We start from the raw sequence: 144,179 nt of genomic DNA, 5'->3' as shown, positions 1-144,179 counted from the left end.
TCTATCGGCCATCAAGGTTTGTAAGAGTTACATCATTAAGTGAAACCCTATCTTCAACATCATGACTCATTAGTGGTGCTTCAATGAAAGCAGGTTGTTTTGGAGTGCTAAGATCTGAAATTTCACTATTAAGCATTGAAACAACTGTAGGTAGGGGTGAGCATTCGATCGAATCGAATCGAATCGAATCAAAAATTTTCGAGTTAATCGAGTTTTCGAATCTCATTTTATCATCCTAACTTTATTTGAAGTTTTCTCGAATCGAGTCGAGTGAGATGGAATTCGAATCGAATCGAATCGAATATATTTGTTCGAGTTAAATTTTAAAAAATAATTTTGGGTCCTTGTAACCATTGTCACCCATCGTAATAAAATTTGTCCACCTTAATCAAATTTTTTATTAACTTTCATCACCTCATAATTTATTTATTAATTTTTTATATACTGGTTAGCTTATTTGTTTGCTTAGTTGTTTCAATTATCTTCGGATTCTTGTCACTATGTATTTTGGAATTAAAAATATATTAAATATAAAAATATGATTTTTTAATAAAATTTATTTTAAAAATAAAATTTGAAATTGATACCAATATAAAATTTTAACACGAATATTTTATGGCATAATTAAGAATTCAATTTTAATATAAATATTCAATATGACTAAACAATTCAATAATATAAATAATATAAAATGTAAAATTTAATTTAATAATATAAATAGTATATATAAATAAAATTATTACTATTTATGTTTAGTGATTTTTTGGATAATTTTGATTTTTATTTGAGAGTAAAGGGTTAGAAGTAAAAGTTTAGGGGAAAATAAAAGTTTTGGGGAATAAAAGTTTGAGGAAAGTAAATAGGGGAGTAAAATTTTGGAGGAAAATATTAAAAAAATTGGAGGGGGAGGGTTTGGGGTAGATGGGAGGTGGGATGGGAAGAGAATAAAAGTTTTAGGGAAAAGTGGGAGGAGTAAAATTTTGGGGAAAATAAAAAGTTTTGAGGGTTTTGAGAGTAAAATTTTGAAAAAAAATGAATGGAAGAGTAAAATTTTGGTGGAAAATGGATTTTGGGTAGATTGGGGGTTGGGAGGAGGGAGTAAAAGTTTTGGGGAAAAGTGGGAAGGAGTAAAAGTTTTGAGGAAAAGTAAAAAGTTTGGGAGTTTAGGTAAAACTATAAAATATTATAGTTTGATATTCAATTATTCAATTATTCGAGTTATTCAATTGAAAACTCAACTCGATTCGAACTCGAAATTGAAAAAAATTGAGTTGATTCAATAACTCGATTAACTCGAATAACTCGATTCGCTTAACTCGAAATTCAAATTTTTTTCGATTTTTCGAGTCGAATCAATTTTGCTCACCCCTAACTGTAGGCATAGTGGGCCTATCTTTAGCAAATTCTTGAACACATACCAAACCAACATGTATGCATCTCCATATTTCTTTTTCATTTCCATTCTTTGAATATGTTTCTGACTCTAAAATCACTTTGTCTACAATGCCACAAATATCGCCTTCCCTCCACAATTTCCATGCCTGAGAATAGAAAAGAAAATTTGTCTAAATTAATACTTAAACTTTTCAGCCTAAATCAACTCAAAATTATAAACACAAAGTCTAAATAAATTTTGATTAGCTCAATTCAACATAAATAAAGATCCAACTGCTCAAAATTTATTGCTTAAGCTTGTTTACCTATGTCTAAATTGAGCTTCATTCTTAGGTGGTTGTAATTAGTTTAACAGATCATGTATATATATCATATATAGCTTGTTATCCAGTTCAATATATGAAAAATTGATCGTTTTATGATCATTATAGATTACATTCGTGTATCTCATTATGGCATCTTACACTACACATTAATAATGAATTAGATTTTGGATAAAGTCTCAAAGACGAAAAAAGTTTTTTATTTGTATAACCAATTTTGTGTCCATCTCTATCAATTGAATTTGTAATTTCAAAAAAGAGGAGAGATTAAAAATACCGAATTATTTGAAAGGACTAAACTCTAAACCTTGATTTATTCCCTAAACTTACCTTAAACCCTAAACTTAAATTATTTTAACAAAATCCTAACCTTAAACCATAAAATCCCTAAACCAAAAAACCCTAATGACTAAACAAGGAAAAAAGCCCTAACCCTAGAAAAACACAGGCTAAAACGTGTCCCTAGGGGAGCGATTTTTCCACGTTAGCAAAGTGTGTATTCATTAGCGTGTTTTGTGCTGACATGGCAGAATCGTTCCCCTAGGGACGCGTTTTACTAAAATTTCACCCCAAAAATACTCCTACGTGGACGCGTTTTGCATGTTTCGACCATTTCCGGTAAATAATGAAAAAATTATCCCATTTTTGTAAATAAAGTTGAAAATGGGCCTTTATTGGTAAAATGATCCTTTAGAATGGAACAAATAAAATGACAAAAACACATCAAAACAAAATATAAAAATAAATTTCAATGCTCGAACTTTAATTGTAAACAATACAAAATAACTAATTACATTTTTATCGACCATCAAGGTTTGTAAGAGTTACATCATTAAGTGAACCTCTATCTTCAACATCATGGCTCATTTGTGGCGCTTGAGTGAAAGCAGGTTGCTTTGGAGTGTTAAGATCTGAAATCTCACTATTAAGCATTGAAATAACAGTAGATATAGTGGGCCTATCTTTAGTATATTCTTGAACGCAGAGCAATCCAACATGTATACATCTCCATATTTCTTTTTCATTATTTGAATATGATTTCGACTCTAAAATCACCTTGTCTACTAAGCCCCAAATATTGCCTTCCCTCCATAATTTCCATGCCTGAAAACAAAAAACAACTTTTGACTTAATTAATGCCAAAATAATTCAGCTTAGCTTGACTCAAAATTTTAATCTTAAAGTTTAAATGGAGTTTGATCAGCTCTATTCAAGATAAAGATTGATATGTTCTAACTCTCTTAGGCTTGTTTTACCTAAGTTTACAATGAGCTTCACTCTTTTGCTTAACTTTAAACTTGATTATTTGTAATCAAGTTCGAGTTTGAACTAAAAATTTTCAATATTGATTAAGATTGAAAAGCCTTGCAAGCTACTCGTTTCAAGTATTAGAGTTCTTGAAGTTAGCTTGCGAGCTACTCGATTCAAGCATTAAGATTCTCAAATTCAACTCAAATGATTGCTCGACTCAATAATTGCTGAGCCAAATTTAAGTTTTCTCAAATCGAACCCGAATAACTCGCAAATACAACATCTTACACCCTAATTCCATCCACCAATATCTCTAACTACCTTATGAACTTACATATCCCAAGAGGCTGAGGTCATCCTTATTGTTGTAAAAGCTTGTGTTTCTTCTTCCACTAACAATCTCTAGTAGTAGAACTCCATAGCTGAACACATCTGATTTCTCTGAAAATTGCCCTTGCATTGCATACTCAGGAGACATATAACCACTGTATTTTAACATAAAAAAATAACACCAATTACAACTCTAATTTAAACTTGTCCACGAGTCAACCCGAATTAAGAATAAATAATAAATTATTTAAAATTAAAAACAAAAACTTGAGTCCACAAATTGAACAAAATTAAACTTGATACGGGTATGGACATGTATTTTCTTTAAGCACCGAATCCAACCATAGACATATTTATATCATATTTTATCAAAAAATGAATAAAAATAAATTGTAGGGAGAAAGTTCCAACTTACTAAGTTCCAACAACCCTTTTAGTATTGGCTTGATTTTCATCACCTCCGAAGATCCTGGCCATCCCAAAATCTGAAATTTTTGGATTTAAATCTTGGTCAAGTAAAACATTACTTGCTTTTAGATCTCTATGTATAATCCTTAATCTTGAATCTCTATGAAGATAAAGCAATCCTCGACTGATCCCTTCAATAATATTGAAGCGTTTTCTCCAATCCAAGAGTCTTTGTTTAACAGGATCTATAACAAAATTTACCACCAAGATTAATAATTAATTCCTATAATTGAGGATCTAAACTAAAACCAACGTTCTTATTTCTATCATACTATATTCATTATGATTGTAGCATAATTGAAGTTATGTGAATCAATTGAAATAAATATTAAAATGAGAGAGAGTCAAAACTTACTGTTGCCACTACTTTTAAATCCTAGAGTATAGACCAACTCCTATTAAAAATATATAATCTTCCTTATAAAATAGATAATAAAAAAAGAAGAGAAATTCAAAGGAAAAGTGAAAATTCAGAAAAAAAATGTAGACAACACAAAATTGAGTATATATAGTAATTTTAGTTAATAACCTTGAATGTTCGTCTATTTTCTTTTGAAATTTCCTTTTTGAATAAATATAAAAATTAGAAAATTTATAATAAAAAAGAAAAATAAGTTAGAAAAATAGTTTATGGTGATGCAAACATTTTCTTTTACTTATATATATAACATATTATATATGTATACATATATACAATTCATATATTGTAAGACACTTCATTTTAACAATAAATATAATATATAATTAGATTTAAGTTGGATTGGGCCACTTAAAAGTCAAAATTATATCCCAAATTTAACTTACATGGATTGAATACATCTAGTCAAACTTATCAAATTAGGCAGATAAGGCAATCAGGATAATGAATTGAAATGCCTCTAAACCAAAGTTTTAAATTTAAATTTTGTTTAATCTTTTTAGAATTCGACTTGATTTGATTCTAAATTTGATAGGAGTTTAATATGATTATTAAACACTAAAAAAAATTAATAAGTTACTAACCAAAGAGAAAAGCATCCAAACTTTTATTGGGCATGAACTCATAGACGAGTATCTTCTCTTCTGCTTCAACACAACACCCAAATAATCTAACCAGGTTTCGATGTTGGAGCTTTGAAATAACCACCACTTCGTTCATAAATTCTTCCAATCCTTGCCCCGAAGCTTTTGACAATCTCTTCACTGCTATTTCTTTTCCATCATCTAATGTTCCCTGCGCTCAGAATTCTGATCACAATCCTTGATTGAAAAAAAGAAGTCATTTCATTGACTCTGAATTCACCGGAAATCGCCGTTATTTATTACCTTGTAAACCGGACCAAAACCACCCTGCCCTAGCTTTTTTTCGGGATGGAAGTTGTTGGTCGCGGTGGCAAGTTCTTCGAAATTGAATAGTGGCAGCTGCTGGAGTTTAACTCCAACTGGATTTTCTCCAATATTTTCACTAGAAAACTGGTGTTTGATTTGTTTTCGTTTTTTATTTCTTCCTGAGATAGGATCAAAGTAGTTAGTAACGTATTGACAGACATACTGTTGTTGTCTTGGCATTAATATGTAACTATGGACAAATAACACCATGTTTCAATATATCGTTTTAGATTTATCAATATTTTTCACATATATATTTTTAGTTTAATTTGTAATTTCTTAATAAATTATTTATACATATAAATATTTTTCATATGTATTACCTTTATATTTAGCTATTCTACACCATAAGAAGAGTGTAGAAATTGTAATAACGACTATGCCCGCAGTTACTGTTGTAATAATAATAACCCTAAACCCTTTATCTGCAAATAGAAAAACTTGGTTAATAACTTCAACCCAAAAAGGCAGATATTGACGCAATTTATCAAACACATGGTCGACACTAAGAAACTTCACCCAGTTCCGAAGATGGCAGACGAATGTAAAGATCGACTCCGCGAGTGGGGAATTTCTGGACATCAATCAAATCTCCACTCCAAAACATGCAACCAATGCCAGCATCATACGCATAAGCCACACACGAACAATTCTTCATGCATTGATCTTTGCATTCGCCGTTAATTATTGATGACCGGTCTGGAAAAGCCGGTGCTTTCATCGTCTTCAGCTTCAAAAACCCATCATCACTTTGGCCTGCTCCTCCACTGCCATTGTTGTTATCTCTTTGGCACTGCAAAGGGGTAGTCCTAAAACACCCACTACTCCAATTACCTCTACTCCATTCCTCTGCATTTCTAGGCTTAAATCCCTTTGAGCAACGGCAAATGGGTTGTTTCTTTGGATCGCAGATTCCGAATGCCCCACACTTCCCATAAAAATCACAATCAGTTTTAAGAATTAGGTAATTGTTTATCCAGTCCCCTTTCCCCGCATCCCATTTTCGTTGAACGAATCTTCCATCATAATCTAATTCATAGTATATCAACATAGACTTATTAGAATATTCGTAAGTTTCATAATAACTTTTTCCTTCATCATCTGCAACCACATAAAACCCATCAAGATAAACGTTATTCATTTCTATTAAACCAATATAGATATGGCCATTCCATGGGCCAGTCCGAAAATATATCTGGTTATTGTTCCGAAGGACACTCTCTGGGATGTTGAAAGGTTCAAGGCCTTCAGAAAAGTTGCCATCAGATGGATCATCAGGGCCTTTCCATGATCTCGTACGCACCTTACGACCCGTTTTTACATCAACGCCCATCTTCATAGTTTGAAGGAATGCATTAGAAGGGTGTTGAAAACTCTCCCATAAGCTGCTGCTTCCTCCATTGTCGCCATTATTGAGGACAAGATTTCCAGAGTCTAAAAGCTGTGCAGTTGTTGCATTAGGAACCAGATTCGTAACATTTGTTGACCAAAGAAGCTCAGCTTTTCCATTGGAAACAACAAGGTTGCCATCATCTGATATGGTGAGAACCCCAGAAGAGTCTTTGAGAGGCCTGTTTCTATTTGCCACCCATACAACAGTTTGTACGGGGATTTGGTTGTACAATATCCCTACATAACGATTGGTGGAATTAGCAAAGCTGAAGAATCCCAATCGGAAAACTCCACCCTGTGAGATTATAAATTCAGGGTCTTTGATGGATTCTGATGCTCTTATGGTGTCTGAAGCAGTGCCAAACTGCAGCTGCAAGTAAAAACAAGATATTAAAGCTGGTAAAAGGCAGCTACTAATAGTTTTACCCATGAAGTTCTTGAAGTGCAGACCCCGGAGGTGAGGCTATGATTTATAAATGATTTTTGAGGAATCAAATTCATGAATGATCTGTGAGTCAACTCGCATGTATATTTGTAAAATTATAATTATTGAGCAAAGACTTTTTTGTCTTTGCCAATGTTTTTCCGTTTTTGTACTATGATATGACAAGTTGGAACCATTGGCTATTCCAATCTTACAAGTAGACCTGTCCAGTTAGACCTGGCTAAAGTAAACAATCAATCTAAGTTTAAATAGTTCCCTAGTTTTTCTTTTTATAAGATCTGTATTTGTTTAATATCATGTTATATGTAAATTACATCAAAATCAACCATTAAATTAAAATTCAATTTGTTAAATAAATTTGTATAAATATATAAAATTAATACAACATTATAATGTATTAAACCTGTTATTTGAAATATTACAAATTTAACTTCAAAGCAAAATTTAAGTAGTCATGTAAATTAGTTTTATTTTGTTTTTACTGACCGACATAATTCAATGCATTGATGGAAATTGGTTAGAAATGGAAGAGCGTTTTCGATGTGTATATGAGTTAATATCTGTTCCATTTTTTTCATTTATTAATATCTAATATAATGATTATCGCTATTTAAAGTTATATCTATTAAATGTGAACATTTTAAAAGTGATTAAACATGTATTAGAAAACCCAAACGAGGGGAGGAATGCTTCCTTTTTAGGTGCTTGGCTGGGTCCAACGGGATATATTATATAAAAATTAAACATGGAGACCTCCAAGATTAACGGAAATTCCTATAATAGTGGATCTAAACTACAATTATTGTTGTGTTTTATACCTTACCATATTCATTGTGATTGTAGATATAACTGATGTTATGTCGATTAATTGAAATAAATATTCAACAATGAAAAGAGTCAAAATATTACATTGCTATTACTATTTAAATCTTGGAATATAGTTATATTAGACATGTTCGTGGATCAAGTTATGACTTATTTTTTGTATCCTCTTAAAGGTGACCAAAATTCAATTCGATTGAAAAACATCAATTTTTTTAATTTCGAGTTATTTGAATTATTCGAGTCAACTCGAATAACTCAATTTGAATTTGGAGTTTAAGTCGAGTTGAATTTCACAATTCGTATAACTCGAATAATTCAAATAACAGATTGGTATAAACATCATTTTGGTTCCTGTCAACTTTGAAAATAAGCAAATTGGTCTCTCTCCCTCAACAAAAATTATAAATAGAATTCAAAATAATTTTTAAAATTCAAAATATTTATAAAAATTTCCAAAATTATATATTTTAAAAATTATAAAAATTCTAAAAATATATAAAAGAGTTAATATTTTAAAATTTTTCTAAAACAATAATCTTGGAGACTTAAGTAATGATTCAAATTTATCATACTCAAGTTCTTTTTTTTGCTTGAAAAAATTTAAATTTATGTGCCCTAATATGGAATTAGTTATCTTGTAATAATATTTTTATTTGAAATGTTTAATTTTTAAAAAAATCTAACTTGAACAATTTCACTTGATTCTATTTGACTTGACTCGAATTTCATTTCACTCGACTCAATTAAAAAAAATTCAAATTCAGTAAGGATGATAAAATAGGACTCATAAACTCATTTTTTTTTCACTTGATTCAGTCAAATGCTCACCCCTAAATCAAAATTGAGTTAGGATGTTTAATGTTAGTTAAATCTATAATGTGAAAATGGAGAAAATGTGTTAAGAGATATTAATTCAAGCTTGGATAAGTTCGAGTAAATATATGTTGGTAGTAGAGGTGCTTATGGGCTAGGCCGGAAGGAGTCTGGGTCAAGTCAAAAAAATAGGCCCGGGCTCGGCCTAAAAAATGGGTCTAAAATTTTATCCAGACCCGATTCAGATAAAAATACTAAAACTCGGGTCTAACCCACCTATACTAATTTTTTTATATTATTTGTATATAATTTTTAAATATATAATATATCAAAATACTAAAACTTTAAAAAATATGAATATATACTTAAATAACACTAAGATTGTTAAGTATGACTCCTATTTTTATTCAAATTTGAGAAATAATCTTTTAGTTAAACTCTGTTTATTTATTTCAGTCAAACACTGATTAGTTTAGATTATTTTATTATTATTTGACATATGAATTTAGCCTATAAATAGGCTCTTTTACAACCTTAGTATAGACACCCATTAGATATTAGAACTCAGAACACCTTTAGAGAATTTTGTGTTTATGTTTTGAGGGTTCTTTGTTTTCGGGTTTTTGGGGTTTAGTTTTATCTCCATCTTTTGTACTCTTCGTTCTTTTGCCATTATAGTAAAATTATCTTTGCCTGTGGTTTTTTATCCTCTTTGGAGGGGTTTTTCCACGTTAAATTTGTGTATTCAATTTCTCAATTTATTCCGCTATTTTTGTTACTTGTTGCTTAATCAGGTCGATCCCCAACAAGTGATATCAGAGCTAGTTCAATTTTCATAGATCAGCCCATTCAGATATGGCAATAACAAGGTTTGAAATTGAGAAGTTCGATGGTGAGACAAATTTCAATCTGTGGCAAGTTCGAATGATGGAAATTCTAGTTCAATCCGGTTTGAAAAAGGTTGTTACCAGGAAAAAGCCTGAGAATCTAAATAAAACAGAATGGGAAGAACTTGATGAAAAGGCCTTGTCTGCAATCCAGTTGTGCCTCGCGAATACGTTATTGCAAGAGGTATTGATGGAGAAGACCTCATCCGCCTTGTGGAAAAGGTTAGAAACTCTTTATGCGACTAAGTCTTTGGCTAACCGTTTAGTGTTGAAACAACGTCTATTTACGTTTCGCATGAACGAAGGTGAGCTTCTTAGAGATCACATCAGTCAATTCATTACTCTTTTAAATGATTTAAAGAACGTTGAGGTTCATATTGATGATGAAGATCAAGCTATGCTATTATTGTGCTCTTTACCCCTTCATACAAGTCTTTCGGGAGACCACGATTTATGGCGAGACAAAATCTCGTTCGAAGATGTGAAGGGTCATTTGCTGAGTAGAGACAAACTCGACAATGAGCTTCATTTGGATAGCAAGGCAGATAGGCAAGCTTCTGTTTTAGTAGCATCAAAGAAACGAGACAAAATGTGTCGCTATTGTAAAAAGTTAGGTCACGTCAAAGCAGATTGTTATAAACTGCGAAATAAAAGAGTTGCTGAGAGTAACGAGGAAGATGTAGCTGGTGCTAATTTGGCCGATGAAAGCAGTGATGATTTCTTGTTAGTGTCAACGAGTGATAACTCCAAACTCACGTCCAAGTGGATCCTAGATTTGGGATGTTCTTTCCACATGTGTCCCAATAGAAAATGGTTCTCTACATACAATTCGGTTGAAGGTGGAGTTGTGCGCATGGGAAACGATTCATCTAGTAAGGTAGTTGGTATTTGAACTGTTAAAATCAGGACACACGACGGGACAATTAGGACACTCTCAGATGTCTGGTATGTACCTGATTTACGAAAGAATCTCATCTCCTTGAGTATTTTAGACTTGAAAGGATGCAGAATCAACATCGAGTCAAGCGACATTAAAGTATCTCGTGGAGCTCTCGTTTTGTTAAAAGGTAAAAGAACTGGCAGTCTTTATATTCTGGAAGGTTCTACAGTGACCGGTGAAATCGGACGTCCCTCATCCGTTACAGAGTCGAAGTCAACTCATTTGGAACGGAGGCAACTTGGTCATAAGAGGGAAAAATGTATGACCGTTTCGTTGAAGAGAGGTTCTCTTTTGGATGCAGGTTTTAAAAAGTTAGGGCACTGTGTTCGTGAAAATCAAACCTGGGTTAGTTTTGATTTGGCAGTGTACAAGTCGAAGGCTAGAATCCAGTTTCTAAGCACAGATTCGACTCAGTTAATTCCTTGCATAGTTCAAGATAGGCTCGTGCAGGCTTTGGCAAAGATGGTGTTGTGGAAATATGAGTCAAGGTGGAGATTTGTTAAGTATGACTCCTATTTTCAGTCAAATTTGAGAAATAATCTTTTAGTTAAACTCTGTTTATTTATTTCAGTCAAACATTGATTAGTTTAGATTATTTTATTATTATTTGACATATGAATTTAGCCTATAAATATGCTCTTTTACAACCTTAGTATAGACACCCATTAGATATTAGAACTCAGAACACATTTAGAGAATTTTGTGTTTATGTTTTGAGGGTTCTTTGTTTTCGGGTTTTTGGGGTTTAGTTTTATCTCCATCTTTTGTACTCTTCGTTCTTTTGCCATTATAGTAAAATTATCTTTGCCCGTGGTTTTTTATCCTCTTTGGAGGGGTTTTTCCACGTTAAATTTGTGTGTTCAATTTCTCAATTTATTCCGCTATTTTTGTTACTTGTTGCTTAATCGGGTCGATCCCTAACAAAGATAAATGCAACTTAACAAGCAAATGCCTCTAAAATAATAACAAAAGTAATAATAAATCAAGTGTTATACAATATCAAAACAATAACAACAAAATTTATGTAACATAATAGTGAAATGGTAGCAAAATAGGGAGAAAATAACAAGAAAATAACATTAAAACAACAAAAATTAGTAGATTTTTTGTCCTTTTGTGAATTCGGGCCGGGCCAGACCTGGGCAAAAAATGCTTTACTCAAAGCCCAACCCGATTTTTTAGACGGGCTTTATATTTTTTCCCAAACCCATTTTTTGGGCATATATTTTGCCCAAACCCTCCCACTTTTCGGGCTAGGCTGAGTGGCTCGACCCATGAACAGGTCTAGTTGTTAGGGATCTAATTGTAAAAGATAAAAAACTTTGAGGTCTAATGTTGAAAGATAGGAATGTTTAATCTTTGTACTATATTTATTTTCTTATTATTTATTTTATATTTCAATTTAATCCCCTTTTTGTTTCATACATATTGGCATGAGTTGTGGAAATGAAAACTGCATACAACACATTCTAGTTATAATTAAATCCGGATTCAATTAGATCAATCTCTATGGGATTGACCTTACTTCCTATATTTAAATTTAATTTCAATTTTAAGCGTAAATATTTTATTTTTGGTGGATGATACCCATCAAAATTTGGTGTTTTCTTTATGGTTAGGTTTGGATGTACCGATCGCTCGTGCTTGCGACTTGGAAGAAAACAAATGCTTTGACAACTATCATTAAGTTTAATTAATAATATCTTTAAATTTATTCTCCAATTCCCATGTCATTACGTTGACACTTTATCTACTACTTTGGACTGACTTGAAAGAAAATGAATGATTTAACAATTATTTAACTACCATATCAGCAACTTTTAACAAAATTAACGATCAAGGATGGATTTCATTGATTAAAGAGCTTGATGCAATTTTCAAATTTAAAAGTATAATTGAATGCATTTTTTGTCGAATGACTTCAATATTTTTTTTAAAAACTTCATGAGCTTTTTTACCCCGCAAAATTCAATAAACAAAAGTGATAATCACCACAAATAGTGACATAAAGTATAACAGAATCTATTTTGGACTGGTTTTGAATGAACTAAATTCGAATTTTAAATTTTTTGAATAATTTTGAATTTGAATTAGTTTAAGGTTGAAGCTATTTTGGGTTCAAGTGGATTTGTAAGTTGGGTTTTCAAGTTAGGTCATATTAGGTTCAGAACATTTCGAGTTATGTATTTAAGAAATTTTGAATTTGGTCACTTTAAATTCAAATCATTTTAGGTTTTAGATCATTTTTAAGTTTAAGGTACACGGGTTTAAATTGTCGATCTTTTATATTCAACTCAAGTTATGTCAAGTTTAAGTTTGGATTTGATAAAATCAAGTTTTCAAGTTTGGGACAAAGCTAGAGGTGATCATGGGTTGAGCGGCCCGGCCCGGCCCGGCCCGATAGCCCGTCCGAAATATGGGAGGGTTCAGGTAAAAATATAAGTTCGAAATATGGATTTGGGCAAAAAAATGAGACCCGTTTAGAAAAGCGGCAGACCTCGGGCAAAACTTTTTGGCCCGTCGTCCCAAATTGCCCGCCCAAATATATAATAAATATATATTTTTTTATTTTTAAAATACATTTCTCATTTCCCCATTTCCCATTAGACATTCAGATATTTAGTATTTATATAATTTATTTTTTTATTTTTTATTTTAAAGTATTTTTAAAATACTTTTTTTTATTTTTTTAATTTTAAAATACATTTCCGAATATAATAAATTGGTTGCAAAAAGGACGATGAGGACAATGAGGATGATGTTTCTTCGGTTACGTTTTAGGATACTTCATTTCTATTTGTTGAAAATTTAATTTAGCTTACAATTTATATTTTGTTATAAAATTAAATATGTTGATTGGTTAATGTATGGAAAAAAAAAGGTCGGGCTGGGCCGGGCTCGGGCTTAGGAATTTTTGTCGGGCTGGGTCTGGACAAAATTTTAGGCCCATATTTCGGGCCGGGCTGGGCACGGGCCTAGGACGCGGGCCAAAAAACTTTTCTGGGCCCGACCCGAACCTAGCCCAGCCATGCCCATGATCACCTCTAGACAATGCTACCGTGTTTAAATATAATGGTAAATTCACTATAGAATGGAACAAATAAAATGAAAAATTATGATCAAAATAAAATAATAAAAACATATCAAAACATAATATAAAAAATACATTTTACTACTTGACCTTTAATTGTAAACACTACAAATAATTAATTTGTATCTTTATCGACCATCAAAGCCCGTCAGAGTTACATCATTAAATGAAACACAATCTTCAAAATCATCGCTAATTAATAGTGTTTGAGTGAAAGCAGGTTGTTTTGGAATGTTAAGATCTGAAATCTCACTGTTAAGCATTGAAGCAATAGTAGACATAGTTGGCCTATCTTTAGCATATTCTTGAACACATAGCAATTCAACATGTATGCATCTCCATATTTCTTTCTTATTCTTTAAATCTGATTCCGACTTTGAAATCACCTTGTCTACTAAGTCCCAAATGTTGCCTTCGTTCCATAATTTCCAGACTTGAAACAGTAAATAATTTTATCTAAATTAATGCCTAAATCATTTGGCTTAACTTGACTCAAATTCTTAATCTTAAAGCTTTAATAGAGTTAATGGAAGTGTTCTAACTCTCTTGATTAGGTTTGTTTTACCTAAGTCTACAATGAGCTTCACTCCTATGCATAACTTCAAACTTGATTATTTGTAATTAAGCTCGAGTTTGAACTGAAAATTTTCAATATTGATTAAGATTGAAAAGCCTTGCAAGCTACTCAATTCAAGTATTAAGGTTCTTGAAATTCACTTGTGAGCTACTCGATCCAAGTATTAAGATTCTCAAATTCAACTCACATGATTGCTTGACTCAATAATTATTGAGCCAAATTCAAGTTTTCTCAAACCAAACCCGAATAGCTCGCATATACAAAATCTTACACCCTAATTCCATCCACCAACATCTCTAACTATCTTATAAACTTACAAATCCCAAGAGGCTAAGGTCATCCTTGTTGTAAAAGCTTGTGTTTCTTCTTCCACTAACAATCTCTAGTAGTAGAACTCCATAACTGAACACATCAGATTTCTCTGAAAATCGCCTATGCATTGCATACTCAGGAGACATATAACCACTGTATTTTAACATAAAAAAACAACACCAATTACAGCTCTTATTTAAACTTGTCCACGAGCCAACCTGAATTAAGAATAAATAATAAATAATTTAAAGTTAACTATAAAAATATAAAAATATATTTTTAATATTTTATTTATAAAATTAAAAACAATAAATTGAGTCCACAAATTGAACAAAATTAAACTCGATACAAGTATAGACATGTATCATCTTTAAGCACCAAATCCGACCATAGACATATTTATACCATATTTTATTAAAAAGAGCATAAAAAGAAATGGTAGGAAGGAAGTTCCAACTTACTAAGTTCCAACAACCCTTTTAGTGTTGGCTTGATTTTCATCACCTCCAAAGATCCTGGCTATCCCAAAATTTGAAATTTTTGGGTTTAGCTCTTGGTCAAGTAAAACATTACTTGCTTTTAGATCTCTGTGTATAATTTTCAATCTTGAATCTCTATGAAGATAAAGCAATCCTCGAATGATCTCTTCAATAATATTAAAGCGTTTTCTCTAATCCAAGAGTTTTTGTTTAACGGGATCTATAACAAAATTTAAACATAAAAACCTACTAAATTAATAATGAAATCCTATAATTGAGGATCTAAACTACAACCATCATTGTATTTCTACCATGATTGTAGACATAATTGAAGTTATGTCAATAAATTGAAATAAATATTAAACGGTGAAGAGAATCAAAATATCACTACACCTAAGTTTAAATTTTGTGAATGGAAAAAACATTTATGGGAGAACATTATTTTTTTAAGGGATCCTATAAAATTTGAATAAATTACTAACCGAATAGAAAAGCGTCCAAACTTTTGTTGGGCATAAACTCGTAGACGAGCATCTTCTCTTCTGCTTCAACACAACACCCAAAAAATTTTACCAGATTTCGATGTTGGAGCTTAGAAATAACCACCACTTCGTTCATAAATTCTTCCAAACCTTGCCCCGAAGGTTTCGACAATCTCTTCACTGCTATTTCCTTTCCATCATCTAATGTTCCCTGCACTCAAAATTCAGACTACAATACTTGATTGAAAAAAAAATGTCATTTCATTGACTCTGGATTCACCGGTTTTAGGATAATTATCATCAGCTCAAAATCCAAATGGGTTTAGATCAGATTGTAGTGAGCTCGCAAGTTAAACTTGCTTTCCTACAAAGTTCTCGACTAACGAGCCTGGCCTACGAGCTCATTACAATCCGGCTTTGGGCCGGTGATCATTATCCTAACAACCGGAAATCGCTATTATATATTACCTTGTAAACCGGACCAAAACCACCCTGCCCTAGCTTTTTTGGGGGATGGAAGTTGTTGGTCGCGGTGGCAAGTTCTTGGAAATTGAATAGTGGAGGCTGCTGGAGTTTAACACCGATTGAACTTTCTCCTATATTTTCACTATGAAATTTGTCTTTGATATGTGTCCGTTTTTTATTCCTTCCTGTGATGGAAATCAAAGAAGCAATGAGTTGAAGGCTACACAATTGCCCACAGTTACTTTTCCCTTTATCTGCAAATCCAGAAAATTTGTTTATGAGACTTCGACCCAAAAGAATTGCAAATTAATTCACCCAATTTATCTAACACATGGGCCACATTATTTAAATATAAAAATATATCTCAGTGCGAATTCAACCTTGAATATATATATATATATATATATATATATATAAAATCAAATACGAATATAACTTACATAAACCAACTTAATTGAGCAAAACTGAATAATTTAATTTCACTTGAATTCGATCTTTAACTTTTATAATAATACTCAATCAAGTTTAGAGCATTTCTCCGTATTCGACTTCGACTCAATTCTATTCTAATTTTATTTTATTTTATCTAAAATTTAAATTTAAATCAACTAAAAATACCTTTAAATTCAATTTTAGCCGAAGAGAACTCTTAAAGAATTTACATATTTCTTAATTAACTACAAGGATTAAATAAATAAAGATGGACATTTTATCTCTTTGTTGACCCATTCTACGCAATAAGAAGAGTGCAGAAATTATTATACTCACGACCATGCCTGAATTTACTGTTGTAATAACAATTATCTCACTATTCCCTTTATCTGCAAATCCAGAAACATGGTTAATAAAACATCTAAACCAAAAATGAAGATTAATTGATGCAATTCGTCACACACATGGTCGATATGGAAGACAAGTTTACCAAGTTCCGAAGATGGCAGACGAATGTAAAGATCGACTCCCCGATTAGAGAAATATTTCTGGACACAATCAAATCTCCACTCCATAACATGCAACCAATGCCAGCATCATACGCATAAGCCACGCACGAACAATTCTTCATTCATTGATCTTTGCATTCGCCGTTAGTTATTGATGACTGGTCTGGAAATGCCGGTACTTTCATCTTCTTCAGCTTTAAAAACCCATCATCTCCTTGGCCTGCTTCATTTCCATTGTTGTTCTCTCTTTGGCAGTGCAAAGGGGTAGTCCTAAAGCACCCACTACTCCATTTACCTCTACTCCATTCCTCTATATTCCTAGGCTTAAATCCTTTCAAACAACTGCAAATGGGTCGTTTCGTTGAATCGCAGATTCCAAATGCCCCACACTTTCCATAAACATCACAATCTGTTAGATAACTAGAGTACCCGTTTATCCAGTCCCCTTTCCCCGCATCCCATATTCGTTCAAGGTATCTTCCATCAGACTCTAATTCAAAGTATATCAACCTAGAGTCAGTAGAATATTCGTAAGTTTCGTAATAAATTTTTTCTACATCATCTGCAACCACATAAAACCCATCAAAATAAATTCTATTAACATTTATTAAACCAATATAGATACGACCATTCCAAATGACACCCTCCGGGATGATGAAAATGTTCTCAATATTAAAATTGTTCTCTCTCATAAAATCAAAAGCTTACAAAATATTTATAGACTATAGTCTACCCTTTAAAACAACAAAAAACTGAAAATATTATAATCTAATAATAACCATAAACCAATGACTCTTGACCTTTCATTTTCCTAAACAAAAAACTACTAATTTAAACCCATTAAAAAACAACATAACTTTTGACCTTTCAACTCTTGACCTTTCACTTACATAACTCTTAACTTTCATTTAAGTTTATTTAACAAAACTCCCCTGTAAACTTAAATGCTTCTGCCATCCTTCATGCCGATTAATTTCTTGTAGTTGTCGAAGAGTACCATCGGTAGTGGTTTTGTAAAGATATCCGCGACTTGGTCCCGAATTGGTCCCGACTTGCCACGTGCACTAATTTCACACTTCCTTCCTTTACATGATCTCGGATGAATTGAAAACGAATGTCAATGTGTTTGCTTCTCTCATGATTCACTAGGTTCTTTGCCAACTCAATCGCTGATTTATTGTCAACTCGTATCTCAGTTGCACCAAGTTGTTGTTGCTCCAACTCGCCCAACAAGTTTCTGAGCCATATAGCATGACACACACACCAAGATGCTGCCACATATTCAGCTTCACATGTCGATAGTGTCACAATTGGTTGCTTTTTTGAAAGCCAAGCAAATGCTGTGTTACCCATAAAGAACACATATCCCGATGTACTTTTCCGATCATCTAAGTCTCCGCACCAATCACTGTCGGAATACCCAATCAACTTGTAATCTTCCATATTTGAATAAAATAACCCGAGTAACACCGTTCCTTGAATGTACCGTAGGATTCGCTTCAATGCCTTACAATGTGAACAAACCGGCTCTTCCATGAACCGACTTACAATGCCAACACTTAGCGAAATTTCAGGCCTTGTGCAAGTGAGATAGCGAAGGCTTCCCACCAAACTTCGGTATTTACTTGCGTCGACTCGTTCTCCTCCATCGAATTTCGAGAGTTTTACACTTGGTTCCATTGGTGTTGATACCGGGTTGCAATGTGCCATCTTGTACTTCTTCAAAATTTCCTTTGCATATGCCTCTTGTGACACAAAAATACCTATCCTTTCTTGTCGAACCTCCAAACCAAGGAAAAATTTCATTAAACCCAAATCTGTCATCTCGAATTCTTGTGTCATTTTGCTCTTAAAATCCAGTATCATCTCACCATTGTTCCCCATAAAAATAAGGTCATCGACATAAAGAGCAACAAATAACATATTACCTCCATTCTTCTTCATGTAGAGGGCATGTTCATAAGGACATTGTTTGAACCCATTCTCCTTGAAGTATGTATCGATACGAGTATTCCATGCCCGCGGTGCTTGCTTCAACCTGTAAAGTGCCTTCTTCAATTTCAGCACCTTCTTCTCCTCTCTATTTTCATATATCCCTTTGCAACAAGTCGCGCCTTGTACCGTTCTAACTCGCCTTGAGCATTCATCTTTCTTTTGAACACCCACTTCACACCAATGGGTTGACTTCCTTTCGGCAATTCTGTTAACTCCCATGTGTTGTTGCGGTCAATTGCTTTAATCTCCTCATCCATAGCAGTTTGCCACTTCTTGTCTCGCACCGCCTCTTCAAAACTTATAATCTCTGAATCTGCCAAAAGACATACAATATGTACCTCATTTGTTGAATCATACAAATCTTGCAAACTTCGCATTTTTGGTTGTTGCGGTTCATTTTCATCATCAGTAGTTTCGGGATTTGTCGGTATGGTTGTTGGTGTAGCGATTGATGATCCTTCATCTTTGATGATAACCTCCGTTGAGTTATTCCAATTCCACTCGCTTGCTTCATTAAATTGTACATCACGACTTACCACAACCTTCTTACTTATCGGGTCGAGTAGCTTGTATCCTTTTGTTTTCTCATCATACCCAATAAAAATAAACATTTTACTTTTGTCTTCGAGCTTCGTTCTTCGCTGATCCGGCACATGTGCATAGGCCTCACTACCGAATACTTTAAGATGAGAAACTGGTGGTTTTTGTCTGCTCCAAGCCTCTTGTGGTGTTTGATCATCCAACTTCGCATGTGGACATCGATTTTGCACATAGATGGCACATTGCACAACTTCCGCCCAAAATTCCTTCTGCATTTTCTTGCTCTTGAGCATTGATCGAACCATGTCGAGAATAGTCTGATTCTTCCTCTCGGCCACACCATTTTGTTGAGGAGAGTACGGTGCAGTTAGGAATCGTCTTATGCCTTGCTCCTTACAATACTCTATGAAAGCCGTCGAAGTATACTCGCCACCTCTATCAGATCGTACATATTTGATGTGTCTACCAGTTGCTTTTTCAACCATCACTTTGAACTTCTTGAACACCTCAAATGCCTCGAATTTTTCTTTAAGAAAATAAACCCAAGTTTTTCGTGAGAAATCATCGATAAAAGAAATGAAATACCTTTTACCGCTAAAAGATTCGGGGGTGATTGGTCCACATATGTCGGTATGAATCAATTCGAGAAGTTGCTTAGCCTGATATTCTGCCTTCTTTTGAAACAAAGTTCTCACATGCTTACCGAGCACACATTCTTCACAAAATTTTCCCTCATAGTCCATGTCTGGTAGCCCATGCACCAAATTCTTCTTCGCCAACTCGTTTAGACCACCATAATGTAGATGGCCAAAACGGAGATGCCACAGTGACGCCTTGTCTTCAACATCAACTCGCAAACATTTTCCTCGAACACTTCTCAGATTCAACCTGAACATGCGATTTCTCTCCATTTCAACTTGAGCGACCAAACACCCTTCCTTATCTTTCAAGTGTAACACCCGATCTTTCATAAGTACCGAATAACCTTTTTCCATGAGTTGCCCCATACTCAAAATGTTGCTCTTGAGGTCTGGTACGTAATACACATCATGGATTGACCCAACTAACCCATCATTTTGTAAATAACAAATGGTACCTTGGCCTTTTACCTCAACCTTCGACGCATCTCCAAATGACACATGTCCCGTTTCAACCTTTTGCATCTCTTTGAATAGGTGCTTAAGCCCACACATATGGTTGCTTGCACCTGTGTCAAGGTACCACACATGTTGTTGTTGGTGTTGACTTTGTTGTGTGCCATCAAGAGAAAACCTTCTTTTGCCCCCTCATTTTCTGTGGTTAGGTTAGTTGTCTCTTCCATCTTTTTTGAGACGCGACATTCTTTCGCGAAATGTCCCGCCTTACCACAATTGTAACACTTATCAGAGTTACAATCCTTCGCATAGTGACCATATTTGCCACACTTGTAGCACTCGACATTGGAATAATTCGACCTCTTCTACGACCACGTCTTCTTCCACGCCAATTTTGTTGGTTTGAATGCTCCTTCTCCTCATAATTCCCTTCTTGACCACGACCTTTTCCACCACGACCATTTCCTCGATCTCCATGACCACGACCTTTACCTCGAAGGCTTTGAGAATTAAGAACCTTCTCGTCTTTGATTGATGCCTTGGTTTGAAGTGCTTGCTCGAGTGTCTCCTCTTTCTTCTTCTTCTTACGTTGTTCATGTGCCTCGAGAGAACCGGCGAGTTCATCGACTATGAGCATTGCTAGATCTTTTGACTCTTCTATGGCATATACAACATTCTCGAAACTGTTAGTTAATGATCTCAAAATCTTCTCCACAACTCGTGCATCGGTTAACGCTTCTCCGTTTCGGTTGAGTTGGTTCACCACGGTTTGAACACGTGTGATATAGTCGGAGACACTTTCCGATTCCTTCATCTTCATGCCTTCCAGCTCGCCACAAAGAGTTTGAAGGCGGACTTGTTTAACTCGGTCGGCTCCTTTGTACACCTTTGCTAAAATGTCCCACGCTTCTTTTGAAGTTGTCGCACTTGCAATCTTCTCAAAGCCCGAGTCATCAACGGCTCGAAATAACATGTACAATGCCGCCTTATCTTTCGACCGTATTTCTTTCAACGCCTTGTTTTGAGCCGCCGTAAATCCCGCAATAGTTGTCGGTTCTACGAAACCTTCTTGGACCACCTCCCAACCATCTTGAGACCCGAGAAGAGCTTTCATTTGGATGCTACAATTCTCATAGTTCACCTTTGTTAGTTGAGGCAATGGCACATTACTAGTCACACTCTCCATAGCTCTGATACCAAATTGATGAAAATGTTCTCAATATTAAAATTGTTCTCTCTCATAAAATCAAAAGCTTACAAACTATTTATAGGCTATAGTCTACCCTTTAAAGCAACAAAAAACTGAAAATATTAAAATCTAATAATAACCATAAACCAATGACTCTTGACCTTTCATTTTCCTAAACAAAAAACTACTAATTTAAACCCATTAAAAAACAACATAACTCTTGACCTTTCAACTCTTGACCTTTCACTTACATAACTCTTAACTTTCATTTAAGTTTATTTAACACGGGATGCTGAAAGGTTCAATGCCTTGAACAAAGTTGCCATCAGATGGGTCATCAGGGCTTTTCCATGATCTCGTCTGCACCTTACGACCCGTTTTTACATCAGTGCTGATCTTCATAGTTTGAAGGAATACATTAGAAGGATGTTGAAAACTCTCCCATAAGATGCTGCTTCCTCCATTCTCACCGTTATTGAGGACAAGGTTTCTAGAGTCTAAAAGCTGTGCAGTTGTTGCATTAGGAACCAAATTCGTTACATTTGTTGACTAAAGAATCTCAACTTTTCCATTGGAAACAACAAGGTTGCCATCATCTGATATGGTTAGAATCCCAGAAAAGTCTTTTAGAGGCCTGTTTCTATTTGCCACCCATACAACAGTTTGTAGGGGGATTTGATGGTACAATATCCCTACATAACGATTGCTGGAGTTAGCCAAGCTGAAAAATGTTGAGAATAATTCAAAATAACATATTAGTGGGTTGAAAATGGGCCTTTATTGGTAAAATAATCTTTTAGAATGGAACAAATAAAATGACAAAAACACATCAAAACAAAATATAAAAATAAATTTCAATGCTCGAACTTTAATTGTAAACAATATAAATAATTAATTTACATTTTTATCGACCATCAAGGTTTGTAAGAGTTACACCATTAAGTGAACCTCTATCTTCAACATCATGGCTCATTAGTGGCGCTTGAGTGAAAGCAGGTTGCTTTGGAGTGTTAAGATCTGAAATCTCACTATTAAGCATTGAAATAACAGTAGATATAGTGGGTCTATCTTTAGTATATTCTTGAACGCATAGCAATCCAACATGTATGCATCTCCATATTTCTTTTTCATTATTTGAATATGATTTCGACTCTAAAATCACCTTGTCTACTAAGCCCCAAATATTGCCTTCCCTCCATAATTTCCATGCCTGAAAACAAAAACAACTTTTGACTTAATTAATGCCAAAATTATTCAGCTTTGCTTGACTCAAAATTTTAATCTTAAAGTTTAAATAGAGTTTAATCAACTCTATTCAAGATAAAGATTGAAATTTTCTAACTCTCCTAGGCTTGTTTTACCTAAGTTTACAATGAGCTTCACTATTCTGCTTAACTTCAAACTTGATTATTTGTAATCAAGTTCGAGTTTGAACTAAAAATTTTCAGTATTGATTAAGATTGAAAAGCCTTGCAAGCTACTAGTTTCAAGTGTTAGGGTTCTTGACGTTAGCTTGCGAGCTACTCGATTCAAGCATTAAGATTCTCAAATTCAACTCAAATGATTGCTCGACTATATTAATTGCTGAGCCAAATTTAAGTTTTCTCAAATCGAACCCGAATAACTCACAAAGACAACATCTTACACCCTAATTCCTCCACCAATATCTCTAACTATCTTAACTATCTTATGAACTTACATATCCCAAGAGACTGAGGTCATCCTTATTGTTGTAAAAGCTTGTGTTTCTTCTTCCACTAACAATCTCTAGTAGTAGAACTCCATAGCTGAACACATCTGATTTCTCTGAAAATTGCCCTTGCATTGCATACTCAGGAGACATATAACCACTGTATTTTAACATAAAAAATAACACCAATTGCAACTCTAATTTAAACTTGTCCACGAGTCAACCCGAATTAAGAATAAATAATAAATCATTTAAAATTAAAAACAAAAACTTGAGTCCACAAATTGAACAAAATTAAACTTGATAGGGGTATGGACATATATTTTCTTTAAGCACCGAATCCATCCATAGACATATTTATATAATATTTTATCAAAAAATGAATAAAAATAAATTGTAGGGAGAAAGTTCCAACTTACTAAGTTCCAACAACCCTTTTAGTATTGGCTTGATTTTCGTCACCTCCGAAGATCCTGGCCATCCCAAAATCAGAAATTTTTGGATTTAAATCTTGGTCAAGTAAAACATTACTTGCTTTTAGATCTCTATGTATAATCTTTAATCTTGAATCTCTATGAAGATAAAGCAATCCTCGACTAATCCCTTCAATAATGTTGAAGCGTTTTCTCCAATCCAAAAGTCTTTGTCTAATAGGATCTGTAACAAAATTTACCACCAAGATTAATAATTAATTCCTATAATTGAGGATCTAAACTAAAGCCAGCATTTTTATTTCTATCATACTGTATTCATTATGATCGTAGCATAATTGAAGTTACGTGAATCAACTGAAATAAATATTAAAATGTGGAGAGAGTCAAAACCTACTGCTGCCAGTACTATTTAAATCCTAGAGTATAGACCAACTCCTATTAAAAATATATATAATCTTCCTTATAAAATAGATAAAAAAAATAAATAAATAAAAAGAAGAGAAAATTCAAAGGAAAAAGTGAAAATTCAAAAAAAATGTAGACAACACAAAATTAATAAGTTACTAACCAAATAGAAAAGCATCCAAACTTTTATTGGGCATGAACTCATAGACGAGTATCTTCTCTTCTGCTTCAACACAACACCCAAGTAATCTAACCAGATTTCGATGTTGGAGCTTTGAAATAACCACCACTTCGTTCATAAATTCTTCCAATCCTTGCCCCGAAGCTTTTGACAATCTCTTCACTGCTATTTCTTTTCCATCATCTAATGTTCCCTGCACTCAGAATTCAGATCACAATACTTGATTAAAAAAAAAAGTCATTTCATTGACTCTGAATTCACCGGAAATCGCTATTATTTATTACCTTGTAAACCGGACCAAAACCACCCTGCCCTAGCCTTTTTTCGGGATGGAAGTTGTTGGTCGCGGTGGCAAGTTCTTCGAAATTGAATAGTGGAAGCTGCTGGAGTTTAACACCAATTAAACTTTCTCGTACATTTTCACTATAAGATTTGTGTTTGATCTGTTTGTGTCTTTTATTCGTTCCTGAGATAGAAATCAAAGAAGCAATGAGTTGAAGGCTACATAATTGTAATTAGTGCTATGCCCACAATTACTGTTGTAATAACAATGGCGATATTGTTGTCAATTAAGAAGACATGAGTTCGTAGAAATACATTATTTTTTAATTGATTTTAGGTATTGTTCCAAATTTATCAGATGTACCCTAAGAGTTCTCTTAAAGTGATTGCATATTTCTTATTAAAAAAAAAGCGACTACATAAATTAAATAAATAGAGACGACAATTTACCTCTTTGTTTAGCCATCCCACACCATAGGAAGAGTGCAGAAATTGTAATAACGACTATGCCCGCAGTTACTGTTGTAATAACAATGACCTTACTGCTTTTCTCTTTATCTGCAAATAGAAAAACTTGGTTAATAACTTCAACCCAAAAAGACAGATATTGACGCAATTTATCAAACACATGGTCGACACTAAGAAACTTCACCCAGTTCCGAAGATGGCAGACGAATGTAAAGATCGACGCCGCTAGCGGAGAATTTCTGGACATCAATCAAATCTCCACTCCACAACATGCAACCAATGCCATCATCATACGCATAAGCCACGCACGAACAATTCTTCATGTTCATGCATTGGTCTTTGCACTGGCCGTTACTTATTGATGACAGATGCGGAAATGCTGGCACTTTCATCATCTTCATCTCCAAAAACCCATCATCACCTTGGCTTGCTCCACTGCCATTGTTATCTCTTTGGCAATGCAAAAGGGTAGTCCTAGAACATCCACTACTCCAATTACCTCTACTCCATTCCTCTATATTCCTAGGCTTAAACCCCTTTAAGCAACTGCAAATGGTTCGTTTCGATGAATCGCATATTCCAAATGCCCCACAGTATCCATAAACATCACAATTTGTTTGATAACTAGAGTACTTGTTTATCCAGTTCCCTTTCCCCTCATCCCATTTCCATTCAATGAATTTTCCTTGAGAATCTAATTCACTGTATATCAACATAGAGTCATTAGAAAATTCGTAAGTCATATAGTACGGTTGTTGTGGATTATCTGCAACATAAAACCCTTCAAGATAAGCAGCGTACTTATCTATTAAGCCAATAAAGGTATTCCCATTCCATGGACCGGTCCGATAATAGAGCTGGTTATTCTTCCTAATGATGCCCTCTGGACTGTTGAAAGGTTCAAGGCTAAGAGAAAAGTTACCATCAGATGGGTCATCAATGCTTTTCCATGATTTCAGCTCCACTTTACGACCCGTTTTAACATCAGTGCTGATCTTCATAGTTTCAATGAAGGCATTAGAAGGATCTTCGAAACTCTCCCATAAGCTGCTTGCTCCATCCTCACCATTACTAAGGACAAGGTTTCCGGAGTCTAAAAGCTGGGCAGTTGTTGCATTAGGAGCTGTATTGTTAACATTTGTTGACCAAAGAATCTCAGCTTTTCCATTGGAAACAACAAGGTTGCCATCATCTGATATGGTGAGAATCCCAGAAGAGTCTTTGAGAGGCCTGTTTCTATTTGCCACCCATACAACAGTTTGTATGGGGATTTGATGGTACAATATCCCTACATAACGATTGCTGGAGTTAACCAAGCTGAAGAATCCCAATCGGAAAAGACCTTTCTGGGAGATTATAACATCAGGGTCTTTGATGGATTTTGATGGTGTTATTGTGTCTAAAGCAGTGGCAAATAGTAAGTAAAAGCAAGATATTAAAGCTAGTAAAACAGAGCAGCTAATAGTTTTTCCCATAATCTCTTCCCAGAACTTGGAAGAGACGCTATGATTTATGGATGATATTTAACTCAACTCAATTTTTTTTTCAGTTAAAAAAACAGTCTGATTTTGATATTTCAAGGCAGCTGCAAATGTTTACATCAAGATTTGAATTTTCTTCAAGCACTAATCACTACTATTTTGTATTAGAATATTGTATTCAACTATCATGTCACCCTGTTCATGGAAATTAATACTTCTAGCTTGTCATGCGGGTTTAATTTGGTTGACTTGAGGACTCATTTATCTTCCACCCAAAATGCAAGTTTAATTTGCTTTCCACTGTTTTCTTCTTAAAAATTACATTGTTGGTTTAAGACATAAAAAAAAAAGTCTCTTTACGGAATGTTAAGGAATAAAACTGTTATTACAGTTAGTAGTTAACAGTTAGCAGTTAACAGTAGCAGTTAAGGTGGTTGTAATTAGTTTGACAGATCGTGTATATATATCATAGCTTGTTATCCAGTTCAGTATATGAAAAATTGATCGTTTTATGATCATAGATTACATTCGTGTAAAATCTCATTATGGTATTTGAGCCTTAGTCACATCTTACATTGCATATTGATAATAAATTAGATATTGAATAAACTCTGAAAGACGGAAAAAAGTTTTTTGATTTGTATAATCAATTTTTGTGTTTATCTCTACCAATTGAATTTGTAATTTCCAAAAGGAGGAGAGATTAAAAGTACCAAATTATATGAAAGGACTAAATTCACAAAATATATATATATATATATAGGGTAGGGACCTTCTACCGAAATTGACTCTTTCTTAGGGTCTGTTTTGATATGGTGGAATGATGTTTCATGGCAGCCTCAAATGTCTACATCTAGTGATCTACATCTCAATTTCCTTTGTATATACGTAATCTCATTTTGACTTATGGAAATTTTCTGGAAGTGTCAAATACTCTTGATTTTCTATATTTTTGTTGGCTCTTTCTTCCATTGGAGTACCAAAAAATCAACTCCTGTGGCACAATGTTCACACAAATACAATCAGGGTATAGGATGTCCAAAACATTGAATTATGGACCTAAGACTTCATTTTAATATAAATTTTTTATCATAACAACGATACTATATTTTGATTTATAAAATAATTAAATTCTTTAAATTATGTGTAACTCAAATGATAGCAGTTAGATTTATTATTTTAAAATATTATACAACAATTATATTAACTCAAATAATGTGATATTATATTTAAAATTTATAGGAGTTACCAATTTATAATTTTCTAACATTTTTTACAGTATTTATATCCAAGAAGAAGAAGAAGCCAAGTTATATTTAAGGTATTTTGTAACCTTAATTTTTATCTACATTATAGTCGATGTATTTTTAAATTTTTGTATTTAAAGGAAATAGAAAAGGATATATATGCAACATAAATCCCTTCACATTTATATTTTTTAAGGTATTTCACTTTTGATATTACATAATTAGTCCTCTATATTTTATTTGTACATTCATTAAATTTAAGTATTTTTCCTTCTACATTATTATATTAGTTCCTTTGATTTTTATTTTTATTATCAGTGTATTTTAATTATTTACTTACAAAGTAATACTAAATATTTCTTTTTTTAAAAGACGTTAAATTTTTCTTTCATGTTACTTCCTATATATGCTATAAACAATACATCATATTGAAATTATTTAAATTGATTATGATTTGAAACATTGATACCTAAAATAAAGAACCATGCAATATGATGAATTTTCCACCTATCAGTCTTTGTAACGTTATATACAAAATTGCCTCGAAAGCTTTGGTTAATAGGTTTCAAGAAGTGCTCCATTTCTGTATAGATGAAGCTCAGAGTTCCATTGTACCGGGGCATCTTATTTCTGACAATATTGTGGCTGCTTATGAAATTCTGCATACACTGAAAAATAGGCGTTTTGGTAGGCATGGGACGTTTGCGCTTAAGCTTGACATGAGCAAAGCTTACGATCGTGTAGAATGGTGGTTTATTAAGGTAATGCTCCTCAAAATGAGTTTTTCAAATGTTTGGGTTGATCGAATAATGCGATTTGTTACCTCGTTCAATTATTCTGTGGTGACGAATGGTGTGGTGGGTGAACAACTTTTTCTAACTCGAGGGATCAAGCAAGGGGAAGGTCTTGACGGTTACTAAACTAACTATAATTACGACAAAGACAAGCGCACCTATCGAACAATAGTATAGCTATGGTGAGTAGGGAATATCGTATCCACGAGGAGTAAAAGTACTAGTAATTACCGTTTTTCTATTATTTAGCCGATAAATTAGAGTGATTGTTTTAAATCTAAATTTACTAATCTAATTTAACTAAAAATGCAACAAAGAATGAAATAGGAAAATAACTGAAAATAACCAATGAGAAAGACAATTCCCAAGAAAGAATCCACCTAGACTTCATATATTATTCTGAATCTGAATTAAATGATTTATTCACTCGTGTCTTGATCCGTATAAATCCTTAAATTATGTTAATATCTCTTATGAGAGTAAGAACAACTAACTCTAAGTTTATTAATTGAAGTATCTTTCTAATTAAAACCCCTATCGTCGCATTAACTCGATCTATGTATTCCCCTATTAGATTTGACTCTAATCCAGTAGATTTATGTCGTCCTATTTCTAGGATTGCATGAAACTCCACTCAATTATGCTAGATCTACTCTTAAACAGAGACTTTTGCTCCACTGAAATAAGCACATTAAACATGAATTAATACCCCCAAAATATTAAAACACAAAATAAATATAAATAATTGAGAACAAGAATCAGTTATGTATCGCGTAAAAACATAAATTAAATAATAAGATTTATCATAGGTTTCATCCTCCCTTGGTATCTAGGGAATTTAGTTCATAATCCTAAATAGGAACATCTCGAAGTTAGGATATCCACAAGACAAAAAGAAACTCAATAAAACTTCGAATGAAATTAAATGGAGATATTCGATCTTGAGGGAGATCCGCTTCTGAGTTGATTCCAATGGCGTTCTTCGAGTGTTTTCTCTGATCTTCTCTAATTGCCCCATTATTTCTTCTTCTAATTGGTACTTATAGACTTTAAAATGCTTAAAAAGTCTAAAAATTAAGCTTTTCTACGTAAAAGAGAAGCAGGGTGCGAAATCAACACATGCTGGCACATAGGCGTGTGGCCAACCCGTGTGTCTCACACGAGCATATGCCTAACCCGTACGAAAATGCCCAGGCCATATGGATCTTGAAAATAGCTCTTTTTATCCGATTTTGGCTTTTTTTTTGCTCCTTTCACTCCCCTATGCTCACCTAAGTATAGAAACATGAATTTAAAGGATTAGGAGTATCAAATTCACTAATTTACATAATAAATCATCCAAAAACGCATCAAGAGTAGGATTAAAAATATGTTACTTTTATGGCTTATCAGGTCTCTCGGCATTATTATGTCTGGCGGATCTTAACGGGAAGGTGGTCAGTGCGAGGATTACCGAGGGTGCTCCTCGGATTATTTGGTTTGGGTGGGGAACGTTTCAGTATCTTTACTATCCATAGCGCATGCAATTTATCGAGGGATCTCTTCGGATTATTTGGTTTAGGGTTTAGGGTTTAGGGTTTTATCATGGATACAATTTATCGAGGATTATCGAGGGTGTTCCTCAAATTATTAGGGTTTCATTGTTTCCAATTTATCGAACAATCGGAGAACAGAACAGCGCATGCAATGGCTAAAGATGGGTTGTCACGCGATGAAGATCGATTTTGGGTGGAGGAATCCCAGGCTGTCGTTACTGCTACGACTACAGAGAATCATCGACTACTGGATCCGCCATAAGTCCTGCTCGAATATATGGCTTTTGTGGGGTTTTTTATAATCTGTTCCCCACTGTTTGGTTCTGTTGATCACTGGCTTGATTATCGAAGTATCTAGCTTGTGAGATGTGAGCAACCGCCGGTCAAAGTTTCTCCCATGGGGGGGTTTGTTTTGTGTTTTTTGAACCGTTTATTTTGAGGACTTTTGGTTTACATTGACAATTATTTTTCTCCTTTTTAATAATACATTTTTCGCTCTTATCAAGTGTTTAAAATTTTATACAATAATTTAAATATATATATATATTAATAAATACAAAAGACCAACTTGTGCATCGCACGAAAAAAATAATAGATAGATAAATTTCAATACTTAAAATTTATTTCTAAAAACTAATAAAAATAAATAATTTGCATCTTTATCTACCATCAAAGTCTGTAAGAGCTACATCATTAACTGAAACCTTATTCTCAACAACATGGCTAATTAGTGGTGCTTGAGTAAAAGCAGGTTGTTTTGAAGGGTGAAGATTTGAAATCTCATTATTAAGCATTGAAACAATAGTAGCCATAGTGGCTTATCTTTAGCATATTCCTGGACACATAGCAATCCAACATGTATGCATTTCCATATTTCTTTCTCATTCTTTAATTTAATTTTGACTTTGAAATAATCTTGTCTACTAAGCTCCAAATGTTGCCTTCGTTCCATTGTCTCCCCGCTTGTAAACAAAAAACAACTTTGCTTAAATTATCCAACCTAACTTGGCCCAAAATTTTGAACTCAAAGCTTCTAAAAAGTTCAATTGGCTCAATTCGATATAAATAACAAGCTACAGAAATTCTCTTGATTAGGCTCAACTTCAAGCTTAATTATTTGTATTCAAGCTCGAGTTAAACTGCAAGCTACTCAATTCAAGTATTAATTTTCTCAAACTCAGCTTGCAAGAAAAATAATTCAAGTATTAATATTCTTAAATTTAGCTCACATGGTTGTTGGACTCAACTATTACTGAGCTGAAATCAAGTTTTCTTGAACCAAACCCATCTTGCAAATACAGCTTCTTACACCCTGGGTTTTAGTTCTCTCAATTGGCATAATTGTTGTTACAACTTACACAAAAACGTGGGTTTGAGTGCACTTAAATGTGCATTATTCTCCAAATTAAAAGTTCAAAGGAATTACGAATGGTAGTAGAAATTATATATGTAATCATTGAATTTTGTCCTGGAATAATTTTGTGTTTAAAAAAATTACATTTTGACCCATAAATTTTTTAAAATTACATTTTGACCCCTAAAATTTTTCAAAATTACATTTCAACCCCTAAACATTTTGAAATTACATTTTGATCCCTAAACTTTCTCAAAATTATGTTTCAACCCCAAAAGTTTTGCTGCCATTACATTTTGGTCCCTCTGGTAGCCATCAACGCAAGTTGCGCCTGCAACAGGCTGCGGCCGACCTAGGCCCTCCCTAGCCCACTTGCTACCTGCAAAAAGGAAGAAAAAACATCAAATTTAAAAGGGGATTTCAAACCCTCAAAAGAAAGAAAGAGGAGAAAAAGAGAAAGAAAAAAAACAACAAGACAAAAAAAATCAGCAGCAAAAATGAAGAAAAAACGGTGAAGAAACTTCAAAAAAAGTTTTCATTTCTTTCTCACAACCACCGGAGGCGGACGAGAGCGACGAAGCGCGAGTGGAGGACCGGAGCAACGCCTTGGGTCTTCGGATTTTCGAAAAAAAAAGAAAAATAAGAGAAGGAAAAAGAAAATGGGAAGAGGAGAGCGAGAAGTATGCCGGCAATCACCGTCGGCCAAGAGGACAGCGGCGGCGTTGAAGAGGGCTAGGAGAACTGGAAGAGGAAGAAGGAAGAAGAAGAGAGAAGAAAAAGAGAAAAGAAAAAAAGAGAAAAAAATCAAAAAATAATAAAGCAGCCGGGTCTAATTGATCCGACCCGTCCGACCCGTGACCTGACCTGGCACTACCAAGCAGCAGGCCATTCCAGCGCAGGCCCAGGCCTAGGAAGCAGCCCAAAAAAAAAGCAGAAAAAGAAGACCTAGTAGCACAGGCTTGACCCAATCCAGCAGGCCCAACAACAGGCCCAATCCAGTAGGCAGCCCAACAGCAGCCAGCAGGTGTGCAGGCCCAGCAGGCCGACCCAACAAAAAAAAGAAAGAAAAGGAAAAAAAGGAAAAAAGAAAAAAAAGTTTCAATTTGCGTAACCCGTTCGACCAAGCTCGTGTTTCGGATCTTTTCGGTAATTTTGTTTATTTCACTTTTAATTTAATGTTCGTATTTTTATGCTATTTCATTTTAATGTTATTAGTAATTTAAGCATTTTTATATTTTTTGTATTTATATTTTTTAATTTAATTTAATTTAATTTAATTTTAATTCAATTTAATTTTATTTTTAATATTTTTAATAAATGAGGCAACGAATCGATTTAACATTAAATCGTCGATTTCATCGCTATGTTGGGTGAATATTACCGGTTTATGTTAAATACGATACCCCCTTTTAAAAATTGGAAATATTCAAAAAATTCATGTTTTCAAAAAAAAAAAATCTCGCGCTTCAAAATTTTCGTGTCTTCAAAAAAAATTCTCGTGTTTCAAAAAATATTCGCGTTTTCAAAAAAAGAATAATAAGGCAACGAATCGATTTGACACTAATTTGTTGATTTCATTGGTATGTTGAGTGAATATCATCGGTCCGTGTTAAATACGATACATGCTTAATAAAAAATCGAAAAATTTGTGTTTAAAAAAATTCGATGTTTCAAAAATTTTCACGTTTTCAAAAAATTCCCGTGTTTTCAAAAATTTTCGTGTTTCAAAAATTTTCGTGTTTTCAAAAATTCTGATGATCAAAAATTTTTTTTCATGTTTCCTAAAAAAGTTCGTGTTTCAAAAATTTTCGTGTTTTCAAAAATTTGTGTGTTTTCAACAATTCTCGTGTTTCACAAATTTTCGCGTTTCAAAAAAAATCGGGTTTTCAAAAAAAATTTGCGTGTTTCAAAATTGTCGTGTTTTCAAAAATTTTCGTGTTTTTAAGAATTTTTGTGTCTCTAAAGTTCTCGTGTTTTAAAATTTTTTCGTGTTTTTCCAAGAAAATAATTGTTTTAAAAATCTTCGTGTTTTTTTAAAAAAATTCGTATTTTGATTGGATCACAATTAACTATTAAATTGAACTTATATTTTGAAAATTAAGACAACGCGCGTTTAACGAGATACCAATTTTGGGCGTCGCGAGGGTGCAAATACCTTCCTCGCGCGTAACCGACTCCCGAACTCTAATTTTCTCTGGATTTTCACGTAGACCTAAAATTACCTCTTTTTTAGAAAAATTTTAAAAAAATAATTTTTTCTTCTAAAATGAGAATTTATTATGTGTCCGATCACACCTAGGAAAAAAATCGGTGGCGACTCCCTTTTTTTTAAATAAATTAAAACTTTGCTTTCAAATTTTCAATAATCACCTCGACTAGCACCCGCGTAATTTTTTTTAGGTCGCTACAGCTGGCAACTCCGCTGGGGACTTTTTTTTTTTTGAGAGTGGAGTCTAATGTGTAACACCCCCTAACCCCAAACTGTCACCGGAACAGGGTTACGAGACATTACCGGACATATTAAACAATTTACAAATAAACAAATCATAAATGACCAACATATTAAAATAAATCATAAATTCTTATGTTTGTTTACCAATTGACTTTTTTTTATAATTTTTTTTACAAAAAATTTCGACAGCATTTCTGCTTATTTTACCTAAAACCCCCTGTAATTTAAAACCATTTCATTTTCAAATAAAATCAAATCAACCAATTCATGTCACATTCTCATTTTCTATTCTAAATACTTCTAATCAAACTCAATCTATATAATATCAATTTAAAATTTAACAATGTACTAATTAGATAAAAATAGATAAACTTCTTTCATTAAAATTCATAAACTTTAATACTAACATTTTTTAACCATTTATATTAAAACATAATAACATTTATACACAACCTATGTACATGCCACCTTTACCAAATGAAAAATACATCACCAAGTTTTGCTGAAGCCGGGATTAATCTGGATGTTGAACCGGGACCTTTGACTTCTATTGACCTGTGCACGGAAACAACCGTACGCTGAGTATTTTATACTCAGTGGTGTTACCATAATTCAAATTATAACAATAATAAACATATAATCCATAATTCGTATATACAAATTTAGATTTAAATTCCATATTTCAACAATAGCAATTCATCAATTGATATCAAATATCCACAATTTGATTTTGGACACATCATGAACTTTGGTTTATTTCTCAATCTCTTATCACATTTCAATTCACAATTCAACTTTTTCATTTCATTTCAATAGCTCATTTGATTAACTCGTTCGGTTTATCATTTCATCATTTACCCTATTAACAAAACTCAGACTTTGGCGGATACACGGATCCAACCAAACACACCAGAATGGCACCCACTGCCTCATCGGATAGTTCGAAGCAATAGTTGACACCCAGTGTCTCATCGGCCAAGCCGAAGTGAGTTGGTACCCAGTACCTCATTGAATCTATCCGAAGAAATATAGTGACACCCAGTGTCTCATCGACTTGAGGTCAAAATATCCCTAAACTCTTCCAATCCTATGGCATGCCAACTATATCCGACTCAGCCCGACTAGTTAATAGGGTATTTAAATCACAAATAACCTCTATTCAATCACAATTTCTCACATTTTCAATTCAATCATTTCTCCATCTTTCAATCAATAATTAATCCACAAATTCACACATTTTCACAACTCAATACATTTCCAAACAATTTAATATCATTCATAATTCGATTCAAATTCATTTCCCAATTTCAATCAACAAACAATTCAATTATTAATTCAAATCAACTATTCAATTTAATTCCCACTCATCTTAATAATAATAATAATAATAATAATAATAATAATAATAATAATAATAATAATAATAATAATACTTACCTCACATTTCATTTACTAAACACATAAATTAAAATTTAACATTTAATAATAAATAACTTGAATTATAGTAATACAAACCGTGATTTTCTCGAGTTTACTCCTCGATAATCTTCTCTTTTCCCTTCCGTGCCGATGCTTCTGGTTCTTTGTTAGCTATGAAAATAATAATAATTTATACTATTAATTACAACACTAATTATAATAAATAATTGAATTTCTATTCAATTTCTTCCTTATTCTCAATTTAATCCTAACTAAATTCACTTACTTTCCTAATTCAATTCACACTCTATTTCTATTCAAATTTCATCCAAACTCAAATTTAACGATCAAAATTTCAGCATATTTTTCTAATTTCGAATTTCCCTCAATTTAGTCCCTAAAACATAAAATTTATAGTTTCTTTTACAATTTAATCCCTTTATCAATTCTAACTTAAAATTCATTCAATTAAATCCCTAATTCAACAATTTATTCAACATAAACCCTACTCAAAAATCTATTAACTTTCAAATTTTCAACTTAAATCCAAGAGTATTTCACTCTAGGATTCCAAAAACGTCAAATTTATGAGAAAATGACTTGATTTAACTTACCAATTAAACTTCAAGCTTCAAATCCCTAGTTTTCCCTTTTATTTTTCTTTCCCTTTTCTTTCTCCCCTGTTTCGAATGGTCTATGTTTCTATTATGTTATTCTTTTGTTCTTTTCCTTTTTATTTTAACTTACTTTACTTTGTTTCCTTTATTTTATTTCTTTTATGTTTAATTAATTATTATTTATAAAATATCTATTTTAATAACAAATATAATTAATACATTTGTACCATATCATAACCTTACATTTGTCTTAATCTAACTACTTCATCAAAAAAATCTTTTAATATAATAATTTAATTAATAAATATCTTTTACTTAAATTTTAAGTAAATAAATAAATGTAATACACTTGTATTTTATTTTTACCACACACTTGACAAAATCATAATTTATTATTACCCAAAATCTTATACTAATTATTTAATTATTAAATATCTTTTAATTTAATAATAACTAATAACTAATAATAAATAATAAATATCTTATACTAATTAATAAGCAAATTAATTTTACAAACTACAAATATATACATATTTTAATTTCACATGTATTATTTTATCACCATCCATTTGTCTACTATTTACTTTATTTATTAATAATAATAATAATAATATAAAACCTTAACAATGGTTAATAATTATAATTATAATATATATAATATTTATGTATAACTCAAATAAAATCTTAGATTTTAATGCTTGTATGCCGCCTCATTTCATATAAATGGCTTAATTCCATTTTAGCCCTTTTACTTTCTTTTAATCTATAATTAAACTTTCACTTCTATTGCAATTTAATCCTTTTTGCTAATTACTCCTAATTAAGCTAAATTCACTAAATAAAAATCTAATTAAACACACAACTAGCCTCGTAAATATTTCTAATAATTATTTTCAAACTCAATTTACTAAGACAAAGGCCCGATATTATACTTTTCCGATGCCCGTGAATTTTGGGTCATTACATGATGTTAAACGCGTGTTGTCAAAATTTTCAAAATTTCTTGTTCAAATTAATTTTTAATCGTGATCCTTGAATTTTATTTTTGAAAAGTCATGCATCTGTATCCGGTTTTTAAATTAATATTTTTCTAACTTATTTTATTTTTCATTTTTTTTTCCGCTCTAAGTTTTACGTTTTTTTAGTTTGTTTTTTTCAGTAAAAATAAAAAATAAAAAAGGTTTGTGAGTTTCTCCCCACACACTGTGCACTTGCATTCTTGCATAACATGAGCTCTCTACCCGGGCTCCGTCCGTTTAAGTGGAAGTAAACACTACGCCTTCGTGAGTTAACTCGTCCCTCCGCACAGGCTAGAAAATTACTTTCGGGTTACATATGACTTATGCTTTCGTGAGTTAACTTGTCCCTCTACATAGGCATAAGTAAATGTAATCCCTTGAATTGAGCTCGCAAGCCCATGACGGGTGATAACCGAGGCTCCATACTAACCTTAGTAGGTAACAGTATGGACAATTCGAGTACCTTTTTAAAACTGAAACCACATATAGTGAACCGTACGAGCCACCCAATTAGAGCTATGTCGAACCTCCATCCGTTGGATAGCTACCGAATAAGTACATAGGAGAAACGATTCTTACCTTGTATTTCTTTTACATTTATAGTTATTTGCAAAAGAATCGGGTCTATTTAATAAATTGGATCGGGTAGATTGATGAGCATGTGGGGTAAGTTTATTTTGTAAAGCATTATGGGGTAAAAACAAAAAAATAAAAAAAGTAGGTCAGTTTGTTAGATTTTCCATAGTTTTTCTTTGTTTTTATTTGTCGTGATTACTAACTAAGTTTATTTGTCTTTATTTTATTTCTCATCATGCATCATAGGCATTTTATTGGTAAGGTGTTGGTTAAAGATTGGTTGCCAAAAACGGGTTTTTGATGGAAGAGTTAATTACACAAGTAACCGTGAAAAATGACATAGTCCAAGATTGGTCTTCGAGGACCCAGAAAGCAAAATGGACAGTTTAAAGGAAAGATATATCTCTGATCTTTCCGGGAAGGCGACTTCGAATGCTCGTCAGAATAACTCCGAAGATTTGACTAGGATCTGGAAACAATGAGACTCAGGCACTAGGGGCATCTTCATTGGCAAAATATTTTGTAATGGACTCTTTTGATAAATGAAACGCCAAAATATGGGGCTATCTTGAAATCAACAGCAAATTCTTGTATATTTATTCATGACTAACATTCACTTGTCATTCATTCATTCATGCATGTATTGCATATACATATCACCCTAGCCATTCATTAAGGCTAGGACCGCAAAATCCGCAGTTGTGACACTACAATTCTGGAATCACGTCATTCTTATAGAACGCATCTAAGAGCTAGAGCTATGGATGCTGAGCTCAACGAGAGTGATACAATTAAGGATGTTTCAATGATACACCCCTGTCCTCCTGAATATGTTTTGAACAATTGGACTGTTGTGGACCTTCTTGTAGTTTCTAAGTTCTCTCTCGAGTAATACCCAATGTTACTTCTCCATTATTTTGTGTGTTCCTAAGTGATGGGATTCCTTTTATAAGAGTTTATGTTTGCTCTTTATCATTTCAATGAACATTAATGAAGATGCATTTTGTCATGGTCTTTTTGTTTCTATTAGTGTCATAATTATTCCCGCTTCTCATAGCTTTTTCCTACACATATATTATATCATTCCATAACATTGTGTGTGTTGATTCCAATACTTTGATGCTCCTCTATAGTATTCTTTCCCATTCACCTTTCTGTGCTTAGATATCTATAGTATGAACAATCCCGTTACAAGTCCTAAAATCAATTTCGAGAAGGCTATTTGTTTAGGAGAATTCGAAGCCGAGAAAGATGCTAAAAATTGTGTCCCGCCTCTGACTTATTGAGAATGGTTGAACAAGAAGAGAAACAGATTCTACCCCATCAAGAATCTGTTGAGGCAGTGAACTTGGGGAATGAAGAAAAGAAACAAGAAGTGAAGATTGGGACTTCCATTTCAGAAAACACCAGGCAGGATTTAATCGCCTTGCTCCATGAGTACAAGGATGTGTTTGTCTGGTCTTATCAGGATATGCCAGGGTTGAGCACAGATATTGTGGTCCATAAGCTCCCACTGAAACCAGAATGCAAACCTGTTCAACAGAAGCTAAGAAGGATGAGACCCGAAATGTTGTTGAAGATAAAAGAAGAAGTCAATAAACAATTTGATGCTGGCTTCCTACAAGTCTCCAAGTATCCAGAATGGGTAGCTAACATAGTCCCGATACCGAAGAAAGATTGCAAGGTACAAATGTACGTGGATTATCGTGATTTGAACTGAGCAAGCCCTAAAGATAATTTTCCTTTGCCACACATCGATACGTTAGTGGATAACACGGTAAAACATTCTTTATTTTTGTTCATGGATGGTTTCTCGGGTTATAATCAGATAAAGATGGCTCTCGAAGACATGGAGAAAACCACATTCGTGACAATGTGAGGAACATTCTGCTACAAAGTGATGCCATTCGGATTGAAGAATCCTGGGGCAACATATCAGAGAGCCATGGTGATGTTGTTCCATGACATGATGCACAAAGAAATAGAAGTTTATGTCGATGATATGATTCCCAAGTCCCGAGGAGAAGAGGAGCATGTCGGGAACCTCAGGAAATTGTTTGAAAGATTAAGAAAGTTTCAGTTGAAGCTTAACCCAGCAAAGTGTACATTCGGGGCTACCTCGGGAAAATTGCTAGGTTTCATTATCAGCGAGAGAGGTATTGAGGTTGATCCAGACAATATAAAGGCCATATAAGAACTGCCACCTCCGCGTACACAAAAAGAAGTCAGAGGATTTTTAGGAAGGTTGAATTACATTGGTAGATTTATTTCTCAACTTACCAACTAATGTGATCCAATTTTTTGACTCCTTCGAAAACATAATTCAGGAGAGTGGAATGAGGAGTGCCAAGTGGCCTTCGACAAGATAAAATAATATCTGTCTAATCCTCCGGTGCTAGTACCGTCGACCCTTGGAAAACCCTTAATATTGTACCTGACCATGTTTGAAAACTCAATGGGTTGCGTACTGGCGCAGTGTGATGAGTCAGGGAAAAAAGAAAAAGTGATTTACTACCTCAGCAAAAAGTTCATAGAATATGAGGCAAAGTACCTGTCAATTGAAAAATTCTGCTGTGCATTGGTCTGGGTAGTTCGAAAGCTCAGACAATACATGTTGTATCGTACAACGCGGTTAATTTCAAAGCTAGATCTATTAAAGTATTTGATGGAATCACCCGCACTCTCAGGGAGAATGGAACGATGGCAGATCTTATTGTTTGAATATGACATTGAGTATGTGAGCCAAAAGTCGATAAAAGGAAGCGCGATAGCTGACTTCTTGGCAAGTCGAGCAATGGAGGAATATGAGCCGTTGAGATTTGACTTCCCGGATGAAGACTTGATGTGTATTTTCGAAGGTGAATCATTAAAAGATCAATCATGGAAGATGAGTTTTGATGGTGCATCGAACGCGTTGGGGCACGGGATAGGAGCAGTCTTAGTGTCACCGGAAGGAAACCATTACCCGCTCACTGCCAGATTAAATTTTTTCTGTACTAATAACATAACAGAATATGAAGCTTGCATCATGGGACTTCATGCAACTATTGAACGGAAAATAGAAATCTTAGAGGTGTATGGGGGCTCAACGTTAGTGATTTATCAAATTCACGGAGATTAGGAAGTGAGAGATTCAAAATTAGTCAAGTATCGCGATTTCGTGGCGGAATTGGTCAAAGAATTCAAAGAAGTGACTTTTCAATACTTCCTACGAGAGGAAATCCAATTGGCTGACGCCTTGGCCACATTGGCTTCAATGTTCACAGCAAACAGAGAAACTGAAATAATGCCTTTCCAAATGAGCATATATGAGGTCCCCGTACACTATTTTAGCATTGAGAATGAGTCAAATAGACGACCGTGGTTTCATGACATCTTAGAGTACGTTAAGAATCAAAGGTATCTCGAGCAAGCAAACGAGAATGACAAAAGAACAATCAGAAGAATGGCGACTGGTTTTGTTCTTGATGGGGATATCCTATACAAAAGAGGAAAGGATTAAATGCTCCTGAGATGCGTGGACAATGTTGAAGCCAGAAGAATACTTGAAGATGTCCACGAAGGAATTTGTGAAACGCTTGCTAATGGGTTTACTACGGCTAGGCAGATTATGAGACTTGGTTATTTTTGGCTGACGATGGAAAGAGATTGCATTGGATACGCACGAAAGTGTCATAAGTGTCAAATTTACGGCGATAAAATTTATGCAGCTCCCTCGCCCCTTCATGTCATGACTTTTCCATGGCCTTTTTCTATGTGGGGCATGGATGTCATAGAGCCAATTTCCCCGAAGGCTTCTAATGGACACCGGCTCATCTTAGTGGTTATAGATTACTTTACAAAATGGGTAGAAGTCAGTTCGTTTGCTAATGTGATGAAGATCACAGTCTGCAGGTTCCTAAAAAAGGAGATCATATGTCGATATGGTTTGCCTGAGAGAATCATTTCAGATAATGCTTTGAATTTGAACAACAAGATAATGAAAGAAGTGTGTGAGCAATTCCAGAAAAAGCATCATAATTCCTCACCCTATCACCCAAAAATGAACGGAGCTGTCGAAGCGGCCAACAAAAACATTAAGAGGATTATCGGGAAGATGACTGAGACATATAAAGATTGGTACGAGAAGCTACCGTTTGCTTTGTACCCATATCGCACCTCTGTACAGACGTCTACGGGGGCAACTCCTTTTTCTCTAGTCTACGGGATGGAGGCCGTTCTGCCTATCAAAGTAGAGATCTCATCCCTGCGCGTCTTGATAGAGACAAAGTTAGAAGAATCAGAGTGGGTTCGAGCTCGATATGATCAACTAAACCTTATTGACGGGAAACGCTTGAAGGCAATTTGTCACGGATAGATGTATCAGAAAAGAATGATCACGGCCCATGATAAAAAGGTGCGGCCAAGAGAATTCCGCGAAGGGGAACTGGTACTAAAAAAATCCTCCCGATACAAAGAGACTTTCAAGGAAAATGGTCACCAAATTGGGAGGGGCCATACGTTGTAAAAAAGACATTCTTAGGAGGGGCTCTGATTCTCACTGAGATGGATGGGAAAGAATTACCTAATCCAGTGAACTCAGATGCTGTGAAGAAATATTATGCCTAAAAAAACAAAAAAAGAAAAAAAAGAAAAAGATAAATCAAGATGAAAACCCGAAAAGAGGGTCTTGATAAACAAAGGATTAGGATGAAAACCCGAAAGGGTGTCCTAATGGAGCAGATTCAGACTTAAGGAGCAAGACGACTTAAACAGGGAGTCAACTGGCAAGGTTGTAATATTTGAAGCATTCTCAGAAGCTCGAAATCTTTTACATGAGAAGCTGTGCTCAGAAAAGATCCAGGACGAAGAAACGTGGAGAAGTTCATGCGTTGGATATCTAAAGCATTTTGTAGCTACTAGATTCAGTTTCCTTTCTTTGTGATGCTTTCTTTATTAAACTATTCCTTGTCAATTTTCTTTGTTGCTTTTGAAATAATTTGAATATGAGGTATTTCTTTCATGCCTACTTTGCCATTTTTCATGCATCTCGTGTTTGATTCATTTAACTGATAAATGGTACGATGACATACTCTAAACGAAAGGAATGTTGGGCATTACCTAGATGAGAATTTGACATGTACAAGGGCCCCAAAACAAGAAACAAGTTCAACAATGAGGCAAGAAGGGGAAATATGAAAATGTGGGTCACCCGACAAATTCAAAGATGAGTACAAAATCGGAGAGAAAAATTGATGATTGAGGCGATGAATGCAGTCCCTTACGAAGAAGGGGCATGTGACAAATAGTTCAAAGTGCATGGCATGATCATGTAGGCATAAAAGCATTTAGGACAAACACGTGCATGTCATGATAACATCATACATGACATATACATGCATCCCAACAGAGCAGGGAATTTTGGGAGAAGTCTACACTGAATCAATGAAAATGAGGCTTTTAGTTTTACTCGATGTTTTTTGAAACCCTGTTTCTTTCAAAAATTATTTTTTCAATTTCTGTTTTTTCAAAAAAAAATCAACTCATATTGTGAGAGGTGAGTTGAGCCTCGGGTCACATGCGGAGGTATTTCTTGTAAATTTATGTTTTTCAAAAATCAACTCATATTGCGAGAGGTGAGTTGAGCCTCGAGCACACGCCGAGGTATTTTTTAATTTTTGTTTTAAAAAGAATCAACTCATATTGTGAGAGGTGAGTTGAGCCTCGGGTCACGCTGAGGTATTTTTCAATTTCTATTTTTCAAAAATCAACTCATATTGCGAGAGGTGAGTTGAGCCTCGGGCACATGCCGAGGTATTTCTTTTAAATTTTTGCTTTTCAAAAAATAAAAATAAAAATCAACTCATATTGCGAGAGGTGAGTTGAGCCTCGGGCACACGCCGAGGTATTTTTCAATTTTTGTTTTTAAAAAATCAACTCATATTGCGAGAGGTGAGTTGAGCATCGGGCACACGCCGAGGTATTCTTTTCAATTTCTGTTTTTCAAAAAATCAACTCATAATTCAAGAGGTGAGTTGAGCTTTGACTCACACGCCGAGCTATTCTCGATTGCTGCTTTTCAAATAAAAAGAAAAATTTTGGATGGTCGAACAAAATTCAGTGCTTTTAAGTCTTTGCTCTATCCCTGTTTCACAGCGATGAGCAAAGAGGGGCAGTTGTAATCACTGAATTTTGTCCTGGAATAATTTTGTGTTTAAAAAAATTACATTTTGACCCCTAAACTTTTCACAGCGATGAGCAAAGAGGGGCAGCTGTAATCACTGAATTTTGTCTTGGAATAATTTTGTGTTTAAAAAATTTACATTTTGACCCCTAAACTTTTCTAAAATTACATTTTGACCCCTAAACTTTTTCAAAATTACATTTCAACCCCTAAAGATTTTGAAATTACATCTTGACCCTTAAACTTTCTCAAAATTATGTTTTGACCCCAAAAGTTTTGCTGCCATTACATTTTGGTCCCTCTGGCAGCCATCAACGCAAGTTGCTCCTGCAACAGGCGGCGGCCGACCTAGGCCCTCCCTAGTCCACTTGCTACCTGCAAAAAGGAAGAAAAAACATCAAATTTAAAAGGGGATTTCAAACCCCCAAAAGAAAAAAAGAGGAGAAAAAGAGAAAGAAAAAAAACAACAAGAGAAAAAAATCAGCAACAAAAATGAAGAAAAAACGGTGAAGAAACTTCAAAAAAAGTGTTAATTTCTTTCTCACAACCACCGGAGGCAGACGAGAGCGACAGAGCGCAAGTGGAGGACCAAAGCAACACCTTGGGTCTTCGGATTTTCAAAAAAAAAAAAGAAAAAGAAGAGAAGGAAAAAGAAAAGGGGAAGAGGAGAGCGAGAAGTATGCCGACAGTCACCGTCGGCCAAGAGGACAGCGACAGCGTTGAAGAGGGCTAGGAGAACCGAAAGAGGAAGAAGAAAGAAGAAGGGAGGGCAAGAAGAAGAGAAAAAAGAAAAAGAGAAGAAAAAAAGAGAAAAAAATCAAAAAAAATAATAAAGCAGCCGGGTCTAATTGACCCGACCCGTGACCCTACCCAAGACCACCAAGCAAAGAGCCATTCAGTATGAGCCCAGGCCCAAGCAGCAAAAAAAAACAAAAAGAGAAAAAAGGCCTAGCAAAGACAGGCTGACCCAATCCAAGAGGCCCAACAAGAGCCCAATCCAAAAAGTGCCCAACAACAACCAATAGGTGTGCGAGCCCATGAGTGCCCAACAAAAAGAAGAAAGAGAATGAAAGAAAAAAAAAGAAAGAAAAAGAAAAAGAGGAAAAAAGAAAAAAGGTTCAATTTGCGTAACCTGTTCGACCAAGCTCGTGTTTCGGATCTTTTAAGTAATTTTGTTTATTTCACTTTTAATTTAATGTTCGTATTTTTATGCTATTTCATTTTAATGTTATTAGTAATTTATGCATTTTTATATTTTTTGTATTTATATTTTTAATTTAATTTAATTTAATTTAATTTTAATTCAATTTAATTTTATTTTTAATATTTTTAATAAATGAGGCAACGAATCGATTTAACATTAAATCGTCGATTTCATCGCTATGTTGGGTGAATATCACCGGTTTATGTTAAATACGATACCCCCTTTTAAAAATTGTAAATATTCAAAAAATTCATGTTTTCAAAAAAAAATCTCGCGCTTCAAAATTTTCGTGTCTTCAAAAAAATTCTCGTGTTTCAAAAAATATTCGCGTTTTCAAAAAAATAATAATAAGGTAACGAATCGATTTGACACTAATTCGTTGATTTCATTGGTATGTTGAGTGAATATCATCGGTCCGTGTTAAATACGATACGTGCTTAATAAAAAAAATCAAAAATTTTGTGTTTAAAAAAAATTCGGTGTTGCAAAAATTTTCACGTTTTCAAAAAATTCTCGTGTTTTCAAAAATTTTCGTGTTTCAAAAATTTTCGTATTTCAAAAATTTGTGTGTTTTCAACAATTCTCGTGTTTCATAAATTTTCGCGTTTCAAAAAAAATCGGGTTTTCAAAAAAATTTGCGTGTTTCCAAATTGTCGTGTTTTCAAAATTTTCGTGTTTTTAAGAATTTTTGTGTCTCTAAAGTTCTCGTGTTTTAAAATTTTTTCATGTTTTTCAAAGAAAATAATTGTTTCAAAAATCTTCGTGTTTTTTTAAAAAATTTCGTATTTTGATTGGATCGCAATTAACTATTAAATTGAACTTATATTTTGAAAATTAAGACAACGCGCGTTTAACGAGGTACCAATTTTGGGCGTCGCGAGGGTGCTAATACCTTCCTCGCGCGTAACCGACTCCCAAACTCTAATTTTCTCTGGATTTTCACGTAGACCTAAAATTACCTCTTTTTTAGAAAAATTAAAAAAATAAATTTTTCTTCTAAAAAGAGAATTTATTAAGTGTCCGATCACACGTAGAAAAAAAGATCGGTGGCGACTCCCTTTTTTTAAATAAATTGAAACTCTGCTTTCAAATTTTCAATAATCACCTCGACTAGCACCCGCGTAAATTTGTTTAGGTCGCTACAATATATAAAAAAATTTTCTTATAAACTTACATATCCCAAGAGGCTAAGATCATATTGATAGTTGTAAAAGCTTGTGCTTTTTCTTCCGCTAACAATCTCAAGCAATAGAACTCCAAAGCTGAATGCATCTGATTATTCTAAAAATTGCCCTTGCATTGCATACTCAGGAGATATCTAACCGTTGTAATCGAAAAACACCATTCTGAGAGATTATAACTTCAGGATCTTTGATGGATTTTGATGGTGTTGTTGTGTCTAAAGCAGTGGCAAATAGTAAGTAAAAGCAAGATATTAAAGCTAGTAAAACAGAGTAGCTAATAGTTTTTCCTATAATCTCTTCCCAGAACTTGGAAGAGACGTTATGATTTATGAATGATATTTAACTCAACTCAATTTTTTCCAGTTTAAAAAACTGTCTGATTTTGATATGATGTAATGATATTTCAAGGCAACTGCAAATTTTTACATCAAGATTTGAATTTTCTTCAAGTACTAATCACTACCTATTTTGTATTAGAATATTGTATTCAAGTAGCATGTCACCTTGTTCATGGAAATCAATACTTATAGGCTAGAGCTGCTCATGGGCCGGGCCGGGCCCAGAAAAAATTTCGGCCCGAAATATGGGCCTGAAATTTTGTCCAGGCCCGACCCAAGAAAAAAATCATAGGCCCGAGCCCGGCCCGGGCCGGCCCATTTTTTAAATAAACACCAAAAAGAAAATTTTAAAAATAAAAAAAGTATTTTAAAAATAATTTAAAAATAAAAAATTAAAAAAAGTATTTTAAAAATATTTTTGAAAATAAAAAAATAAAAAATAAATATATTTATTATATTCGGGCCGGGCCGGACCAGCTTAAGTTGACTCAAATTTTCAATCTTAAAGCTTTAATAGAGTTAATTGAAGTGTTTTAACTCTGCTTGTTTTGCCTAAGTCTATAATGAGCTTCACTCCTATGCATAACTTCAAGCTTGATTATTTGTAATTAAGCTCGAGTTTAAACTAAAAATTTTCAATATTGATTAAGATTGAAAAGCCTTGCAAGCTACTCAATTCAAGTATTAATCTTGAAATTCACTTGTGAGCTACTCGATTCAAGTAATAAGATTCTCAAATTCAACTCACAGGATTGCTTGACTCAATAATTACTGAGCCAAATTCAAGTTTTCTCAAACCGAACTCGAATAGCTCGCAAATACAAAATCTTACACCCTAATTCCATCCACCAAGATCTCTAACTATCTTATAAACTTACATGCACTACACCAAAACAGGCTTTTAGCGGCATTTCTAGTGGCGTTTGGACAAAAAACGCCGCTAAAAATTGAGTATTAGCGGCGCTTTACATAAAACGCCGCTAAAGATTGAGCATTAGCGGCGCTTCCAGAAAAGCGCCGCTAAAAATGAGCATTAGCGGCGCTTCTTGGAAAAACGCCGCAAAAAACCTAAGCCCAACGACATCGTTTTTTGACCTTTCGGGGCATTAGCGGTGTTTTTGAAAAAGCGCCGCTAATGCTCAGGCTTTTAGCGGCGTTTGTGAAAAAGCGTCGCTAATGCTCAGGCTTTCAGCGGCGTTTTTAAAAAAGCGCCGCTAATGCTCAGGCTTTTAGCGGCGTTTTTGAAAAAGCACCGCTATTGTTCATGCTTTTAGCGGCGTTTTTAAAGAAGCGCCGCTAATGCTCTGGCTTTTAGCGGCGTTTTTGAAAAAGCGCCGCAAAAACATTGAAAAATATTTGTTAAAAATGAAAAAAATAAAATACTATTATTCAAAATAATGTTAAATTTTTTTGGCTACATGACTGATTGATTTTTAATTTATATATTAAATAATTTCATATATAATTGTAAAAGATACGATAGTATTAATTTTAAAATATTTAATTAATTATTATTATAGTTTAAGGTTTAATATATATGGTTTAGGGTATATGGTTAATTTAGGATTTAAGGCCAGTTTAGGAGTTACAATTTTAAGGTTTATAGATTATGAAATTAGGGATTATGGAATAGGGATTCTGGTTTAAGGGTTGTGATTTAAGGGTTAGGGGTTAGGAATTTGGGTTAGGGTTTAGGGTTTAGATTAATTAGTATTTTTTAATTTATATATTAAATAAGGTTTAGGGGTTAGTAGTTAGGGGTTTGGGGTTTGGGGTTAGGGTTAGAGGTTAATAGTTAGTGATTAAAGGTTTAGAGATTCGGGGTCGGGTTAGGGTTTAAGGTTTAAATTAATTAGTATTTTTTAATTTATATATTAATTAAGTTCTTATATAATTGTAAAAGAGGGGTTAAGGGTTAGGGGATAGGGGATAGTAGTTAGGGGTTAGGGGTTTGGGGCTAGGGGTTAGAGGTTAAGAGTTAGTGATTTAAGGTTTAGAGATTTGGGGCCGGGTTAGGGTTTAAGGTTTAAATTAATTAGTATTTTTTAATTTATATATTAATTAAGTTCTTATATAATTGTAAAAGAGGGGTTAGGGGATAGGGGATAGGGGTTTAGGGTTTATGTTTTATGATTTAGGGTTTAAGAGATAGGGGTTAGGGGTGTAGGGCTTAGATTAATTAGTGTTTTTAAAATTATATATTAAATAATTTCTTATATAATTGTAAAAGAGATAATATTAATTTTAATTTATTAAAAGTATGATTATAGATTAAATTATTTAAGAGATAATAGATCAATTTTATATATATTAAATGGTTTAGGATTTAATGTTTACTTCAGAATATATTAAATGATGAAAATTTATAAAATTAATTAATGTTTTTATATTTAAAAATATTTAATCTAAATTTAGATTAAATGGTTTAAACCATTTGATGTATTTAAATATCATACCACGGTAATTTATCCTGACTTTACCCTACTTTTTAAACCATGGTATGAGATAGGCTAGTCTCCCACTAAAAATAAGCATTAGCGGCACTTTTCGGAAAACGCCGCTAAAAATGAGCATTAGTGGCGTTTTTAGAGAAGCGCCGCAAAAAATCTAGGCCCAACGATGTCGTTTTATTGAGTTTTTGAGGCTTTAGCGGCGTTTTTGAAAAAGCGCCACTAATGCTCTATTTTTAGTGGCGTTTTTGAGAAAGCGCCACTAATGCTAATATTTATTCTAAGCGCCACAAAATTCATTTTCAAAAAATTTGGAGGAGCAGAACGACGCGCTGCGATTCCTCCCTCTGCGATTCGATTGTTAGCTTCTCCCACTCTATTTTCACAGCGGAGGCACTGTTCTCATCTCGTTAAATCTAATGGAAAGCGATTGTTTCTCATCGACACTTCAGCTTTGGTAAATTACAATGATTCCTTCTTTTGTTTTAGAAACTGTATTTTTGTTTGATTTTGGGAATCTTGATAATATCTGAAGACATGGTGCATTATACTTATAGGTTAGGAGATTAGAGGCAGAAGGTCTGCCTTCGAAGCAAGCCGAGGCAATAACAACAGCCATGACTGAAATTTTGAATGACAGCTTAGAAAATGTGTCTCTTTCAGTTGTTTCCAATACTACTTGCTCAATTCCTTCCCTTCCATTTCAATGAAAAAGAATTCAACCATGGTTTACCATCCTATTTATTTAGAAAAAAAAAAAGAGAGGAAATCAGGTATATTTAATTGTTTAATTTGGGTTACAAACTTTATCTGTTTTTTATATGTTTATCTCACAAATTTTCTTTTATCTGCTTTTTACATGTTTATCTCACAAAGTTTGGTTTATCAATTGTTTTACCTTCACTTTTTTAATGTGTTTCATGTGTTTATCGGCTAATTTTGCTTCTATTTATTATTATTTCCACTGAGAACAAAACTTGAGGTATTCATTTATTATTATTATTATTATTTGATTCATTGCACTGTGATATTTGGATGGAAAACAAGTTTAATCAGGGTGGCTTGGTGGTAAGGTTTAATGGTTGCTCATGAGATTGAATTATTTATGATTAATTCATATTTTTTTTACCAGACATCGTAGCGGGTTGTATGGTAAATTTGTTTTTTCCAATCTGGCATGGTTGTGTTATCTTTGCTATGCTTTCAGGACATCAAAAGAACTCAAAGGTGGTTTCTCCTATCAAACCTGAAGAGCGAAAATCGTCGTCACTTATTGAAGTGCCTGCATTATCATTAGAAGAACTGAAAGAAAAGACAGACAATTTCGGATCAAATGCTTTAATTGGGGAGGGTTCCTACGGAAGAGTTTATTATGAAAACTTGAATGATGGAAAAACTGTGGCTGTTAAAAAGCTTGATGTTTCCACTGAGCCCAATACTCTTTTCTCTTAGATTTGTTTATATTCTGATATGTAATTTGGGGTCTTCTACAGGATGCTGAAGAGTGTTGGACACAACTTTTATACACCCTTTCTCAGTCTCTTCGATCAGCTGGTTCTATGTAGGTTTCTTGTTCTTTGTCATTTAGATATACTGAGTTATACTTACTGGCAAAATTTGAGCAAGTCCATGGTGCCTTTAACAACTGAAACAACTGAAACAGTTTGAAGCTGTTGCTTTTGGTTTATCAAACTTTTTCTTCAAAATTAGGGATCTCTTATTTGGAGCAGTGTTACCTTGCATAGTTCTTTTGCCACTGCAATGCTTCTCTAGCATATATCTTTCTAATTTAGCAGCAATCATCTCTTTTAGAAAAAAAATTCTAATCTCTCGCTGTCTTTTTTTTTTCTTTCTATAGTGAAAATATAGATACTGTAAAGGACCTTATTGGTATTGACCTTGCAGGTAGGTAGATATCTACAGATTTGATAGTCATTTTTTTTCTTTTTAATATGATGACATTACCTAGTTAGACAATTTATATATGCTGATGCCATTTTCTATAACTGTTGAAGAATTGTAGCTGCTATTCAAATTTTCAAATACCACTAGTGCCGTTCATGTAAGAAATACATGTAAAAGCATATCATCTTTATACCGAGGGAAAAGATAAAGAATTTCAAATTTCAACTAGTCTAAACAAGCAAAACCAGAACATCCTTCTACTTATGCCTACATCGATATAGTTTATGCAGTTTTTAAGTTCAAATCTGTATTCCTTTTTGTCCTAGCCACTGTTCCATGCAGTTTTCGTTACAAATTAATGATTCATCCTTCTGTAGCTTCATTGGCTTCCAAATGAAGAATACTATTTCTAATCGTTAACGCATTTATTGTTAACATGAGTTAATAATATTTCTGTATTTTGGGTGTTTGGTTGATGAGAAAATATAAGAAAATTTGGTAAAAGATTTTTGATGAGAAAAAAATTATAAATTTATAATTGTTAACTAGTAGATTGAGCTAGGTAATGGTGGTGGTGCTAATTTGCCTGCAATCAAAGAGAAGTTTGGTCAGTACATGGTGAGTAGGTGCTCCACCTTTACGGCGCAAACATGTTTACAACATTGCTACATAGTTCACTTAAGTTTTTAATAAGAGCTTGATCTGAATTTCAGACCTTGCTTCAGGTGACGATAAGTGGGAATGGGCAAGTTCCATTACTGGCTATTTCAAGCAATTTGTTGAAACCATTAATGTCTTCTCTACTAAAAAAAGTCCTACTGCAAATATACATTTTTTTCTAAAATCTGTCATGTTTACATACTGTTGATTGAATTGTGCAAGAGCCCTAATACTTTTCTTAGTTCATTGGCAGGGAAGAGGAAAGCAAAGTTCTATAAATATTGGAGCAATGCAATTTAGCATTAGCAATATCATCTATATCTTACATCCCCCAACTGTCGAAGCTCACTAAATTGATATGCACACAAGATTGGTGCAGATGCAATCAGATGGTATGTATGTGCATTATGTTTGATTTTTTCACACAATATCAATTTTGGTTCATTATATATCACTAAAAAGATCTTGCTGCACAGGAGAATGGGTGTGTATTCTAGTATCTGTTGCAATACACTTTAGGGAGCAGTACTTGAAGTACTTGTTCTTCATAAGCTTATTTCTTAAACAAAATAACTTACATTGTGTAGTAATTGATTGTGAGGTAGCTTTATAGGTATCTGAGTCTTTTTATACTAACTATTTATTGCAATTGGTTCCAAATATTTGGTGAATTCAATTATTAATTTGCACTGCTAGTTTCGTGGTGTCATATGCCTTTTGTGTTAGAATTTGAATTGTTCCCCCTAAACAATTTTCTCTATGTACAGGTTTGATTGTGGCATGTTTATGTTAAAATATATCGACTTCTATAGCAGAGGCTTAAGTCTTTGTTTTGAGCAGGTAAGTCCATGGAACAATTTTTCATCCTTGTAGTTCATGTTTTATTTTGATTTTTCTGTGATTAAACTCTAGTACTCAGGCAGTAGTTGTTGGGATGTAAAATCTATTGTCCATCTGCCTAAATATATGACAAAAGGCAGAAGTACATATTGGAGATACTCTCACATGCACATTCATTCGTTTGAAACCCGATATCTGGTTTTTTGTCTTTGAATTGAGTTGGATTTTTCCTTGCTTATGTAGGAACACATGCCCTATTTTCGTTTAAGGACCGCCAAGGAAACTCTGAAACTGAAAGCTGATTGATCGGATGTGTATGCCGGCTTTCATCAACTACTTTCGAAGACCTTACTAGGAATTGAAATGGTGTGCAAAGAGATTGCTTCTTCTGATCTGATTTTTCAATATAAATACTGGACAAAGTATGGATATTTCTTGTCAGTTGCATTTACTGCTGTTAGTAAAATAGGATTCTCTTCTTAGGATCTTAGTTTCTTCACTTGTATTAGACTCAACAATGGCTTGCATTGCATTGCATTGGTGTTGATTTTACAATTTTTAACTTTTATTAATTATTTACATTTTCTCACTTTTATTAATTTTTATTATTATTTAAGTTTCCTTTATTTGCCTTCTTTTATCATTTTCATAGAAAATTTAATTTAAATAATATTTTTTTATTTATCCTTAAAAGTATATTTAAAGTTCAAATTTAAAAAATAAAACATAATACAATATTTATCATAAAAATAAATATTATTTGATTAAAATAAATTTTTTAAATGTTATGTTTTTTGTGGCGTTTATGTTTTTTGTGGCATTTTTGCGAGAAGCGTCGCTAAAGGTTTGTTTTTTAGCGGCGTTTATGATAAAAGCGTCGCTAAAGGTCATGTTCTTTAGTGGCGTTTGTGATATAAGCACCGCTAAAGGTCATGTTCTTTAGCGGCGTTTGTGAAAGGCGCCGCTAAAGGCTTAAAAAAATGCCGCTAAAAGTATATTTTGCTGTAGTGATATCCCAAGAGGCTAAGGTCATCCTTGTTGTAAAAGCTTGTGTTTCTTCTTCCACTAACAATCTCCAGTAGTAGAACTCCATAACTGAACACGTCAGATTTCTCTAAAAATCGCCCATGCATTGCGTACTCAGGAGACATATAACCACTGTATTTTAACATAAAAAACAACACCAATTACAGCTCTTATTTAAACCTGTCCACGAGCCAACTTGAATTAAGAATAAATAATAAATAATTTAAAGTTAACTATAAAAATATAAAAATATATTTTTAATATTTTATTTATAAAATTAAACTCGATACAAGTATGGAAATGTATCATCTTTAAGCATCAAATCCGACCATAGACATATTTATACCATATTTTATTAAAAAAGAGCATAAAAAGAAATGGTAAGAAGGAAGTTCCAACTTACTAAGTTCCGACAACCCTTTTAGTGTTGGCTTGATTTTCGTCACCTCCAAAGATCCTGGCTATCCCAAAATCTGAAATTTTTGAGTTTAGCTCTTGGTCAAGTAAAACATTACTTGCTTTTAGATCTCTGTGTATAATTTTCAATCTTGAATCTCTATGAAGATAAAGCAATCCTCGACTGATCCCTTCAATAATATTAAAACGTTTTCTCCAATCCAAGAGTTTTTGTTTAACGGGATCTATAACAAAATTTAAACATAAAAACCTACTAAATTAATAATGAATTCCTATAATTGAGGATCTAAACTACAACCATCATTGTATTTCTACCATGATTGTAGACATAATTGAAGTTATGTCAATAAATTGAAATAAATATTAAACGGTGAAGAGAATCAAAATATCACTACACCTAAATTTAAATTTTGTGAACGGAAAAAACATTTATGGGAGAACATTATTTTTTTAAGGGATCCTATAAAATTTGAATAAATTACTAACCGAATAGAAAAGCGTCCAAACTTTTGTTGGGCATAAACTCGTAGACGAGCATCTTCTCTTCTGCTTCAACACAACACCCAAACAATTTTACCAGATTTCGATGTTGGAGCTTAGAAATAACCGCCACTTCGTTCATAAATTCTTCCAAACCTTGCCCCGAAGCTTTCGACAATCTCTTCACTGCTATTTCCTTTCCATCATCTAATGTTCCCTGCACTCAAAATTCAGACTACAATACTTTGATTGAAAAAAAATGTCATTTCATTGACTCTGGATTCACCGGTTTTAGGATAATTATCATCATCGGCTCAAAATTCGAATGGATTTGGGTCAGATTGTAGTAAGCTCGCAAGTTGAACTTGCTTTCCTACAAAGTTCTCGACTAACGAGCCTGGCCTACAAGCTCATTATAATCCGGCTTTGGGCCGGTGATGATTATCCTAATAACCGAAAATCGCTATTATATATTACCCTGTAAACCGGACCAAAACCACCCTGCCCTAGCTTTTTTTGGGGATGGAAGTTGGTCGCGGTGGCAAGTTCTTCGAAATTGAATAGTGGAAGCTGCTGGAGTTTAACACCGATTGAACTTTCTCCTATATTTTCACTATGAAATTTGTCTTTGATATGTGTCCGTCTTTTATTCCTTCCTGTGATGGAAATCAAAGAAGCAATGAGTTGAAGGCTAAATAATTTCCCACAGTTACTGTTGTAATAACAAAGACGACCTTACTACTTTTCCCTTTATCTGCAAATCCAGAAACTTGGTTTATGAAACTTCAACCCAAAAGAATTGCAAATTAATTCACCCAATTTATCTAACACATGGTCCACGTTATTAAATATAAAAGTATATCTGAAATGAGTGCGAATTTTGAATATATATATATATATATATATAATCAAATACGAATATGTAACTTATATAAACGAAATTAATGGAGCAAAACTGAACAATTTAATTTCACTTGCATTCGACCTTGAACTTTTACAATCGTACTCAATCAAGTTTAGAGCTCTTCTCCATATTCGCGTTCGACTCAATTCTATTTCAATTTTATTTTATTTTATCTAAAATTTGAATTTAAATTGAGTAAAAATACCTTTAAATCCAATTTTACCCGAAAAGAACTCTTAAAGAATTTACATATTTCTTAAAAGAAAGTGACTACAAAGATTAAATAAATAAAGATGGACATTTTACCTCTTTGTTGACCCATTCTACGCAATAAGAAGAGTGCATAAATTATTATAATCACCACCATGCCTGAAATTACTGTTGTAATAACAATTATCTCACTATTCCATTTATCTGCAAGTCCAGAAACATGGTTAATAAAACATCTATACCAAAAATGAAGATTAATTGATGCAATTCGTCACACACATGGTCGATATGGAAGACAAGTTTACCAAGTTCCGAAGATGGCAGACGAATGTAAAGATCGACTCCCCGATTAGAGAATTTCTGGACATCAATCAAATCTCCACTCCATAACATGCAACCAATGCCAGCATCATACGCATAAGCCACACATGAACAATTCTTCATGCATTGATCTTTGCATTCGCCGTTAGTTATTGATGACTGGTCTGGAAATGCTGGCACTTTCATCTTCTTCAGCTTTAAAAACCCATCATCTCCTTGGCCTGCTTCACTTCCATTGTTGTTATCTCTTTGGCAGTGCAAAGGGGTAGTCCTAAAACACCCACTACTCCAATTACCTCTACTCCATTCCTCTATATTCCTAGGCTTAAATCCTTTCAAACAACTGCAAATGGGTCGTTTCGTTGAATCGCAGATTCCAAATGCCCCACACTTTCCATAAACATCACAATCTGTTAGATAACTAGAGTACCCGTTTATCCAGTCCGCTTTCCCCGCATCCCATATTCGTTCAACGTATCTTCCGTTAGACTCTAATTCAAAGTATATCAACCTAGAGTCAGTAGAATATTCGTAAGTTTCGTAATAAGTTTTTTCTACATCATCTGCAACCACATAAAACCCATCAAAATAAACTCTATTAACATTTATTAAACCAATATAGATACGACCATTCCATGGGCCGGTCCGAAAATATATCTGGTTATTGTTCCAAATGACACCCTTCGGGATGCTGAAAGGTTCAATGCCTTGAACAAAGTTGCCATTAGATGGGTCATCAGGGCTTTTCCATGATTTCGTCTGCACCTTACAACCCGTTTTTACATCAGTGCTGATCTTCATAGTTTGAAGGAATACATTAGAAGGATGTTGAAAACTCTCACATAAGATGCTGCTTCCTCCATTCTCACCGTTATTAAGGACAAGGTTTCCGAAGTGTAAAAGTTATGCAGTTGTTGCATTCGGAACCAAATTCGTTACATTTGTTGACCTTGTTGGCACATAATTAAATTAATCTTGTACAAATAAATTATGAAAAGTTAGAAGAGTGAAGAGACTTGAATATGAAGAGTGAAGAGACTTGAAGATGAAAAGTTACACACATTATGAAGAGTGAAGAGACTTGAAGATGAAAAGTTACACACATGCATGGATAGTCATAACTCTTATAGTATTTAAGTTATGTAAATGAATAGTCACAACTCCTAGCATTTAGTGATATAGATGAATAGTTACTTACAACTCCTATATAAAGAGTTGTATGTGATGAAGAATTTAGTAGAGTGATTGAAATAAAAAGTTCATTAGAAGGAATTTTATTTCTTCCATATACAAAAATTATTTCTCTTTTCATTATATTCTTTATCATTTTCTTTGTTTTATTTCTCCAAATATTGTTCAATTTTCTACAAATTGGTATCAGAGCCTTGTTTGATCGAAATGAACAATTCTATTCCTCTTTCTTCCGTTCCCCAATTAACCAAAGAAAATTATGGCAAATGGAGTATCCAAATGAAGGCTCTTCTTGGATATCTAGAAGTTTGGGAGATTGTTGAAAAATGTTATAATGAAGTTGAGGCTGAAGTGGAGGAAGGATTAACACAAGTTCAAAAAGAGAGTCTAAGAAAATCAAGGAAGAAAAATCAGCAAGCCTTATTTTGGATATATCAAGGAGTTCAATCATATAAAGCGGCTTGGGAAAAAATAGTTTGTGCCACAACGGCAAAACAAGCATGGGAATTTTTACAAAATTCATTCAAATGAGATGAAAAGGTGAAAAGAGTTCGGTTGCAACCTCTTCGAGGGGAGTTTGAAAGATTGCAAAAAATAGAGTCAGAATCAGTTTCTGATTACTGTTCACGGGTTTTGTCCATAGTCAACCAATTAAAAAGAAATGGTGAAACTATGGATGATATTCGTGGTGTTGAGAAAATCCTCCGTTCTTTAGATTCCAGATTTGACTACATTGTGGTGAACATTGAAGAATCAAAGGACTTGAGTACCATGACTATTGATGAACTCACAGGTTCGTTGCAAGCCCATGAAGAAAGATTAAACAAGAAGAAAAAGGAAGTAGATCTAGATCAAGCACTCCAGTCAAAGTTGTCTCTGAATGAGAAGAAGGGAGATTTTAAAAATCAAAGAGGAAGAGATCGTGGTCGTGGAAGAGGAAGAAATTTTAAAGGAAGTGGCTCAAATGCTCGTGAAAGAGGTGAAGATGCAAGCACGGAGAATGGATGGAAAGAAGCCAACCAAAGTTAAAATTTTAGAGGATCACAAAGAGGACGTGGACGTGGAAATCAAAGAGGAAGAGGTCGTGGCTATTTTGAATGTTATCATTGTCGCAAACCTGGTCATTTGGCAAGTGAATGTTGGTACAAGAAAGAAGAAAAAAATGAAGCTAATATAGTACAAAATAATCAAGAGCAAAAGCAAGAAACTTTGTTGCTCGTATCTCATGGTGGAGAGATTGATGATGTCTGGTACATAGACAGTGGTGCTAGCAAGCATATGACAGGTAACAAAAATTTATTTTCGAAGTTATTTGAATCTGATTGTGGAGAAGTAAAAGTAGGAGATGGCAAAGCTTACAAAGTTAGCGGTGTTGGTGAGTTGGAGTTCAAAACAAAGCAAGGAAGGGTAGAGAAAATGTCTGAAGTTTATTTTGTTCCTGGTCTTAAAAATAATCTACTTAGCGTTGGGCATCTCTTGAAGAAGGGGTATGATATTCATTTCCGTGACATGGCTTGCTATTTGTCAAAGAAAAATCAGGTTGTTGCTAGAGTTGGAGTGGCATCAAATAATCTTTTCTCTCTCACCCTTCAAAATCAGAATATGTCTTGCTTTATTGGTGCTCATAAAGGAATTTCAAAGTTAATATCATGATAGATATGGACATTTGAACTATGGAAATTTGGAGATGCTTTCAAGGACGATGATGGTTAGAGGTTTACCAAAAATCGATCGGCTTGATGATGTTTGTGAAGCATGTCAACTTGGAAAGCAACACAAAATTGCTTTCCTTCTCAATCCTCGTGGAAAGTAAGAAGACCATTGCAACTTATTCACTTGGATCTTTGTGGTCCAATGACAGTTTCATCTTTGGGAGGTAATCGTTACTTTATCTCTTTCATTGATGATTACTCAAGAAAGTTATGGGTGTATTGTGTCAAAGAAAAATCAGAGGCTTTTCAGAGATTCAAAGATTTCAAGGCAGAAGTGGAGAACTTTACTGGGCTGAAAATTAACACCTTACGAACAGATCGTGGAGGTGAATATTTTTCAAAAGAATTTGAGAAATATTACTGAGATAGTGGCATCCGGCATGAAATGACAGTCCGCCATACACCTCAGCAAAATGGTGTGAGTGAAAGAAAGAACAGAACAATTATGGAAATGGCTAGATGTCTTCTTCAGAAGAAGAGGTTATCAAGAAGATTTTGGGCTGAAGCTGTTTCCTGTGCAGTTTATCTTATAAACAGATCACCAACAAGAAGCTTGGAGAATTACACACCACATGAGGCGTGGTATGGTATAAAGCCTAGTGTTCGTCATCTTAGAGTATTTGGGAGTGTTGCTTACTCTCATATTCCAGATGCAATGAGAAGCAAGTTGGATGACAAGTCAGAGAAATGCATTTTCATTGGCTATAGTGAAAGAAGTAAGGCATACAAGTTGTACAATCCGGTGACAAAGAAGATTGTGATAAGCCGAGATGTTCGGTTTGATGAAAATTCCATGTTTGAAGATATAGAAGTTGAAAAGGAAAATTTGCCAATTTTTCCTTTTGAACTTGAAGAAGAAGAAGAGGAAGTAATTGAGAATGCTGAAGATGATGCTCAAGTAGGAAATCCTCCTGCTTCCCCAAGTTCTTCATCAAATTCTTCTTCACCCAGCCCGATCCGAAAAATGAGAAGCATCCAAGAGTTATGTGATGTAACAGATGAAGTTGTGCAAAATGATGCTGTATTCTTTGCTTTCTTTGCAGGAGAAGATCCAATTTCTTTTGATGATGCATATCAAGAAGAAATATGGAGGAAAGCCATGAAAGAAGAGATTTGCTCAATTGAAAACAATGATACATGGGAACTCACAGATTTACCGCCGCACAAGAATTCAATTGGATTCAAATGGGTGTACAAGAGAAAGATGAATCCGAATGGCTCTATCAACAAGCACAAGGCAAGACTGGTTGCAAAAGGATACAAGCAAAAGGAAGGAGAAGATTTTACAGAGGTATTTGCTCCAGTTTCAAGACTTGAGACAGTTCGGTTGAGCAACCACCAGGGTTTGTCAAAAAAGAAGAAGAAGAAAAAGTTTACAAGTTGAAAAAAGCTTTGTACGGGTTGAAGCAATCACCCCGAGCTTGGTACAGCCGCATTGATTCTTATTTTTAGAAGTGTGGATTCCAGAAATCTCCATATGAGCATACTCTCTACATAAAAGGAAATTCTCAAGGAAGATTCATGGTTGTAAGTCTCTACGTTGATGATCTTATTTTCACAGGAAATGATGTGAAGATGTTGAAAGAATTTCGGCACTCAATGATGGCAGAATTTAAGATGACAGATTTGGGAGAACTTCATCATTTTCTAGGCATTGAAGTTCATCAATCCGAGAAAGGAATTTTTATTTCACAAGAGAGCTACGCAAAGGAAGTTCTAAAAAAGTTCATGATGGAAAATTCGAATCCAGTCTCTACTCCATGCATTACAGGTCTGAAGTTATCTAAAGAGGGTGAAGGAAAGCTTGTCAATTCTACCATTTTCAGAAGATTGGTTGGGAAGTTGATGTATCTGACTTCGACAAGGCCTGACATCGTGTATGCTGTTAGCTTGGTGAGTAGATTCATGGAGAAACCTTACTCCAATCACTGGGAGGCTGCCAAAAGAATATTGAGATATGTGAAGGGAACCATTGATTATGGAATTTTCTATAAAGCTAATACATTAGTTGATCTCATTGGTTATACGGATAGTGATTTAGCAGAAAGGATTGATGATAGCAAAAGCACTTCTGGTTATGTTTTTCACCTTGGTAGTGGTGCAGTTTCATGGAGTTCAAAGAAACAATTAGTTGTGGCGCTTTCGACTACAGAAGCTGAATATATCGCTGCATCTTATGCAGGATGTCAATTGATTTGGTTACGTGCAATTTTTGAGAGTCTTAAGCAGAAGCAGAGCAAGTCAACGATTTTGTTTTGTGACAATAGTTCTACTATTTCGGTCACAAAAGATCCAGTTCTTCATAGAAGGACAAAACACATTCTCATTCGGTATCACTTCTTGAGGGAACTAGTGAATAATGGTGATATTCAAGTTGAATATTGCAAGACAGAAGATCAGATGGCTGATATCTTCACAAAGCCGCTTAGTGGACAAGTCTTCAAGAAAAATGAGTTCGAAGCAAGTTTAATTTAAGGGAGGCATTGTTGGCACATAATTAAATTAATCTTGTACAAATAAATTATGAAAAGTTAGAAGAGTGAAGAGACTTGAATATGAAGAGTGAAGAGACTTGAAGATGAAAAGTTACACACATTATGAAGAGTGAAGAGACTTGAAGATGAAAAGTTACACACATGCATGGATAGTCATAACTCTTATAGTATTTAAGTTATGTAAATGAATAGTCACAACTCCTAGCATTTAGTGATATAGATGAATAGTTACTTACAACTCCTATATAAAGAGTTGTATGTGATGAAGAATTTAGTAGAGTGATTGAAATAAAAAGTTCATTAGAAGGAATTTTATTTCTTCCATATACAAAAATTATTTCTCTTTTCATTATATTCTTTATCATTTTCTTTGTTTTATTTCTCCAAATATTGTTCAATTTTCTACAGACCAAAGAATCTCAGCTTTTCCATTGGAAACAACAAGGTTGCCATCATCTGATATGGTGAGAATCCCAGAAAAGTCTTTGAGAGGCATGTTTCTATTTGCCACCCATACAACAGTTTGTAAGGGGATTTGATGGTACAATATCCCTACATAACGATTGCTGGAGTTAGCCAAGCTGAAGAATGTTGAGAATAATTCAAAGTAACATATTAGTGGGATGTTTAGAAAATCTTGGTAGTATCTTGGTAGTTTCAGATTTTTTAGCTTGACCAAATAATTTGTTAGCTATTTTTATGTTAAGTTAGTTTCCATGTAAGCCTATAAATATAGGCATTTATTCTTTGTTTTTACTCATCTAGAATTCATTAATAAGAGAGCAACTTTTCTACATATTATTTTATCTCTCTCTCGTTTTATTCTCCAACAAATTTGGTATCAGAGCCAGGTTTCGATCCTGGGACCTGTGGGTTGATGAAATCATTTATACTAGTTCCTCTAACTTACTTGTTGATGAATTTAAGTCTCAAATGATGAATGAATTTGAGATGTCCGATATGGGTTTATTGCATTATTTCCTCGGTCTTGAAATTCATCAAGCTAACGATGGAATTTTTATCTTACAAAGGAAATATGCCAAGGATCTTCTCAGTAAATTTAGTATGCTTAATTGCAAGCCTGCAGCTACACCCATGAATATCAATGAAAAATTGCAGCAAGAGGATGGAGAAGAAATGACAGATGCAAGGAGGTTTAGAAGCTTGGTTGGAGGTTTAATCTATTTGACTCACACTAGACCCGATATTGCATTTCCTGTTGGTGTTATTTCCAGGTTTATACAAAGAACCTTCAAAGGTTCATTATGGAGCAAACAAACGAGTCTTGCGATACATTCTTTGGAACTTTGGAGTATGGCATTTGGTACTCAAAACTTGATTTCAGATTGTGTGGGTTCACAAACAGTGATTGGGCAAGTTCTCTAGATGACAGAAGAAGTGTATCAACATTTGTTTTTACTCTAGGTTCTGGGGTGATCACTTGGAGTTCTAAGAAGCAAGCTACAACAGCATTGTCAACCTCAGAGGCTGAATATGTAGCAACAACTGCAATAGCTTGTCAAGCTATTTGGCTAATGAGAATGTTAACCGATCTCCAACAAGAGCAGAAATGTGCAACTACCATAGTTTGTGACAACAAATCCACTATCTCCATGACAAAGAATCCAACATTTCATGGTAGAACAAAGCACATAGATATTTGTTATCATTTCATTCGTGATTTGGTAGCAAAAGAGGAGATATCTTTGGAATATTACAACACTGAAGAGCAGCTGGCAGATATGTTAACAAAAGCATTATCAAAAGAGAAGTTTTGCTATTTTAGAAGTTTACTTGGTGTCTGCAACTTTGAATTAAGGGGGAGTGTTGAGAATAATTCAAAATAACATATTAGTGGGATGTTTAGAAAATCTTGGTAGTATCTTGGTAGTTTCAGATTTTTTAGCTTGACCAAATAATTTGTTAGCTATTTTTATGTTAAGTTAGTTTCCATGTAAGCCTATAAATATAGGCATTTATTCTTTTTTTTTACTCATCCAGAATTCATTAATAAGAGAGTAACTTTCCTACATATTATTTTATCTCTCTCACGTTTTATTCTCTAACAAAGAATCCCAATTGGAAAACACCGTTCTTTGCTAAGCTCTAAATGTTGCCTTCGTTCCATAGTCTCCCCGCTTGTAAACAAAAAACAACTTTGCTTAAATTATCCAACCTAACTTGACCCAAAATTTTGAACTCAAAGCTTCTAAAAAGTTCAATTGGCTCAATTCGATATAAATAACAAACTACATAAATTCTCTTGATTAGGCTCAACTTCAAGCTTAATTATTTGTATTCAACCTCGAGTTAAATTTGCAAGCTACTCAATTCAAGTATTAAGGTTTATCAAATTCAGCTTGCAAGAAAAATAATTCAAGTATTAATATTCTTAAATTTAGCTCACATGATAGTTGGACTCAACCATTACAGAGCTGAAACCAAGTTTTCTCGAACCAAACCCACCTTGCAAATACGGCTTTTTACACCCCGGTTTTTAGTTCTCTCAATTGGCATAATTGTTGTTGCAACTTACAAATGTGAGTTTGAATGCACTTAAACATGCATTATCCTCCAAATTAAAAATTTAGAGGAATTACGAATAGTAGTAGAAATTATATAAAAAAGATTATCTTATAAACTTACATATCCCAAGAGGCTAATATCATATTGATAGTTGTAAAACTTGTGTTTTTTTTTTCTGGTAACAATCTCAAGCAATAGAACTCCAAAGCTGAATACATCTAATTTTTCTGAAACTTACCCTTGCATTGCATACTCAGGAGACATATAACCGCTGTAATCAGAAAACACCATTCTGGGAGATTATAACATCAGGGTCTTTGATGGATTTTGATGGTGTTATTGTGTCTAAGGCAGTGGCAAATAGTAAGTAAAAGCAAAATATTAAAGCTAGTAAAACAGAGCAGCTAATAGTTTTTCCCAGAATCTCTTCCCAGAACTTGGAAGAGACGCTATGATTTATGAATGATATTTAACTCAACTCAATTTTTTTTTCAGTTAAAGAAACAGTCTGATTTTGATATTTCAAGGCAGCTGCAAATGTTTACATCAAGATTTGAATTTTCTTCAAGCACTAATCACTACCTTTTTTGTAATGGAATATTGTATTCAACTAGCACGTCACCTTGTTCATGGAAATCAATACTTCTAGCTTGTCATGCAGGTTTAATTTGGTTGACTTGAAGACTCATTTATCTTCCACCCAAAATGCAAGTTTAATTTGCTTTCCACTGTTTTCTTCTTAAAAATTACATTGTTGATTTGAGACAACAAAAGCAGTCCTCTTAAAAATGGTTTCGACAACGAGGACATACGGGGGAGTTGCCGGGAAAGATCTGTGAAAGATACATCCCCAACTTAAGAGGAACTGTACTTAGTTAGTGGAAGACTTATAACACTAACTATATCATGGAAGATTATGGCCGCAAGATTGGAACGATGCTTTGACCCAAAACAATGAATCCACCAAAAACAATGAAGATTTTTGGGTTAGGTAAATTTGGGTTTGAATTATTTTAATTTTAAATTATTTTTAGTTTTAAATTATTTTCAAGTTTGGATTAACAAGTTTAAATTGTTGATTTTTTTATATTCAAATTAAATTGGATCGAGTTTGAATTTCATCAAATGAATTTTCAGTTTTGGCATTAAACCGCCATGTTCAAATATAATGGTAAATTCAGTAGAATGGTACAAATAAAATTACAATTATCATAGAAATAAAATGATAAAAATAGGTTGAATATAAAGGATAAATTTCAATACTTGAAATACAAAATTTAAAATTGTATTTCTAAACACTACAAATAAATAATTTGTATTTCTATCGGCCATCAAGGTTTGTAAGAGTTACATCATTAAGTGAAACCCTATCTTCAACATCATGACTCATTAGTGGTGCTTCAATGAAAGCAGGTTGTTTTGGAGTGCTAAGATCTGAAATTTCACTATTAAGCATTGAAACAACTGTAGGTAGGGGTGAGCATTCGATCGAATCGAATCGAATCGAATCAAAAATTTTCGAGTTAATCGAGTTTTCGAATCTCATTTTATCATCCTAACTTTATTTGAAGTTTTCTCGAATCGAGTCGAGTGAGATGGAATTCGAATCGAATCGAATCGAATATATTTGTTCGAGTTAAATTTTAAAAATAATTTTGGGTCCTTGTAACCATTGTCACCTATCGTAATAAAATTTGTCCACCTTAATCAAATTTTTATTAACTTTCATCACCTCATAATTTATTTATTAATTTTTATATCTTGGTTAGCTTATTTGTTTGCTTAGTTGTTTCAATTATCTTTGGATTCTTGTCACTATGTATTTTGGAATTAAAATATATTAAATATAAAAATATGATTTTTTAATAAAATTTATTTTAAAATAAAATTTGAAATTGATACCAATATAAAATTTTAACACGAATATTTTATGGCATAATTAAGAATTCAATTTTAATATAAATATTCAATATGACTAAACAATTCAATAATATAAATAATATAAAATGTAAAATTTAATTTAATAATATAAATAGTATATATAAATAAAATTATTACTATTTATGTTTAGTGATTTTTTGGATAATTTTGATTTTTATTTGAGAGTAAAGGGTTAGAAGTAAAAGTTTAGGGGAAATAAAAGTTTTGGGGAATAAAAGTTTGAGGAAAGTAAATAGGGGAGTAAAATTTTGGAGGAAAATATTAAAAAAAATTGGAGGGAGGGTTTGGGGTAGATGGGAGGTGGGATGGGAAGAGAATAAAAGTTTTAGGGAAAAGTGGGAGGAGTAAAATTTTGGGGAAAATAAAAAGTTTTGAGGGTTTTTGAGAGTAAAATTTTGAAAAAAAAATTGAATGGAAGAGTAAAATTTTGGTGGGAAATGGATTTTGGGTAGATTGGGGGGTTGGGAGGGGAGGGGAGTAAAAGTTTTGGGGGAAAAGTGGGAAGGAGTAAAAGTTTTGAGGGAAAAGTAAAAAAGTTTGGGAGTTTAGGGTAAAACTATAAAATATTATAGTTTGATATTCGAATTATTCGAATTATTCGAGTTATTCGAATTCGAAAACTCAACTCGATTCGAACTTGAAATTCGAAAAAAAAATTCGAGTTGATTCGAATAACTCGATTAACTCGAATAACTCGATTCGTTTAACTCGAAATTCAAATTTTTTTTCGATTTTTTCGAGTCGAATCGAATTTTGCTCACCCCTAACTGTAGGCATAGTGGGCCTATCTTTAGCAAATTCTTGAACACATACCAAACCATCATGTATGCATCTCCATATTTCTTTTTCATTTCCATTCTTTGAATATGTTTCTGACTCTAAAATCACTTTGTCTACAATGCCACAAATATCGCCTTCCCTCCACAATTTCCATGCCTGAGAATAGAAAAGAAAATTTGTCTAAATTAATACTTAAACTTTTCAGCCTAAATCAACTCAAAATTATAAACACAAAGTCTAAATAAATTTTGATTAGCTCAATTCAACATAAATAAAGATCCAACTGCTCAAAATTTATTGCTTAAGCTTGTTTACCTATGTCTAAATTGAGCTTCATTCTTAGGCTCAACTTAAACTCGATATTGTAGTCAAACTCGAATTTCAATTGAAAATGTTCAATATATATTTAAAGCAAAAAAGAGAGCTTTTACTCAATTCAAGTATTAGGACTCTCCATGTCACCTTTCAAGCTACCCAATTCAAGCATTAAGATTCTCAAGTTCAGCTCATGATCGCTCAACTCAATAGTTACTTAGTAGAGTTCAAGTTTTCTTGATTCGAACCTGAATAGTTTGCAAAAATGGCATCTTACACCCTAATTTGATCTACCAACATGTCTAATTATCTTATAAACTTACATATCCCAAGAGGCTAAGTGCATACTGGTCGTTGCAAAAGCTTGTGTTTCTTCTTCCGCTAACAACCTCTAGCAATAGAACTCCAAAACTGAATACATCTGATTTCTCTGAAAATTGCCCTCGCATTACATACTCAGGAGACATATAACCACTGTATTTTAACAATAAAAACATTAATTACAACCGTGACCTAAACTTGTTCATGAGTCAGTCTAAATTAAAATTAAATAATAAAAGTATAAAATAATATATTCTTTATTATTTTAATTTTTAGAAATGGTAAAATGAGTTCATTGATCAAACTAAGCCAAACTAAGTTTAGGTCTACGCATGTAATCTTTTTAAGCATCGGACCTGATCCATCAATAGATATATCTATACCATATTTTATCAAAAAAAAAAGAGAATAAAATTAAATGATAGGGAAAAAGTTCCAACTTACTAAGTTCCAACAACCCTTTTAGTGTTAGCTTGATTTTGATTGCCTCCGAAAATCCTAGCCATCCCAAAATCTGAAATTTTTGGGTTTAATTCTTCATCGAGTAAAATATTACTTGCTTTTAGATCTCTATGTATAATCTTTAGTCTTGAATCTCTATGTAGATAAAGCAATCCTCGACTAATCCCTTCAATAATGTTGAATCGTTTTCTCCAATCCAAAACATCTTGTTTAGCTGGATCTATGACAAATCTTAAACAATTAGACCTCAAGATTTATAGTTAATTTCTATAATAGTGGATCTAAACTACAATCATTGTTGTATTGTCTACCATATTGTATTAATTGTGATTGTAGACAGAATTGATGTTATGTCAATCAATTGAAATAAATGTTGAACAATGAAGAGAGTCAAAATATTACGTTGCTGCCATTCAAATCTCAGAATATAATTACATCAGACATGTCTATAGACCAAGCCATAACCTATTTTTCATATCCTCTTACACAAGTTTGCACAAAATCAACTAGGCGACCAATTTTATTGCTTAAAAAAAAAAAAAACTTAGAATCATACTTCTATATTTTATAATTACTAACTTCTAGTGTGACATATGTGTGATTTTAATATTTAATTAATTTTTAAATATTGAATTTTAAAGGTAAGCTATAAAATTGTCATTCAACTATTAGTGTGTTTTTGTTTAATGTTATCGAAATTTAATATTTTGGTCACTCTTGTGTTAAATCACTAATAGTGACTTTTTTCTTTTGGCATAATAACAATTTTAATTCTTCAATATTTATAGAATCTATCAATTTAGTCCTAAATTTAAAAAAATTGAACAATTTAACCCTTAACTTTACACATTTTGTTAATTTAGTCTTGATTCTTAAAAATTAAAAACTTTAAAAATTAAAAAATAGAAGTTTATTTTTCGATAAAAATACATAATATTTTCCTTACATAATATTACTTTTTCAATGGGAAATTATGTTTCTTTATTTTTGAAAACTTTTCAAGAAAATTATATCCAAGATCTAACCTATATGGATTGCACCTGCCAAATCAAATGAGTAGGACTTATCGGATTAGGTAAATGGGGTAGTCAAGGCCAAGTTTAAGTTGTAATGAGAACGAAAACAATATTAATGGTTATTAGATCGAGTGATAAAGAATTCAATTCGCCTTAAGCAACAATACAAGTTCAAGTCTTGTGGAAGAAAAAAATAATTCTAGGAAAGTTTTGACCATTGTTTAGGGTCCATCATAACTATTGAATAGCGAAAATCACAAAAAATAAAAAGGTAAAAAAGGATTGGAATAAGTTACTAACCAAAGAGAAGAGCGTCCAAACTTTTGTTGGGCATATATTCGTAGGCGAGCATCTTCTCTTCTCCTTCAACACAACAGCCAAGCAGTCTTACCAGATTTCGATGTTGAAGCTTAGAGATCACCACCACTTCATTCATAAATTCTTCCAATCCTTGCCCCGAAGCTTTCGACAATCTCTTCACTGCTATTTCTTTTCCATCATCTAATGTTCCCTGCAAAAAAATTTCAACTCGCAAGACTTGATAGAAAAAAGGAAAATGTCTTTTCATTGACACTGAATTTGCTGAAAATCGCCATTATATATTACCCTGTAAACTGGACCGAAACCACCCTGCCCTAGCATTTTTGCGTGATTGAAGTTATTTGTCGCGGTGGCAAGTTCTTCGAAATTGAATAGTGGCAACTGCTGGAGTTTAACTCCAATTGAATTTTCTCTTATATTTTCACTACAAAATTTGATGTGTTTTCTCTTTTTATTTCTTCCTGAGATAAGATCAAGATAGTTAGTACCGTATTGGTAGACATATTATTTTTGTCTTGACAATAATATATAAAGATACCAGTATGTATCAATATCAGCATATTTTAATGTAAGTTTTAAATTTATCGATATTTGTAAATATTTTTCACACATAAATTTATATTCTAATTTTTAATTTTTTAATAAATTATATATAAGTTTAAATATTTTTCATATATTACGTTTATGTTTAAGCATCCTACACCGTAAGAAGAGTGCAGAAATTGTGATAACTCCTATGCCCGCAATTACTGTTGTAATGACAATGACCTTACTACTTTTCCCTTTATCTGCAAATAGAAAAACTTGGTTAATAACTTCAACACTCAAAAAGCAGATATTAACGCAATTTATCAAACACATGGTCGACACTAAGAAAATTTACCCAGTTCCGAAGCTGGCAGACGAATGTAAAGATCGACTCCGCGACTGGATTCCTTGACATCAATCAAATCTCCACTCCACATCATGCAACCAATGCCAGCATCATACGCATAAGCCACGCACGAACAATTCTTCAAGCATTGATCTTTGCATTCGCCGTTAACTATTGATGACCGGTCTGGAAATGCGGGCACATTCATCATCTTCATCTCCAAAAACCCATCATCACCTTTGCCTGCTCCACTCCCATTGTTGTTATCCCTTTGGCACTGCAAAGGGGTAGTCCTAAAACACCCACTACTCCAATTACCTCTACTCCATTCCTCTGCATTCCTAGGCTTAAACCCCTTTAAGCAACTGCAAATGGGTCGTTTCTTTGAATTGCACATCCCAAATTCCCCACACTTCCCATAAACATCACAATCTGTATGATAAATAGAGTAACTCTTTATCCAGTTCCCTTTCTCCGCATCCCATCTCCGTTCACTGAATTTTCCTTGAGAATCTAATTCACAGTATGTCAACATAGAGTGATTAGAATCTTCATAACCTATAAAAAACGTTTGTTGTCGATTATCTGCAACAACAGAAAACCAAGAGAAAGCGACGGTCGGAAGTATTAAGCCAATAAACATATTTCCATTCCATGGACCACTACGAAAATAGAGCTGGTTATTGTTCCAAATGACAAACTCTGGGACATTGAACGGTTCAATACCAAAAGAAAAGTTACCATCAGATGGATCATCATGGCTTTTCCATGATTTGATCTCCACTTTTCGACCCTTTTTAACATCAGTGCTGATCTCCATACTTTCAATGAAGGCATTAGAAGGGTGTTGAAAACTCTCCCATAAGCTGCTTCCTGCATCGTCACCATTACTGAGGACGAGGTTTCCTAAGTCTGAAAGGTGGGCAGTCGTTACATTAGGAGCTGTATTGGTAACATTTGATGACCAGAGAGTCTCAGTTTTGCCATTCAAAACAACAAGGTTGCCATCATCTGATATGTTGAGAATCCCAGAAGAGTCTTTGAGAGGCCTGTTTCTATTTGCCACCCATACAACAGTTTGTACGGGGATTTGATGGTACAATATCCCTACATAACGATTGCTGGAGTTAGCCAAGCTGAAGAATCCCAATCGGAAAGTACCATTCTGGGAGATTATAAATTCAGGGTCTTTGATGGATTTTGATGGTGTTATGGTGTCTAAAGCAGTGGCAAATAGCAAGTAAAAGCAAGATATTAAAGATAGTAAAACAGAGCAGCTAATAGTTTTTAAAAACAATTTTAAAAACACCTCTTTATTTTTTATTCTTACTTTTCATTGCAGCAATTTTAAAAACAATTAAAGATTAAAGTGAAAAAGTAATACTTTAAAAATTATCAAATTGTATTAACTTACCTCTTATTGTAAGTTGTATTTTTTCAATATTGAAATTTTAAATTTCAATACCTCAAAATTAATTAAATAAGTTATTTAAAATTTTTAAAGTATTATTTTAGTTTCTACTACTTTTTACTTTAGTCCTTAATAATTTTACCCCAATCAATACTTAGAAAATATGTTTTTAAATGATCAAAATGAAAGCGATTTAGAATTTAAGTGATCAAAATAAAAAATGAATATGATATAGTATGTACAGTTAACCACCGTTAAAAATTTAATAATTTAGTGACTAAAATAAACCACCTAAAAATTGAATAACGGAATTATAAAAATTTCATTTTGAATGAGCAAATTGAATCATTAGATAATTTTTCGTAATTAATTTAGTAATTAAAACTATTGATAAAATTTATGTGAGGTTAGAACTTCCAGAAGTTACAGACGAAGACGAGATTTAAATAACTTTGACTAATATAGGTAGCTTTTGTAAAACCGATGAATTTAGAATAACTTTGACTAATGAAGCACATTCCTTTTTTTTTCAAAATTATTTTCTGGATTATTCTTTCAGCATTGATCGAGTCTTGTTAAGGAAAAAAAAAGTCTCTTACCAATTACAATATACTTTATGTCATAAGTTAGTGCTTTTCTTTGCCTAACATTTTTTAAAATTATATTTAAAATCTAATAGTTCTCGAAAAACTTGGCCTCTCCTTTAAAGTTGAACTTAATTTAACTTTAAATTTAATTGAGGTTCAATATAATTATCGAATACTGAAAAATTAGAATAAGTTAATAATCAAAGAAACGCGTCCAAACTTTTGTTAGACATGTACTCAAAGACCAGCATCTTCTCTTCACCGTCAACACAGCACCCAAATAATCTAACCAGATTTGGATGTCGGAGCTTTGAAATCACCACCACTTCATTCATAAATCCTTCCAACCCTTGCCCCGAACCTTTTGACAATCTCTTAAATGCTCTTTCCTTTCCATCATCTAATGTTCCCAGCACACAAAATTCGATTCATAAGACTTGGTAGAAAGAAAATGTCATTTCATCGATCATGTATTTTCCGGAAATCACCATTGGTTATTACCCTTGTAAACTGGACTGAAGCCACCTTGCCTTAGCTTTTTTGCGTGATGGAAGTTGTTTATCGTAGTGGCGAGTTCTATGAAACTAGATAAGTGGCAACTGCTGGACTTTAACTTCGATTGAAATTTCTCCTATATTTTCACTATAAAATTGGTGTTCGATCTATTTACAAGTTGATCTAACTATGGACTGAGTTTATTCGTAAGAAAATTCGATGAACCTCAAAATAAGACAACAAATGATAATTTCTTAAAGTGATGGGACAGTGAAAGAAGGTCATTTATCACCTCATGCCTAGATATTTTCGTAGAAAAGTTACCCTCATGAAAGATAGTTAGAACTACTACTCTTATGTTTGTAAAGATTTGAAAGCCCCAAATGCATGGTGTCATAATTTTTCCTTTTTCTTCTTTTTTTTTTTTGTAATTTTCTTTCTTTCTTCTTCCTTTTCTTTTTTGCATGCCCTCTAAAATGCATACCCCTCATAAAATGAGCAAATGAAGCACCAGTTCCAATAATCATGTTGAAGATTTCCTTCACCTACTATAACAAAATAATCGGGTTTTTTATTAAATTATTATAAAAAATTAAAAAATTCCAAAATATTATATTTTTATTTACTAAAATATACCAAAAAAAACAGAAAAAAAAGCTGCGCCGATTTGATGAAACCACGGTGGAGGGTTCGATTGGCACACAAAGGTGCTAAACTGATTAAGCACCGCCCTTATAATAGGGCCCATCGGGGGGGGGGGAGAGAAGGAGAGGGAAAGAAGAAGAAAGAAAGAAAGAAAGAAAGAAAAGGAGAGGAGAGGAAAGAAAGAAAAAGAAGGAAAGAAAAGGAAAGGAGAAGAAGAAAAAAGAAAGAAAAAGAAGGAAAGAAAAGGAAAGGAGAAGAGAGAAAAAAAAGAAGAAGAAGAGGAAGGAAGGAAAAAAAAGAAAAAAAAGGTAATTTTTTGTAATATTTGTATGTTAAAATTTATGTTATGTACAATATCGTGTTTTATTATTTTATTTAGCATATATATTTTATGAAATATATTTAGCATGAAAAAATTCATGGTATGTATATTGTATGTTGATTAGAATTTTTTATGAAATTTACTTAGGATATTGAAATTAGTTTTTTAGGAAAAATAGCATTAAAAGTAAAATGTTAAAAATATATATTTAAGAAAGCATAAAATACGAAAAGAAGAAACGGAAATTGTACATTTACGAAAGTAATAAAATGCGAAAAAATTGTATATTTAATAAATTTCAAACATAATGCACTGAAATAATGTAAATTGATAAAATTAAAATTACGATATTTTTAAAATAATAAAATGCGGATAAAAAATACGAACAAATGGCCAAAGTAAGAGTTTTTACTAACTTTTAAAAATTCAGAGATAATTAATACAAACATTTCAAACAAAATGCCTTTGGAATAATATAAAATAATAAAATACGAAAATAAAATACTTTTATTGAAAGAAATAAAAATCGAGAAAATAATACGAGCAAAGGGCGGGGATAAGGGTTTTTTCTTACACCAAATTAATTTAAAAACACACTAAATTAATAAATTTCAAACATTATGTACTGAAATAATGTAAAATTATAAAATTAGAAATTAAGATATTTTAAAGTAATAAAATGCGGAGAAAAATATGAACAAATGGTCAAGTAAGAGTTTTTTACTAACTTTTTAAAAATTAAGGAATAATTAATACAAATATTTCAAACAAAATGCACTGGAATAATATAAAATAATAAAATACGAAAATAAAATATTTTTATTAAAAGTAATAAAAATCGGAAAATAATACGAGCAAAGGGCAGGGATAAGGGTTTTTTTCTTACACCAAATTAATTTAAAAAACACACTAAATTAATAAATTTCAAACATTATGCACTGAAATAATGTAAAATTATAAAATTAGAAATTAAGATATTTTTAAAGTAATAAAATGCGGAGAAAAAATACGAACAAATGGCCGAAGTAAGAGTTTTTTACTAACTTTTTTTTCAACTTGCAGGCATTGCAATGGCTTCATTGATTCGAACCGATAGACACATATCTGATGCGGCTAATAACACGGTATGATTTATTATTTGTTAATCGCGGGTTCTATTTATTTAAAAAGGATATACGTAGTATATACAAATAAATCATGTTATCGTAATATTTTTCTGTAATTTAACACTATCAGGACTCGTACCGATTATTAAGGGGTCGTACTAGTGTTTGGAAAATGGCTCCAGATGCACGATTGATGCCGTACTTGGAGCAAGCCGGATTTGGGTCAGCAGCACTGATCCGGTCCTCCGACGTGCGCTATGATTTAATATCTGCGCTAGTAGAGCGGTGGCGCCCGGAGACCCATACTTTTCATTTTCCGTGCGGGGAGTGCACAGTGACCTTGGAGGATGTTGCAATGCAGCTTGGGCTCCCAATTGACAGGAGTCCCGTAACGGGAGTATTTTCATTTACCGATCCGGATGCACTTTGTTATGAGCTACTGGGGGACTCGCCAGGGGACAGTGAGAGAAATTTTACAGGCTTACAATTTACATGGCTGAAAGCCAAATTTGGACAATTATCAACGACTGCCATTGAAGGTGAGTTGATGTGCGCTGCTCGAGCGAACATCATGCATATCGTAGGGGGAGTACTCATGCCTGATGCAAACAACGACAAGGTGCATTTGATGTACTTGCCCCTGTTAGCTGATTTGTCCACTGTTAGCTCGTATAGCTGGGGCTCCGCCGTTCTTGCAGTGTTGTACCGGGAGCTTTGTCGGGTGACAAACCCGGATGTTGTAGACATGGGCGGATGCCTCCCACTGCTGCAGTCCTGGGCGCTCTATCGGATGCCATTTTTGGCATCCGTTAGTCACCAACCGTATGTCTATCCACTGCTGAACAGGTGATAAAATATAAATTGTCATTATTTGTAGTCATAATATATTGACTAATGTTACCAACCCTAAACCCTATATTTGTTTTTTGTAGGTGGAGTGCTCGTGCAGGTATCGGGAGGTCGTACTTTGTCCCGATATACCTCCTCATGATCGAACAGTATGCCCGGGAAGGGGTAAGCTGCTATTCTAATATTCATGACATCTTACTTCATGATCGAACAATATGCCCGATATACCCATTGCCACGACTTGTCTCTTCCAATCTGCATTCTTATAATCTTTGTGGAAGTTAGTCGCAATGCGACGGATGCAGTAAAAGGATCTCCACGGCACACCGAAACGCCTAATTGCTGCAATTAAACCTTTCCCTCTATCGGAGATGATACAAATGTTATCGTTGCTAATAATATACCTCTGCAGGTTTGTGAGGAAGAATTCCCAAGACTCCATGTTCTCTTTATCTACGATCGCAAATGCTATCGGGAGCACGTTTCTGTTGCCGTCTTGAGCAATCGCAAGAAGTAGGATCTGTGTATATTTTCCATATAGCTAGGTCCCATCCACCTGCACCAATGGCTTGCAATTGGGAAATGCCCGCACACATGGATCAAACGTCCAAAACATCTAATGGAAAATCCTTTTTGCTGGCTGTAACTGGTCGTCCGGGCCATAATATGGCCTTGTCTGCAACTCAATCACAATCCCCGGTACGTACTCCTGCATAGCAGCTATACAACCTTGAAGCTCGTTATACGACGAATCGTAATCCCCATACAGTTACTCCATTGCCATCTGTTTAGCTATCTATGCCTTCCGATATGAGACTCGATACTGGAATCGTGCTTGCATCTCGGCAATCAGTACCAAAACTTTAATGGCTGGCATGTCCTTCACCATTGGCATGATACACGTACAGATAGTTTTCGAATCAAGTTTTCCATGATCTTCTGTCATGCGTGTTGATATGCATGTATGAGGACCAATAAATTTTCGTATCTCCCACATCTGAGAACTTTTAATGAATGCAGCTCGTACCCGCCAATTGCAGCCTTTCGCTACCTTCCAACACTCCCCAACATATATTGTCGGAGTAGACACTGCGACTTTATAATCCATCGATATGTTCATGATGTACCGTTTAATGGCATATACGCACTCTTCCTTACAGCTGAATCTCTGGCCTATGAATAACTCCTCATCATCAGATGTTACGGCCAGCCCGTGAGGATGAACTATTTCAGGGTACTCCGGGAACTCAGCTACATACGTTGCGTCGGGGTCTATGAGCGATATGTGTGGCCCAGGATTATTGTGTATCAAAATACGCCGTATCTGCTCCCCGACCGAAGAAGCGTTAATGTCTTCATCGTTGTTGACATCTTCATCGTCAATATCATCAGGTACATCGTCCACTTCGGGATCACCGTCACTATCGACCTCTTCATCCCAATGATCGCCACCACCTTCTTCTTCAACACCAACCATATCAACATCGGGTGTAATATTTAGGTCGATACAGATCCCACCCATAGTTGATTCACTATCAACGTATGATATTGGAGCCACCATCCACGGTTCTTGAGCTCCGTGTTCTTCATCACATGCATTGACATCTTCATTTTGCTCCATACCGACTAACTCAGCAAATAAGTGAATCGGTGCATTCTTGTCACTCCTATTCCCACAGTAGAGATCCACCATTGTCTCCACGTCTTCGTCATCTACAAGTTTCATTTCAGTGAATTTGACCAGATTTGTCGAAACTAGAAACTTGTAGAAAATTTTTGATATCCTTCTCCCACAACGTCTAAGAATTTTTGCATTAATCATTGCCTTCATTTCATCGAACGAGACATTTCTATTAAATCTCATTGCCATTTGTTGCCGACATTCAAATACACATCCAACACTTGTTGTCAAGATGACTCTATCGAAATAAACGCATACAAAAAACTTAGCACCCATCTTCAATACTTAATCTGTCAAAAAATAAACAAAATCTCATAAAAAATCTCGATCGGTAAATAAATTACTTAAATAAAAAAATTTAATGTTTCAATATACAATTTTGTACATGAAAACCGTTTAACCACTAATCCTAATAACTAACACAATAATAATATTAATAATTTTATACTCAAAATAATACTAACTAAAATTATTAATTAGGGTTTTACTACAAATAATAACTAACTAACTATAATAATAATACTAGTTTTCTACTAACTAGTTTATTTTGGTAAATAAAATAATAACTAACCATAATAATAATACTAGTTTTTACTAACAATAATACTAAGTAACATCTTAATACCTTAATAACATCTTAATACTAACAATAATAATAATAATAATAATTAAAACTATCAATTTGAGTTTTATTAATCTTAATAACTAAACTAAAACAAAAAATAATGCAAATTATACAAAACAATAACAACAAGATAATCAATTATTTTTAAAAAAAATACCTTCTTTTTCTCTTTTTTTTCCGCAACACCTCTTCTTTCTCTTTTTTTTCTTCTAATTTTTCTCCCTTCAGCTGGACAGAGTTCGTGTTTATAAGACGAGTAGTGCCGCCAATCAGTATGGCACCATCAGTGCTGCCAACCTGTATGGCACCATCGGTGCTTCCAACCTTATTGGCACCATCGATGCCGCAAATCAGTTTGGCACCTTTGGTGGCGCCAATCAGAACCCCTCCACCAGGGTTCTGTCAAATCGGCGCAGCTTTTTTTCTGTTTTTTGTTTTTTTTATATTTTGGTAAATAAAAAATATATAATATTTTGGAATTTTTTAATTTTTTTTATAATAATTTAGTAAAAAAACCTAAAATAATCTAATTAATTTTAACAATTTTTTATTTGTTGCTGATTTTTAGAGATTATGAATATTTTATTAGTCTAGTTTTAGTCAATAGTTGTTGTTTTTCTATAGAAACACTAGTTTTTAGTTTAATAAATGTAAACACTTTCCATAAAAATTATTTATATTTTCCTCTTGCTTTTGTTGTTTTCTTTTTACAATAAATTTTTCATCAAAAACTTCAATAAATAGGTATCAGAGCTATCATCTTGAGGGACCTATAATTAAGGAATTTTTTTTCTCTCTTTCTTCTCCTATGGATTCAAAAATCCCTTTCACTGCACTTGCACCACACATTTTCAATAGTGAAGGTTCCCATGTTTGGGCAACAAGGATAGAGGCTCATCTAGAGGAAAATGATTTCTGGGAAGTCGTGGAGAAGGACTACGAAGTTCTTTCACTACAATGAGAGAATCAAGAAAATTAGAGGCAAGAGCTACATTATTTGTTGCAGCCTCATCTGAAATCTTTCTCAGAATCATGACAATGAAATTAACCTTTGAAGTTTGAAATTTCTTGAAGGAGTATGAAGGAGATGAAAAGATTAAACTAGAATATTGCAATTAATGTGGACAAAGTATGCAAAATATAAAAAAGTGTTAGTTCTGTTGATATCACTGTTCCCCAGTGATGTCGCAATCTTAACACCGGTGTTTTCGGGGAAGGGGGTCTGATTTTCTTTGACAAATTATTATAGGGGTTAGTTCCGGTGATATGGCCGTTGCATATTTAGTTGGGTTTGCATGCTATTTCATGTCACGATCCTAATAACAGCGTATGAGGGGGTCTGATTTTCTTTGCCAGATTATTACGCTCCGTTGATATAGCTGTTACACATTTTACAGGATTTGCACGCTATTTTCACGTCACAATCCTAACAATATATAGCGTACGGCGAGGGGGTGCCATACGGGTTGAAGTAGGACTAGTATTTGAGCTACCATTTCTTTCTTTCTTTCTTTTTTAAAAGTAAAACTCACATAGTAAATGACAAAAAGAGGTAAAAATAGGAGAGAATCTACTCTCAAGCCAATAAGTTTCCAACACACCTAATTTTAATTCTCCCCATTTTCACCAAAATTAGAAGAACAATAGCACTCAAAATATCCAAAATAGAAGGACTTCGTAAAAAGTTGGTGTAGTTCGAGATAAAGCCGTTCTCGCCAACGAATGAGCTATTTTATTAGTGGATCTACAAATCCAACGTATAGATAATGATTAAAAACAAGATTTAAAATGAAACCAATTTTTAAGTAACCTTCCAAAAACCTAATTATCCGCTTTACTTTGTGAAAAAGCATACCAAAATCATTGACTACCTGTTTCCAAAACAATGTCATTCACGCTAGTGCACTACTCGTGTACAAAATATTTTCATGTAACTTGTTTTCTGTCTTCAAAAATAAGATGAAAAGATTAACATTCTAAGGTAATAGTATATAATCACTACCTATTTTGTATTAGAATATTGTCTTTAATTTGGCTCATTTATCTTCCACCCAAAATGCAAGTTTAATTTGCTTTCCACTGTTTTCTTCTTAAAATTTACATTGTTGATTTAAGACATCAAAAAAGTCTCTTTACGGAATGTTAAGAAATAAAACTGTTATGACAGTTAACAATAGCAGTTAAGGTGGTTGTAATTAGTTTGACAGATTGTGTATATATATATATCATAGCTTGTTATCCAGTTCAATATATGAAAAATTGATCGTTTTATGATCATTATAGATTACATTCATGTATCTCATTATGGTATCTGAGCCTTAGTCACATCTTACACTGCATATTCATAATAAATTAGATTTTGGGTAAAGTCTCATAGATGCAAAAAGTTTTTGATTTGTATAACCAATTTTGTGTCCATCTCTATCAATTGAATTTGTATTTCCAAAACGAGGAGAGATTAAAAATACCGAATTATGTGAAAGGACTAAATTCACAAAATATATATAGGGTAGGGACCTTCTACAGAAATTGACTCTTTCTTAGGGTCTGATATTGATATGGTATAATGATGTTTCATGGCAGCTTCAAGTGTTTACATCTAGTGATCTACATCTCAATTTTCTTTGTATATACGTAATCTCATTTTGACTTATGGAAATTTTCTGGAAGTGTCAATTACTCTTAATTTTCTATATCTTTGTTGGCTCTTTCTTCCATTGGAGTACCAAAAAATCAACTCATGTGCCACCATGTTCACACAAATACAATCAGGGTATAGGATGTCCAAAAACTTGAATTCTGGACCTATGACTTCATTTTAATATAATTTTTTTATCATAACACTGATACTATATTTTGATTTATAAAATAATTAAATTCTTTAAATTATGTGTAACTCAAATAATAGCAGTTAGATTCATTATTTTTAAAATATTATACAACAAATATATTATCATGTGTGATATTATATTAACTTGATGAATTTAACTACTGTAGTTTGAGTTAGGATTGAATTTTAAAATCCAAAAATTTTAAGGATTAAAAAAAATCAATCTAAAGAATAGAGTTGCAACTTACACATAAAATCAATCTAATAATAAAATTTAACTACTAAAATCAATTAAATGTATAATTTAAAGTATTAGAATACTATACAGAAGGACCCACTAGACTTGCTTGGAGCTTAAGTAGGTATTTCTTAATTTGCCAAGAAACGAAGGTGGAAGATAAAGATCCTGTCAGCAAATCATGGAATATGACATGATAAAGTAATTTCATGTTCATTTATTTATATTATGGACTTACAAGTGCATTATTTGTAGAATTATAATTGAATACAACATTCTTTCAGCACACAGACATATTGATTTAGGGTGGGTTTGGATGGGTGATTGAGTGCGGTGCGGTGCGTTTAGCTTACTTTTTGTCTCACGCTACAGTATCGCTATAGTATCTAATCTCACTGTCACCGTTGTTTTTACACTAATCGCGGGTAAACACACCGCCCATTCAAACTCACCCTTAATATTTGCCAATCTTTAGAAGTTTTTTGTACGTTTGATATGACGCATGCATGGCTTATATGTCCCACAACTTGGGAGTTGTTTGCTATAGGGATAAATTTAAAAATTTATGATTTTATATATGAAAATTTTTTATTTAAATTTTATAAATTATTAATACAATTATCTATATAATATAATTTTATATTTTATATTATATACATAAATAATTTAATTTATCTAATACAAAAATAAAGTAATGTATTTATTTTTATAAATGTTTTATGTATACATTTGAATTATAATTAAAGTTTGATGTGTATAATTGCATCAAATCAAAGTTCATGTATCAAATTGCATATTAGATCAAATTTTATGTGTAGTTTTGATATTTATCCCTTTGTTATCTGAATCTTACAAATAAGAATATTTGTTTAGCTACAGATGTTGGACTGAGTTATAAGAAGTTTAATTAGGGAAGTCGAAAATTTTTCTAGGGGTTGGAATTAAGTTATATATTTTTGTGAGCGATAAAATGCAATTTTACCATTTTAATAACTTATATATTATAATTTTAAAGGACTAAATCAAAATTTTAATATTTTTGGAAGTTAAAGTATAAATTTACTATATATTAATTTAAAATTGGGTAAACTACACCCATGGTCACTTTTGTTTACCTTAGGTTACATTTTAGTCACTTATGTTTGAAACGTTACGTTTTTGTCACTTATGTTATCGTGTTGTAACATTTTAGTCACTGAGCTATTAATTATCACTAACGGTGTAACAGCAAGTTGACGTGGCACGTTAAATCATCATTTCAAACAAAAATTTTAGGGTAAATTATACAATCGATCCCCAAATTTTTTCATTTTGAGTAATTTAATTTTTTTTATGTTCTTTATTTTTTTTTCTTTATTTTCCATTATCTTATGCTTCTCCCTCTATTTTCTTACCTTCTCCATTTCTTTTAACATATCAAGAAGTCGAATTGGAAGTGAAGAAATAAGTAGGAAGTCGAAAACCATCATTGCCTATAACCAAAACCCAAAAACCCATACCATGTTTTTTTCTTCACTGCCAATTCGACTTCCTAATATGTTGAAAGAAATGGAGAAGGTAGGAAAATAGAGGGAGAAGCAGAAGAGAATGGAAAATAATGGAAAAAAAAGAAAGTTAAAAGAACGTAAAAGAAAAAAATTAAATTGCTCAAAATGAAAAAAATATGGGGACCAATTGTATAATTTAACGTAATTTTTTTGTTTAAAATGATGATTTAATGCGCCACATTAGCTTACCGTTATACCGTTAACGACAATTAATGGGTCAATGACTAAAATGTTACAACACGATAACATAAGTGACTAAAACGTAACATTTCAAACATAAGTTACTAAAACGTAATCTGAAGTAAACAAAAGTGGCCATGGGTGTAATTTACCCTTTAAAATTCTTTAAACTTTAAAAGGCCAAAAGTGAGATTTCCTTTTTTGGGGAGGGAAAAGCAGGCGAACGAAACCTTTGTTAGCATCCTTGGCACCACCCTGAGTTCAATGTTCCTTAACTAAGATTTCAAGTTTAATTTTGTGGATATAGAATATAGTGTTGAGACCTAAATTTAATTGAAACTAAACACCAAATGATCTCAAACTAAAAAAAGGAAAGTAACACCATGCATATTGATCATTTGTAGGAAAATATTGATCCTTAGTTTTTCTTTTTATAAGATCTATATTTGTTTAATTTCATGTTATCAAAATTGGAATATGTTAAAAAGTATATTTATTTGTTTAATATAAAAAATTCAACCATTAAAAATATATAAAATTGTATTCTCAAATAACATATATATCAAATTAATTGAAAACTTAATGTGAAAAATTATATTACTAAACTAAAATTCAATTTGTTAAATAAAATTTGTATAAATATATAAAATTAGTACAACATTATAATGTATTAAACCAATTATTTGAAATATTACAAATTTAACTTCAAAGTGAAATTTAAGTAGCCATATAATCCAATGCATTGATGGAAATTGGTTAGAAAGGGAAGAGCGTTTTCGATGTGTATATGGGTTAATATCCGTTCCAATTTTTCATTTATTAATATCTAATATAATGATTATCGCTATTTAAATGTGGCGATATATGTAAAATCGTGAAAATTTTAAAATTAACTTATTAATAGTGATTAAACATGTATTAGAAAATCCAAAGGAGGAGGAATGCTTCCTTTTGGGTCCAACAGGATATATTATATAAAAATTAAACATGGAGACCTCCAAGATTAACAGTAATTCCTATAATAGTGAATCTAAACTACAATTATTGTTGTGTTTTCTACCTTAGTGATTGTAGATGTAACTGATGTTATGTCGATTAATTGAAATAAATATTGAACAATGAAAAGAGTCAAAATTTTACATTGCTGCTACTATTTAAATACATGTTCGTGGATCAAGTTATGATTTATTTTTGTATCCTCTTAGGGATGAGTAAAATTCGATTCGATTGAAAAAATCGATTTTTTTAATTTTGAGTTATTTAAATTATTCAAGTCAACGCGAATAACTAAATTTGGATTTCAAGTTCAAGTCTAGTTGAATTTCACAATTTGTATACCTCGAATAATTCAAATAACAGATTGGTATAAACATTATTTTGGTTCCTGTCAACTTTGAAAATAAGCAAATTGGTCTCTCTCTCAAAATAATTCAAAATATTTATAAAATTTCAGAAATTATATATTTTAAAGAAATTATAGGAATTCCTAAAATATATAGAAAGAGTTAATATTTTAAATAATTTCTAAAACAATAATGTTGGAGACTTAAGTAATGATTCAAATTTATCATACTCAAGTATCTTTTTTTTTTTTTGCTTTGAAAAATATTTCAAATTTATGTGCTCTAATATGGAATTAGTTATACTGTAATAATATTTTTATTTTTATTTTTATTTTTTAATTTAACTTGAACAATTTCACTCTATTCGGTTCGATTCGACTTATGTCGAATTTCATTTCACTCGACTCAATTCGAAAAAAAAATTCAAATTGAATTAGGATGATAAAATAGGACTCATAAACTCAAAATTTTTTCACTTGATTCAATCAAATGCTCATCCCTATATCAAAATTGAGTTAGGATGTTTAATGTTAGTTAAATCTATAATGTGAAAATGGAGAAAATGTGCTAAGAGATATTAATTCAAGCTTGGATAAGTTTGAGTAAATATATGTTGGTAGTAGAGGTGCTCATGGGCTAAGCCAGACCGAGTTTGGGTCAAGTAAAAAAAATAGGCCCATTTGCTAGGCCTGAGTTCGGCCCAAAAAATGGGCCTAAAATTTTATCTAGACCCGATTCGGATAAAAAAACTAAAACTCGGGTCTGACCCACCCATATTAATTTTTATATTATTTTTATATAATTTTTAAATATATAATATATCAAAATACTAAAACATTAAAATAAACTTTAAAAATATGTATATATACTTAAATAACACTAAGATAAATGCAACTTAACAAGCAAATACCTTTAAAATAATAACAAAAGTAATAATAAAACAAGTGCTATACAATATCCAAATAATAACAACAAAATAATAGTAACATAATAGTGAAATGGTAGCAAAATAGGGAGAAAATAACAAGAAAATAGCATTAAAACAACAAAAATTAGTAGATTTTTTGTCCTTTTGTGAATTCGGGCCGGGCCAGACCTAGGCAAAAAATGCTTTACTCAAAGCCAAACCTATTTTTTAAACGGGCCTTATTTTTTATCCAAACCCATTTTTTAGGTCTATATTTTGCTCAAACTCTCCCAGTTTTCGGGCCAGGCTGAGTGACTCGACTCATGAACAGGTCTAGTTGTTAGGAATCTAATTGTAAAAGATAAAAACTTTGAGGTCTAATGTTGAAAGATAGAAATGTTTAATCTTTGTACTATATTTATTTTCTTATTATTTATTTTATATTTCAATTTAATCCCCTTTCTGTTTCATACATATTGGCATGAGTTGCGGAAATGAAAACTGCCTACGACACATTCTAGTTATAACAAAATTCAGATTCAATTTGATCAGTCTTTATGGGATTGAACTTACTTCCTATATTTAAATTTGATTTCAATTTTAGGCATAGATATTTTATTTTTGGTGGATGACACCCATCAAAATTTGGTGCTCTTATTTTATTCTTTATGATTAGGTTTTAGATCATTTTTGAATTTAGGGTGAACGGGTTCAAATTGTTAATCTTTTATATTCAACTCAAGTTAGGTCAAGTTTAAGTTTGGATTTGATAAAATCGTATTTTCAAGTTTGGGACAAAGCTACCATGTTTAAATATAATGGTAAATTCACTCTAAAATGGAACAAATAAAATGACAAATTATGATCAAAATAAAATGATAAAAACATATCAAAACATAATATAAAAAAAAATTTACTGCTTGAACTTTAATTGTAAACACTACAAATAATTAATTTGTATCTTTATCGACCATCAAAACCCGTCAGAGTTACATCATTAAATGAAACACAATCTTCAAAATCATTGCTAATTAATAGTGCTTGAGTGAAAGCAGGTTGTTTTGGAGTGTTAAGATCTGAAATCTCACTATTAAGCATTGAAACAATAGTAGACATAGTGGGTCTATCTTTAGCATATTCTTGAACGCATAGCAATCCAACATGTATGCATCTCCATATTTCTTTCTTATTCTTTAAATCTGATTCGGACTTTGAAATCACCTTGCCTACTAAGTCCCAAATGTTGCCTTCATTCCATAATTTCCAGACCTGAAACAGTAAACAATATTATCTAAATTAATGCCTAAATCATTTGGCTTAACTTGACTCAAATTTTTACCGTTAAAGCTTTAATAGAATTAATTGAAGTGTTTTAACTCTGCTTGTTTTACCTAAGTCTACAATGAGCTTCACTCCTATGTATAACTTCAAACTTGATTACTTGTAATTAAGCTCAAGTTTGAACTGAAAATTTTCAATATTGATTAAAGATTGAAAACCATTGCAAGCTACGCAATTCAAGTATTAGGGTTCTTGAAATTCACTTGCGAGCTACTCAATTCAAGTATTAAGATGCTCAAATTCAATTCACATGATCGCTTAACTCAATAATTACAGAGCTAAATTCAAGTTTTTTCAAACCGAACCCAAATAGCTCGCAAATACAAAATCTTACACCCTAATTTCATCCTCAACATCTCTAACTATCTTATAAACTTACATATCCCAAGAGGCTAAGGTCATCCTTGTTGTAAAAGCTTTTGTTTCTTCTTCCACTAACAATCTCCAATAGTAGAACTCCGTAGCTGAACACGTCAGATTTCTCTGAAAATCGCCCATGCATTACATACTCAGGAGACATATAACCACTGTATTTTAACATAAAAAACAACACCAATTACAGCTCTTATTTAAACTTGTTCACGAGCCAACCTGAATTAAGAATAAATAATAAATAATTTAAAGTTAACTATAAAAAAATAAAAATATATTTTTAATATTTTATTTATAAAATTAAAAACAATAAATTGAGTCCACAAATTGAACAAAATTAACTCGATACAAGTATGTACATGTATCATCTTTAAGCACTAAATCTGACCATAGATATATTTATACCATATTTTATTAAAAAGAGCATAAAAAGAAATGGTAGGAAGGAAGTTCCAACTTACTAAGTTCCAACAACCCTTTTAGTGTTGGCTTGATTTTCGTCACCTCCAAAGATCCTGGCTATCCCAAAATCTGAAATTTTTGGGTTTAGCTCTTGGTCAAGTAAAACATTACTTGCTTTTAGATCTCTGTGTATAATTTTCAATCTTGAATCTCTATGAAGATAAAGCAATCCTCGACTGATCCCTTCAATAATATTAAAGCGTTTTCTCCAATCCAAAAGTTTTTGTTTAACGGGATCTATAACAAAATTTAAACATAAGAACCTACTAAATTAATAATGAATTCCTATAATTGAGGATCTAAACTACAATTGTATTTCTACCATATCGTATTCATTATGATTGTAGACATAATTGAAGTTATTTCAATAAATTGAAATAAATATTAAACGGTGAAGAGAATCAAAATATCACTACACCTAAATTTAAATTTTGTGAATGGAAAAAACATTTATGGGAGAACATTATTTTTTTAAGGGATCCTATTCAACTGAATTATGAATTTGATTAGAGACCCAAAATATCATATAAAATTTGAATAAATTACTAACCGAATAGAAAAGAATCCAAACTTTTGTTGGGCATAAACTCGTAGACGAGCATCTTCTCTTCTGCTTCAACACAACATCCAAACAATTTAACCAGATTTCGATGTTGGAGCTTAGAAATAACCACCACTTCGTTCATAAATTCTTCCAAACCTTGCCCCGAAGCTTTCGACAATCTCTTCACTGCTATTTCCTTTCCATCATCTAATGTTCCCTGCACTCAAAAATCAGACTACAATACTTGATTAAAAAAAATTTGTCATTTCATTGACTCTAGATTCACCAGTTTTAGGATAATTATTATCATCAGTTCAAAATTTGAATGGGTTTAGGTCAGATTGTAGTGAGCTCGCAAGTTGAACTTGCTTTCTTACAAAGTTCTCGACTAACGAGCCTGGCCTACGAGCTCATTACAATCCGGCTTTAGGCCGGTGATGATTATCCTAACAACCGGAAATCGCTATTATATATTACCTTGTAAACCGGACCAAAACCACCCTGCCCTAGCTTTTTTTGGGGATGGAAGTTGTTGGTCGCGGTGGCAAGTTCTTCGAAATTGAATAGTGGAAGCTGCTGGAGTTTAACACCGATTGAACTTTCTCCCATATTTTCACTATGAAATTTGCCTTTGATCTGTGCCCGCCTTTTATTACTTCCTGTGATGGAAATCAAAGAAGCAATGAGTTGAAGTAGAGGTGCTGATGGGCCGGGCAGCCCAGCCCGATTCGGCCCGACGGCCTGCCCAAAATATGGGAAGGTTTGGGTAAAAATATAAGCCCGAAATATGGGCTTGAGCAAAAAAAGAGGCCCGTTTAGAAAACGGGCCGGGCCTCGGGCACAACTTTTTTGACCCAGGCTCAGTCCGGCCCGGCCCGATATTATATATATTTATTTTTTTAATTTTAAAATGTTTTTAAAATACTTTTTAAAATTTTTTAAATAAATTTTTAGTATTTATTTAAAAAATGGGCTGGGCCGGGCCCGTGCTTATGATTTTTTTCCCGGGTCAGGTCTGGGCAAAATTTCAGGCCCATATTCCAGGCCCGGCCCATGAGCTCCTTGAAGGCTACATAATTGCCCACAGTTACTGTTGTAAAAACAAAGACGACCTTACTACTTTTCCCTTTATCTGCAAATCCAGAAACTTGGTTTATGAAACTTCGACCCAAAAGAATTGCAAATTAATTCACCCAATTTATCTAACACATGGTCCACGTTATTTAAATATAAAAATATATCTGAAATGGGTGCGAATTCGACCTTGAACTTTTATAGTAGTACTCAATCAAGTTTAGAGCTTTTGTCCGTATTCCAGTTCGACTCAATTCTATTCTAATTTTATTTTATCTAAACTTTGAATTTAAATCGAGTAAAAATACCTTTAAATCCAATTTTACCCTAAGTGAACTCTTAAAGAATTTACATAATATTTCTTAAAAGAAAGTGACTACAAAGATTAAATAAATAAAGATGACATTTTACCTCTTTGTTGACCCATTCTACGCAATAAGAAGAGTGCAGAAATTATTATAATCACCACCATGCCTGAAATTACTGTTGTAATAACAATTATCTCACTATTCCCTTTATCTGCAAATCCAGAAACATGGTTAATAAAACATCTAGACCAAAAATGAAGATTAATTGATGCAATTCGCCACACACATGGTCGATATGGAAGACAAGTTTACCAAGTTCCGACGATGGCAGACGAATGTAAAGATCGACTCCCCGATTAGAGAATTTCTGGACATCAATCAAATCTCCACTCCATAACATGCAACCAATGCCAGCATCATACGCATAAGCCACGCAGGAACAATTCTTCATGCATTGATCTTTGCATTCGCCGTTAGTTATTGATGACTGGTCTGGAAATGCGGGCACTTTCACCTTCTTCAGCTTTAAAAACCCATCATCTCCTTGGCCTGCTTCACTTCCATTGTTGTCATATCTTTGGCAGTGCAAAGGGGTAGTCCTAAAACACCCACTACTCCAATTACCTCGACTCCATTCCTCTATATTCCTAGGCTTAAATCCTTTCAAACAACTGCAAATGGGTCGTTTCGTTGAATCGCAGATTCCAAATGCCCCACACTTTCCATAAAAATCACAATCTGTTAGATAACTGGAGTACCCGTTTATCCATTCCCCTTTCCCCGCGTCCCATATTCGTTCAACGAATCTTCCTTCAGACTCTAATTCATAGTATATCAACCTAGAGTCAGTAGAATATTCGTAAGTTTCGTAATAAGTTTTTTCTACATCATCTGCAACCACATAAAACCCATCAAAATAAACTCTATTAACATGTATTAAACCAATATAGATACGACCATTCCATGGGCCGGTCCGAAAATATATCTGGTTATTGTTCCAAATGACACCCTCCGGGATGCTGAAAGGTTCAATGCCTTGAAAAAAGTTGCCATCAGATGGATCATCAGGGCTTTTCCATGATCTCGTCTGCACCTTACGACCCGTTTTTACATCAGTGCTGATCTTCATAGTTTGAAGGAATACATTAGAAGGGTGTTGAAAACTCTCCCATAAGATGCTGCTTCCTCCATTCTCACCGTTATTGAGGACAAGGTTTCCAGAGTCTAAAAGTTGTGCAGTTGTTGCATTAGGAACCAAATTCGTAACATTTGTTGACCAAAGAATCTCAGCTTTTCCATTGGAAACAACAAGGTTGCCATCACCTGATATGGTGAGAATCCCAGAAAAGCCTTTGAGAGGCCTGTTTCTGTTTGCCACCCATACAACAGTTTGTAGGGGGATTTGATGGTACAATATCCCTACATAACGATTGCTGGAGTTAGGCAAGCTGAAGAATCCCAATCGGAAAACACCATTCTGGGAGATTATAACATCAGGGTCTTTGATGGATTTTGATGCTGTTATAGTGTGTGAAGCAGTGCCAAATTGCAGCTGTAAGTAAAAACAAGATATTAAAGCTACTAAAACAGAGCAGCTAATAGTTTTCCCCATGACCGTGTAACTGGTGCAGAACTTGGAAGTGATTCTATGATTTATGAATGATATTAATAAAGGTCAAATAGTATATAAGGTCCCTGTATTTTTACATTTTTGGAAGATTTAGTCCCTACAATATATTTTTTCAATTTCTTTGGTTTTCAAAATATGTATTTAATCATACTAAATTATTTTGACAGAATTAATGAAAAAGTTGATTGTCAATATTGAAAATAAGGTGCAATTGGAAAGTTGTACAACCTACCATATATATGTTGGCATATTTTTATTGAAAAATCTTTATTTAATTCTTACATCATATTGAAGACTTTAAGCGACAATTTGACGGAATGGATCATGACGAAATTCAGTCAAGCAATTGCTCTATTTAAAGACTTTATGTTATTTGTGCTACAGAGAGATCTGGTTTTTTATAGAAATAGAAGTTTATTCCTCGAAAATCTTTACATATTTTGATTCCTTATTGAAAATTTATTCGAGAACAATTGAAGGGAATATATATGTTCCCACCAATTGAAGAATTACTAGGCATTAATGCTTATCTAAAGAAGACTTGTTTGTCTCATTATAGACGATTATGAGAGAGCACTTGTCTATTCATTGTTAGGAAATTCTTAATGTAAATTTATTGTAAACCATTTGTTTTTTTTTTTTTTTCAGTTTGTAGCTAAGATTTCAAGGGAAAGTCTTAGTGGGGGAAAATGATCTTATATTGATATATAGGAGCGATGTTACAATTTGGTGAGAAAGTTGAACTTAAATCACATCTTACACTGCATATTGATAATAAATTAGATTTTGGTCAAAGTCTCATAGACGTAAAAGAGTTTTTTAATTTGTATAACCAATTTTTGTGTCCATCTCTTTCAATTGAATTTGTAATTTCTAAAAAGCGAGAGATTAAAAATACCTAATTATATGAAAGGACTAAATTCACAAAATATAAATTGGGTAGGGACCTTCTACAGAAATTGACTCTTTTTTAGGGTCTGATTTTGACATGGTGGAATGATGTTTCATGGCAGCCTCAAATGTTTACATCTAGTGATCTACATCTCAATTTTCTTTGTATATACGTAATCTCATTTTGACTTACGGAAAATTTCTGGAAGTGTCAATTACTCTTGATTTTCTATATTTTTGTTGGCTCTTTCTTCCATTGGAGTACCAAAAAATCAACTCATGTGCCACCATGTTCACACAAATACAATCAGGGTATAGGATATCCAAAAACTCGAATTCTGGACCTAAGACTATATTTTGATTTATAAAATAATTAAATTCTTTAAATTATATATGTATAAGTACTCAAACAATAGCAGTTAGATTAATTATTTTTAAAATATTATATAACAAATATATTATCATGTGTGATATTATATTAACTTTTTATTTACAAATAATACTCATAAAACTATATTATATTACTTAATGAATTTAATTACTATCGTTTGAGTTAGGATTGAATTTTAAATTCTAAAAATTTTAAAGATTAAAAAGAAATTAACCTAAAGAATAGAGTTACAACTTACACATAAAATCAATCTAATAATAAAATTCAACTACTAAAATCAATTAAATGTATAATTTAAAGTATTAGAATACTATACAGAACCCACTAGACTTGCTTGGAGCTTAAGTTGGTCTTTCTTAATTTGCCAAGCAAAGAAGGTGGAAGATACAGATCCTGTCAGCAAATCATGGAATATGACATGATAAAGTAATTTCATGTTCATTTATTTATATTATGGACTTACAAGTACATTATTTGTAGAATTATAATTGAATACAACATTCTTTCAGCAGACGGACACATTGACTTAGGGTGGGTTTGGATGGGGAATTGGGTGCGGTGCAGTGCATTTAGTTTACTTTTTGTCTCACGCTACAGTATCGCTACAGTGTCTAATCTCACCGCCACCGCTGTTTTTACACTAGCCGCAGGTAAACGCACCGCCCATCTAAACTCACCCTTAGTATTTGCCAATCTTTAGTAGAAGTCTTTTTGTACGTTTGATATGACGCATACATGGCTTATATGCCCCACACCTTGGAGTTGTTTGCTATAGGGATAAATCTAAAAATTTATGATTTCATATATGAAAACTTTTTTTATTTAAATTTTATAAATTATTAATATAATTATCGATATAACACAATTTTTTATTTTATATTACATACATAAATAACTTAATTTATCTAAAGTTTGATGTGTATAATTGCATCAAATCAAAGTTCATGTATTAAATTGCATATTAGATCAATTTTTATGCGTAATTTTGATATTTATTCCTTATACTGAATCTTACAAATAAGAATATTTGTTTAGCTACAGATGCTGGACTGAGTGATAAGAAGTTTAATCATGGGGGAAATCAGAAAATTTTTGTAGGCGTTAGAATTAAGTTATATATTTTTGTGAGAGATAAAATGCAATTTCACCGTTTTAATAACTTATATCTTTATAATTTTAACTTATATTTTTAATATGATGTAATGATATTTCAAGGCAGCTGCAAATGTTTACATCAAGATTTGAATTTTCTTCAAGCACTAATCACTACCTATATTGTATTCAACTAGCATGTCACCTTGATCATGGAAATCAATACTTCTAGCTTGTCATGCACGTTTAATTTGGTTGACTTGAAGACTCATTTACCTTCCACCCAATATGCAAGTTTAATTTGCTTTCCACTGTTTTCTTCTTAAAGTTTACATTGTTGATTTAAGACATCAAAAGAAGTCTCTTTACGGAAACGCGAGGACATACGGGGGAGTTCCGGAAAGATCTGTGAAAGGTACATCCCCAACTTAAGTGGAACTGTACTTAGTTAGGGGAAGACTTATGACACTAACTATATCATGGAAGATTATGGCCGCCAGATTGGAACGATGCTTTGACCCAAAACAATGAATCCTCCAAAAACAATGGAAGCATTTTGGGTTAGGTAAATTTGGGTTTGAATCATTTTAATTTTAAATTATTTTGGATTTTAAATTATTTTTAAGTTTGAATTGAACAAGTTTAAATTGTTGATTTCTTTTATGTTCAAATTAAATTGGATCCAGTTTGAATCATTAAACTGCCATGTTCAAATATAATGGTAAATTCACTAGAATGGAACAAATAAAATTACAATTATCATAAAAATAAAATGATAAAAATAGGTTGAATATAAAAGATAAATTTCAATACTTAAAACTGTATTTCTAAACGCTACAAATAATTAATTTGTATCTCTATCGGCCATCAAGGTTTGTAAGAGTTACATCATTAAGTGAAACCTTATCTTCAACATCATGACTCATTAGTGGTGCTTCAGTGAAAGCAGGTTGTTTTGGAGTGTTAAGATCTGAAATCTCACTATTAAGCATTGAAACAACGGTAGGCATAGTGGGCCTATCTTTAGCAAATTCTTGAACACATAGCAAACCAACATGTATGCATCTCCATATTTCTTTTTCATTTTCATTCTTTGAATATGTTTCTGACTCTAAAATCACTTTGTCTACTATGTCACGAATATCGCCTTCCCTCCACAATTTCCATGCCTGAGAATAGAAAAGAAAATTCGTCTAAATTAATACCTAAACTTTTCAGCCTAAATCAACTCAAAATTATAAACACAAAGTCTAAATAGATTTTGATTAGCTCAATTCAACATATGTAAAGATCCAACTGCTCAGAATTTCTTGCTTAAGCTTGTTCACCTATGTCTAAATTGAGCTTCATTCTTAGGCTCAATTTAAACTCGATATTGTAGTCAAACTCGAATTTCAATTGAAAATGTTGAATATATATTTAAAGCAAAAAAGAGAGCTTATACTCAATTCAAGTATTAGGACTTTCCATGTCACCTTGCAAGCTACCCAATTCAAGCATTAAGATTCTCAAGTTCAGCTCATGATCGCTCAACTCAATAGTTACTTAGTAGAATTCAAATTTTCTTGATTTGAACCTGAATAGCTTGCAAAAACGGTATTTTACACCCTAATTCAACCCACCAACATGTCTAATTATCTTATAAACTTACATATCCCAAGAGGCTAAGTGCATACTGATCGTTGCAAAAGCTTGTGTTTCTTCTTCCGCTAACAATCTCTAGCAATAGAACTCCAAAACTGAATACATCTGATTTCTCTGAAAATTGCCCTCGCATTACATACTCAGGAGACATATAACCACTGTATTTTAACATTAAAAAACATTAATTACAACCCTGGCCTAAACTTATTCATGAGTCGGTCTAAATTAAAATTAAATAATAAAAGTATAAAATAATATATTCTTTATTATTTTAATTTTTAAAAATGGTAAAATGAGTCCATAGATCAAACTAAGCCAAACTAAGTTTAGGTCTAGGCATGTAATCTTTTTAAGCATCGGACCTGATCCATCAATAGATATATCTATACCATATTTTATCCAAAAAAAAAGAGAGAGAGAGAGAATAAACTTAAATGATAAGGAGAAAGTTCCAACTTACTAAGTTCCAACAACCCTTTTAGTTTTAGCTTGATTTTGATTGCCTCCGAAAATCCTAGCCATCCCAAAATCCGAAATTTTTGGGTTTAATTCTTCATCGAGTAAAATATTACTTGCTTTCAGATCTCTATGTATAATCTTTAGTCTTGAATCTCTATGTAAATAAAGCAATCCTCGACTAATCCCTTCAATAATGTTGAATCGTTTTCTCCAATCCAAAACATCTTGTTTAGCTGGATCTGTGACAATACTTAAACAATAAGACCTCAAGATTTATAGTTAATTTCTATAATAGTGGATCTAAACTACAATCATTGTTGTATTGTCTACCATATCGTATTAATTGTGATTGTAGACAGAATTGATGTTATGTCAATCAATTGAAATAAATATTGAACACTGAAGAGAGTCAAAATATTACGTTGCTGCCATTCAAATCTCAGAATATAATTACATCAGACATGTCTATGGACCAAGCCATAACCTATTTTTCATATCCTCTTACACAAGTTTGCACAAAATCAACTAGGCGGCCAATTTTATTGCTTAGAAAAAACTTAGAATCATACTTCTATATTTTATAATTACTAACTTCTAGTGTGACATATGTGTGATTTTAATATTTAATTAATTTTTAAATATTAAAATTTTAAAGGTAAGCTATAAAGATAGTCATTCAACTATTAGTGTGTTTCTGTTTAATGTTATCAAAATTTAATATTTTGGTCACTCTTGTGTTAAATCACTAATAGTGACTTTTCTTTTGGCATAATAACAATTTTAATCCTTCAATATTTATAGAATCTATCAATTTAGTCCTAAATTTAAAAATTGAACACATTTAACCCTTAACTTTACACATTTTGTTAATTTAGTCTTAATTCTTAAAAGTTAAAAACTTTAAAAATTAAAAAATTAGAAGTTTATTTTTCGATAAAAATACATAAGATTTTCCTTACATAATGGTTTTTCAATGGGAAATTATGTTTCTTCATTTTTTGAAACTTTTCAAGAAAATTATATCCAAGATCTAACCTATATGGATTGTACCTACCAAATCAAATGAGTAGGACTTATCGGATTAGGTAACTGTGGTAGTCAAGGCCAAGTTTAAGTTGTAATGAGAAGGAAAACAATATTAATGCTTATTAGGTCGAGTGATAAGGAATTCAATTCCCCTTAAGCAACAATACAAGATCAAGTCTTGTGAATGAAGAAAATAATTCTAGGAAAGTTTTGTCCCTTGTTTAGGGTCCAAAATAGCGAAAAATCACAAAAAAAAAAGGTAAAAAAGGATTGGAATAAGTTACTAACCAAAGAGAAAAGCGTCCAAACTTTTGTTGGGCATATATTCGTAGGCGAGCATCTTCTCTTCTCCTTCAACACAACAGCCAAGCAATCTTACCAGATTTCGATGTTGAAGCTTAGAGATCACCACCATTTCATTCATAAATTCTTCCAATCCTTGCACCGAAGATTTCGACAATCTTTTTACTGCTATTTCCTTCCCACCATCTAATGTTCCCTGCACACAAAGTTCAACTCAGAAGACTTGATAGGAAAAAAGAAAATGTCATTTCATTGACACTGGATTTGCAAATCGCCATTATTTATTACCCTATAAACTTGACCGAAACCACCCTGCCCTAGCTTTTCTGCGTGATTGAAGTTGTTTGTCGCGGTGGCAAGTTCTTCAAAATTGAATATGGGCAGCTGCTGGAGTTTAACTCCAATTGAATTTTCTCCTATATTTTCCCTACAAATTTGGTGTTTGACCTGTTTTTGTTTTTTATTCCTGCCTGAGATAAGATCAATGTAGTTAGTACCATATTGGTGAATGTACCCGGCCCTTTTATCTTAATATCCGTGTATATATTCATAGCCTAAATTTTAATTTCTTAATAAATTATAAATACATTTAAATATTTTTCATATATATTACCTTTATGTTTAGCCATCCTACACCATAAGAAGAGTACTGCAGAAATTGTAATAACTACTATGCCCGCAATTACTGTTGTAATAACAATGACCTTTCTACTTTTCCCTTTATCTGCAAATAGAGAAACTTGGTTAATAACTTCAACACCAAAAAGGCAGATATTGACGCAATTTATCAAACACATTGTCGACACTCAGAAATTTTACCCAGTTCCGAAGAAGACAGACGAATGTAAAGATCGACTCCGAGACTGGAGAGTTTCTTGACATCAATCAAATCTCCACTCCACAACATGCAACCAATGCCATCATCATACGCATAAGCCACGCACGAACAATTCTTCATGCATTCATTTTTGCAGTCACCGTTAACTATTGATGACCGGTACGGAAATGTCGGCACTTTCATCATCTGCATCTCCAAAAACTCATCGTCACCTTGGCCTGCTCCACTGCCATTGTTGTTATCTCTTTGGCACTGCAAAGGGGTATTCCTAAAACACCCACTACTCCAATTACCTCTACTCCATTCCTCTGCATTCCTAGGCTTAAACCCCTTTAAGCAACTGCAAATGGGTCGTTTCGATGAATCACATATTCCAAATGCCCCACAGATTCCGTAAACATCACAATCTGTTTCATGACTAGGGTACCTGTTTATCCAGTTCCCTTTCTCCGCATCCCATCTCCGTTCAATGAATTTTCCCTGAGTATCTAATTCATAGTATATCAACCTAAAGTCATTAGAATATTCATAAGTGATATAGTACGGTTGTTGTGGATTATCTGCAACAACATCAAACCCATCAAAATTGACGGTGTACATATATATTATGCCAATAAAGATATTCCCATTCCACGGACCGGTCCGAAAATAGAGCTGGTTATACTTCCGAATGACAAGCTCTGGGATGTTGAAAGGCTCAAAACCAAGAGAAAAGTTACCATCAGATGGATCATCAATGCTTTTCCATGATTTCAGCTCCACTTTACGACCCGTTTTTATATCAACGCCGATCTTCATAGTTTGAAGGAAGACATTACAAGGGTGTTGAAAACTCTCCCATAAGCTGCTTCCTGCATCGTCACCATTACTGAGAACGAGGTTTCCTAAGTTTGAAAGCTGGGCAGTTGTTGCACTAGGAGCTGTATTGGTGACATTTGATGACCAGAGAATCTCAGTTTTGCCATTCAAAACAATAAGGTTGCCATCATCTGATATGTTGAGAATCCCAGAAGAGTCTTTGAGAGGCCTGTTTCTATTTGCCACCCATACAACAGTTTGTACGGGGATTTGATGGTACAATATCCCTACATAACGATTGCTGGAGTTAGCCAAGCTGAAGAATCCCAATCGGAAAATACCATTCTGGGAGATTATAAATTCAGGGTCTTTGATGGATTTTGATGGTGTTATGGTGTCTAAAGCAGTGGCAAATAGCAAGTAAAAGCAAGATATTAAAGATAGTAAAACAGAGCAGCTAATAGTTTTTCCCATAATCTCTTCCCAGAAATTGGAAGTGACGCTATGATTTATGAATGATATTTGGAATCTTGAAGGATTTACACTAGATGAACTCAACTCAATTTTCTTCAAATGATTACATCAAGATTTGAAATTTCTTGGAGCACTAAGCACCTCTTTATGTTTTCTTCTTACTTTTCATTGCAGCAATTTTAAAAACAATTAAAGATTAAAGTGGAAAGTAATACTTTAAAAATTATCAAATTGTATTTACTTATCTCTTAGCGTAAGTTGTATTTCAAAACATCAAAATTAATTAAATAAGTTATTTAATTTTTTAAAGCATTATTTTAGTTTTACTACTTTTTCACTTTACTCTTTAGTAATTTTACCTCGATCAATACTTGGAAAATATGTTTTTGAATCATTAAAATGGAAGCGATTTAGAATTTAAGGACCAACATAAAATGTGAACATGATGTGGTATGTACAGCTAACCACCATTAAAAATTTAATGATTTAGTAACTAAAATAAATTATCCTAAAATTAAATAATGAAATTATAAAATTTCGAGCAAAATAAAATGACTAGATAATCTTTCGTAATTAATTTAGTAATTAAAACTATTGATAAAATTTATTGAGGTTAGAACTTCCAGAAGTTACAGACGAAGACGACATTTAAATAACTTTGACTAATATAGGTACCTTTTGTCAAACCGATGAATTTAGAATAACTTTGACTAATGAAGCACATTCCTTTTTTCTTTTTTTTTCCAAAAGTATTTTAGCAATGACCGAGTCTTGTTAAGGAAAAAAAAGGTCTCTTACCAATTACAGTATACTATATGGCATAAGTTAGTGCTTTTCTTTGCCTAACCTTTTTTAAAAATTATATTCAAGATCTACTAGTTCTTAAAGAACTTTGCCTCTCTTTTAGAGTTCAACTTAATTTTGCCCTAAACTTAGTTGAGGTTCAATATAATTATCCAGTACTGAAAAATTACTAATAAAAACTAAAAAATTTGATACGTCAACTCATTTATTATTATAATATTGAAATTAATTAATTTAATTAATTTAATCTTCTTTAAATTTTAATATTTTATTTTATATTTTCAAATTAAAATCAACTCAAACAAATCATATTTAATAATTATACATGAAATTCAAATTTCTTTTAATTATATGATGCCGAGTCTTTCATAATAAGCTAAAACCTTACAACTAATTTCAATAAGTTATTTAACTAACTTTTATGTTTTGAAATTTAAAATTTTAATATTGAATTTTTTAGAAATTTTGGCAATGTGATAAACAAGTACAATTTGACACTTTTTAATGCATTATTTTAGTTTATACTACTTTGTCACTTTAATTCTTAATTTTTTTACTTCAACCAATACTTTAAAAAAGTATTTTTGAGTTAATCCAAATGAAAACGACTTAGAAGTTAGATGACCAAAATAAAAGTGCGAACATGATATGGCGTATACAATTAACAGCCATTAAAGATTTAACGATTGAATGATTAAAATGAAAGCGTCCTAAAATTTGAATAAAGAAATTGTAAAGATTTCATTTTAGGTGACTAAAATGAAAGTACCTTAAAAGTTGAATAATCAACTAAGTAGTTTATTTTTTTTAATTTATGACATAGAAAACATTAATGAGCGCATTTAGTAAAAAAATGAAGCTTGAATGTGGTATTTCATTTTTCAACTTGGGCTTCACACGTTCGGCCCTTATTTCTTTGATCTGCCCACGAAGGGTCCCTTTAGGTCCATCATCTCTAACTCCCTTCAAAGGTCCAAAAAGCTCTATTGAATTAGCAAAAACTTAATCTAGCCCACGAAATCCATGCATTGATCTTTGCAGTCCCTGTTAATTATTGATGACCGGTCCGGAAATGCTGGTACTTTCATCATCTTCATCTCCAAAAATCCATCATCACCTTGGCCTGCTCCACTCCCATTGTTGTTATCCCTTTGGCACTGCAAAGGGGTAGTCCTAAAACACCCACTGCTCCAATTACCTCTACTCCATTCCTCTATATTCCTAGCCTTAAACCCTTCTAAGCAACTGCAAATGGGTCGTTTCGTTGAATCGAATATCCCAAATGCCCCACACTTCCCATAAACATCACAATCTGTAAGATAAATAGAGTACCTGTTTGTCCAGTTCCCTTTCCCCGCATCCCATCTCCATTCAATGAATTTTCCTTGAGAATCTAATTTAAAGTATATCAACATAGAGTCACTAGAAAATTCATAAGCCATGTAAAACGTTTGTTGTTGATTATCTGCAACAACAGAAAACCCATCAATATCAACGGTGGTCGGAAGCATTAAGCCAAGAAACATATTCCCATTCCATGGTTCACTCCGAAAATAGAGCTCATTATTGTTCCAAATGACGACCTCTAGGATATTGAAAGGTTCAATACCAAGAGAAAAGTTACCATCAGATGGATCATCAGGGCTTTTCCATGATTTGATCTCCACTTTTCGACCCTTTTTAACATCAGTGCTGATCTTCATAGTTTGAAGGCATTAGAAGGATCTTTAAAACTCTCCCATAAGCTCCTTGCTCCATCCTCACCATTATTAAGGACAAGGTTTCCAGAGTCTAAAATCTGGGCAGTTGTTGCATTAGGAGCTGTATTGGTAACATGTGATGACCATAGAACCTCAGCTTTTCCATTGGAAACAACAAGGTTGCCATCATCTGATATGTTGAGAATCCCAGAAGAGTCTTTGAGAGGTCTGTTTCTATTTGCTACCCATACAACAGTTTGTACGGGGATTTGATTGTGGAGTATCCCTACATAACGATTGCTGGAGTTAGCCAAGCTGAAGAATCCCAATTGGAAAACACCATTCTGGGAGATTACAAATTCAGGGTCTTTGATGGATTTTGATGGTGTTATGGTGTCTAAAGCAGTGGCAAATAGTAAGTAAAAGCAAGATATTAAAGCTAGTAAAACAGAGCAGCTAATAGTTTTTCCCATGACTTTGTTTTCTGAATTTCTTTTAAGAGCAGAACTTGAAGTGACGCTATGATTTATGAATGATATTTGAGATTTTAAGGATTGTGTGAAGCAGTTTTTGAGTATTGTCTGAATTTGTGCTAACCGGTCATAATAAAACTTTTCATGTTTAAGTTGTAAATTTTGGTAATAATAAATTTTAGATTCGTTTATGAATTTATTCATTCGTAACTTTTATAACGTGGCATACTTCAATTTTAAGTGAGTGACGAATTATGTGTGCGTGACTCCATACTTTAATGTATAAAAAATTTGATTTCATTTAGTAATAAAATAAAAAATAGGTATGTTGGGTATATGACTTCTGCATGACAAATTCACCTACAATAGCAAAATTAATAGCTTAAAAGGGTAAATAATATATATCCTCTAATCGACATGACACGATAGATAGAAAAGTAACGAGTTCACGAGTCATTTATCCAAATACGAATGATTTAATTACTATTTGTTAGTAATTAATTTTTTCATGATATAATGATTACATGATATAATAAGATCATTGGACGAGCACTTGATAAATAATTTTTATAATGGTAAATAATAGGGAGATTTCAATTATGTTAGTTTGATTTTTCGGTTACTTGCGAAGCAAAATCAAAGACTTCTTTGAGCCACTGAACATCTTAAGAGAGCTATCGTTGAGCTCAAATTTTAACCAAAATGACTCAATGGAAAGCACACATTCAATAACCCTACAAATCACCCCAATGCTAAGACTATACCCAAGTGGCTCCTAAAGTGCCCATTACAGCAGGCCTTTCAAATAATTCAGTAGGGTTCAACAAAAGGATGATTCATCATCTCAATACTTCGATTGACTCTCGCAATCAAGTCATGGCTAAGCATTGAGCAAGGATAAGAATCATCCAGTAGACTTGAGATCAATAGATGGCCTTGTGCAATGATTTGCTAACTCGCCACATTGACATTTCACTTGAATAAACTTGTCTATATTTATATTGAAAATTAGATTGGATCAAATCAAATAATCAAACCCCTTAAAATGTAGAGATTAAATTGAGATAGAAACATCTTTAACCAGTCTAATATATTCTATTTTTACATTTTTGTTGTTGTTTGATTGTACATCGATTTGTAATGAAGTTCAGTGGCAGCTGCAAATGCTCACATCAAAATTACAATATCCATTGTATGGTTTGATACGAAGTCTCCTTTTGATTTTCGGGAATTTTTTTATTTCCAATGCTTCCATACATAATTAGAAGCATCAAGTGCCATTTTATTTCCATTGGCGTACCAACAAAATCAACTATCATGCTTGATTCAGTTCGGAGGCCCATATGAGAAGTAGAAGGGTTTGAGTAAAATTATAGGTTTGAAAAATAGATTTTGAAAAAAAACATTAGGCTCGTTTTCTAGATGGGTAGGGTCTAGAGTAAGATTTTTTGACCCAACCCGAATTTGCAAAAAAAAAAAATGTTGTTGTTTTGTCATTGCTTTGCTGTTTTTTTGCTATTATATTATTATTATTTTGTTGTTTTTGTTTTAGATATTGTATAACTCTTGTTTTATTATTAATTTTGTTACTGTTTTAGAGATATTTACTTGATAAGTTGTACATATCTTAATGTTATAAAAAAAATTTCAATTTATTGGTACATTTCCATAACCCCATTAATTAATTAATAATAATGAAATATTAAAAATTCAATATTAGCATATTATTTTTATTAAATTTAAAAATATATAATTTATTTCCAAAACCAGACTGATATTGTCAGATTAAATTAATAGTACAACCCATAAATAGGTGTAGAATCAAATTAAATATGATTTCAGATAGCATTAAGTATAAAATACTTACCCCACCCATTGGGATGTTTAACATGAAATCAAGCAATCAAGTGTTGCTTTAATACTATCAGTTAAAGATACTATGGTAATGACCTCGATGCACATGTATAGCTATATTCTTTTCTCATACTTTCAATCTAACTTTGACTCTAAAATTAGGTTTAGGTGATTTCTGGGTTGGGGTTGGATTCATTTGAGTTGATTTTTATGTTAAAATCAGGTTAGGTTAAATTTTAGAATTTGAGACAAAAGTAGCAAATTTAAAGTACAATAATAAGTTTACTCTTGATTCAATTACAATCAAAATAAAATATATTACATTGTGGCACACTCAATTGAAAAAATACTTATATAACAAGTGTATGAAAAATTGATATAAAAGTTAAAATAGCAAAGACTATGATGTTTTGAGTTCAAATCTCAATGGTTCTCCTTATAAGTGTGTATATTTCAAAATTTATCAAAATATAAAAGGCATAAATAACATCAAAATAATATTGAGCTTTTGGTAATTTTACCATTGAGTCGAGACTTCATTATTGAATAATATTAACTCAGTTAAATACATTATAATAATATAGATAAAGATAAATTTCAATACTTTAATTTTATTTCTAAAATCTAAAAATAAGTCATTTGTATCTTTATCTACCATCAAAGCTTGTAAGAGTTACATCATTAAGGGAAACCTTATTTTCAACATCATGGGTGATTAGTGGTGTTTGAGTGAAAGCAGGTTGTTTTGGAGTGTCAAGATTTGAAATCTCACTGTTAAGTATTGAAACAACTGTAGACATAGTGGGCCTATCTTTAGCATATTCTTGAACACATAGCAATCCAACATGTATGCATCTCTTTATTTCTCTCTCATTCTTTGAATCTGATTCCAACTCTAAAATAACCTGGTCTACTAAGCCCCAGATATCACCTTCGTTCCATAGTTTCCATGCCTGAAAACAGAAAACAACTTTGCCTAAATTATCCTGCCTAACTCAACTCAAAATTTTGAACTCAAAGCTTCAAAAGAGTTCGATTGGATCAATTTGATATAAATAACAAACTACATGAACTCTCTTCATTAGGTTTGTTTTACCTAAGCCTAAAATGAGTTCCATTTTCATGCTCAACTTCTAACTTGATTATTTGTACTTGAGCTCGAGTTTGAACTGAAAATTTTCAACATCAATTTAAAGGAAAAAAGTTCAATTAAGTTTGCAAGCTACTCTATTTAAATATTAAGATTCTTGAATCCAGCTCGCATGATAGCTCAACTCAACAATTACCTATTTGAATTCAAGTTTTCTGGAACCAAACCCAAATATCTTGCAAATATGGCTTTAACCCCCCATTTTAGTTCTCTTAATTGGCATAGTTGATGTTGCAACATACAAGACAAAATGGGTTTAATAGCACTTAAGTGTGTATTTTCCTCCAAATTAAGGGTTTGGGGAGTTATAAATAGTGGTAAGAATTGTATAAAAAATATCTTATGTACTTACATATCCCAAGAGGTTAAGAGCATATTGATTGTTGTAAAAGCTTGTGTTTCTTCTTCCGCTAACAATCTCTAGCAGTAGAACTCCAAAGCTGAATACATCTGATTTCTCTGAAAATTGCCCTTGCATTGCATACTCAGGAGACATATAACCACTGAATTTTAACGTTAAAAACAACATTAATTACAACCCTAACTTAAACTTATTCATTAGCCATTTGAATTAAATTAAATAATAAAATTATAATAAATAATACTTTTTAATATTTTTGTTTTTTAAAACAGTAAAATGAGTCCACAAACCACCTAGGCCAAACTCGTTTAAGGTCTACCCGACCATAGACATATCTATATCATGTTTTGTCCAAAAAATGAATAAAATTAAATGTTAGGGAGAAAGTTTGAACTTACTAAGTTCCAACAACTCTTTTAGTGTTGGCTTGATTTTCATTTGCTTTGAAAATCCTGGCCATTCCAAAATCTGAAATTTTTGGATTTAACTCTTGGTCAAGTAAAACATTACTTGCTTTTAGATCTCTATGTATAATTCTCAATCTTGAATCTCTATGAAGATATAGCAATCCTCGACTAATCCCTTCAATAATATTGAAGCGTTTTCTCCAATCCAATACATCTTGTTTAGCTGGATCTGTAACAAAAATTAAATAGTATGACCTCCAAGATTAATAGCTAATTCCTATAATAATGGATCTAAACTACAACCATCATTGTATTTTCTACGAGCAAGTGGTAAGAAGCTCAATACACCTTAAATGGCCTTTTAGGTTCGAATCTTGTGGATGAAGAAAATAATTTCAAAAAAGCTTTGTCCCTTGTTTCGAGTCTAATTCAGCTAGATTCTAAATTTAATCAAGATCCAATATGCCTATCAGATATCGAAGAATCTCAAAGAAAATGGTAAAAAAAGATTAGTAGAAGTTACTAACCAAAGAGAAAAGCGTCCAAACTTTTGTTGGGCATATACTCGTACACCAGCATCTTCTCTTCTCCTTCAACACAACACCCAAATAACTTAACCAGATTTCGATGTTGGAGCTTAGAAATCACCACCACTTCGTTCTTAAATTCTTCCAATCCTTGCCCCGAAGCTTTCGACAGTCTCTTCACTGCTATTTCCTTTCCATCGTCTAATGTTCCCTATGCACAAAATTCAGCTCATAAGACTTGGTGGGAAAAAATGTTATTTCACTGACTCTAGGTTCGTTGGAAATCACCATCGTTTTATTACCCTGTAAACTGGACCGAAACCACCCTGCCCTAGCTTTTTTGTGTGATAGAAGTTGTCCGTCGCGGTGGCGAGTTCTTCGAAATTGAATAGTGGTAGTTGCTGGAGTTTAGCTCCAATTAAATTTTCTTCTACATCTTCAATCTGTCTCCATATTTTATTCCTTCCTGAGATAGAAATCAGAGAAGCACTGATAATTCAATTTCACTTGAATTCCAGGCAGCAATTTCAGATCAGTCCAATTCCAGTTTTATTCTATCTAGAATTAAATAAATCTCTTCTAAAGGTGACTACACAAATTAAATAAATAAAGGACATTTTATTACCTCTTTGCTTAGCCATCCTACACCATAAGAAGAGTGCAGAAATTGCTATTACGACTATGCCCGCAATGACTGTAGTAATGACAATGACCTTATTGCTTTTCCCTTTATCTGCAAATCCAGAAACTTGGTTTATAAAACTTCAACACTAAAAAACCAGATTAATTGAAACACATGGTCGACATGGAAGACAAGTTTACCAAGTTCCGAAGATGGCAGACGAATGTAAAGATCGACTCCGCTAGTGGAGAATTTCTGCACGTCAATCAAATCTGGACCCCAAAACATGCAACCAATGCCATCATCATGCGCATAAGCCACGCACGAACAATTCTTCAAGCATTGATCTTTGCACTCGCTATAAATAACCGATGACCAGTCTGGAAATGCCGGCACTTTCATCATCTTCAGCTTCAAAAACCCGTCATCTCCTTGGCCTGCCTCACTGCCGTTGTTGTTATCTCTTTGGCACTGCAAAAGGGTAGTCCTAAAACACCCACTACTCCAATTACCTCTACTCCATTCCTCTCTATTCCTAGGCTTAAACCCCTTCAAGCAACTGCAAATGGGTCGTTTCGTTGGATCGCACATGCCAAATGGCCCACACTTCCCATAAACATCACAATCTGTTTGAAGAAGAGGGTACCAACTTATCCATTCCCCTTTCTCCGCATCCCAATGCCGTTCACTTAATTTTCCTTGAGAATCCAGTTCATGGTACAACAACCAGGAGTTATTAGAATATTGGTAAGTGACATAGTACGTTTGGTGTTTAACATCAGAAACAAGGTAAAAGCCAGCAAGATAAACGGTATGCATAATCTTTACACCAATAAATTTTTGACCATTCCATGGACCGGACCGATAATAGAGCTGGTTATTGTTCCAAATAGCACCCTCTGGGATGTTAAAAGGTTCAAGGCTAAGAGAAAAGTTACCATCAGAGGGATCATCAGGGCTTTTCCATGATTTGATCTCCACTTTACGACCCTTTTTTACATCAGTGCTAATCTTCATAGTTTCAAGGAAGGCATTAGAAGGATCTTCAAAACTCTCCCATAAACTGTTTACTCCATTGTTGAGGACAAGGTTTCCGGAGTCTAAAAGCTGGGCAGTTGTTGCATTAGGAACTAAATTCTTCACTTTTGATGACCAAAGAATCTCAGCCTTTCCATTCAAAACAACAAGATTTCCATCGTCTGATATCTTGAGAATCCCAGAAGAGTCTTTGACAGGCTTGTTTCTGTTTGCTACCCATACCACTGTTTGTACGGGGATTTGATGGTACAATATCCCTACATAACGATTGCTGGAATTAGCAAAGCAGAAGAACCCCAATCGGAAAACTCCACTCTGGGAGATTATAGATTCAGGGTCTTTGATGGATTTTGATGGTGTTATGGTGTCTAAAGCAGTACCAAACTGCAAGGAAAAGCAAGATATTATGGTGTCTAAAGTTAGTAAAACAGAGCAGCTAATAGTTTTCCCCATGACCGTTTAAGTGCAGAACTTGGAAATGATCCTACGATTGTATGAATGATATTGATAAAAGTCAAACAATATATAAGGCCACTTGTCAAATGATCCTATGGTGTTATGGTCCCTTTCCTAGTTTCTTTGCTTTAATAAATATGTATTTTCAAATCAAAGTTCAGTGGCTCTGAACATGTGATGATGTGCCATGCAAACTTTGACTTTTTGTTATAGTTAGATAACTATGATGTCTTTTTTCCTTTTTAAATGTTTAAAAAAATCATTTAATTATACAAAATATGTCGACACATAGTCTAATCAGATTACTTGAGAATTAGTAAAGATAGATGATTGCCAAGACTAAAAATATCAAAGGATTGAGTTCACAAATTAGTGGTGTATCTGAAATATAAATGTTGATTTTTTATAATTAAATAATTTTTTATCTTTTCACATATATAAAAATTTATATAACTACACAAAATATATTAATATGCATACGTTACGTCATCACATGTTGAAAATACATATTAGTCGTAATTCTACGTCCTAGATGAAATTCCGTCTACATTTGCAATTGAAAGATTGTGCTACTTGTCATATATATTAGGTTCACTTTTGCTATGCTGCTATCTTAAATAAAAAGATTTGATTTTTATAGAAGTCTATTCCTCAAAGATCTTTGAATATTTTGATTGCTTATTAAAAACTTATCAAGCACAATTCAAAGGAATACACGTTCACATGAATTGAAGAATTGCAAGCCGTCAATACTTATTTAAAAAAGACTTGTTTGTTTCATTACAGACGATTATGAGATAGCACTTGTCTGTTCATTAGGAACCTATTCTTAATACAAATTTACTGTAAACAATTTATTTGATGTTCAGTTTATAGCTAAGCTTTTAAGAGGAAAGTCTTAGTAGGGAGAGTCATCGTATATTGATGTGCGAGAGTGAGGTTAGAACTTGGTGAAAAAGTTGAACTCAAATCACATGCTGCAGTGCGTAGTGATAATGAATTAGTCTCTAAGTAACATCTCATAGATATAGAAAAGTTTTTCCAGTTGTATAACCATTTTCTATGACCGTCTCTATCAACTTAATTTGCAATTGCCATGTAATTTCAATATTTCTTTGCCTATTCCGAAAAGTAGAGAGATTAAAAATATTAAATTATATAGAAAGACAAAATTCACAAAATGTATATGCTGTTATGACCTTCTATAGAATTTAACTTTAGTTTCACTAATTAAACAGTAAGAACTACAAGATTAATAGCTAATTCCTATAATAATGGATCTAAACTGCAATCGTCGTTGTATTTGCTACCATATTATATTCGTGATTGTGAACGAAATTGATGTTACGTAAATCAATTGAAATAAATAGTCAAAATTGATAGAGTTAAAACGTTTTGTTGTTCCTATTTAAATCTCGGAATATAACTACATTAGGAGCCATAACTTATTTTTCATATCTTCTTACATAGGCTTGCACCAGATAAAATTGGGGACCAATTTCATTAGCAATAAAAACTTTGAATCATATTTTTATATTTTATAATTAAATTTAAAGTAAATAATAATAATACTTTGAACCATAATTTCAGTATGAACTTAGAAAACTCTAGTTCTCGACCTAACTTGTACGAACTAGATGAATAATCCGATCATTGTCCAAGCTATTTGATTGTCTAGGCATATCCATTGATTAGGTTGGATCTCAGCTTGGTTCTTAAAAAAATTCATGATTAGGTTAAAATATGTCGTAAGTTTCTATATATTTATTTCTAAGGATTTAGTCTCTCTATTTTTTAAATTTCAACATTCAACTTCAATTGTTATCAATGGGTTTTTTCTTTTTTGGTTAAATTTGTTGATGTAACATTTTGAAATTAAAAAAACTCACTTGATAATCATGTGACTAAAAAAGAGATTGTCAAGAACATGACTTTAACATAATGATTTGAATAGTGTTAATAGTTAAACTTAAATTTTGAAATCTAAAAACAGAGGAACTAAAATTACTATAAATAAAAGTGCAGAGACTAAATTTCAAATTTATAAAAATACAAGGACTTTGACATATTTAACCCTAAAATATACTAATATTTATATAATTAAAGTTAAGTTGGATTTTGCTAGATAGAAGTCCAAACTATATCCAATATCTAACCAGTATGGATTGGACCTACCAAGTCAAACAAGTTGGACTTATCAGATTAGGTAGAGGGTAAGTCATGGACATGTTTAAGTTCTACCAAAAAAATTGTACCAATATTTATTAGATTGAGTGATAAGAAATTTAATACGTCTTAAATGATATTTTAAGTTTGAATCTTGTAAATGAAAATTTAAATTTTGAAAAAGCTTTTCCGTTTGTTTCAGGTCTAATTCAGATAAATTCTAAATTTAATCAAAACAAAAAAGGATTGGTATAAGTTACTAACCAAAGAGAAAAGCGTCCAAACTTGTGTTGGGCATATACTCGTACACCAGCATCTTCTCTTCTCCTTCAACACAACACCCAAATAATCTAACCAGATTTCGATGTTGGAGCTTAGAAATCACCACCACTTCATTCACAAATTCTTCCAATCCTTGCCCCGAAGCTTTCGACAGTCTCTTCACTGCTATTTCCTTTCCATCGTCTAATGTTCCCTATGCACAAAATTCAGCTCATAAGACTTTATGGAAAAAAGGGGTCATTTCAGTGACTCTAGATTTGTTGGAAATCACCATCGTTTATTACCCTGTAAACTGGACCGAAACCACCCTGCCCTAGCTTTTTTGTGTCATGGAAGTTGTCCGTCGCGGTGGCGAGTTCTTCTAAATTGAATAGTGGTAGTTGCTGGAGTTTAACTCCAATTAAATTTTCTTCTTCATTTTCACTATAAAATTGGAGTTTGATCTGTTTCCATATTTTATTCCTTCCTGAGATAGAAATCAGAGAAGCACTGAGTTGAATTTTTCTATAATTCAATTTCACTAGAATTCCAAGCAGCAATTTCAAATCAGTCCAAGTCCAGTTTTATTCTATCTAGAATTTGAATCTCTTCCAAAGGTGTCTACACATTTTATTACCTCTTTGTTTAGCCATCCTACACCATAAGAAGAGTGCAGAAATTGTTATTATGAGTATGCCCGCAATGGCTGTAGTAAAGACAATGACCTTATTGCTTTTCCCTTTATCTGCAAACCCAGAAACTTGGTTTATAAAACTTCAACACTAAAAAAGCAGATTAATTGTGTTGGTTTTTAACTTAGCAACAAAGTTCAAAAACGATCAAAACAATTGTTTAAATGTTTGAAAGCTTAAAAACAGAAGCAAAGCTAGCTGAAAAATGAATGAACAAAGTGTTTTCTTCGTTACCCGAATAAGAACATAGTTGCTTACATAAATAGATTAAAATACATAGAAAGAAAACAAAGCTTACTTGTGCAAGTAACTAAAGGTTTACATCAACTTAATAATAACCTTAAAAAGCTACAAAATCAGCTAAGCACACAATTAATCTTAGCTGACCAAAGCATAAAATGATTACAACTTTAACTATCAAAAGACAACAAAATAAAAACATGTTGCTGTCGAATTGCACCATGGACAGTAGCATGCTTTTGCTGAGTTTCTGGTTCCGTGCATGCAACGTGAGTTTTGCAAGGTTTCTTGCATGTTTCTACTGTTGTTGCCACCTTTTGAACACTCCTCCTTGGCTACAAAGCAGCAGACTCCTATTTCATTCTTCAAATGCTCAAGTCTTAAAACAGCCATTGGTTTGGTCAATAAGTCAGCAAGTTGATCTTTCGAGCAGCAGTGAACCAAGCTAACTTCTTTGGACATTTTAGCCTCCCTCACAAAGTGATATTTAATTTTAAAATGCTTGGTTTTTCCATGAAAGACCGGATTTTTAGCAATAGCAACAGCAGATTGATTGTCAACTTTAATCACTGTTGCTTCCTGTTGATCAACATTCAAATCACACAATATTTTTCTAAGCCAAATGGCTTGATTCACAGCAGATTCAGCTGCAATATACTCAGTTTCAGCAGTGGATTGAGCCACTGTCTGTTGCTTCTTCGAGCTCCAGCAAAAAACACCTGAACCAAGGGTGAAGAAGTAACCTGATGTACTCTTCATGTCATCAGCTGAGCCAGCCCAGTCACTGTCTGAATATCCCACCAATTTCAACTCCTTAGCTCTTTCAAACTTCACTCCACAATTCAAAGTCCCTTTGACATACCTTTAGGACCCTTTTTGCTGCTTTAAAGTGAGCAACAGTACAGCAATGCATGAACCTCGACAGAAGACCAACAGCATACATGATGTCTGGCCTAGTTGTAGTAAGGTAAAGTAGACAACCAATCAGACTTCTGAAATTCTTTTCATCTACTCGATCTTCATCACCTAGGCTAGTGAGTTTTTCTCCTAAAGCCACAGGAGTGCTAGCAGGCTTGCAGTTTGACATGCAAAACTTGCTCAAAACCTTTGATGCAAAAGCCTTCTGGCTTATGAAGATACCTTGCTCGTTCTGGTTCACTTCCATGCCAAGGAAGTATGTCATCAAGCCAAGATCAGTCATCTCGAACACACTTTGCATTTGCTTCTTAAAGGTCTCAATTAGTTCACTTTTGCAACTAGTGACTAACAAATCATCCACATACAAGGATACGATCAACATGGTCTCTTCTTCATTCTTTTTGACATAGAGAGTAGGTTCACTAATGCTCTTGGTGAACCCGAGCTTTGTCAAGTAGGCATCTATTCGATCATACCAAGCTCTTGGAGCCTGTTTCAGGCCATACAGGGCCTTCTTGAGCTTGTAGACCTTTTGTTCCTCTCCATGAACCTCGAACCCTTCAGGTTGCTCTACAAAGATTTCCTCCATGAGGAATCCATTCAAAAAAGCTGATTTGACATCCAGTTGATGCACCTGCCATTGTTTGTGAGCTGCTAAGGCAAACAACATCCTTATAGTGTCAAGCCTTACAACAGGAGCAAAAGTTTCAAAGAAATCGACTCCCTGCTGTTGGCTATACCCTTTCACCACTAATCTGGCTTTGTGTTTGTTCAGTGATCCATCTGCATTGTTCTTGATCCTGAACACTCATTTTACTCCAATGATCTTCCTATTTTCTGGCCTATCAACCAGCTCCCAGGTGTCATTCTTTTGGATCATCCTTAGTTCAGCTTCCATAGCTTCTTGCCAGCACATTTCTTTTGCAGCTTCATTGTAGCAGGATGGCTCAACCATGATCACAGCACATCTCTCATAGATGTCTGCCAATGTCCTAGTGCCTCTGACAGGTGTATCATCATAATCATCCATAGCTTCACCTTCAAACTCAGCTTGCTGTAGATCAAGGTCCTGCAAGTCTTCTTCAACTAAGCTTGCATCTGTCCCATTCCACTTCCAACAGCTTCCTTCATTTAACTTGACATCTCTGCTCACAATTACCTTTTTGGTAGATGGATCAAAGATCCTATAACCCTTCTTTACATTGTTGTAGCCAATAAACACTCCTGGCATGGACTTTTTCTCCAGCTTAGTTCTCTTCTCTGCTGGAACCAATGCATAACACAGGCATCCAAACACCTTCAGGTGTGACACAACTGGTTTCTGTCCAAACCAGGCTTCAAAAGGTGTTTTACCCTTAACTGCTTTGGTTGACAATCTATTCAGCAAGTAAACAGATGTGTTTACTGCTTCTGCCCAAAAGTTGTTAGGCATTTTGGCCTCAAACAGGAGGCATCTAGCCATATCGAGGACAGTCATGTTCCTCCTTTCACAAACACCATTTTGCTGTAGTGTGTAGACAGTAGTCAGTTGGTGTAGAATACCAGATTCATCACAGATCTTCTGGAACCTCTGAGACACATACTCAGCTCCATTGTCTGACCTTAGGCTCTTGAGCTTGCAGTTGGCTTGGTTTTCAGCCAAAGCTTTGAACTTGCAAAAGAAGTCAGTAACATCTGACTTTTGTTTCAAGAAGCTTACCCAACAAAACCTGGTGCAGTCATCAATGAACAAGGCAAAGTACCTGCAGCCATTTAGTGAGCTGGTCTTCATTGGTCCACAGATGTCTGTGTGAACCAACTGAAGCTTCTCCTGGCCTCTCCATGCCTTGTTGATTGGAAATGGCAGTCTGGTTTGCTTGCCAAGCTGACAGACTTCACATACTTCTTTCTTTGGCTCGAACTTGGCCATTTCTTTAACCAAATTCAGTTTTTACATTTGCCAGAGTGAGTTGTAGTTCACATGCCCCATTCTTTTATGCCACAAGCTTGCCTCATCAGTCTGAGCTGCATATGCTTTTGCTTGCAACTGATTCACATCCACATTGGAAGTTCTGTCTTGCATAGCTACTGTTGCTAACACTTGGTCAATAGCATCTTTGATTATACAAGTTTTGCCTTCAAACAGGAGAGAATAACCCTTTTCCAGCAGCTGACCAACACTCAACAAATTCTGGTCAATGTCAGGTACATAAAGAACTTTAGAGATAGTTTTAATACCTGACTTGGTGTAAATCACTGCCTTGCCCTTGCCTTTGGCCTTGAGAAGCTCACCATTTCCAATTCTAACATTGGACTTAAAACAGGTGTCAAGCTCCTTGAACATGCTTTCATCTGAAGCCATATGATAAGTGCATCCACTATCGATCAGTGAAATCTTGCTGACTTTGCTCAAGCTTGCAAAGTAGGAGGCTGTGAAGACATGTTCTTCCTGTGCCTCGATGTCCTCAGCAACTTGAGCTTGACTCTGATGCTGTGACTGAGCTTTTGGTTTATTCTTACACACTTTTTCAATATGGCCTAGTTGTTTGCAGCCTCTACACTGAATATCAGGCCTGTACCGGTAATATTTCTCAAGGTGAGTTGTTTTTTTGCAATGAGCACAAGGTGGAAACTTCTTCTTGACAGCTTCCTTCTTCCCTCTTTCTTTCTTTTCTAACCAAGGCTTCTTGCCTTTGTGATTTGAGTTCGAACTCGAGCTCTCTCTGCTCCTAGCATGAAAAGCACCCTCAGAATACTCCTCCATTCTGTTTGCTCTTCTTTGCTCTTGTGCATAGAGAGCATTTATCAGCTCTGTCAAAGGAATGGCAGATAAGTCCCTCGAGTCCTCCAAGGAAGAGATTTTTTATTCATACTTCTTTGGCAGGGTTGTTATGACTTTCTCAACTACCCTCTGATCACTAAAATCATCCCCAAGCAGTCTTATGTTGTTGACAGTAGCCATAATTCTGTCAGCATACTGCTTGATGGTTTCTGAGTCTTTCATTCTCAGATTCTCAAAATTCCTTCTTAAGTTGATCAATTGTTGCTGTCTGGTCTTGTCTGAACCCTGAAACTCCTCCTTGAGTTTATTCCAGGCCTCCTTCGGTGTGTCATAAGCCATTATCCTTGTGAAGATGACATCTGAAACTCCACTTTGAAGGCATGACATAGCCTTGTACTTCTTTGCACAGTCTTCATTGTGCTGCCTTATTTGAGCTATCATTGGATTTGCTCTCAAGGGTGGTGGTTCTGCATCATTTTGAACAACATTCCACAAATCATGTGCTTGTAGATATGTTTTCATTTTTACAGCCCATATGTTGTAGCTTTCACCAGCAAACACAGGTGGGGGTGGTGGTGAAAAGCTCATCTTCACGCAGCTTCCAAACACTGAGCAACAAAGATAGCTCATGTTTCTTTTCTTTCAAGAACTTAGCTTCAACAAACACAACACACAGCAAGAGGCCCTCAAAGACAACAGGCTCTCGATACCATTTGTTGGTTTTTAACTTAGCAACAAAGTTCAAAAACGATCAAAACAATTGTTTAAATGTTTGAAAGCTTAAAAACAGAAGCAAAGTTAGCTGAAAAATGAATGAACAAAGTGTTTTCTTCATTACCTGAATAAGAACATAGTTGCTTACATAAATAGATTAAAATACATAGAAAGAAAACAAAGCTTACTTGTGCAAGTAACTAAAGGCTTACATCAACTTAATAATAACCTAAAAAAGCTACAAAATCAGCTAAGCGCACAATTAATCTTAGCTGACCAAAGCATAAAATGATTACAACTTTAACTATCAAAAGTCAACAAAATAAAAACATGTTGCTGTCGAATTGCACCATGGACACTAGCATGCTTTTGCTGAGTTTCTGGTTCCATGCATGCAACGTGAGTTTTGCATGGTTTCTTGCATGTTGCTGCTGTTGTTGCCACCTTTTGAACAAATTGGAACACATGGTCGACATGAAAGACAAGTTTACCAAATTCCGAAGATGGCAGACGAATGTAAAGATCAACTCCGTGACTGGAGAATTTCTGCACATCAATCAAATCGCCACCCCAAAACATGCAACCAAGGCCATCATCATACGCATAAGCCACACGCAAACAATTTTTCAAGCATTGATCTTTACAGTCCCTGTTAATTAATGATGACCGATCCAGAAATGCCGGCATTTTCATCATCTTCAGCTTCAAAAACCTATCATCTCATTGGCTTGTTTCACTGCCATTGTTGCTATCTCTTTGGCACTACAAAGGAGTAGTCCTCAAACACCCACTACTCCAATTACCTTTACTCCATCCCTCTATATTCCTAGGCTTAAACCCCTTCAAGCAACTGCAAATGGGTCGTTTCGTTGAATCGCATATCCCAAATGGCCCACACTTCCCATAATAATCACAATCGGTTTGAAGAATAGGGTACCTTTATCCATCCCTTTCCTCGCATCCCATTGTCGTTCGTGAAGTTCCCCGAGAATTCAGTTCATAGTACATCGACATTGAGTTATTAGAAAATTTATAAGTGAGATAGTACGTTTGTTGTTGATTATCTGCACCATATAAAACCCATCAAGATAATCGGTGAGTATTACGCCAAGAAAGATATTCTCATTCCGGGACCGATGCGAAAATAGAGCTTGTTATTCTTCCAAATGATGCCCTCGGGATGTTGAAAGGTTCAATGGCAAAAGAAAAGTTACCATCGATGGATCATCAATGTTTTTCCATGATTTCACTCCACTTTACGACCCTTTTTAACATCGGTCGATCTCCATAGTTTCAATGAAGGCATTAGAAGGATCTTGAAAACTCTCCCATAAGTCGCTTCCTCCATCCTCACCATTATTGAGGACAAGGTTTCCAAAGTCTAAAAGTCAAGCGCTTGTTGCATTAGGAGTCAGATTGTTAACATGTGATGACCATAGAACCTCGGCTTTTCCATTGGAGACAACAAGGTTGCCATCATCGATATGTTGAGAATCCCGAAGAGTCTTTGAGAGGCTTGTTTCGCTTGCTACCCATACCACTATTTGTACGGGATTTGATGGTACAATATCCCTACATAACGATTCTTGGAATTAGCAAAGTGAAGAATCCCAATCGGAAAACTCCACTGGGAGATTATAATTTCGTGGTCTTTGATGGATTTCGATGGTGTTATGGTGTCGAAAGCGATGCATTGTAAGTAAAAACAAGACAATAATAAAATTTCGAAGCTAGTAAAACAAGTAGTCGCTAATAACTTTCTCCATCTCTTGCAAGAACTTGGAATTGAGGCTATGGTTGAGGAATGATTAAAAGATAAAATTAAACTTCTATCATTCCTAAAAGTCAAAATTCAATTTTATTATTATTAATTTAATATTTTATCAATTATGAAAATATTTAAATAGAAAAGTTATTTTTGGGTCGAGACAAGATTGCAAGCGCCCTAACTCTACCCCGATTTGGGATATGATGTAATGATGTTTCAAGGCAACCGCAAATGTCTACCTCAGATTCCAATTTTTTCAAGTTACCGATGTCTTTTTAAATTTGTTGACTTGTTCTTGCATTGAAGTTTCAAAATGGTGAACTATGAAACAAGAATACCACTCCAATTTCAACATTACGCTTTGGTCCTAAAAGGAAGATGACATCTTATACTTTGTTTACATATAAAATGTTTTCTTTATTTTATGTTGTTTGTGTAACAGCCCGATTCTGGGCCTAGTCGGAATAGTGGTTTCGGGACCACAAATCTGACGAGGGAAAATATGGTTATTGTTATATTTTTATGGTCTACAATTTTACGGAAAAATTTCGTTCGAAAATTTCGACATTTGGGCACTCCGAAAATAGAGCTTGTTATTGTTCCTAATGACAAGCTCGGATATTGAAAGGTTCAAAGCCAAAGAAAAGCTACCATCGATGGATCATCAATGCTTTTCCATGATTTCACTCCACTTTACGACCTTTCTTAACATCGATTCGATCTTCATAGTTTCAAGGAAGGCATTAGAAGGATCTTCAAAACTCTCCCATAAGTCGCTTGCTCCATCCTCACCATTACTAAGGACAAGGTTTCCGAGTCTAAAAGTCAAGGCGCTTGTTGCATTAGGAACCAAATTGTAATATTTGATGACCAAAGAATCTCGCTTTTCCATTGGAAACAACAAGGTTGCCATCATCCGATATGTTGAGAATCCCGAAGAGTCTTTGAGAGGCTTGTTTCATTTGCTACCCATACCACTTGCTTGTACGGGATTTGATGGTACAATATCCCTACATAACGATTCTTGGAATTAGCAAAGTCAAGAATCCCAATCGGAAAACTCCACTGGGAGATTATAATTTGTGGTCTTTGATGGATTTCGATGGTGTTATGGTGTCGAAGCGATGCAGATTGTAAGTAAAAACAAGACAATAATAAAATTTGAAGCTAGTAAAACAGAGTCGCTAATAACTTTCTCCATCTCTTGCAAGAACTTGGAATTGAGGCTGATGGTGTTGGATGGCTAAAAGAAGAGGTAACATCTCTTATGGTGTTCGAAAACTTCAAAGGAAATTAAAAGGAGGTCTTTAATCTTGATAGAAATTTGCTTCAGAGTTGGCTCCAATGGTGTTCTTCGAGTTGTTTTCTTCAATATTCTCTGTTGGCTTACTTTTCTCTTCTTCTATTTGGTATTTATAGACTTTAGAATGCTTAGAAAGCCTAAAAATTTCATTTTTCCGCGTGTTTGAGATGTGAATCGTGAAATCGACACGGTCTAGCACATTATCGTGTGTCCAGCTGGTGTGGGAAGACCCAGCCCGTGTGGTTTCTAAAATTTGCTCAAAATGTCTGATTTTCACTCGTTTTTTGCTCCTTTTGCTCCCAAATGCTCTCCTAAGTATAGAAACATTTAATTTAAAGGATCAGGAGCATAAAATTAACCATTTTGCATAAATAATCATCCATAAACGTATTAAGAACGAAATTAACACATGTTACTTTTATCACTTATCAGTTTCAATACTTACAATTTTATTTCTAAACTACAAACAATTAAATTATATCTTTTCAATACTTACAATTTTATTTCTAAAATTAAAAGTAATTAATTTGTACCTTCATCTCGCCATCAAAGTCGGTAAGAGTTACATCATTAATCGAAACTCTATTTTGATCATCATGGGTGATTAGTGGGGTTTGCGTGAAAGCAGGTTGTTTTGGTGTGGTAAAATTTGAAATCTCACTGTTAAGCATTGAAACAACAGTAGACATAGTGGGCCTATCGTTAGCATATTCTTGAACGCATAGCAATCCAATATGTATGCATCTCCTTATTTCTTTCTCATTCTTTAAATTAGATTTTGGCTCCAAAACCACCTTGTCTACTAAGCTCCAAATGTTGCCATCGTTCCATAGTTTCCGGACCTATAAATGTAAAAAAGTTTGTCTAAATTAATGCTTAAATTATCCAATTTAACTTAGACTCAAATTCTAAACTCAAAGCTTCAAAAGAGTTTGATCACTCAATTCAATATAAAGGTTGAACTGCTCTCTCTTGATTAAGCTTGTTTACCCAAGTCTAAAATGGGTTTCATTCTCATGTTCAACTTCAAACTTGATTGTTTGTACTTGAACTTGAGTTTGAATCGAAATTCTCATTATTAATTGAAAAAAGAAGAAGCTTAATTAGGTTTGCAAGCTACTCAATCCAAGTGTTAGGATTTCTCAAATTCACTCGTGAACTATTTTATTCAAGCATTAAGATACTCAAATTCAGCTTGCATGAGCAGCTCAAATAGCTTGCAAATATGATGACATACACCCTAATTCGATCTTCCAACATTTCTAATTATCTTATAAACTTACATATCCCAAGAGGCTAAAATAATCCTGATTGTTGAACAAGGTTGTGTTTTTTCTTCCGCTAACAATCTCTAACAGTAGAACTCCAAAACTGAACACATCTGATTTCTCTGAAAATCGCCCTTGTATTGCATACTCAGGAGACATATAACCACTGTATTTTAACATTAAAAAAAATAACCATTACAAAAAAACCCCCCACCATTACAATCCTAGTTTAAATCGGGTCTAAATTAGAATTAAATAATAAAAACATTTTTATTTAAATTTAATCATACAAGAATATGAATATAACATAAAATTTTAGTTTTGATCCCGCTACTATACTTAAATTTGAGATTTAGCACATATATTTTAATTTGACATGAATTAACCCTCTATTTTTATAATGCCTTTAGTTAGTTTAAATAAATACTATTAACTATTCTGTTAAATACTAGTGTAGATTTTTCTTAAAAACAACGGTTCTATTATAAAAAGTTCCATGTCAATATGATGAGTTGGAAGGAATATAGTTCTATGTCAATATGACGAGTTGGAAGAGATATTTGTAAAAACACGTGTTACATATTTGAACTTACTAATAATAAAATAAAAATAGAGGAACCAAAAAATGTCATATTAAAGCATAGATACTAAATCTCAAATTTGACCAATTTATAATGGCGAAAACCATAATTTGACTTAAATATATTTAAATTTTTACAATGCCTTTTTTTAAACAATAAAATAAGCCAACAGACTGAGCAAAGCTAGACCCTATTCCAATTTAGGCATGTATTTTCTTTAAGCATCATGAGATGGCCAGACTCGATCATAGACATATCTACACCATACTTTAGTGGAAAAAAAATGAACAAAAAGAAAAGAAAAGACAGGGAGGATATTCCAACTTACTAAGTTCCAACAACCCTTTTAGTGTTAGCTTGATTTTCATCTCCTCCGAAAATTCTCGCCATCCCAAAATCTGCAATTTTTGGATTTAACTCTTGATCGAGTAAAACATTGCCTGCTTTTAGATCTCTATGTATAATTTTTAGTCTTGAATCTCTATGAAGATAAAGCAATCCTCGGCTGATCCCTTCAATAATGTTAAAGCGTTTTCTCCAATCCAAGACGGTTTTTTTAATTGGATCTACAACAAAAACTAAATGGTAAGACCTTAAAAATGAAAAATTAATTCTTATAACCGAGGATCTAACTAAAACCATCATTGTATTTTCTACCATATTGTATTCATTATGATTGTAACTGTAATTGATGTTACATCGATCAATTAAAATAATTATTGAGCAACAATTACTATTTAAATCTTGGAATAGACCAAGGGTGTGTTTGGTTGGGTAGAAAAGTGAAAGGATGAGAGTAGAGAATGGAAAACTGAAAAGAGAATAAATTTTGAGTGTACTTAGTTGAGAAGAAAAGTGAGAGGAAATAAAATATAAAGGATGATCATTTTCATTAATGTATAAAACTAATCTTTCTAAATTAGAAAGACGAGAGAAGAAAAGATGATAGAGATGTATACATTAATTTAAAATTATGATAGAAATGTTTTGACTTCATCCTGTTTGATTTTAAATTTAATTGGGGCTTAATATGAGTTTCGAAAATAGTAGAAAGAGGATTAGCGTGAGTTACTAACCAAAGACAAAAGTGTCCAAACTTTTGTTGGGCATATACTCGTAGACGAGCATCTTCTCTTCTGCTTCAGCACAACACCCAAACAATTTAACCAGATTTCGATGTTGAATCTTAGAAATCACTTCCACTTCGTTCATAAATTCTTCTAATCCTTGCCCTGAAGCTTTCGATAATCTCTTCACTGCTATTTCCTTTTCATCACTTAATATTCCCTGCACACAATATTCAGCTCACAAGACTTGACTGCAAAAAGAAAAATGTCATTTCACTGACTCTGGATTAGCTGGAAATCGCCATTATTAATTACCCTATAAACTGGACCGAAACCACCTGCCCTAGCTTTTTGCGTGATCGAAGTTGCTCGTCGCGATGGCGAGTTCTTCGAAATTGAATAGCCGCAGCTGCTGGAGTTTAACTCCGATTGAATATTCTCCCACATTTTCACTAGAAAATTTTGTCATTGCATTTCCTTTGTTGAGTTGGAGTTTGATCTGTTTGTGTTTTTGTTTCCTTCCTGAGATGCAAATTGCTAAATTAGAGATACACTGAATTCAGAGTTACCTAATTAAAAAAAAAAATGCGAATTGGATTCAATCATTTTCAAACAGAGTAATGGCGTTGAGTTTGAATATCTTAATAACTAATAAATAAAGATAGAGATGTTACCTCTTCTTTTAGCCATCCAACACCATAAGAAGAGCATAATAATCGTAATGGTTACTATACCCACAATTACTGCTGTAATAACAATAACTTTAGTGCTTTTCCCTTTATCTGCAAATCGAAAAACTTGGTTAATAAAACTTCAACACCAAAAAAGCAGATTAATTGAGGCAATTCAACACATGGTCGACATGGAAGACTAGTTTACCAAGCTCTGAAGATGGTAGACGAATGTAAAGATTGACTCTTTGAGTGGAGAATTTCTGCATATCAATCAAATCTCCACTCCAAAACATGCAACCAATGCCAGCATCATACGCATAAGCCACGCACGAACAGTTCTTCATGCATTGATCTTTGCATTCACCGTTATTTATTGATGATCGGTCCGGAAATGCCGGCACTTTCATCGTCTGCAGCTTCAAAAACCCATCATCATCTCCTTGGCCTGCTTCACTGCCATTGTTCTTATCCCTTTGGCATTGTAAAGGGGTAGTCCTAAAACACCCACCACTCCAATTACCTCTACTCCATTCCTCTATATTCCTAGGTTTAAACCCCTTTAAGCAACTGCAAATGGGTTGTTTTGTTCGATCGCAGATCCCAAATGGCCCACACTGTCCATAAACACAAGATTCTGTTAGAGTAGTAGAGTACCTGTTTATCCATTCCCCTTTCCCCCCATCCCATGTCCGCTCAAATAATTTTCCTTGAGAATCCAGTTCATAGTACTTCAACCTATAGTTATCAGAATACTCATAAGTGAAATAGTACGTTTGTTGTTGATAATCTGCAACAACATGAAACCCATCAATATAAACAGTCTTCATAATAACACCAATAAAGGTATTTCCATTCCATGGACCACTCCGAAAATAGAGCTTGTTATTGTTCCTAATGACAAGCTCTGGGATATTGAAAGGTTCAAAGCCAAAAGAAAAGCTACCATCAGATGGATCATCAATGCTTTTCCATGATTTCAGCTCCACTTTACGACCTTTCTTAACATCAGTTCTGATCTTCATAGTTTCAAGGAAGGCATTAGAAGGATCTTCAAAACTCTCCCATAAGCTGCTTGCTCCATCCTCACCATTACTAAGGACAAGGTTTCCAGAGTCTAAAAGCTGGGCAGTTGTTGCATTAGGAACCAAATTCGTAATATTTGATGACCAAAGAATCTCAGCTTTTCCATTGGAAACAACAAGGTTGCCATCATCTGATATGTTGAGAATCCCAGAAGAGTCTTTGAGAGGCTTGTTTCTGTTTGCTACCCATACCACTGTTTGTACGGGGATTTGATGGTACAATATCCCTACATAACGATTGCTGGAATTAGCAAAGCTGAAGAATCCCAATCGGAAAACTCCACTCTGGGAGATTATAATTTCAGGGTCTTTGATGGATTTCGATGGTGTTATGGTGTCAGAAGCAGTGCCAGATTGTAAGTAAAAACAAGACAATAATAAAATTTCAGAAGCTAGTAAAACAGAGTCGCTAATAACTTTCTCCATCTCTTGCAAGAACTTGGAATTGAGGCTATGGTTGAGGAATGATTAAAAGATAAAATTAAACTTCTATCATTCCTAAAAGTCAAAATTCAATTTTATTATTATTAATTTAATATTTTATCAATTATGAAAATATTTAAATAGAAAAAGTTATTTTTGGGGTCGAGACAGTGCAAGCGCCCCTAACTCTACCCCTGATTTGGGATATGATGTAATGATGTTTCAAGGCAACTGCAAATGTCTACCTCAGGATTCCAATTTTTTTCAAGCGCTGATGTCTTTTTAAATTTGTTGACTTGTTCTTGCATTGAAGTTTCAAAAATGGTGAACTATGAAACAGTAATACCACTCCAATTTCAACATTACGCTTTGGTCCTAAAAGGAAGATGACATCTTATACTTTGTTTACATATAAAATGTTTTTGTTATTTTATGTTGTTTGTTTGGTTGAAAATGAATTATCAAATGAAATCATTTTTTTTTAAAAAAAAAGATAAAATTAAGATTTTTTTAAGGATAATATATTATCAAATTTTTTCATAAGATATTTTTCAATTAATAAGGTTTTGGTCATTATCTTTATTATTGAAGAAACAAAAAGGATAAAGGGAAGCTCTCTTCATTGTCGAAGAAAATAATTTCTTATATTCTAATTTTATTTTTTACGATTTAATCTCTAAAATTCAAATTTTACTATTCTACAATTTAATTCCTCAAAAATAGATTTTCTTATTCTACAATTTAGTTCTAAATCCCGTTTTGTACAGCTTTGTAAAACAATCAATTTTCTAAAATTTCCAGATTTTATGATTTAGTCCTTACAATTAAAATTGTCAAAATTTCCAAAAATTAGTCCAACTTTCATATTCTATTTTTAGAATTGTAAATTCTCAAATAATGTAAATTAGTCCTAAAACTCAAGTTTTAAATCTTTATAATTTAACTCCTATAGTTTCAAACTTTACTATTTTATGCTCAACTTTCCAATTTTTCATATTTCATAATCATATAATTTAGTTACTACATCAATGTTTCAGAGTTTACTACTCAAATCCTTAGAGTTCAAAAATTACAAATTTTACAATTTAGACCTTACTTTCATTTTATTAAATTAAATCATTTTTCAACTTTCTCATCCAAATAATATTCAAAATAAATATTTACCACTTCCAACTTAATTAAACATAAAGATATAAATTTATACTCCTTAATGTACGAAATTAATAATTAAGCTTAATTAAAAAATTAAGATTGATTAAAACTAAAACATGATGAATTAAAATATAAATAAACTTTATGAAATAAATTCAATTAAATAATGAAAAGATAACAAAATCTCAAATGTATGTTTGTTTTATTGAAAACAACTTTTATGAAATATTTTCAGGAAATCTTCCAAACACCAGAAAAATATTAGCTTTTCCAGAAAAGTAAGTAATTTTTCAGAAATCATTTTTTGGAAACATTTTCAGTGAAACAAACAAAGTCTTATAAATTGAACTCGAATTCTAGAGTCATCAAATTAATTACGTTTCTAAGTTATTTGAGTCTTGGCTTGATAATGACAATCATTTTTTTATATATAAATAAACAATGGGCCCGAATAATTTGTGAACAAATCGGGTATTTTCTATGTCCATTTTATCATTTTTGGTCTATGTTCAAAGTTTGTATCTCTAAGATTCGAATATGTGTTCTCTATTTGAAAGTGCAATATGGCTAAAATTAACTCTAGCAAATCTGTGACCTTAGACGAGAACTTATAAAGAAAATTCTCTAAGGTACCGAAGTTAGCGGAAGCAAACTCAAAAGTAAAGAAGTAACGATTGAACAAAAAAATCACAAAAAAGCAATAGCACATTTAAGTATTTGAGTAAATACTCTCAATAATATCAATTAGTGTAAAGGAGATTATTTACAAATAGAAGGGAAAGCCTCTATTTATAATTAAGCTTTCCTAGATTTAACGGTACAATTTAAATTATATAGAAGATCAAGATTAAATCTATCTACAAATTTGAGAACACTAAGAGATTTATACACTTTAGAAACTCCTACATCATCACAGTGAAGGGACCAATTACGCAGATCAACATACCAATATTGACATTTATCATTATGTTGTTGAAGGTTCATCTGCTGCCGAATGGACGCATGGAGAGGATTTGATGGTACAATATCCCTACATAACGATTGCTGGAATTAGCAAAGCTGAAGAACCCCAATCGGAAAACTCCACTCTGGGAGATTATAGATTCAGGGTCTTTGATGGATTTTGATGGTGTTATGGTGTCTAAAGCAAGATATTAAAGTTAGTAAAACAGAGCAGCTAATAGTTTTCCCCATGACCGTTTAAGTGCAGAACTTGGAAGTCATCCTACGATACGATTGTATGAATGATATTAATAAAAGTCAAACAATATATAAGGCCACTTGTCAAATGATCCTATGGTGTTATGGTCCCTTTCATAGTTTATTTGCTTTTATAAATATGTATTTTCAAATCAAAGTTCATTAGCTTTGAACATGTGATGATGTGCCATGCAAACTTTGACTTTTGTTATAGTTAGATAAATATTGTAGCGACCTAAAAATTTGGGGACGGGCGCTAGTCAAAGTAATCATTGAAAATTTGAAAACAGAGTTTCGATTTCATTTAAAAAGGGAGTCGCCACCGATCTTTTTTCTAGGTGTGATCGGACACCTTCAAAGATCTCTTTTTAGAAGAAATTTTTTTTAAAAAAAAAACTTTTCCAAAAAAATACAATTTTAGGTCCACGTCAAAATCCAGAGAAAATTAGGGTTCGAGAGTTGGTTACGCGCGAGGAAGGTATTAGCACCCTCGCGACGCCCAAAATTGGTATCTCGTTAAACGCGCGTTGTCCTAATTTTCAAAAATACAAGTTCAATTTAATATTTAATTGTGATCCGATTGAAACTCGAGAAAACTTTTTTTTTGTTTTTAAACACGAGAATTTTGAAACACAATAATACTTTTTGAAAACACGAAGATTTTTGAAACACGAAAATTTTTTGAAAACACGGAAATTTTCGATACATGAGAAATTTTTTTTTTACACGAAAAATTTTGAAATCACGAAAATTTTGAAAACATGAATTTTTTTTTAAACACGAATTTTTTTTTAAACACGAGAATTTTTTTGAAGACACGAAAACATGAAAATTTTTGAAACACGAGAATTTTTTAAAAACACGAAAATTTGTCAAACACGGGAATCTTTTGAAAACACGATAACATCAAAAAAATATTCACGAGAGTTTTTTTTTGAAACACGAGAATTTTTTTTTGAAAACACGAAAACACGAAATTTTTTCAAACATGGGAATTTTGAAAACACGAAATTTTTTTTATTCACGAGAATTTTTGAAACACGGAAATTTTTTTTTTCAAAAAGAAACAGGAATATATTTTTTTGAAACACGGGAAATTTTATTATTATTATTTGGAAACACGAGAAATTTTGAAGACATGAAAATTTTTGAAACACGATTTTTTTTAAAAAAATACCGTATTTAACACGAATCGATGGTATTCACCCCAACATGGCGATGAAACCATCGAATTAGTGTTAAATAAATTCAATTTAATATTTAATCGGGATTTTATTAAAATACGAGAAATTTTTTTTTAAAACGAGGATTTTTGAATATTTTTTATTTTTAAAATGACGTCCCGAATTTAACATGAGCTATCGATATCCATCCAACATAGCGATGAATTCGATGACTCGATGCTAAATCGATTCGTTGCCTTGTGCATTAAAATATTTTTTAAAAAAAATATGCAATTAAAATGACATAATAATATTTATGAAAACTATTTTTAAATATACTAATTTAAATTAAATAAAACACCATTTAAATACATTAAATAAAATAAAATAGATTAAAAAGAAAAAAAATTTACCCAATAGCCCAAAGTTATGGACTTGGAAGGCAGGCCTTTTTTCTTTTTTTGCTGCAAATTGGGCCTTAGTGGGCCGACAGGGACTGGGTCAGATCTGCTGGCCCGCTGGCTCCGGTCTGTTGGGCGCTGGACTTGGGCCTGCCGGCTAGTGGGCTGGCCTGCTGTTTTTATTTTTTTTACCTTTTTTTATTTCCTTTTTTTTTTTCTCTCTTTTTCTTTTTCCTTTCTTCTTCTTCTCTTAACTTTCTTTTCCTTCCTTTCAAACTCTAGCCGCCACCATTGGTGGCTCTTTGCTCCGTTCGGCGGTGTAACGGCCGGCTTCCTTCTCCTCTCTGTCTCCCTTTCTTTTCTCTTCTCTTTTCTTCCTTTTTCCTTTGGGTTGCTGTTTTTTTCTTTTTCTTACTTATTGCTTATTGCTTTTTCATTTTCTCTTTGCTTGTAGCCTTGTTTGATTGTGTTGTAGGTGCGGGGACGGTGGTGACAGTGCTGTAGTGGTGGTGGTGACGGTGCTGTCGTGGTGGTGGGGACGGTGGCGCGCGGTGGAGCTGCTATTTTCCTTGTGCTTTGCTGCTTTTTTTTTCAATTTTTTTTTGTGTTTTCTTTGTTGCCCCAATCCCCCTCTCTTCCTTTCATCTCCCTCTTTTTAAATCCTTTCAATTTTGTCTCTTTCTTCTTTGTTTTCAGGTGGCAGAAGAGCCATCATGGCCTAGGGAGGCTGCTGGAGTAGCTCGGCTGGGAGGGGTAGGCTCGGTTGTTGCTGCTGCGATTAGACAAGTCCAGAAGGACAAGATTGCATAAGATACAAAGTTTCTGGGGCGAAAGTGCAATTTTAGCAAAAATTGGGCCAAAATGTAATTTCTTGAAAATTTAGGGCCCTGAATGTAATTTATAAAATATTAGGGGTCAAAATGTAAATTTAGAAAAAACTAGGGGTCAAAATGTAATTTTTGAAAAATTCAGGGGCTAAAACGCAATTTTTAAAAAAACGTAAATTCGTCCCGGACAAAATTAAGTGATTACAAATATTATGTCTTTTTTCCCTTTTAAATGTTTAAAAAAATCATTTAATTATACAAAACATGTCAGTGTGTATATATGAGGTCAACACATAGTCTAATCAGATTATTTGGGAATTAGTAAAGAAAGATGATTGTTGACACATTTTTTGGATGGAAAATGGTCTGAAAAATAAAACGGGAGTCGCCACCAATCCTTCTTTTATGAGGTGTGATTGGATCACCTCGAAAAGTGGTTGTTTTTAATAAACAGTTTAGCTTTATTAAAACAACGAGTTTGGTCCACGAAATTTAGAAAAACGGGTTCGGGAGTCGGTTACGTACAAGAAAGGATTAGCACCCTCGTAACGCCCAAAATTGATACATAGTTGATTAGTTAATATCTTAATGTCGAAAATTGCAAAATTTTGAAGAATTTTAAAAATACGATCCATGTATTAAAATGCAATTTTTTGGGAAAAAAAGCATATTTCACGTTAATCGAGAAAGAGAATCATATCCAGTAAGTTAGGATACAATGTCTCGAATTCCCGATACGTAAAAAATGCTTATTTAAAAGATATTTTAACTATCTCGAATTTAAAAAGAGATCACGACTAGTAAGTTAGGACACGATCTTTTTTAAATCTCGAGATCGTCTAAAACTTGAGTTTGAAAAGATTCATGTATTTAGATTTATTGTGAAAATTGAAACCCAGTAAGTTAGGGTACGACCTTCTCAAATCTAAACACGAGATTTTACTTAAAAGTCACAATTTATGCATTGGATAAAGTTAATCTAACACGAAATAATAGAAATGAAACACAGTATTAATATGAGTAACAAAACGAAAATAAGATAAATAAAAGGATAAATTAATAGCATACAAAATAAGTATATAAGCAAACAAAGTTAAAGCATTCTTTTAAAATAATGACATAAATGTAAACAAATAAAGAAAATGAATAAAATATAAAAATGTGAAAGGATGTACATATTTGTATATATATATGCATATAAAATTATAAAATAATATATAAATATATAAGTATGTATATGCATATTTATGAAAATAAAATATAAATAGATACATGTAGATATACATATAAGTTATAAAATATAAAAATATGTATAAGTATGTGTGTGTATATATATACAAGTAAATTATGAAAATATGTACGTATATATATTATAAAAATATGTATATATATAAGTTATAAAGTATAAAATATATATAAGTAGGTATATAATAAAATCTAAAAGGGTATAAATAGGTAAATAATAATAACAATAATAAGGTAAGCAATAATAATAATAATACTATATTAATGATATAATATAATAGTAGTAATAAGACTGAAATAGCTAATTTAATAATAAAATAGCTAAAAAAAAACAAAGCAGGATCAAATCGGAAATAAACTAAATCTTTGGGGCGAAATCAAAACTGAAAAATAAAGAAATGGACCCAATTGTGATGCGCGCGAAAAGTAGAAGGGCCAGATGGGAAATATTCCCATGTTAATCAAACGGTGTCGTTCTGCCAAGGCCCGTGTGCATGGCCTGTGGACCCAATTAAAACAAAAGGAAATTTTGCGGCCGAAATTGCAAATAATAAAGAAACCGCATTGAATACACAGCAAAGGCGGAGGGTGTAATAGCCCGATTTTAGGCTTAGTCGGAACAGTGGTTTCGGGACCACAAATCCGACGAAAAAAAAATGTAATGGCTTGAATTTTTAGAGGTGTCGGAATGGTGATTCGAGATCACTAAATTCGACAAATGGGTAGAAAATATTATTAATTTACTAAGTATAAGTTAAATATGAAGTTAGGAAAATTTTTGAAATAGTGAATAGTGCACTAGAAATAAATATTAAAATAATTAGAATCGAAATGAGGTATCAAGACCTCGGGATTTTAATCGAGCCATAAATATTTTATAAATATTTATGGAGTGTTAAAAGTTAGTATTAAAGTTTCAGTTAAGAAATTTTAAAGTTCCGATAATTAATTGAACAAAAGGACTAAATTGTAACAAATGCAAAATTTTGGGAAATGATTAAATAGCTTAAATGATAAAAGGAAGAGGGCTTAAAAGAAAATAGACCCAAGGTCTATTTAATGGACGGCAGAGGCATGAAATCAAGAAGAAAGTAAGGAGAATTAAGGGCAAAATTGGAAAATTACAAAATTTGCTTAATAAAGTTAGGACCCAAGTGGAATTATCTAGATTTCTCTTCATTTTTCTGAATTCTCATCAGCTAAAACACCATGGAAGGGCTTCTTCAAGCTGGTTCTTCATATTTTTATTACAAGTGTTTTGGTAATGCCTCGTACCCTATTCCGGTGTTGGATACGGGTAAGGGGTGTTACATTTAGTGGTATCAGAGCTACGGTTTAGTCGGTTCTCGGACCAAACGTAGCATATGTGAGCCTAGCTATACATGCCACGTTATTACTCTTGATGATGTGATATCTCCTGCTCTAACGAAATTGCTTTGTTAAGACAGAGATGATTTTCAATCGAGCTATTTTGATAATGCTAAAATGATATTGAGATAAATGAAATATGCTCACGTTATGTTGGAATTTGGAAAGGTAAGTATAAAAATTTGTGATATGGATGTGTTCATGTATGAAAAGAGATGACTATAAGTTAAAAAAAAGTTTATGTTGTGATAAGCTCATCCAAGTATGTTGGTGATTATATAATGCTATGTGCTCAACATATTTGATTAAGTGAATATGATAAGCAAATTTACTTAAATAGATGGAACGTGTGTATGTACATCCGCTTGAATAAGTGAAATTAGTATGTTCATATGATAGAATCTTATGTTTAATTGTTAAATTAAAGATAATAAGATATTTTGTTTTATGTCTAAACCATGAATATTATAATAGTATGAAAAATTGAATTGGAAGTCAAATTGAGTAGAACGCAGAATGAGTACTTTCGTTCGGTGATATGTGATGAATTGATTTGAAAAGACCATGGTTTGACCATGGCAACATGTGAACATGTGATTATGTGATTCGTGTAAGACCATAGTGGGCTATGGCATCGGTAAGTGATATGTGATTCGTGTAAGACCATAGTGGGCTATGGCATCGAGAAGTGATATGTGATTCGTGTAAGACCATAGTGGGCTATGGCATCGGTAAGTGATATGTGATTTCGTGTAAGACCATAGTGGGCTATGGCATCGGTATGTGATTTGTGATTACGTGTAAGACCATAGTTGGACTATGGCATCGAGAAACGCAAGTACTCAATTCGTAAGACGTTCTCTAATTTGGCAAATGTCGGTAAGTAAAATAGAAGCCAAGTATTGGAATTTAATTAGATATTAACATTGAGCTTGAGTAAGTAAATTGTTGTGTGAAATTGTGAGTGATGAAAACATTTGTAATAAATAGATGTTTTAATTTGCTTGGAATGAATTACGTGGTTATGATGGTATTACATTGATGATGAATACAAAATCATATATATATATGTATCTATGAGAGCAAGTTGAAAGATTTATGACTTCACCATCACCCCTTATCAAGATTGTTCTATGACGAAAATTATCTTGATGAGACAGATATGTTTTTCAACCGAGTTAATTCTAATAGTATAGAAATAAATACTAAAATGTTTGAGTGAAAATGTATTGATTATGAGTTGAAACTCATAAAGGTATGGATCAAAGAATAAAACATTTTTTTTATTGATGAATGTTATAATTATACAAGCATATGAGTTATGATATTTGGATTATGATGCTATATAGAAATTTTGATTGTGAATTAGTGATTTGAGTTAGAATTTTGTGTTGAGAACAAAAGTGATTAAAAGCAAATGTTTATTAAATGCTTTGAGAATGTGAACTTAGTAATGAATTGGCTATTTGTGATGGTATGTGTTATGCGCATTTATGTGTAAGATAAATTTGAGGCTTTACTACACTCACCCCTATATTAGTAAAATGTTACAATGAAATTTGTGAGATTTTGGTTGAATAAGCTTACGAGTGTAGTGTTACAGAAGTTCGTGTACGGGAGAATAATAATGTGGTCGGAAAAGTGAATGAATTAGAAAATGAGGACAATATAAAAAGAGAGAAATATTTGATAGTTCTGAAAACTACTCAGATTATCAAAATGGATATCATTCTATATGGATTGTAATTTTTCGATACTTTGTGTAGCTTCGATCTTTGAAATATCGCTATCCCGATTTTCTTATGAATCTATGTGATTATCTCAAAAGATATGAAAATCCAAAATCATGTATGAATTTGAAATATACTGTGGAAGTAAATCATTAACCTACCATCTGGTAAGATTTTCGGGGACGAAAATCCCTAAAGGGGGGAGAGTTGTAATAGCCCGATTTTAGGCTTAGTCGGAACAGTGGTTTCGGGACCACAAATCCGACGAAAAAAAAATGTAATGGCTTGAATTTTCAGAGGTGTCGGAACGGTGATTCGAGATCACTAAATTCGACAAATGGGTAGAAAATATTATTAATTTAGTAAGTATAAGTTAAATATGAAGTTAGGAAAATTTTTGAAATAGTGAATAGTGCACTAGAAATAAATATTAAAATAATTAGAATCGAAATGAGGTATCAAGACCTCGGGGATTTTAAACTGAGCCATAAATATTTTTATAAATATTTATGGAGTGTTAAAAAGTTAGTATTAAAGTTTCGTTAAGAAATTTTAAAGTTCCGATAATTAATTGAACAAAAAGGACTAAATTGTAACAAATGCAAAATTTTGGGAAATGATTAAATAGCTTAAATGATAAAAGGAAGAGGGCTTAAAAAGAAAATAGACCCAAGGTCTATTTGGGCTGGACGGCAGAGGCATGAAATCAGCAAGAAAGTAAGGAGAATTAAGGGCAAAATTGGAAAATTGCAAAATTTGCTTAATAAAGTTAGGACCCAAGTGGAATTATCTAGATTTCTCTTCATTTTTCTGAATTCTCATCAGCTAAAACACCATGGAAGGGCTTCTTCAAGCTGGTTCTTCATATTTTTATTACAAGTGTTTTGGTAATGTCTCGTACCCTATTCCGGTGTTGGATACGGGTAAGGGGTGTTACAGAGGGGCTTATTGTGAAATATCCCCTCACGCCTAAACACGCGGATCCCCAGTGGTCGGGTCGGGTTGATCGCGGGTCAGGATATTTAAATCAAAATTTTTCAGAAAAAAAAAACATTTTAACCACCCTTTTTTTAAAAAAAATCAGAACCCCTCTTCTTTTCCTCTCAAACTTCCGACTCTTGGGGTTCCCTTAGCGCCGCCGTTGCGCTCGCCGCACCGCCACCACCTCCGATGGCCGACGAAGCGCCGGACCGGCGTTTGAAACTCCGTCAAGGTGAGTTTTTTCTCTTTTCTTCTTTTTATATTTTCGTTAAATAAAAATAAAAAGTAAAAACAGTGATAAAAATAAAAAGGAAAGATTGAAATCAGAAACAAAACATGGAAATCACCTTTGATTTTTTTGCTTTTATTTCTGTGAATATGTTACAAGAAAGAAAAGAAAAAGAACCCTATTTTTACAGTGTTCGGCTTTTTTCAAAAGAGAAAGAAGAAAAAATCCCCCCTCTGGTGATGTTCGAATGGCTTTATATAGAGTCATTTTACAAATTTTTCTATTTTTCTTTGCTTGTTGTTGCTACTTTCTTTATTTTTTTGCAGGTGAGCAGTTGGTCGGTGGCAGAGAGTAGGTGGCCACTTGCACTGATGAAGCGACGGCGGCGGCGCTAGGTCAGGCTAGGGACGGCGGCAATACTAGGGTTTTAGAAAAGCTGAAACCCTAGTTTGACAAATTAGTTTTGGGCCTGTTGGGTATTTGGCTTGGTTTAATTTGTTGGGTCTTGGGTTTGGGTTGTAATTGGGTTTTATGTTTGGGTAGTGGGCAAGCAAAATTGGGCTGTACAATGATTGCCAATATTGAAAATACATATTGTTAGTTGTAATTGCACGTCCTAGATGAAACTCCAGCTGCAATTGCAATTGAAAGATTGTGCAACCTGTCATATATATGTTGGCATATTTGTTTTTGAAAAATCATCGACGATTTTAAGCAACAATTTAATTGAATGGATTACGTTGAATATCAGTCAAATAATCACTCTATTTAAAGATTTTCTGCCATTGTGCTATCTTAAATAAAGAGATCTAAGTCTATTTCTCAAATATTTTTAAATATTTTGATTCCTTATTAAAAACTTATCAAGCACAATTCAAAGTAATACACGTTCACATGAATTGAAGAATTGCAAGCCGTTAATATTTATTTAAAGAAGACTTGTTTGTTTCATTATAGACGATTATGAGATAGCACTTGTCTGTTCATTAGGAACCTATTCTTAATACAAACTCACTGTAAACAATTTGTTTTATGTTCAGTTTGTAGCTAAACTTTTAAGAGAAAAGTTTTAGTGGGGAGAGTAATCGTATATTGATGTGCGGGTGTGAGGTTAGAACTTGGTGAAAAAGTTGAGCTCAAATCACATTGCAATGCATATTGATAATGAATTAGTCTCTAAGTAACATCTCATAGATATGGAAAAGTATTTCCAATTTTATAACCATTTTCTATGATGCAATTGCCATGTAATTTCAATATTTCTTTGCATATTTTGAAAAGTGGAGAGATTAAAAATATTAAATTATATAGAAAGACAAAATTCACAAAATGTATAAACTGTAATAACCTATAGAATTTGTCTTTTTAGGAAAGACTTTCACTAAAAAATATATATTCACTTGATAGTCATGTAACAATAAAAATAATATTAAAAATACTTATTAGGATTCTTTTTTCTTAAAAATACTCATAAGAACTTGTCATAATAGAATTTTTTTGTTGTGTTCTTAAGAAAAATTGGCATCAATATTTGATTGAAATAATTAGCAATATTAACTATTTAAACTATCTAAAAACACTATAAAGTAGAGGAACCAAATTATATAAAAGAAAGTAAAGCTTATATATTACAATATCGTATAAAAGCCAAAATTGAAATTTGGCCCATTATCTTATAACATAAATAAAATAAAATAAAAACAAACTGAAAAGAAACGGAAGTCACTCGTCTATCTCTAAGACTTTTAAGTTATTCAAATTATATATAACCACGTAATATTTTAATAAAAATTAACAATATCGACATCATATTCTTGTTTATAAACTAGTTAAATTATTAATTATGCTATTTTCTTTTAGGTCAAATTTTGCTATAAATCTTTATAATTTATGTAAGTTGTAGATTTAATTTCGTATTTTAATTTGATAATTATTGAAATTACAGTCTTGACTCGAATGATGGCCGTTAGATTATGTATTTCCAAAATCTTATACTGAAAAATATATTATCATGAATAATGACATATTAGCTTGTCATTTGCACATAATTCTCACAAAAATAATGTTATATTAGTTAATGAATTTAACTGCTATCGTTCAAGTTAGGACTAAAGTTTTAAATTTTGAAAAGTTTAGAGGCTAAAAAGATCAATTTTAAAAACAGGATTAAATTTACACATAATATCGGGTTAATAATAGAATTTAACCTAACAAATTTAACTACTAGAATTAGAATTTCAAATTTAACCTAACAAATTTACCATACATTTATATATTTAATAATAGAATTTAACCGAACAAATTTTTTCTTCAAGGGTTTTAGAACACGTTTTAACCTACATGGTATTGTAAGTTGATACGAGACAAATTTTTAACCTAATAATAGAATTTAATAATAGAATTTAACCTAACAAATTTTTTCTTCAAGGGTTTTAGAACAAGTTTTAACCTACATGGTATTGTAAGTTGATACGAGACGTTTGTATGTCGAACAAGTTGAAGCCATTTGTTATACAAATGTTACAAGTAAGAATTTTTTAATATTTAAAAATTAAAATATTGATTAAACCGATCAAATTATCAATTTTTGATTCAAAAACAAAGTAAACCACCGGTATGTCACGCGTCGTGGGTAAATCTCATTGTAAATCAATCATCTCCATTTTTATTTGCTTAAATACCATGTCTTTAAAATGGGATCCATTTGAGTTGATTTTTTTATGTTCAAATCAGGTTAGGTTAAATTTTAGAATTTGAGACAAAAGTAGCAAATTTAAAGTACAATCATCAGTTTATTCTTGATTCGAACAAATAAATTAATAATTACAATCAAAACAAAATATATTACATTGTGGCACACTCAATTGAAAAAATAATTAGATAACAAGTTTATGAAAATTGATATAAAAGTTAAAATAGTAAAGAATATGATGTTTTGAGTTCAAATCTCAATAATTCTTCTTATATGTGTGTATATTTCAAAATTTATCAAAATATAAAGAGGCAATAAATAACGTCAAAATAATATTGAGCGGTAATTTTACCATTGAGTCGAGACTTCATTATTGAATGATATTAACTCAGTCAAATACATTATAATAATATAGATAAAGATAAATTTCAACGCTTAAATTTTATTTCTAAAATCTAAAAATAAGTCATTTGTATCTTTATCTACCATCAAAGTTTGTAAGAGTTACATCATTAAGTGAAACCTTATTTTCAACATCATGGGTCATTAGTGGTGTTTCAGTGAAAGCAGGTTGTTTTGGAGTGTCAAGATTTGAAATCTCACTATTAAGTATTGAAACGACTGTAGACATAGTGGGCCTATCTTTGGCATATTCTTGAACACATAGCAATCCAACATGTATGCATCTCTTTATTTCTCTCTCATTCTTTGAATCTGATTCCAACTCTAAAATAACCTTGTCTACTAAGCCCCAGATATTGCCTTCGTTCCATAGTTTCCATGCCTGAAAACAGAAAAACAACTTTGCCAAAATTGTTCCTAACTCAACTCAAATTTTTGAACTCAAAGCTTCAAAAGAGTTCGATTGGATCAATTTGATATAAATAACAAACTACATAAACTCTCTTCATTAGGTTTGTTTTACCTAAGCCTAAAACGAGTTCCATTTTCATGCTCAATTCCAAACTTGATTATTTGTACTTGAGCTCGAGTTTGAACTGAAAATTTTCAATATTAATTTAAAGGAAAAAAAGCTCAATTAAGTTTGCAAGCTACTCTATTTAAATATTAAGATTCTCAAAGTCAACTCATGATAACTCAACTCAACAATTACTGAGTTGAATTCAAGTTTTCTTGAACCAAACCCAAATATCTTGCAAATATGACTTCCTAACCCCCCCCCCCCAAATTCTAGTTCTCTTAACTGGCATAGTTGATGTTGCAGCATACAAGACAAAATGGGTTTAATCGCGCTTAAGCATGTATTTTCCTCCAAATTAATGGTTTGGGAGAGTTATAAATAGTGGTAGGAATTATATAAAAAATTATCTTATGTACTTACATATCCCAAGAGGCTAAGAGCATATTGATTGTTGTAAAAGCTTGTGTTTCTTCTTCCGCTAACAATCTCTAGCAATAGAACTCCAAAGCTGAATACATCTGATCTTTCTGAAAATTGCCCTTGCATTGCATACTCAGGAGACATATAACCACTGAATTTTAACGTTAAAAACAACATCAATTACAACCCTAACTTAAACTTATTCATTAGCAGTTTGAATTAAATTAAATAATAAAATTATAAAAAAATAATATTTTTTAATATTTTATTTTTTAAAACAGTAAAATGAGTCCACAAGCCACCTAGGCCAAACTCGTTTAAGGTTTACCTGACCATAGACATATCTATATCCTGTTTAGTCCAAAAAAAAATGAATAAAATTAAATGATAGGGAGAAAGTTCCAACTTACTAAGTTCCAATAATTCTTTTAGTGTTGGCTTGATTTTCATTTACTCTGAAAATCCTGGCTGTTCCAAAATCTGAAATTTTTGGATTTAACTCTTGGTCAAGTAAAATATTACTTGCTTTTAGATCTCTATGTATAATTTTCAATCTGGAATCTCTATGAAGATAGAGCAATCCTCGACTAATCCCTTCAATAATATTGAAGCGTTTTCTCCAATTCAATACATCCTGTTTAGCTGGATCTGTAACAAAAATTAAGCAGTATGACCTCCAATTAGATTAATAGCTAATTCCTATAATAATGGATCTAAACTACAATCATCGTTGTATTTTCTATGATCAAGGTAAGAAGTTCAATACACCTTAAATGGCCTTTTAGGTTCAACTCTTGTGGAAGAAGAAAATAATTTCAAAAAAACTTTGTCTATTGTTTCGGGTCTAATTCAGCCATATTCTAAATTTAATCAAGATCCATTATGCCTATCAGATATCGAAGAATCTCAAAGAAAATTGTAAAAAAAGATTGGTACAAGTTACTAACCAAAGAGAAAAGAGTCCAAACTTTTGTTGGGCATATACTCGTACACCAGCATCTTCTCTTCTCCTTCAACACAACACCCAAACAACTTAACCAGATTTCGATGTTGGAGCTTAGAAATCACCACCACTTCGTTCATAAATTCTTCCAATCCTTGCCCCGAAGCTTTCGACAGTCTCTTCACTGCTATTTCCTTTCCATCGTCTAATGTTCCCTATGCACAAAATTCAGCTCATAAGACTTGGTGGGAAAAAATGTTATTTCACTGACTCTAGGTTCGTTGGAAATCACCATCGTTTTATTACCCTGTAAACTGGACCGAAACCACCCTGCCCTAGCTTTTTTGTGTGATGGAAGTTGTCCGTCGCGGTGGCGAGTTCTTCGAAATTGAATAGTGGTAGTTGCTGGAGTTTAGCCCCAATTAAATTTTCTTCTACATCTTCAATCTGTCTCCATATTTTATTCCTTCCTGAGATAGAAATCAGAGAAGCACTGATAATTCAATTTCACTTGAATTCCAGGCAGCAATTTCAGATCAGTCCAATTCCAGTTTTATTCTATCTAGAATTAAATAATCTCTTCTAAAGGTGAATACACAAATTAAATAAACAAATAAATAAAGGACATTTTATTACCTCTTTGTTTAGCCATCCTACACCATAAGAAGAGTGCAGAAATTGTTATTACGAGTATGCCCGCAATGACTGTAGTAATGACAATGACCGTATTGCTTTTCCCTTTATCTGCAAATCCAGAAACTTGGTTTATAAAACTTCAACACTAAAAAAGCAGATTAATTGAAACACATGGTCGACATGGAAGACAAGTTTACCAAGTTCCGAAGATGGCAGACGAATGTAAAGATCGACTCCGCGAGTGGAGAATTTCTGCACGTCAATCAAATCTCCACCCCAAAACATGCAACCAATGCCATCATCATACGCATAAGCCACGCACGAACAATTCTTCAAGCATTGATCTTTGCAGTCCCCGTTAATTAATGATGACCGGTCAGGAAATGCCGGCACTTTCATCATCTTCAGCTTCAAAAACCCATCATCTCCTTGGCCTGCCCCACTGCCGTTGTTGTTATCTCTTTGGCACTGCAAAAGGGTAGTCCTAAAACACCCACTACTCCAATTACCTCTACTCCACTCCTCTCTATTCCTAGGCTTAAACCCCTTCAAGCAACTGCAAATGGGTCGTTTCGTTGGATCGCACATGCCAAATGGCCCACACTTCCCATAAACATTACAATCTGTTTGAAGAACAGCGTACCAATTTATCCAGTCCCCTTTCCCCGCATCCCATTGCCGTCCAATCAAGTTTCCTTGAGAATCCAGTTCATAGTGCAACGACCAAGAGTTATTAGAATATTGGTAAGTGAAATAGTACGTTTGTTGTTTATCATCAGAAACAAGGTAAAAGCCATCAAGATAAACGGTATTCATATTCATTACACCAATAAAGCTTTGACCATTCCATGGACCGGACCGATAATAGAGCTGGTTATTGTTCCAAATAGCACTCTCTGGGATGTTAAAATGTTCAAGGCTAAGAGAAAAGTTACCATCAGAGGGATCATCAGGGCTTTTCCATGATTTGATCTCCACTTTACGACTCGTTTTTACATCAGTGCTGATCTTCATAGTTTCAAGGAAGGCATTTGAAGGATCTTGAAAACTCTCCCATAAACTGTTTACTCCATTGTTGAGGACAAGGTTTCCGGAGTCTAAAAGCTGGGCAGTTGTTGCATTAGGAACTAAATTCTTCACTTTTGATGACCAAAGAATCTCAGCCTTTCCATTCAAAACAACAAGATTTCCATCGTCTGATATCTTGAGAATCCCTGAAAAGTCTTTGAGAGGCTTGTTTTTATTTGCTACCCATACCACAGTTTGTATGGGAATTTGATTGTAGAGTATTCCTACATAACGATTGCTAGAGTTAGCAAAGCTGAAGAATCCCAATCTGAAAACTCCACTCTGGGAGATTATAACATCAGGGTCTTTGATGGATTTTGATGCTGTTATAGTGTCTAAAGCAGTGCCAAACGGTAAGTAAAAGCAAGATATTAAAGCTAGTAAAACAGAGCAGCTAATAGTTTTCCCCATGACTTTGTTTTCTGAATTTCTTTTAAGAGCAGAACTTGAAGTGACGCTTTGATTTATGAAATGATACTTGAGATTTTAAGGATTGAGTGAGGTAGTTTTTGAGTAGTGCGTGAACTAGTCTTAATTGGTCATATCACTGTCTGCTAAGAAAAAATTGTTATATCAACAATAAATTTATTCAGTTGTTAAAAGTGAAATTAATAGCCCTAAATGGTAAATAATATATTTTCATCGACATGACATGATAGATGGAAAAGTAATGTATCCACGGGTCATTTGTTTAAAGATGAATTATTTGATTATTGTGTTAGTAATTAGTTTTTGTATGAAAGAAGACGTAAAGATTATCATAAAGTAAGATAAGATCATATTAGAAGAATAAATTATATTCTTAAGAAATTAAGGATATCCTAAAAGGTTAACACATTTGACAAGGTCATTAGATGAACCACTCAACATTCTAAGGTAATAGTATATAATAGAGACAACTCAGTTATAGTACTTTGATTTTTCAAGTGTTTGTGAAGCAAAATCAACAACTTGTTCGAACCTATGAACATCCTAAGAGATCTATTGTTGAGCTCAAATTTTTACCAAAATGGCTCAAGGGAAAGCACACATTCGATGACCGATAAACGATAAAACTAACATATTTTAATCACATTCTTAATGTGTTTTTGGATGATTATTTATGCAAATTGATGAATTTGATGCTCCTAATCCTTTTAATTCATATTCTTATACTTAGGTGAGTATTTGAGAGTAAAAGGAGCAAAAATCGGAGAACAAGAACAGATAGGAGCCACACAGGCTAGACACATGCCCATGTGCCAGCCCGTGTCAATTTTGCAATCCGCTTCTCAAGCACGCAGAAAAACGTAAGTTTTAGACTTTCTGAGCATTCTAAAGTCTATAAATACCAAATAGAAGAAGAGATAAGAGGGTCATCAGAGAATATCGAAGAAAACACTCGAAGAACACCATTAGGAGACAACTTAGAAGCGGATCTCCATCAAGATTGAAGATCTCCTTTTAATTTCTTTCGAAGTTTTTATGAGTTTTCTTTATGTCTTATGGTTATTCTGACTTTGAGATGTTTCTATTGACATATGAACTAATTCTCTAGAAACCAAAGGAGGATGAAACCTATGATGAATTATATTATTTAATTTATGTTATTATGCAATGAATATTTGATTCTTGTTCTCAATTATGTGTACTTCTCTCTTGTTTTAATATTTTTGATATATTAATTCATGTTTAATATGCTTAATCAGTAGAGCAAAAGTCCCTATTTAAGAGTAGATCTAACATAATTGTGTGGAGTTACATGCAATCTTAGAAATAGGATGACATAAATCTACCGAATTAGAGTCAAATCTAATAGGAGAATCCATAGATCGAGTTAATGCAACAATAAGGGTTTTAATTAGAAAGAAATTTCAATTAATCAACCTAAAGTCAGTTGCCCTTACTCCCGAAAGAGATATTAGCATAGCTTAGGAATTTCTATGGATCAAGTTATCAAGTGAATAAATCTCTTAAATTAGATTAATAATAATAGATGAAGTCTAGGTGAATTCTTTTTTAGGTATTGTCTCTCTCATTGGTTATTATTTGGTTGTTTTCTTGATTAAATTAGTTTAGAAATTTTAGATTAAGAACAATCACTTTAATTTGTCAAGTAGATAATAGGAAAACAGTAATTACTAATACTTTTAGTCCTCGTGAATACGAAATCTCGACTCACCGTAGCTATATTATTATCGATAGGTGCACTTGTCTTAGTCGTATATTTAGTTAGTAACGTGAGACATATCAATGACCCTACAAATCATCCTGATGCTGATAAGGAAGAAGAACCCAGTGTTGAGACTACCCAAGTGGCTTCAAAAGTGCCCACTACAGCAGGCCTTCAAATAATTCAGTAAGGTTCTCATCTCAATAGTTCGATTGACTCTGATAATCAAGTCATGGCAAAACGTCGAGCAGGGATAAGAGTCATCCAGTCGATTCGAGATAGACAGTTCTATGCAATGATTTGGTCACTCACCTCAAATAGTGATACACTGCAATTTCATTTGAACAAAAAGGGAGAGTAGGTTGGAAGCTAAAGAGTAGGAGGTACTGAAGAAGGTAATGCTGATGCAATGGTGGTGGTGCTTGCTTGTTTCTGTTACTCCTAATGATAGGAGTTTATCTTGGTTCAGACTTTAGACTTTATTTTTTAGTTTTTGTAATGACCAACTATATGAATGTTATTGGTGTTTGAAAGGTTTAACTTTGGCCTACATACTCTTATCTTTGTTTTACTGAGATATAATTTTAATATATTGATTATTGATGCAAATGCTCAAAGGTATTAATGGTTAATTTACTTGATTATGTTTTAAGATAAATTTGATAGGTTAAGGGAATTGTGTCGAGGGGAACATGTGTCATTCTCTTGGTAAGTTTCTTTATTTAGTTCTGTTCAAAATTTAATTTAGAGAGATTATTAAGATAAATATTTTGAAGTAACTATCGAAATATAAATGAAAGTGATCACAATGACTATCACTGTGACAAATCAGGTTATTTAATTATATTTTAGTTGTTGTTTAATAGGAGATCATATACCTAGCAGGTGCAAATGTCTACATCAAAATTTCAATGCTTTCACACGTAATTTAGAAGTGTCAATTACCACTTTATTTCCACTGGGGTACCAAAAAAAATCTAACTCTATCTGTCATGGATAATGATGGAGTCATTTGACTCAGTTTAAAGATTTGTCAGAAAAATAAAAAGATTTGAATAAAATTATAAATTCAAAAGGTGGGTTTAGGCAAAAAAAAATAAATTAAATTTATTTTTTAGATGAATCGGATCTCGAGTAAGTCTTTTGACCCAACCCAAATTAGAAAAAAAATTGTTTTTGTTTTACTACTATTTTATTATTTTTTCGTTATTATATTATTACTATTTTACTATTATTATTTAGATATTGTATAACTCTTATTTTATTATTAATTTTATTACTATTTTAGAAGCATTTGCTTACTAAGTTGCACATATATTAATGTTATTTAAGTATTAAAAATTTAATTTTTTAATTTGTTAGTAAATTCCTGTAACCCAATTTATTAATTAATAGTAATGAAATATTAAAAATTCAATATTAACATTTTTATTAATTTTTTATAACTTATTTTCAAAGTCGAACTAATATTGTCAGATTGAACTAATAGTCCAACCCATATACAGGTGTCCATATAATCAAATTAAATATGATATGAGATAGCATTAATTATAAAATACTTGCTAATTTAGTTGAATCATTATTAAACATAATTTCCAACACTAATATAACACAAACTTATAGACTTTGGTGGCCAGTAAATTATTAAATTTCAACATCTAATTCAACAATTTGCTAATTATAAATATCACATATAGTCATCAGTTTAATTTTCA

At 33.1% G+C, this 144,179-nt stretch overlaps 9 protein-coding genes, 2 long non-coding RNA genes and 2 pseudogenes across 13 annotated transcripts; 3 read left to right on the top strand and 10 right to left on the bottom strand.

Moving 5' to 3' along the window:
- Positions 1-2,443: 2,443 nt before the first annotated feature.
- LOC128040573 (G-type lectin S-receptor-like serine/threonine-protein kinase At1g11330) lies at positions 2,444-7,047 on the bottom strand. Its single transcript, XM_052629598.1, has 7 exons — positions 5,655-7,047; positions 5,459-5,560; positions 5,073-5,254; positions 4,770-4,980; positions 3,715-3,952; positions 3,304-3,454; positions 2,444-2,822 (listed from the first exon to the last, which is right to left on the bottom strand). The coding sequence occupies exons 1-7, from the start codon at positions 6,955-6,957 to the stop codon at positions 2,517-2,519; spliced, it is 2,493 nt and encodes an 830-aa protein (XP_052485558.1). The 5' UTR covers positions 6,958-7,047; the 3' UTR covers positions 2,444-2,516.
- A 7,113-nt stretch (positions 7,048-14,160) lies between these two features.
- LOC128039836 (G-type lectin S-receptor-like serine/threonine-protein kinase At1g11330) lies at positions 14,161-17,476 on the bottom strand (annotated as a pseudogene).
- A 4,968-nt stretch (positions 17,477-22,444) lies between these two features.
- Positions 22,445-26,666, bottom strand: LOC105775638 (G-type lectin S-receptor-like serine/threonine-protein kinase At1g11330). Of its 2 annotated transcripts, XM_052629608.1 has the most exons (8): positions 25,864-26,666; positions 25,247-25,764; positions 25,045-25,152; positions 24,597-24,778; positions 24,295-24,505; positions 23,712-23,949; positions 23,302-23,452; positions 22,445-22,812 (listed from the first exon to the last, which is right to left on the bottom strand). In XM_052629608.1, exons 1-8 carry the CDS (start codon positions 26,535-26,537, stop codon positions 22,507-22,509), a joined length of 2,388 nt encoding a protein of 795 aa, XP_052485568.1. In that variant the 5' UTR covers positions 26,538-26,666; the 3' UTR covers positions 22,445-22,506. The 2 variants fall into 2 exon arrangements, with proteins under 2 accessions (XP_052485568.1, XP_012453591.1); XM_012598137.2 differs by having other exon boundaries at positions 25,247-26,665.
- Positions 26,667-30,778: 4,112 nt separating this feature from the next.
- LOC105786638 (G-type lectin S-receptor-like serine/threonine-protein kinase At1g11330) lies at positions 30,779-56,767 on the bottom strand (annotated as a pseudogene).
- Positions 51,956-52,889, top strand: LOC105775682 (uncharacterized). The gene is made up of 2 exons (XR_001127696.2): positions 51,956-52,300; positions 52,544-52,889. It is a non-coding gene; the product is annotated as an uncharacterized LOC105775682 (long non-coding RNA).
- Positions 56,768-57,521: 754 nt separating the features above from the next.
- On the top strand, positions 57,522-58,925 carry LOC128039833 (uncharacterized). The gene is made up of 4 exons (XM_052628493.1): positions 57,522-57,873; positions 58,108-58,388; positions 58,506-58,557; positions 58,711-58,925. Exons 1-4 carry the CDS (start codon positions 57,522-57,524, stop codon positions 58,923-58,925), a joined length of 900 nt encoding a protein of 299 aa, XP_052484453.1.
- A 6,958-nt stretch (positions 58,926-65,883) lies between these two features.
- LOC128032001 (G-type lectin S-receptor-like serine/threonine-protein kinase At1g11330) lies at positions 65,884-71,945 on the bottom strand. The gene is made up of 8 exons (XM_052628488.1): positions 71,848-71,945; positions 69,622-70,889; positions 69,419-69,526; positions 69,024-69,199; positions 68,718-68,928; positions 67,384-67,621; positions 66,942-67,092; positions 65,884-66,459 (listed from the first exon to the last, which is right to left on the bottom strand). The coding sequence occupies exons 1-8, from the start codon at positions 71,943-71,945 to the stop codon at positions 66,145-66,147; spliced, it is 2,565 nt and encodes an 854-aa protein (XP_052484448.1). The 3' UTR covers positions 65,884-66,144.
- Positions 71,946-85,300: 13,355 nt separating this feature from the next.
- Positions 85,301-98,040, bottom strand: LOC105786637 (uncharacterized). The gene is made up of 16 exons (XM_052628483.1): positions 96,735-98,040; positions 96,529-96,639; positions 96,204-96,385; positions 95,901-96,111; positions 94,588-94,825; positions 94,135-94,285; positions 93,349-93,652; positions 91,708-91,784; positions 90,863-90,870; positions 88,792-90,125; positions 88,583-88,690; positions 87,575-87,756; positions 87,104-87,314; positions 86,553-86,790; positions 86,099-86,246; positions 85,301-85,647 (listed from the first exon to the last, which is right to left on the bottom strand). Exons 1-16 carry the CDS (start codon positions 98,023-98,025, stop codon positions 85,342-85,344), a joined length of 5,100 nt encoding a protein of 1,699 aa, XP_052484443.1. The 5' UTR covers positions 98,026-98,040; the 3' UTR covers positions 85,301-85,341.
- A 1,796-nt stretch (positions 98,041-99,836) lies between these two features.
- Positions 99,837-100,532, bottom strand: LOC128039831 (G-type lectin S-receptor-like serine/threonine-protein kinase At1g11330). The gene has a single exon (XM_052628479.1). It carries the CDS (start codon positions 100,530-100,532, stop codon positions 99,837-99,839), a length of 696 nt encoding a protein of 231 aa, XP_052484439.1.
- A 2,956-nt stretch (positions 100,533-103,488) lies between these two features.
- On the bottom strand, positions 103,489-123,422 carry LOC105786635 (G-type lectin S-receptor-like serine/threonine-protein kinase At1g11330). The gene is made up of 7 exons (XM_052629594.1): positions 122,036-123,422; positions 105,927-106,034; positions 105,604-105,767; positions 105,302-105,512; positions 104,766-105,003; positions 104,359-104,509; positions 103,489-103,809 (listed from the first exon to the last, which is right to left on the bottom strand). Exons 1-7 carry the CDS (start codon positions 123,336-123,338, stop codon positions 103,504-103,506), a joined length of 2,481 nt encoding a protein of 826 aa, XP_052485554.1. The 5' UTR covers positions 123,339-123,422; the 3' UTR covers positions 103,489-103,503.
- On the bottom strand, positions 118,107-121,938 carry LOC105775610 (G-type lectin S-receptor-like serine/threonine-protein kinase At1g11330). 2 transcript variants are annotated; one of them, XM_052629629.1, is made up of 5 exons: positions 121,831-121,938; positions 121,472-121,678; positions 121,166-121,376; positions 120,418-120,655; positions 118,107-118,551 (listed from the first exon to the last, which is right to left on the bottom strand). In XM_052629629.1, coding segments are annotated over exons 2-5 (582 nt in total). In that variant the 5' UTR covers positions 121,604-121,678; positions 121,831-121,938; the 3' UTR covers positions 118,107-118,550. The 2 variants fall into 2 exon arrangements, with proteins under 2 accessions (XP_052485589.1, XP_052485591.1); XM_052629631.1 differs by lacking the exon at positions 118,107-118,551 and adding an exon at positions 119,485-119,674 and having other exon boundaries at positions 120,418-120,487.
- A 4,013-nt stretch (positions 123,423-127,435) lies between the features above and the next one.
- On the top strand, positions 127,436-128,275 carry LOC128040578 (uncharacterized). Its single transcript, XR_008195320.1, has 2 exons — positions 127,436-127,822; positions 127,948-128,275. It is a non-coding gene; the product is annotated as an uncharacterized LOC128040578 (long non-coding RNA).
- Positions 128,276-136,739: 8,464 nt separating this feature from the next.
- LOC105786632 (G-type lectin S-receptor-like serine/threonine-protein kinase At1g11330) lies at positions 136,740-140,835 on the bottom strand. The gene is made up of 7 exons (XM_012613149.2): positions 139,442-140,835; positions 139,245-139,352; positions 138,915-139,078; positions 138,613-138,823; positions 138,076-138,313; positions 137,666-137,816; positions 136,740-137,107 (listed from the first exon to the last, which is right to left on the bottom strand). The coding sequence occupies exons 1-7, from the start codon at positions 140,721-140,723 to the stop codon at positions 136,802-136,804; spliced, it is 2,460 nt and encodes an 819-aa protein (XP_012468603.2). The 5' UTR covers positions 140,724-140,835; the 3' UTR covers positions 136,740-136,801.
- Positions 140,836-144,179: the final 3,344 nt, after the last annotated feature.

The sequence above is a fragment of the Gossypium raimondii genome, chromosome 1 (genome assembly GCF_025698545.1).
Source record: "Gossypium raimondii isolate GPD5lz chromosome 1, ASM2569854v1, whole genome shotgun sequence".
Taxonomy (NCBI): Eukaryota; Viridiplantae; Streptophyta; class Magnoliopsida; order Malvales; family Malvaceae; genus Gossypium; species Gossypium raimondii.
Note: the sequence above shows the minus strand (reverse complement) of the source record. Positions and strands in the feature narration are given on the sequence as shown.

Bases quoted from the DNA above. Each gene is read 5' to 3' on its own strand.
- LOC105775638 (XM_012598137.2), bottom strand. From the start codon at position 26,537: ATGGGAAAAACTATTAGCTGCTCTGTTTTACTAGCTTTAATATCTTGC. The intron at 25,153-25,246 runs GTGAAGTTTCTT...TTCTATTTGCAG, and splicing joins TCTGCCATCTTCGGAACTGG to ATAAAGAGAAAAGCAGTAAG. The intron at 22,813-23,301 runs GTAAGTTCATAA...TTTTGTTTTCAG, and splicing joins ACCTCAGTCTCTTGGGATAT to GCATGGAAATTATGGAGGGA.
- LOC128032001 (XM_052628488.1), bottom strand. From the start codon at position 71,945: ATGAATGAAGTGGTGGTGATTTCAAAGCTCCGACATCCAAATCTGGTT. The intron at 69,200-69,418 runs GTAATATATGAA...ATCTTATCTCAG, and splicing joins TAGGATGCTTAAACATAAAC to GAAGAAATAAAAAGAGAAAA. The intron at 68,929-69,023 runs GTAATATATAAT...ATTTTTTTGCAG, and splicing joins GTTTCGGTCCAGTTTACAGG to GGAACATTAGATGATGGAAA.
- LOC105786635 (XM_052629594.1), bottom strand. From the start codon at position 123,338: ATGGAGAAAGTTATTAGCGACTCTGTTTTACTAGCTTCTGAAATTTTA. The intron at 106,035-122,035 runs GTAAACTAGTCT...CTGGATTTGCAG, and splicing joins TCTACCATCTTCAGAGCTTG to ATAAAGGGAAAAGCAATAAG. The intron at 105,004-105,301 runs GTTAGTAACTTC...TTTTTGTTACAG, and splicing joins TTTGGACGCTTTTCTCTTTG to ATCCAGCTAAACAAGATGTA.
- LOC128040573 (XM_052629598.1), bottom strand. From the start codon at position 6,957: ATGGGTAAAACTATTAGTAGCTGCCTTTTACCAGCTTTAATATCTTGT. The intron at 5,255-5,458 runs GTAATACATATG...ATCCTATCTCAG, and splicing joins TAGAATAGCTAAATATAAAG to GAAGAAATAAAAAACGAAAA. The intron at 3,455-3,714 runs GTAAGTTGGAAC...GTTAAAATACAG, and splicing joins AAAAGGGTTGTTGGAACTTA to TGGTTATATGTCTCCTGAGT.
- LOC105786637 (XM_052628483.1), bottom strand. From the start codon at position 98,025: ATGGGAAAAACTATTAGCTGCTCTGTTTTACTATCTTTAATATCTTGC. The intron at 87,757-88,582 runs GTAAAATGTCAT...TTTCCATCACAG, and splicing joins TAGAATGGGTCAACAAAGAG to GAAGTAATAAAAGGCGGGCA. The intron at 86,247-86,552 runs GTAAGTTGGAAC...GTTAAAATACAG, and splicing joins AAAAGGGTTGTTGGAACTTA to TGGTTATATGTCTCCTGAGT.
- LOC105786632 (XM_012613149.2), bottom strand. From the start codon at position 140,723: ATGGGGAAAACTATTAGCTGCTCTGTTTTACTAGCTTTAATATCTTGC. The intron at 139,079-139,244 runs GTAATAAAATGT...TTTCTATCTCAG, and splicing joins TAGGATGGCTAAACAAAGAG to GAAGGAATAAAATATGGAGA. The intron at 137,817-138,075 runs GTAAGTTGGAAC...GTTAAAATTCAG, and splicing joins AAAAGAATTATTGGAACTTA to TGGTTATATGTCTCCTGAGT.
- LOC128039831 (XM_052628479.1), bottom strand. From the start codon at position 100,532: ATGAAGATCAGCACTGATGTTAAAAAGGGTCGAAAAGTGGAGATCAAA.
- LOC105775610 (XM_052629629.1), bottom strand. From the start codon at position 121,603: ATGTGGGAGAATATTCAATCGGAGTTAAACTCCAGCAGCTGCGGCTAT. The intron at 121,377-121,471 runs GTAATTAATAAT...TATTGTGTGCAG, and splicing joins GTTTCGGTCCAGTTTATAGG to GGAATATTAAGTGATGAAAA. The intron at 120,656-121,165 runs GTTAGTAACTCA...TTTTTGTTGTAG, and splicing joins TTTGGACACTTTTGTCTTTG to ATCCAATTAAAAAAACCGTC.
- LOC128039833 (XM_052628493.1), top strand. From the start codon at position 57,522: ATGGATGATATTCGTGGTGTTGAGAAAATCCTCCGTTCTTTAGATTCC. The intron at 57,874-58,107 runs GTTAAAATTTTA...TCTGGTACATAG, and splicing joins ATGGAAAGAAGCCAACCAAA to ACAGTGGTGCTAGCAAGCAT. The intron at 58,389-58,505 runs GTTGTTGCTAGA...ATATCATGATAG, and splicing joins ATTTGTCAAAGAAAAATCAG to ATATGGACATTTGAACTATG.